The sequence below is a fragment of the Sorex araneus genome, chromosome X, assembly GCF_027595985.1.
Source record: "Sorex araneus isolate mSorAra2 chromosome X, mSorAra2.pri, whole genome shotgun sequence".
In the NCBI taxonomy this organism is placed as follows: domain Eukaryota; kingdom Metazoa; phylum Chordata; class Mammalia; order Eulipotyphla; family Soricidae; genus Sorex; species Sorex araneus.
Window position 1 is genome coordinate 87,484,873 of NC_073313.1, and position 139,093 is coordinate 87,623,965.

At 38.6% G+C, this 139,093-nt stretch overlaps 1 protein-coding gene across 8 annotated transcripts; it reads left to right on the plus strand.

Moving 5' to 3' along the window:
• Nucleotides 1-14,992: 14,992 nt before the first annotated feature.
• On the plus strand, nucleotides 14,993-119,443 carry SMARCA1 (SWI/SNF related, matrix associated, actin dependent regulator of chromatin, subfamily a, member 1). 8 transcript variants are annotated; one of them, XM_055122714.1, is made up of 25 exons: nucleotides 14,993-15,321; nucleotides 22,890-22,976; nucleotides 24,888-25,054; nucleotides 26,424-26,524; nucleotides 26,822-26,922; nucleotides 31,263-31,442; nucleotides 34,881-35,036; nucleotides 36,857-36,988; nucleotides 39,195-39,263; nucleotides 43,306-43,415; nucleotides 46,040-46,266; nucleotides 47,329-47,450; nucleotides 51,615-51,767; nucleotides 54,066-54,198; nucleotides 54,847-54,995; nucleotides 59,296-59,415; nucleotides 64,978-65,025; nucleotides 69,451-69,576; nucleotides 69,847-69,960; nucleotides 86,814-86,936; nucleotides 95,613-95,745; nucleotides 98,880-98,998; nucleotides 99,114-99,326; nucleotides 117,531-117,672; nucleotides 118,650-119,443. In XM_055122714.1, exons 1-24 carry the CDS (start codon nucleotides 15,157-15,159, stop codon nucleotides 117,663-117,665), a joined length of 3,183 nt encoding a protein of 1,060 aa, XP_054978689.1. In that variant the 5' UTR covers nucleotides 14,993-15,156; the 3' UTR covers nucleotides 117,666-117,672; nucleotides 118,650-119,443. The 8 variants fall into 8 exon arrangements, with proteins under 8 accessions (XP_054978689.1, XP_054978690.1, XP_054978691.1 ...); XM_055122715.1 differs by having other exon boundaries at nucleotides 118,719-119,443; XM_055122716.1 differs by having other exon boundaries at nucleotides 117,531-117,641.
• The last annotated feature ends 19,650 nt before the right edge of the window (nucleotides 119,444-139,093 follow it).

Sequence of the window (139,093 nt, forward strand, 5' to 3'; positions counted from 1 at the left end):
CTGCCAGGTGTGGTGAAATAAGTAAACAAACAAAAGTATCGTACTAGGCTTTCCCACATGCATAGCATACACTCTCGATTTTTTTTTCTTTTTGTGTCACACCTGGTGATGCACAGGGGTTACTCCTGGCTCTGCACTCAGGAATTACTCCTGGCGATGCTCAGGGGACCATACAGGATGCTGGGAATCAACCCAGGTCAGCCGCGTGCAAGGCAAATGCCCTACCCGCTGTGCTATCGCTCCAGCTTCCCACTCTTGCTTTTTGAACATGTCCCTAGTATCCTGCTGTTTCAGTATTTTGTTGTTGGGCCACACTCAGCAGTGCTCAGGGCTTACTTCTGACTCTGTGCTCAAGGATCACTTCTGGCAGTGCTCACAGGACTGTATGTGTTTCCTGAGATCAGTCCTTAAACTGCTGCGTGTAAGTCAAGCACCTTATCCCCTGTACTATCTCTCCATCCTTGTTATTTCAGTCTTAACATAAACTCTGGAGTTGAAAATCAACATGAAAGGCAGGAAGAATTTAATGTAAACACGAAACAACACAAGCAAAACAAGAGTATTGAATTGAGTGAAGTTTAAGTAAACAAAAGACTAGAATGCTTTCTGCTCTTAGAAAGAATGGTGCTTCTCGAAAGAAATTAGTTCAGATAGAAGTGTCTTGCTGAATAACAGCCTGTATACCAGTAATACCAACCTAGAATAGGATAGATAGACATCTGTAAAACAAGCTATTCCATGTAGAAAATGTTCAACTCAGAATTTTTCTGAGTGTTAAGTAGAAGTTGAGAAATACACTTTAATAGATATAATTTCTTGATTGCACTTCTTTTGTTAACTGAATCACCATGAAATACAGCATTACAAAGTACATTTCCCACCACCAATGTCCCCAGTTTCTTTCCTGCCCACCCCTCACCTGCCATAGAAGCAGGCACTCTCCTTCCTCCTCCTCCTCCTCCTCCTCCTCCTCCTCCTCCTCCTCCTCCTCCTCCTCCTCCTCCTCCTCCTCCTCCTCCTCCTCCTCCTCCTCCTCCTCCTCCTCCTTCTTCTTCTTCTTCTTCTTCTTCTTCTTCTTCTTCTTCTTCTTCTTCTTCTTCTTCTTCTTCTTCTTTCACTCCCCTTTCTCCCCTCTTGCTCTTTCCTTTTGGGTGTTATGGTTTGCAATACAGGTACTGAAAGGTTATCATGTTTATGCTCTTACATATTTTTATTACTCATTGATCACAACTCTAATTCTTAATTTCAACTTAATTAATGCTTTTTCTCCATGCCCCTGCAGCAGTACCTGTTGGAATTCTCTTTATTATTCAATGCTCACTTCAAATGGTTCTCATTGAACTCTTCTGTGATCTCTCAGTTGAAAAATAGCACCTGCTTTTCTGTGCATCAGTGTCTATGAATATCTCTTAAAGAACTATTTGGAATACCAAAGTCAATTTAGTATCAATTGTTATGAAATGAATAGACACGTGATGAGTTCTAATATTCTTATCCTCATCCTCCTTCAATTACTCAGCAGTTTGTACTTTTTAAAGTCAAATTTTGTGAGCCACTTATTTATATTTTCCCAGTTTGACTGTTTTCCCTTCTTTCAATGTGACTAAAATGCATGTGTTTTTAAATGCATTTTTAAATGCATTTTAGATGCATTTAAATGTGTTTTTAGATGCATTTAAAATGTATCTCTTTTCTTTCTTTCTTTATTTTTATTTTATTGAATCACCGTGAAAAAAATACAAAGCTTTCAGGTTTAAGTCTCAGTCATACAATGATTAAACCCCCATCCCTTCACCAGTGCACATGTTCCACCACCAAGAACCCCAATATACCCCCCTCCCACCCACCCCCACCTAAGTAGCTAATAATCTTCACTTTATTCTCTCTATACTTTGAATACATTTAATATTTCAATAGAGAACTCACTATTGTTGTCTGGAATTCCCCCCACCCAACAATCAGGCCTGCTGAAAAGGCATCATTTAATAATTTCTTTTCATTGCTGAGAATGAAGACTCTATGAGCTCGTGCGGTTTTGGATTTCTGATATTTTAGCTCAGTTCACAGTCTAGATGCATTTCTGTAAGAAGCCGCTCTGGGTGCCAAAATGGGTTAGAAGACCTTTCGGATCATAGTCTTTAGGAGCAGAGGGTCCGTTTTGCGTGCAGCAGCACCGGATCTTATCTGGACGGAGGGCTTGCCGGTAGCGCCCCCCTCCTCCCATAATCGTCTAAGAGCAACGTCCCTGCAAAACTCATACCTCTGGGTTGGGAGTCTTAGGAGGTGGCTCTCGCCACGTGGATGTTGCCGACATTTTCCACGCAGAAAAACAGGGCGAAGAGGGAAGATCCCTCCCTGGGAGGCACGGGGTTGTAGCACAGCTCCATGGGTACTATTTTAAAAGCAATTAGGGTACATAGAGTTTGTACAGCATATTAGACACTTTTCTTGAATGTGGCTGACCAAGGTACCTGACTTGTATCACATATGATTCCCCGAGCCATGCCAGGAGTTATCTGTGAGTAAAGAACCAAGAGTAAGCCCTGAACAATGCTGTGGGTAGCTGAAAAACCAATAATATAAACAATATTATTATTTGAAGTAACTATAAGAGGCTAGAGAGATAGTACAGTGGTAAGTCACTCACAGTCAACCCTGGTTTGAGCCCCAGCATATGGTGCCCTGAACTGTACTAGAAGTGATCACTGAGAACAACTGGCTGTATTCTCCCTGCCCCCAGGCCCCCACCCAAATAACTATAAAATGAATGCTCACATACCCTTTGATTAGGTCAAAAAATTGGATGTAGGTAGCATTTTGGAAGATACCCTAAACCTGGTGCTTCTCTCTCCAAGCCTACTCTGGCCCTACCCTGAATTAAACTAGAACTGGTATTCACCTTCATTCTGATAAAAGTTTTTGTCAGAATAAAAACAGGGTGATAAAAGTTTCTGTATGTTTGGACAGATAAATATTTATTTTATACTGGTTTTTGTTTTTGCTTTTGGTGGTCACACTTGGCTGTGCTCAGGACTTACTCTTGGTTCTGTGCTCAGGGGCCTGGCAGAATTCAGGGAAATATATATGGTGCTAGGACTGAAACCTGGGTTAGCTGCATGCAGATCCAGAGCCTTATCCACTGTATCTCTCCAAGTGCAGGTCTTAACATTTTATTGAAGATGATTCCGAGACACAACTTCTTTGACTTATGTGATAATTATTCATTTTCTTCTCTTTTACAGTTTTATTACTTATGAATTCAGCTATAAATTATTTTTACTGTTTGGACATTTTTTAATTAAAAAACAGCTGGAATGGGGGTTTATGCCACAGGCAGCAGAGCTTGGGAGCTAATCCTGGCTCTGTCTAAGGGCAGCATTGGTGGTATGGAATGCAAGTACCTTAATCCCTGTACTTACTATCCATCCCTGCTTTGCAATGGCACTCTACAGTATGTACTCATATATCTTGTGTATTTCATTCACTATTATGCTTTGCATATCTGCAATCCTTTCTAATTGTTGTATAATATTCCATAGGATAAATATATCATGAGCAATTCATTTTTTTTGATGAATACTTGGGTATCACTTGTATCACTTGTCATCCCGTTGGTCTTCGATTTGCTTGAGCGGGCACCAGTAATGTCTCCATTTGCCCCTGTCGCGTGCTAGTGTAGCCCAATGATATCTGCTCGCTCCAGGAACAGAAAGAGCCTCAAACCCTTCACACAGGGTTTTGACGAAGAAGTCTGACCATCTCGTTGGTGGACAGCCACGTGGTCTTTTGACATCCGGTGGAATCCAGTTGGTAACAGCTCTAGTCCAGCGGTCATCTGTGAATTGCATTACATGTCCTGCCAATCTGATTTTTGATGTTTTGGCAAACGAGACAGCGTCCCTGATTCTTGACCGTCGATGGAGGTCAGAACTCCGGATGAACATTTGGGCAGTTCTCAGTATTTGGCTATGGTTATTGAAAACTGCTGAAGCATTCTTATACCTGGCTTTGGGTGCAAATATGAATGATTTTCTTTAGGTTGTATTATCCTAATGGGATCTCTGCTAACTGGTTGGCTCTATAGAAGCAAAATCTGAGAGGTAAAGTTGAGTGCAAGGCGTTTTTTAGTGACCAAGACCCATGAATGAAGATGTTTGACTGAACACAGGGATATGAACTGCAAATCAAATCTGACAAAGCTTGAGTCGACCTGGCATGGAGTTTTGGAACAAATAGTGCCTAGTAGTTTGTTCTGTCCTCCCCCACGTTTGGCATTCGACACATGTTTACCATCAGGAATCACTAATTTACACTCCTGCCTTGCTCTCTTATTTCAGGAAGCATGTGATCTTGAGCAAAACAACTCTTCTAAGGCAGACCCTCAAGGAGCTGGCAGCGGGAGGCAACCTGTTGACTGCAATCCCCATACCTGAGCAGAAGATTCTTTGGGGAATCTGGGTGGCACACCCCTGTGTCTCTACCACAAATGTGCTCAGTAAATAATGTCAAACTGGTTTCCAAAGTGGTTGTACAGGTCTGAGAAGGTAACTCAAAGGACAGGAGTACATGTTTTACATGAAGGAAGCCTAGGTTTGATCTGCAGCACCAAATGGTTCTTTAGGATTGCCAGAGTAGTCTCAAGAACAGCTAGGTGTGACCCTTCCTGTGAAACACAGGTGTGGTCATTTTAGACTCTCAACTGCAATATCAGAGATCACACATTGCTCCCTGTCTTCACCAGCTCTTGGTATTGTTAATCCTTCAAAGTTTGTAGCCATTCTAGCAGGTGTATAGCTGTATGGCATTATGATTTATTCGTTTTTATTAAATTACTGTGATGACAGAGCCTGGCAAGCTACGGCAGAGTCTGGCAAGCTACCCGTGATGTATTCTATATACCAAAAACAGTAACAACAAGTCTTACAATGGAGACATTACTGGTGCCCGCCCGAACAAATCGATGAACAACGGGAACAGTGCTACAGTGCTACAGTGCAACTTACTGTGAATAATAAAGTTACAAAGATATTTATGATTGAATTTCAAGCATACAATGTTTCAATAACAGTACCTTTACCAGTATCCACTACCCTCCACCAATGTCCCCAGTTTCCTTCCCACCCCATCCAGCCTCTCACATTATGATTTAATTCTGCATTTTCCTGATGACTACTTAATCACTGTATCACTGTCATCCTGTTGTTCATCGATTTGCTCAGCGGGCACCAGTAAGGTCTCCATTTGTTCCTGTCACATGCTAGTGTAGCCCAATGGCATATTGGGGGCTTTTTCAGGGTCAAGGGAACGAGGACCATCATTGTTACCTAATATAAATGACAAAAATGTTAATTGATTTTTATTTCGTTTGGGGCCACACTCAGGGGTAACTGTTGGCTCTGTGCTCAGGGATCATGCCTGGCAGTGTTCAGGGATCAGAACTAGACTGTTAGGAATAGAACCAGAATTGGTCGTGTGCAAGGCAAACACCTTACCTGTGGTTATACCTCTCTGGTCCCATATTGCATTTTTAAAAATTTTTTTATTTATTTTTTTTTGCTTTTTTGGGTCACACCCAGCAATGCTCAGGGGTTACTCCTGGCTTTGCACTCAGGAATTGCTCCTGGCGGTGCTTGGGGGACCATATGGGATGCCGGGGATTGAACCCAGGTCGGCCGCGCGCAAGGCAAACGCCCTACCCGCTGTGCTATCACTCCGGCCCCCATATTGCATTTTTTTAATTAGTGAATCACCATGAGTTACAGTTACAAACTTGTAAACTTTCATGTTTGAATTTTGTTTATATCCCTCCACCAGTGCCCAGTCCCCTCCACAAATGTTCCCAGTATCCCTCCCACCCTCCCACCTCATCCCCCCACCCCACCCCATCTCTGTGGCAGGGCATTCCCCATTGTTATCTCTCTCTCCTTTTAAGTGTTGTGGTTTGCAACAGAGGCACTACGTGGCCATTGTGTTTGGTCTATATTCTATTTTCAGAGCGCATCTCCCATCCCGTGCGGGTCCTCAAACCACACTTTACCTGGTGTTCCATTCTCTATGCGAGCTTCCCCTTCCTCCAGCATGTGGGGCCAGCTTCCAAGCCTTGGAGCCAACCTCCTGGTACTTATCTCTACTATTCTTGGCTGTTAGTCTCCTATCCTATTATTTTATTTTATATTCCATAGATGAGTGCAATCTTTCTATGTCTGTCTCTCTCTTTCTGATTCATTTCACTTAGCATGATACTTTCCATGTTGATCCAATTATATGCAAATTTCATGACTTCATCTTTTCTAACTGCAGCATAGTATTCCATTGTGTAGATATACCAAAGTTTCTTTAACCAGTCATCCATTTTCGGGCACTCGGGTTTTTTCCAGATTCTGGCTATTGTAAACAGTGCTGCAATAAACATTCAAGTGCAGATGTCATTTTGAATGTACCCTTTTGCCTCTTTGGGATATATTCCCAGAAGTGGTATTGCTGGGTCAAATGGGAGTTCAATTTCTAATTTTTTGAGAAGCGACCATACTGTCTTCCAAAAGGGCTGAACCAGTCGGCATTCCCACCAGCAGTGTAGGAGGGTCCCTTTTTCCCCACATCCATGCCAAGAGCAGTTGCTTTTGTTCTTTTGGATGTGTTCTGTCTGAATGCAAGGTTCCATCCCAGTGAAAAACCAGTAGGACCATTCTGTTTTACAAGAAGGGAGACATCCACTACATCGGCAACTATCGCCCAATCTGCCTGCTGTCTATCGTCTACAAGTTGTTCACTCGTGTCATCCTGAATAGAATAGGCAGAACACTAGATGAAGGACAACCATGCAAGCAAGTCGGGTTCCGAAAGGGATTCAGCACGATAGACCATATCCACACAGTGACCAAACTCATTGAAGTTTCTCGAGAGTTCAAGATGCCGCTCTGTCTAACGTTCATCAACTTAAAGAAGGCCTTCGATTCTGTTGAGACTGAGGCAGTCGTCGAAGCCCTGGCCTAACAGGGCGTTCAAACTCAGTATATCAAAATCCTCCTCAAGCTGTATTGTGGATTCACCACCAGGATCTCACCATTCTACAAGGAAATGATCATTGATGTAAAGAGAGGGGTGCGGCAGGGTGATACCATTTCACCGAAACTCTTCAGTGCCACCCTTGAGAACATCATGCGACGACTGGAATGGGAAGGAATGGGAGTGAAGATAGATGGTCAGCAATTGCACCACCTCCGCTTTGCTGATGACATCGTTCTCATAACACCAAACATTAACCAAGCGGCACAAATGCTGACCGACTTTGACCATGAGTGTGGAAAGGTCAGATTGCAGCTGAATCTCAACAAGACGATGTTCATGAAAAACGAACTGGTCCTTGAAGCTCCATTTGTTCTCAATGGAACGAACATCTCCGAATGCAGCAGCTATGTGTACCTGGGTTGAGAAATCAACATGAAGAACGACTTGGTGCCAGAACTGCGCAGGAGGAAGAGAGCAGTGTGGAATGCATTCAAGAGCGTCTAAGAGAACGAAGAACCTCTGACTTCGGGCACATCTTTTCGATTCCACCGTTCTTCCTGCACTAACATATGCCTCAGAGACCTGGGCCCTATACAAACAGGATGAGAATGCTATTAGCGTATCCCAGAGGAATCGAAAGAGCTATGCTGGGAATATCATGTCTCACTCAAGTGAGAGAAGGAATCCGGAGTTCTGACCTCCATCGACGGTCAAAAATCAAGGATGCTGTCTCGTTTGCCAAGGCATCAAAAGTCAGATGGGCCGGTCATGTAATGCGATTCAGAGACAACCGCTGGACTAGAGCTGTTACTGCCTGGATTCCACGGGATGTCAGAAGACCTCGTGGCCGCCCACCAACTAGTTGGTCAGATTTCTTCGTCAAATCCCTGAATGAACGGTTTGAGGCTCTTCCTCTGTGGTATGAGGTGATATCTCATAGTTGTTTTGATCTGCATCTCTCTGATGGTTAGTGATGAAGAGCATTTTTTTCCCCATATTGCATTTTAAAGACTCATTTTCCCCCATTTGTCTTTGTTTCATCTTTGTCTTCTCTAAATAATTATTCTTTCTTAGGCAGCATTCAACAAGGAGACTGACACCCATTTCTGTGTGAATCTCAATATAAGAATGTTTTTTTAAAAGATTTTTCAATTGCTGAAAAGCATCAAAAGAGGAATTATAGCCATTAAATTAAATTCAAATTTTGTTTCTTTAAAGATTTGCTTGTTGGCTATTCTCATGGGTTTCCTATTTTCCATGCCTATCTTCATGCTACATTAGCAGAGTTCAGTCATTGTGACAAAACCTTACTGCCCACAAAGCTTGAAATATTTACTACCTGGTCTTTTACAGAAACTTAGCTGAGAAAGTTTTAGGTTAATGGTTCTAAAATGGTAGTCTCTGAAATAAAACAAGGGAATAGACATTATTGAATGATGAAAAACCCTTTGCCCTGGATTACAAAACTGAGATAACAAAATATTGGGGAGGAAGTGGTGGAAGAAATGAAGAGGCATACTAGAAATATCATAAGGACCATGTAGGAGGGGATTAGTCATGTTTGTGGTGGTGAGGTGCAGCAAATGTACTTAAAACCATAAATATGGTACTGAGAGATGGAAAACTGATACAAACTGATACAAAACTATTATATATGTTAAATATATAAAGAAGCTTATACAAGTCAACAATAAAAAAAGCCAAACATCCAATAAAAAACATGGACAGAAGATGTCAATAGGTAATTTTCCCAAGAAGACATCCAGAGGGCAAACAGGCACAAGAAACAACAGCTTGCCTTCTTACAGTTGACAAGATATTAATGGAAAAATTTCATATCAACATATATGTTTCCATAATCATTCATAACTGCAAAACATTAGTTGCTTCTGTGAAGTTTCCCCACTTTCTGCACTCTGTCCTGAATTTCTTACCCCTCCATGTACCTGTTTTTATTGATGTACCATGTTAATATGACTGGAGTGATAGCACAGCGGGTAGGGCGTTTGCCTTGGACGCGGCCGACCCGGATTCTATTCCTTTGTTCCTCTCAAAGAGCCCAGCAAGCTAGCACATGGCAGAGCCTGACAATCTACTTGTGGCGTATTTGATATGCCAAAAACAGTAACAACAAATCTCACAAATCAGTGAACAATGGGACTACAGTGCTACAGTGTTACCATGTTAATGGTGGCTTCATGCATATATCTTCTACTCACCACCAGAGTACCGGCTTCCGTCCACCTATGTCACGGAGACTCTTCCCTTTTCTCCCTCACATAAGCGCAGTTGTGTGGACAAACTCTCTAGTTCTGTTGACTTTGACCATTTGTTGCTCTCTTTATGTTTCTTTATATCTCTCATGTGAGATAAATGATTCATTATGTTATTCTCCTCTGAGTCCCATTACATTTCTAAAATTTTATTTCAGGTACATACAATAAATAATTTTAGTTGCTTAACTTCTTTTTTTAATTAAAATTTTCTTTTAAACTAAGACAACAGTGATTTACAAAGTTATTCATAGTGAGTTTTAGGCACATTTCAGCACCAGTCCCACCACCAGTGTCAACTTCCCTCCAACATTTTCCTCAGGTTCCCATTCACCCCCACCTCACATCTCAGCCTGTTTCCTTGGTAAGAACATTTTATTTGTCAGGCATACATATTTATTCATTTCCATTGAATCACCATGAGATACACCATGAGTTACAAAGTTGTTCATGATAGGGTTTCAGTCATACAATGTTTCAACCTGTCCTTTCAGTAGTGGATATTTTCCACCACAGATGTCCCCAGTTTCCTTCCTACTTTTCTCCTCCTCCTCCTCCTCCTCCTCCTTCTCCTCCTCCTTCTCCTTCTCCTTCTCCTTCTCCTTCTCCTTCTCCTTCTCCTTCTCCTTCTCCTTCTCCTTCTCCTCCTTCTCGTTCTCCTTCTCCCTCTCCCCCTCCCCCTCCCTCTCCCTTCCCCCCTCCTCCGTCTCCTCTTCCTTCTCCTCCTCACCCTCCTCCTCCTCCTCCTCCTCCTCCTCCTCCTCCTCCTTTTTCTTCTCTTTTCTTTTAGGCATTATGATTTGCAACAAAGGTACTGACAGATTATCATGTATATTATTTGACCTTCTTTCAGCACTCAGATCTTGTTCAGAGTGGTCATTTCTAGTTATCATTGTCATATTGGTCCATTCTCTGTCCTAACTGTCCCCCTGTCACACTTGTGACAAGCTTCTAACCATGGACTAGTCTTGTGATACTCAGTTCCACTGCCTTTTGGTATTAGTCTCATAGTATGTGTTTAAACATCCCTCGAATGAGTGCAATCATTCTATGTCTCTCTCCCTCTCACTCTCACTTGTGATATTCTCCAAGTCCAACACCCATCTGATAAGGCATTAACATCATAGACACATAACCGCACTGGTATAACTCAATGTCCATTCATGTATAAATAAATTTCATGACTTCGTTTTTCATGATGGCTATGTAGTATTCCATGATGTAGATGTACCATAGTGTCTATCTTATAACAACTTACAACTACTAAGGAGAGCTAAAGAAATTATCCTGCAATTTATACTCCCACATCTTATAAACCAAACCAAACATCATGAAACAAATGACAGAAATGTTTTAAGTCGTATTCACAATAGGATTTCTACTGTCAAGTAAGAAGCCCTGTCAAGAAAGAGGAACTTAATAAAGGTAAAGTGCAAAGATGTGATTTGGAGCCAGATGGTCTGGAATTGAATCTGGCTTCTGTCACTGTAGAATTTTAAAGGAATAATTTTAACCTAAGTTTCTTTTTCCTGATCTGTAAAATAGGGTTAATAGTACTTACTTTATAAAAGTACAAGGAAAGGGTTGGAAAGAATACACACTTCCCTTGCACTCATCTGACCCAATTTTGAGCCTTGACACTATGTATGGTTTCTGAACACTGCCTGCATGATCACTGTGTGCAGAGCTAGGAGTGAACCTTGATCAAAGCTGGGTATGGCCCCCAAACAAAAAAATAAATACCATGAAAATTAGCAATATCATATGTCAAAAATCTAGCACATGCCTGATACAATAGTGATTGCTCAAGAAGTGATAGATTCACATGGATATTGTCATTCTCTTTTCCTTAGTATATATTGAGCATTGCATGTATTGAGCATTTTAAAAAATGTCACTATCATATGTGTTTTTAAGAATTGTAAGAAATTATAAATGGATAGATATGGAGAGTACATGCTGAATGAAAAGAGTTAGGAGAGGGTCAGATAAAGAATGACTCCATTCATTTGTGGGATGTAGAATATATAATATGAGACTAATATCCAAGACTAGGGGAAACAGGGGACAAGAGGATTGTCCAATGGTTGGAAGCTTGCCACAAGTTTGTGGGGTATGGAGGGCAGTTAGGATAGAGAAAGGTCCAGTATGACAATAATAGTTGGAAATGATCACTCTGGATAAGAACTGAGTGTTGAAAGTAGGTAAAGGGATATACATGATAACCTTTCGTATCTGTATTGCAAACCATCTGTGTTGCAGAAAGAGACAGAGAGGGAGAGAGGGAGAGGGAGAAAAGGATAGAGAGAGCGAGGGAGAGAGAGAGAGAAGAAAAGTCAGGGGTGTGGGAGGGAAACCGTCGATATTGAGACATTGGACATTGATGATGGGGACATTGGGGTAGAAATGTACCCTGGTGAAGGGACAAGTCAGTTGGAACATTATATGACTGAAATTCAATCGTGAACAAATTTGTAACTGTGTATCTCACTGCGATTTAATTAAAGAATTCAAAATTAAGAAAAGAATTGTAAGAGTTTACTGAAACATACAAAATCGCTTTTATGGTCATAAGCAAGACATTGTGACCAGATTCCTTTGTACTTGTGAAGAACATTGACAAATGTGGTTGTAAGTCATACTTGCATTTTAGTAATAAATTTCAGATATAGGATAAGAGAAGGAACACTAAGTCCTTGGCCTTGTATTTATGAACCTATAAAATACCACCGCTGGACAAACATTTTGGTAGCTACTAAACAAGTTTGACTATACAAAAGTTTCTACTAAATACATTTAAAATGGTCACATTCTGCCAAAATGGATATATTTTCTTTTTAAAAACATTTTAACGAATCACTGTGAGATAGAGCTATAAAGTTTTCACGTTTGAGTTTCAGTCCTACAATGAAAGAACACCCATACCTCCACTAGTGCACATTTTCCACCACCAGTGTCCACAGTATCCCCCCATCCTACTCCCCTGCCTCTAAAATGGATATATTTTCAATAACAAAGGATTCAATTTGAGGTTCCCAAATATGACCTCAAATTTCTTTGCAAAAATTTGCTTTGGAAAAAAAAAACCAACAACTTTGCTTTGGGGGGCCGAATAGATTGTACTGCAGTAAGTGCTTTTCTTGCACACAGACGGCCTGTGTTCAAACATCCCATACAGTCCGGGTTCACACCTCCCATTCAGTCCCCTGATCATCACCAGGAGTAATTCCTGAGAACCAAGCCAGGAATAAGCCCTGCGCATTTCAGCGTGTGCCCCCCCCCTCATAAAAAAGTTTGCTTCAGTCTCCAACCTCAATTAAGTAGAGCAATTAAAAACTATTTCAAATGAAAGAATGCAAAATGGCCAAGTATATAGTAGGTAGAGCAAGGTGTTGAAGAGGATCAGAAATGAGGTGACTCTCTTTGAATAAAATCTACAGATCATGGATTTTAGGCAGACTTGCAAATAAGAATAGCACATGTTCTGTAAATAGCAGCTGTTGCCACAGCCAAAGGGCAATATTTACATGAATCCTGCAGCAAGGTCTATTGACCAAGCATTGACCTTTGCAGCCAAATGCATTCACTTGGTAGCACTTTTCAGTAGTATCATTTTGAAAAGGAGGATCAAAGTATTCATATATGGAAATTTGCCAGTGTACAAATATGGTCGGCTCCCCCCCCCCAACTATTTTCTACTGTTTGGAACTAGAAGCACATGTTCCCATAGAAAAGGTGCTATTAAGGGATGTGCTTTCCAATTTTACTCACAAAATGGATTTAACCTCTGATTGGACCAAAATATTGTAAACTGGCAGTGAGCAATACAATTGAATAAAGTGTCGTTGCAAGCAGGAGCATAATTACACACAGCACATATTGAAAGGGGAATCTTATCTTCCCAGTTTGGCATAATTTTTTTTTCCCACTGTCCTGGTACGCAGGGTTCATGTCACATTAGGTATCTAATTGCAGCATCCTTTTTTTCAGTACTTCTTAAATTTTCTCAGGAGACAATCCTTAAGGTTTAGGGACACAGGTAGTAGGGAAGAGGTAGGATTCCAAAATAAAGTTTCAAGTTTTTATCTGGAGACACTTCAAATTCTTCAGATCGTTCCCAAATACATATACTTATTAATAGGGGGAAAGAAATGCCCACAATTAAACATGGTTTAAAGGACCAGTTCAGTGACATAATTCTGTTCCACTTTTGGGCTAAAGTTGGTGCTTCAGAAATCTGAGCTGAGGCTCTCCATATGTATTGGATAGTACACATGTCTACTTTGGGATGAGAAATGCAGGCATTAGAGAGAGATTTAAAGGCAATGTAAAGGAAATAATAAAAATAAAATCAGAGCAGATTTATCATCACTCACTTCTCCTTTCTTCTCTCAGTGGTCTTCTTATTTTCAAATATGAGTGCCTTGCACCCTTTGTCTCTTTTTCTCTGTTCAAAAACCTGTTCCTGGATAGGATCTCACACACACTCACATTAAGGTGCAAATGACCAATAACAGCTAAATTGTCACAACTTTAAACAAATGGAATTTAAGGCATTATTCCTAGGAAAAGGCATATTTTTTTGGGGGGGGGAGAGCGATTGTGTGTCTTGTCATCTGCAAAAATCATGCTTTGTTTCTGATTGGCAATTAGGAGGGAATGTTCAGTGAAATGGTAGGTCAGAAAGTATGTGCTTCATTTTGGAAATTGTAGGGTTTGTGACTTATTTGATATAGCATTTTCTATATGTTTTGTCTTCTTTTGTCCTTAATGACTGAAATTTAGAAATCAAAGATGGACGCCTTTACTGCTATTGATCATGATAGATAAAAAATAAACAAAGCAATATTGAACAACAGATATTCCACAAAATTACAAAATGCCTTTCTCTCAATAAGCATGCATTGGTATTGAAATCCTACTTAATAATAATCAGGACAAGAATAGGTTATACCTCCCTCCTCAAATCACAGTTATTCATTTCCTTATATTAAGCACCTACCGTGAGCTGCCCCAGGTTCTGTGGGGACCTTGCCCTTCACCACCCCCCCCTCCTCCCCCAGCCCTCACTCCCTCGCTCCCAGGAATTTTCGCATTCTTTGGAGAAGGCAACTCCTGCATATTGGCCATGGCCATCTGAGAGATATCAGCAGTTAAAAAAAATACATCACACCCCAATGCAAGGCTTTGTAAAAGTCAACGCTTGCAGCTGCAATCAAGAGATTCAATAATTGCTTCTGCAGAATTTGCGAAGGTGGCAGTAGTTCCACCTCTTTGAGAGACCCGCGAAAGGACAGTCCCTAGAGGGGTTCGGAGCTTTGCACACGGTGAGGAAAACCTTCTCCGGTCCAGTTCTAAGCCGAGGAAAAGTTCTTTGTGCAAGAAGGAAAAAGCGCCCCGAGGTACAAAGAGCAGATTTAAAGGAAGGAGGATTCTTTCTGCACGCATCTGCGAGGGGAGCTCAGGCTGACTGTTGGGGGCGTGTGGGAAAGGAGATTTTTTTTTAGGGGGCTGCGGGCTGCGGGTTCCCACCTCCACCCCTCTTGGCGCCCCACGCTCAGGCAACAGTTGGTCGTGCGGGGCCGGCTCCGGCTCCGGGTGGGGAAGGGGAGTCTCGCGATCGTTGAGGGGGGGGGTGGAGGGAGGGGGGAGGGCGACGGGGGGGGAGGCCATGACGTAGGGTGGGTGGACGGAAGTGGGGCAGGGTTGAGGGTTATTTAAAGAAGGGGGGCCGAGCGCAGGGGTTGGAAGCGGACCGATTCCTCACTCGGGCTCTGTCTCGCTCTTTCCCAGGGAGCAATTGCCGCCGCCTAGGCACCGCGTCCTTCTCCTCGCCCCCCTCCTCGTCCCCCCTTTTCATTCCCGCTCCAACGCCATGGAGCCAGACACCGTTGCAGTGGCAGCCACCGTGGCAGCCCTGGATGAGAGCGGCGCGATCGTGGTCCTAGAGGACGATGAGCCGGGGCCGTCCACCTTCAAGGAGGAGGGAGCGGCCACCCTGGCCGCGGGGAGCGCGGAGAAGGGCGACAAGAAGAAGGAGGTAAATAGGCAAGGGGGTGTGTGTCTGTGTGTGTGCGTGTGTGCGTGTGGGGTGCACGGCTCCGAGGCTGGTGTCTGGCGAGGGGCCCAAGCCCTCCCCCTCGGGCGCCGACAGGTACCCGCGGAGCTCGGCGGGGCTGGAAGGGTGCGGGGCGAGGGGAGGGAGGTTGCGGGAGCTGGGGGCGGGGGCGGCCGATCGGGCTTGGCAGCCGCTCCCCTCCCCCCTTTCCTTCTCGCAGTCCGGAGGGCGGGGGCGGGGCGGGGCGCGGCGCGGGGTGCCCGCTGCCCGTTATTCCCGGCCTTGGGAGCCCCTCGACAGCCCCCGACCCCCTTGGCCTTCCCGGAACTGGGGTAACGGGGTGGGGGATGGGGCCGTGTAGGAAAAGCCTCCGCCCCTCCCTCTCCCCTCGCTCGCTCCCTCTCCCCCCCACCCCTTCCCGTCGGCCTCTGCCTGGGAAATCTGGGCCCTTCAATCCCACACTCGCGCTAAAAGGGTTTTGCTGGGGCTCTTTTTTTTTTTTTTGCTTTTTGCAAAGCGGAATGTCAAGGTGTCTGTGGTTGAGAGGCAGGGACTTTGCGAGACTTAACAATTGCTTTGATTGACAATGTCTGCCTTCGGGATGGCGGGGGGCGGGGGGCGGCGGGTAAATCATCCCTTGTTCATTGGGTCCCCCGTCTGCTGAGGGAAGGGGTTGTCACCCCGAGAAAAGGAGCCCTTCACGTCGTATCCCCGAGCCCCCACCAATCCGGACCCCAAACTGAGGCGCATTGGACGCTGCCTTAGGAAAATTTCCAACGTGTGCACCCTCACCATCTCCTGCCCCGCCCCCGACGGTATAGTGTTTCACTCCAGGGCCACGCAAATGATCCCTCTATCGGGCCCCAAGCCTTCCAGGCTTCTGCCTTCTTCTCCTAGTGGGCGCTGCTCGCTCCTGGACACGAGCAGGTCCCCCCCCGCCCCGATATTTTTCATCCAATGTCTCCAAGATGAGCTGCTGCTAACGTGCATAAGGTTATCTCTCAGAGGCTTATTCAAAGCAAATCTAGAAAATATGCATTATTTCCATAAGGCGTATTTCATATGAACTGAGATAAAATGAAATAAAAGCCAATAAAAGCTCAAAAGGAGTTGAAAAACTGGGCCAGAAACTAAGATAATGCATAAGGCTTCGGGCTGCACAATAATTACCGAATGGATCCTTTATGACTGGATTTTTCTATCCCTCCCCCACGCCCGCATTTATGAGTAGACGATTCGTAATTTTTTAAATATGGAAGGTAATTAAAATTATGCTTTAGAGATCTCAAGTGGCTTTGTCTGAACCATTACATGACATGATACGGGTAAATAAAAAGCTGTTGAGGGAAATTAACACCTTTCGCTGTGAATTAGAATCATTTTAAATTTGACAATTGCTTAAGCGATATATTTTACTGTTAAAAGGTTGATAAAACAGAAGGACAATTGTAGTGCTGAGTGAAAATCCTGGGAAGCATACAGTTTAAGATTTATGTGTTCCTTGGATTAGTAAGACAATTTTGATGATGAAATCAGGCATCAATAAAAATCAACTGTTGGAAACATCCGAAATTTGTGGAGGTGCCTTTTATTCTCTGGACCGGTTAAATAAGTGCTTAACTGTGTAATAGATGTGGAAGTTCCAGCTTGTGTAATTTTTTTAATGTGTGGACTGGAAGCACTAGGTTGATGCATATTGTATTCATATTGTATTCATAAACTAGGTAGCCTCATTAGAAATTTTCCCTACAGGGGACATTTGGACACAGAGACAGGTGCACAGGGAACATCATATGAACATTGGTGTTTGCTTCAGTAGGCTGAGGAATAACCAGAGACTGAGGGCATGGAACAGATTCTTCCCCAGCCCCTCCAGAAGAAGTATGGTCCTGCTGAAATCTTGATTTCATACTTCTGACCTCCAGAACATGAAACAACAAATTTTTGATGGCTCTAAGCCCCCAAGCTAGCAATCTCATTAGCTTATTTTCTGCTCAGCACAGAAAAACAGGTGTCATGTGCAAAATTTTTCTGGATATCTTAAGTTTCTTAGTATACTTACACAGTTCTTTTTTCCCTGTTTTTCTTTAAAACCAAAATAGAGGGCTGGAGAGATAGTACATGGGTAAAGGGGTTGACGTTGTAAGCAGGTGATGTTGGCACCACAGAGGGTCTCCTGAGCACCATCCTATATCTGTCCTTCTACTTCTTGGAGACCATTCAGCGTGATACCCTCTAGCTGCATCCCTGTTGTGGCAAATGGCACGATTTCATCATATAGCTGGGTTGTATTCCATTATGTATACATACAGACTCCAGGTTCTTGTTTTTAAAAAAATTTTTTTTTGTCGGGGACTGTAAAAAACTAAAGCTCGCCGAGGGTCACGTGCACTGGCAGGCTCTCTGGGCGGCTCTGTCTCACCGCCCGCGTTCGGTGCTCTGGACCCACTGTGTATGGGCTGGATCAGGACGGCCGGTGGTCAAGGACAGGCGAAGGAAGAACGAGGACCAAGCTGGTTGCTGATTAGTTACCATTTATTCAATCTTCCATCTTTCTCATCTCCCGCACTCCCAGCTCCGGCCTCTCTCTGGATCTACAGCAGCCTCTCTCCAATCTCTCTCCTCCCTTTTTCCTCTCTCGCCCTTGCCCCTAGGTTACACACAGCCAGGTAGCAAAATCAACATAAGAAAGCCCTTCCTGAGGGCTGTCAGGTTCAAAGGGAACACAACCTGGGGCCTTCCAAAGCCCTTCCTGACTGCCAGTAGGCAAAATACCTCTTAAGGGATTTTTCTTTTCTCCTTAGTCCCAACACTCATTAACATCTTAATACTAGTTATTTTTGCATGGACACAGCAAGAGATACATTGAGGTTTGCAAGGCAGCTCTCCTAACAACATCTTGCCACAGGCTCAGACCACAGCACTCAGGCCAGATTAATCACTCCTCACCCTAGCAGGGTCCAAATCTAGTTATCTCTGTTTGGATCATGACAACATTTGTCCATGATCAAGCTCTTAACTTATAGTTAAGCATTAGGCACTTTGGCCAGGCCCATCTCGATGCCAGGGTAGCACACAACTCACCGCTTGCTCTGGGTCCGTCTCGTCCCTTGTCAAGACCCTGCTTTTGGGGTGCTAGGAAGTAAGGGCAGCTGAGGCTTAGGTTGAGAGGATAGATGCCCAGGAGGAAAATATCATGTAAAGTCAAATGACTCCCAGATTACAAAAGCATAGCATTTGCTAAGTCTTCCTGTGTCCATACAAAAAGGACATGGCTCTGAATAAACTATGCAAAGGACTTCAAGGAGAAGAGAAAAACAATATTTACAAGTCAACAGAACACTAAGAAAGAAGCTACAAATAAACAAAGAGGAATGGGAGCACTATAACGGGAGTAACCCAATAAACCTAAAGTACCTGAGGCTATGTTATCCTACAGGGGACAGCTAGTGGTGTTTGAGGCTTGCTTATTCTGGCTCTGAACTCAGGGATCATGCCTGAAAGTTCCCAGGTGACCATATGTGATGCCAGGCATCAAACCCAGGTTGGTTACGTGCAAAGAAAGAGCCTTACTCATTGTACTATCTCAGCAGCCCCCACAAGTTCCTTTGATGTTTGGTCTCTTTCATTTGTGAGACTATTAGCTATCACTTTTTTTGTGTTTGTGTTTTAGGTCACATCCATGTGCTCAGGGCTTACTCCTGGTTCTGTGCCCAGGGGTCAATACTGGAGTGGGGGTGAGGTGCTCAGGGAATCATATGGGATGCCAGGGTTTCAAGCTGCATCAGACACAGGCAATGCATGTGCTGTGCCCATTGTGCTAGCTCTCTGGGCCCAGCCATGACACTTTTTCTTCGTTTTGGGGCCACATTCTGCTGTGCTCAGGGTTACTCTCAGGGATCACTCTTGGTAGAATTCAGGAGACCATACGAGTGCCAGGGATCGAACCCAAGTCGGCCGTGTGTAAGGCAAGCACCCTACCCATTGTACCTTTATGCTTCCCAATCACCACTATCACTTTTTAACACATTGATGCTGGTGTGTACCACCAGTGGCTCACACTTGAATGTGTTCTAATTAACACAAACTGCAGTACTGGTGTCATGTTAAACACTTTGGATACTTTTACTAGTCGAATGTTTTTGAGAATGCACAATTAATATAACAAAGCTATAAAATCATTAACAACTGTAAAATACAAAAAAAAAATTACAAGTGATGCATCAAGAAGAGGGATATAATTTGCTCTGAACACCAAGGAAGAAATTTTACTGCAATGAAATTCCTGTGTTTTTGTTTGGGGCTCACTATGACTTATAGTCTTGCTCATGTCATTTGCCTTTGCTTTTATTTTCTGGAATACAGGAGACCACATTTCACATTTGCTAGAATTGTATATCGAATAAAAGAAAATGAGCTCTGAATATTATTATTAGGTAAAAGTAGAGGAAATTTAGTGGATTGGCTTGTGATATTTAACTACAGAAAGGTATTTTTGCTTACTCTCTGGTTTTTTACTTGGTTTTAGTGACAGTTGGATAACCTTAATACTGTGGAAATTGGAGTTGGTATTTGGTAATGAAATCATCAAGGGAAAGGTCACAGTCATTAAGCCAAGGTATCTTGATGACCTTGTACTGCATTCTTATGACATACAGATTACCAGATAAATTTCATAAGGGATTCAGTAGACTACCTTAGTCACTTTTTAAAATCGGGTGTTGGAACATTGTATGACTGAAATCTAATCGTGAGTAACTTGGTAACTGTGTCTCTCATGGTGATTCAATTAAAAAATTAAAAAATAATAAAAAATCTATGAAAAGTGCATTTTTATTTAAAAAATTTGTTCTATTTCATTTTTATTTTGGGGCCACACTAGGGCTTGCTCCTCACTCTGCACTCACGGATCATTCGTAGCAGGGCTCAGGGGACCAGATGGTGTGTCAGAGATCGAAACCAGATTAGGCATAGGCAGTGCAAACACCTTCTCTGCTGTATAGTCTCGCTGACCTCAAGAAGTATATTTTTAAAAACATATAACTTATACAGATGTTGAATGTTGTGCCAATTAAGTAATTACCCAGAGCCTTTAATAGCTCAAGAATAGGAATTTTAATTAGTGTAGAATTAAAGTTTTATGATATTCTACTGCGAGGCAAGCAAAAAAGTAATTAGTAAGATGTTTTTCTAATACTTAAATTAATTTTCTGTAGTGAAGTTTGGTTCAACATTATAAGATATATACTTACCAATTTGAGGCCAAGAAATTTTCACTGTTCTGAAACTTGGAAACCAGATTTCATATACTTTTCCATAGGGAGTTCGTCACCAAATTTCTTTTATTGCTTTAAAAATGAAATAGAGGTGCAGTAGAGGTAGTACAAGGGTGGAGGTGCATGCCTTGTCTATGGCTGAACCTGGTTTCATCGAAGGCACTGCATGGTATTCTGAGTACCACTGGAAGGATCCGTAAACAAAGAGACTGCAGTAGCCTCTAAGTATTGCTGGGTGTGGCCTTACACTGCCCAAATAAAATAAAATAAAATAAAATAAAATAAAATAAAATGAAATGTACAGTGTATGTGACAGTTCAAAAAATGTGGAATTGTGGGGCTGGAGTGATAGCACAGCGGGTAGGGCATTTGCCTTGCACATGGCCAACACGGGTTCAAATCCCAGCATTCCATATGGTCCCCTGAGCACCGCCAGGGGTAATTTCTGAATGCATGAGCCAGGAGTGACCCCTGTGCATCACCAGGTGTGACCCAAAGAAGCAAAAAAAATGTGGAATTGAGGGTGTTTTGGAAGTTTTGCATTCTTACGATTCAGGATTGCATTAAAATCATCCTACATAGATTATAAATGTCTATATATCAAAATTCATGTGTGACTTTTGCACTGAAACTCTTGAGCAACACCACGTTTTGGGGCCCTTGAATTCCAGGTTTGGTTGGCCAAGAATTGTTGCTAGGGATCCCCACGCCTCTTGTGGAGTACCACTTGGGAGTCCCCTCCCACAGAGTTAAGAATAACTGAACATTATTTAATCAATCGGTGCTCCAAAGCAGATCTTGGACCAGGGTCAAACTCCATAATCTTAGTTTGAATTCTCTTAAACTTGAAAATTTAATCTTGGAAGACATTTCATTAATATTGGAGCCATATTTATCTTTTGTTTTTCTTATGTTTCAGAGTCACATTCTATTGTTTTATGAAAAGAAACAGGGTAATAAAATCTATGATTAGATGGACACCGTTTTAGACTTTCACTTTAGCTTTTGACAACAGATCTTGGTGTTGGAATATTAAATGCAACAAATTATTGTGGACAACTTTATACAAATAAATGAAAAAAGAAAACAGCAACCTCCCCTCCCCAAAACAAACAAACAAACAAACAAACAAACAAAAGCAACAGATCTGTGTTCTGGCTTTTGTGTAAAGTCCATGTTAAAACAGAAATGATCTTGGGTTTGGTATGGGTGGATAAGCTTATGTTTTTTTAAAAAGTTCCTTTTTGATTTCACGTAAGGAAGGAGGTGAATTTAACTATTTGTGTCTGCAAATACAAATGTATACAAATACAAATACAAATATGGGCTAGATGTATGCGATACCCACCCCAATCGAATCCCCACCAGATAATTTCAACACCTTTCTTTGGCCATACCTGGCAGTGCTCAGGGCTTATTCCTGGCACTGCAATCAATCAGGGATCACTCCTGGCAGGTTCAGGGGACCATATTATTGAGTGCCAGGGATCAAACATGAGTCGGTTGAGTGCAACGCAAATGCCCTACCTACTGTACTATATACCCCTGGCCCAATTTTATTGTTTTTAAGTAGGTGATTGATGTTAATTTTTACTAAATTAATAGACTATAATATCAAAGGTTCTGAGAAAATACTGCTACCAAATATTTGCAATGTAAATAGTATAAAATTTTTCTTTCCAGTTGGGAAAAATTACCATAAGTCAAAATGTTGAAATATACTATTTCATTATTTTAAATATAAATGATCCAATTGCACTGAATTAAAAAGTTTAAATGGTCCTGCTATACTATGAAAACAATTTAAAAAGTAGTGTCTTTTCAGGAACAGAAACCACAATCTTTTCTTCTGAAAGTCTGGCTTGTTTCCATTGCATAAAGGAGTGTTTCTGAGAATGAATATTTACTTAACTTCTTTGGTTTGTGGTTGATAATATTAACGTACTTTGAATTTTAAAATTTATTCAATAGTTATATCCTTTCTTTTTCATTAAAATAAAAAATATTGGTGGAAAGGTGCACTGTTGCACATACTGTTTTTTAATTAACGCCATTTCTCTGGCTTTTCATATTCTTTGGATTTTTTTTATTGGACCTCAGGTGCACAGACTGGATTAATTATAAGCGCTGCTTCATGACATGCTCTCATCATTGGTCCATGCATGGCCCATGTTGATTTATTTATTTAGAATTTAATTAATTTTTACTCCTTTCAAGTGAGAATGTTAAGGCCTTGCTTTGCAATTTGGTGATTTATTTTCTTTGAAATTCTAGAAAAACGTTTCTCTGTTTCAACTCAAACTTGCTGCTAAAACTTCTAAGTCTGAAAAGGAAATGGACCCAGAATATGAAGAGAAAATGGTAAATATATTCTTGGGGTAGGATAGTGACCACTATAGCTCGTTTTTATAACAGAGATGTGAAAGATGAAAAATTACATGTGTATAGATAATGAATACAGAATCAGATTTTAGAGTTGGAAAATAATCTATGATTCATTATAATGGATTTTTGTTGAACAAATGAGTCGCATATTTAGATGAGGAAAAGGTTTAGGGGAACTATATGGAATTGCTCAGACCAGACATCCCTTCACCTTTGCTCTGTGTTATTTTCTTCATAATAAGGTGTTTGATGCTTGAAATATTTTATCCATTAAATTAAGGTATCATTGGTGCTCTCAGTATGGATGAGACAAAGCAGGTCACAAAGTCAGAGTAATTTATTTTTCTTCCGCTCTCCTTGCTTTTGTTATATGAATGAATACTACATATTATGAAGCATGTAATATAGTAAATTTTTAAGGGAAGACTGTTTATCCTAGTGCATGAAAATATTACAGATTTAAGCAGTATAATCTCAGTTGTGCTCAAATACTGTTTTGTTGTACATTTAGTAGTCTTAATTATTTGTTACTAAAATTTACATTTCAGCATTAACTAGACTAATCCTGTGCTATCCTTCAAAACTAGTCAAATTGGTTAACTTAAAAGGAAAGTTAACAGGTTGCTGGAAGTTAACTGGTTGTGGGGTCATTTTTTGCAATGATGTTATAAAAATAAGTAGATATATGCATATTTTGGTTCTTTCTAGCAGTTTCACAAAACTCCATGCCTTCATGTTTAAGGCCATGTCTAATGTAGACAGTTAATCTTTCAACAACTCTAAAAACAACATTCCAGTGAAGATAACATAAAATGGAAAGGTGTTGGCTTCCTTCCAGCTGCTGGCTTGAATATATTTCTCTAATTCTATTTATGTTAACGAACTCTTCTAAGTTTTTGGTGTTATTAATTATGCATCCTTCATTAGTAATTAGATATTCTCTACCCAGTGGTCAGAAAATGAGAATTAAAAATCTTAATTTTTTTCTTTGTCTAGAATAATGTATACTTCTCTTGCTATTTTAAGACTTTAAGATTTTTGAAGAACAACTTTTAGTAGAAAAATGTATTGCCTCTATATGTTACAAATTTTATGATCTTTTGCTATATATTGAGGAATTTAATACACATGAACTTTCAATAGTTCATATAGTCATCATTTCACTTACTTGGATATCTATGTATATGTGTGTGTTATGCTATTTTCCATTGTTCTGTTTCAGGAGAAACTATACTGTTAGCATAAAAAAACTTCAAGATCATTGCAATTGAAAAGGGAAATGTTTATTATTTTATTGTACTATATCTTGAAAAATATTTTGAAAGATGAAACTGTATACTAAGTTTTTATTTATTTACAGATTGAGCTTGAAGATTCTTATGAGTTGTTTATGGTGTATATTCACACACACACATATATATCACGGTTAATAGTTCACATTACTGTATTTGAGTAACATAATGTATTATGATGCTTGAATTTTAATTATATTTGAGTCACATAATGTATATGATGCTTGAATTTTAATTATTTAGGGAAATAACATCATTAAGGTTGAAACAGGATATGCATTTTGACTTGACTCTTTAAACTTGGTGCTTCTCATTAGGATATGAACCGAATTTGGTTTCAATTTAAATTATTGAAAAATAGTGTTTTCCTGCTACTTTACTGGTCATGGGAGTTTGGGAAAGTTACTGTCGCAACTTTTTAGCTGGAAAGTGGGGTAAATAATAGTACTTGCCTTATAGATGTGTGTTAAGTGGGATCCTTTGTTTAAAGTGCTTAGAATATAGTACACAAGTAAGTGCAATATAGGTGTTCTAAATAATTTCGAAGGATTGAAAAATGAAAATAATTACCTTTTTCTTTTGTTTTGCAAAATAGAAAGCAGACCGAGCAAAGAGATTTGAATTTCTACTGAAACAGACAGAACTTTTTGCACATTTCATTCAACCTTCAGCACAGAAGTCTCCAACATCTCCTTTAAACATGAAATTGGGACGTCCGAGAATAAAGAAAGATGACAAGCAGAGCTTGGTTTCTATTGGAGAGTAAGTTGGCATCTCTCTGCTTTATTTTACCTCTCCAACCTCCTATACTCCTTCTCCTCATACCCCTTTCTTATGTATTCAGTGTAATTTTATATTAAAAAGCAAGTTTATTGATCTTGTAAATATGAATTACAGGCATAGATTCTAATTGGTCCTCACTAAAAAGTCAAAGCTTTAAAGAAAATGTAAGCTGGTTTAGGCCAGGGACAAATATGGCTTAATTTGTAGGGCACTTCTGATGCTTGGTACTGTGCATGATCCTTTTTGCCCCACCGTTGCAGCAAGCCTGGTATAGTCCTGGTGGCCTGTCTAGCCTTGTTGGTGGCACTGCTGGGCCCAACAGGAAAGTAAGGCGGAGAACTCATCAAAAAGGAGTGCCTTCTGACCTCCATACCTCCAGCACTGATGGAAGTGGCTCCATCAGTACTGCGGTTAGGGTGCATGAGCCCAACCCAGGTTCTATTCTCAGCACCCACTTGGTTCCCAGAGTTTCTCACAGTGCTGTCCTGGACACCCCCAGCATATTCTGAATGACCTGAGTGTACCTGGCAGGCACAGCAGAGCCCAAGTGGCATTATACCCTCAGGCCCTTGTATTGAACTGCCGACAGGTTGGCTGAGAATTGCTGGTGGCATCTCCCAGCTTCCAGAGCATTTCTTGGGAGCTCCCAGTCCCATACAAACTTAGGTGGTTTCTACCAACTTATAAGGAATCCCCTTGCTAGCTGTTTTCCCCAGAAAACATACTAGCAAGGTAGGCAGACTTAACTGACAACCTTAGCGTTTGTGTTGCATATTAAGATATAGTTGATCCTTGAATAATAGAGGTTTGAACTGTGAATTCACTTATGCATGAAATTTTTTTAAAACCACAGCTTCTGGGGCCGGAGAGACAGTACAACAGGGTAAGATGCTTGCTTTGCACGTGGCTGACCCAGGTTCTATCCCTGGCACCCTCTCTGGTCCTCAGAGATTGCCAGGAGTGATTCCCTGAATACAGAACCACGAGTGAGCCCAGAGCACAGCTGGGTGTGGCTCCAAAACAAAAACAAACAAACTACAGATTCTGCATTCAGGGATTAAATTAAGTGTGTGCGTTGATTGGTTGTCACACCAGATTGGAATTCATGTGGGCCCATTAAACACTGATTATTTCCTATTTGCAGGTTCCATGATCAGGGATTCAATCAACCACGCATGTCAGGGTTGTATCCTCTATGCATAATCTATGTATGTATGGAGGATTGACACTAAGTTACATGTGGGATTTTAACTGTGAGTCGGGGAGATGGTGGTGGTGGGTGCCAATATCAACTGCTTCCCCTCATTTATGTTAACGGTGAATTTTCCTCCCCACTTTTTCATTTTAGCTACCGCCACAGACGCACAGAACAAGAAGAAGATGAAGAACTACTTTCAGAGTGTCGGAAAACAGCAAATGTTTGTGTTAGATTTGAGGTATCACCTTCCTGTAAGTACTTTGTCAAGGTTCTTGACATTATTTTTTCACTTTTGTTTTACAATTTTTTTTTTTGGGTCTCTCAAGCAGTGAGGGCAAAGAGCCCGTCTGACTAGTTTTGGCCAACTGACCATTGGTTCAGTGAGATTTTGCAGTGTTCGGGACCTCCAAGGTTGCATCTTGCAGTGCCAATCCATGGTGGGCTGCATTCTAGGCATACACCTTTACCCTGTGCTATATCTCAGGGCTCTGGTTTTAGAAAGTTTTACTTGATTGTGTTAACAAAAGTATGATTTTTTTTTCCTTCAGATGTGACAGGAGGACCACTACGAGATTATCAAATTAGAGGGCTGAACTGGCTGATCTCTTTGTATGAAAATGGAGTCAATGGTATTTTGGCTGATGAAATGGTAAGGAGTTGGTCACCATGAACACAATATCAATTATCAGTATTAATATAATTTTCTTTTTGGTTTTCGGCTCACACCTAGCGATGCTTGGGGTTACTCTTGACTCTGTATATAGGAATTACTCTTGGTGGTGCTTCGGGAACCACATGGGATGCCGGTGATTGAACCTGGAATGCCTTACTTGCTGTACTGTTTTTTTTTTTTTTTTGGTTTTTGGATCACATCCGGCGATGCACAGGGGTTACTCCTGGCTCTTCACTCAGGAATTACCCCTGGCGGTGCTCAGTGGACCATATGGGATGCTGGGATTAGAACCTGGGTCGGCCGCGTGCAAGGCAAATGCCCTCCCCGCTGTGCTATCGCTCCAGCCCCTGCTGTACTGTTTTTCTAGTTCCAATTTTAAAATAAAATTTAAGTACTGCTTCTCCTGAAGCTTGGGGGCCAATAGTAGAGTATAGAGTTATTTCTTTAACATCTAGAACATATTTTCACAGACCACATTTTTTGAGAATTTTTTTCAAATGTTACAAAAACCTATACTTCTTTTTTTTGACTTTGTTGTCTAAAAAGTGAAAAAATGAAACATCTGTGCCATAGCTTAATGATATCTGTTTCATCCTTTGATTTTTTCTATTTTTATCTTCTACTCTTACTTTCTATAGTACCTTTTGACTTTTATTTTACTATTGATTTACATTTATGTTTCCATTGTAGGCAACTTGAAATATAATGTTTTCATTCATTGTAGGCTACCTGAAATCTGTTTAGGAATGAAGTGAGGGTCTATAAAGCAATTAGTAAATGATTGAATGAATAAACCAAACAATAAATGAGTATCATGAATGAATGCAAAATCTCAAAAAGTATTATTAAATCAGAAACTGATTTAAAAGAAGACAGTGTGAAAGTTAAGGCAATGGCTTTCAGGTACAAATTTGCTGGCCGATGTCAGTCCATATAAATTTCTGAATAAGTAATAGCTACTTAACATGTGATATATATGGATAAAATTCACATTTTATAATATTAGATTTGATATTAGGACAATATATTATTTTAAATGATTTTTTTAAAAAAATGCTTCAGTAGTCTGAAGTATATCTCTACCACTCACAAGTGTGTGAAGGTTGAAAATCAATAGAAAAAAGAATGAAATGCTAAAAGCAATCTTGAGACTGTATTTTTTTTTTTTGCTTTTTTGGGTCACACCTGGCGATGCACAGGGGTTACTCCTGGCTCATGCACTCAGGAATTATACCTGGCAGTGCTCAGGGGACCATACGGGATGCTGGGAATCGGACCCGGGTCGGTCTCATGCAAGACAAACGCCCTACCCACTGTGCTATCACTCCAGCCCCAATCAATCAATCTTGAGACTGTAGAGGGGAACTTCTTAAGCTTTTAAAACTTGTTATTCAATTTTTTTCTGAGAATTTCTTTTTATTTTTGTTTTTGTGTCACACCTGGGGGGGGGCTGGAATGATAGCATAGGGGGTAGGGCGTTTGCCTTGCACACGGCCGACCTGGGTTTGGTTCCTTCGTCCCTCTCAGAGAACCCAGCAAGCTACCAAGAGTATCCCACCCACACGGCAGAGCCTGGCCAGCTACCCATGGCATATTCGATTATGCCAAAAACAGTAACAACAAGTCTCACAATGGAGATGTTACTGGTGCCCGTTCGAGCAAATTGATGAGCAACGGGATGACAGTGACAGTGACAGTCACACCTGGGAATGCTCAGGGGTTGGTTATTCCTGGCTCTGCACTCAGGACTTAATCCTGGTGGTGCTCAGAGGAACCTATGTGATGCCAGAGATTGAACCCAGGTGTGACCTGCAAGCTGTATAACCCCTCTGTCCCCTCCCTGATAAATTTTTAAGTGACTTCAGGCACATAATATATACAATAGATATACAAATCAAACACTGATAATACATCATTATTTTGATGTATTTTGATGTATACATTATTTAATGTATTATTCAAATAAAAGAAATTATTTTAAGATGAAATTTTGTGACCCCTCACATTCATTTAACACAACCCCCCCACAGTTTAAGGGAGGCTTTAGAGTGCCATATGGGGATCAGGAAATCAGGTAAGGAATGATGGCGTTTTGGCATGTTAACAAAATGAACAAAGTAAATGTAAGACCATTTGAGATGCTAATTAGATCAGAAGAATAGATGAAGGTTTAGATTGGTATTTTAAAACCAAATGCATAAAATGGTATTGACAGGGCTGTAAGAATTCTAGTCTGTATGACCAGATCATTCTGGAATTTCTGTGATTTTAGTCCATATGTAGGCATACTTGTTGAGCAACTGTTAGACACGTGGCAGGAAACCCTTTAACTCAAGGGTCTGTAGCGCCTTACATTTAATGTTCTGAATTGGGTACCATTGCAGGTCAGAGGGTTGAGGAGTTTGGCTAATTGAATAACAGAAGGTGCAAGATTATTTATCACAAACTCCTGGATTACAGACTTTTCAAATAAGACATGTTGAATTTATAGTGGTACCAGATATTTATTAATTATTGAAAAAGGGAAAAACTAGGACACTCAAAAATTTGAAACAGTTTGAGAAGAAATTAAAAGTAAATTATGATTTTGTTGCCTAGAAATTACTGCAGTTAATATTTTATTATATTTCTCTTTTAGTGTTTTTCTCTATATGTATTTATTTTGACTAGCTAATATTATGTCATGTGTATCATGTGGTATTTTGATTTTTCATATTCGTACATATTTTCCATATCAAATATTTTGGTAAAAATAATTGCTACATAATATTTCTAAGGAAGATGCCATGGTTTTACACATCTACTCCCTTATCACTGGTTACTTGGGTTGGTTGATGGGAAGTGTCAATAATACCATGTTAAAAATCCCTTGTAATTTAAATTCTCTGGCAGCTCAGATTCGATTTGCTCAAGCTGGCACCAGTAACGTCTCTCATTGTGAGACTTATTGTTACTGTTTTTGGCATATCGAATGGGGAGCTTGCCAGGCTCTGCCGTGCAGGCGAGATACTCTCAGTAGCTTGCCAGGCTCTCTGAGAGGGGCGGAGGAACAGAACCCAGGTCGGCTGCGTGCAAGGCAAACACCCTGCCACTGTGCTATCGCAGATTATTTCTATGGGATCTCTAGAAGTGAAATTACTTGATTAAGCAGTATTAACATTTTAAGATTTTGATGCATTCATAAAACCCATCTCATTCAGTGAAATCTCAGATTAGGTAAACCTTTCTGTAAAAGTAGCTGTAAGCTCAAGTTAATAAAAGAAAACAATGCATAGAAATAAATCCAGAAACTGTTTTAAAGGACTATAGAGTATAGGACATTTCCCCTTTTTTTTTCCGTGAGTTATACGGTGGGTTTCATGGGTGTTTAATGTACTATTTGGGGAGGAATCTCCCAAGAAATGCTCAGAGGACTCTGGGGACCACTCCTGGTGATACTTGGAGTAGTTTTGTGCTTGGGCCAACTAATAAGATGCTACTCAGGCCCAGCAATGCTGGAGACCACTGCTGCTTCACCTGGATGTGTCTGGGGAAGGGATCAAGCAGTGATTTGGATCAAATCAGGGCTTTGCGCATGCCTGACATGTGCTTCAGCCCTTAGAGCAGTTTCCCTGCCCTTGAGCCTAGTTGTTTAAAAGTTCTACATGATCTTTTAAGATTCTTTCTGGCTTCAAAGTTCTTTTATGTTTTGTGCTTTCATGGTCCCACAGATCTTCAAGGGTATGAATTTTAAGTACAGAAGCCACAAAATGCCGGTGTACGAGCTCTGCATGTTGCTGGTCTGAGTTTAGTCTCCATTACTACATGGCCCTTTGAGCATATCCAGGAGTCACTCGCAGTACCATGCCCTGGGCATCACTGAGTGTGGCCTCCAAACCCCCCAAACCCAAATACACAAAGGAATAAAAATGTGCAGCGCCTCTTGGTACGGAAAGTTGTGACCATTTCATGACTTTTCTCTAATAATGTTGGGGAAAATGTGAAAGACTGGTCTAAGCAGACTGATACAATAAGCATGTCTGTGACACACACACACACAATTTTGTGGTTAGTAGAAAAAAGTATGTAGTAGATTTCTTGCTCTTTTAGGAGTAAGTCTCCTAAATGGTAAGTCGCTTAACTTTTCTAACTGCAAATTTCTGGTTTTGTTTTTTGTGCATACTAAGTACTGAATTGGAATGGTTATTTACTTAAAAAATCTTTTAACTTTTTTCTAAGTAAGATAGTTGACAATTTCCTTTTGTGGTCATGCTATTAACAAAATATTTTATTAAATATAATTGACGAATTTTCATTTCCTTATGATGATAATGCAGGGTCTTGGAAAAACTTTACAAACAATTGCTTTACTCGGTTACCTGAAACATTATCGAAATATTCCTGGACCTCACATGGTTTTAGTGCCAAAATCTACTTTACACAACTGGATGAATGAATTTAAACGCTGGGTCCCATCTCTTCGTGTTATCTGTTTCGTTGGAGACAAGGATACAAGAGTAAGTGAACAATAGGTCTGAAAAATGCAATCAAGAGTAACATCATTTCTGGAGTTACTTTGCCTACTATTCATTATGAAAGATATTGAAGTTGATGATTCAGCTACTACTGTAACTAACTATGTTATGCTTGGATAGGCTGTGCTGTGAATGTTTTTCACATATTCAATTCTTGCAACACTAATGAGATAGATATATTACCTACTTAGATAATCAGTATGCATTTGCTTTTAGGAATCTAAAAATTCTATAATAGAACTTCTAAGTAACTGTTAATTTAGAGAACTTTTGTTAATAATTGATAAGAAGTATATTTTATTAGTAGTTATCATTTGTGCAGTTTAACTCCAAAATGTGAAAATTTTCTGACTTAAATTTTTTTACTTCTACTTGACATACATGTACACACATTTGTACATAACAGACATTCACAGATGGAACCTTTTCTGCTAGTACAGAGAGACCTTTTTTTTTGTTTATGTGTAAGACAGAACTTTCAGTTCTGGTCTTTGAATAGCAAAATACATATTCGTATATATTCTTTTGTAATTTTAGAAACTCAGGGTTCTTGTTCAAATTAGCCATTTATCCAAGAGATAGCTTAATGTGCTGGAGTGAATGCTTTATATGCAATAGGCCTGTGTTTAATCCCTACCACCACAGACCACCAGGAGTGATCTCTAAGCACCGAGTCTGATACAGTCCCTGAGCACAGCCAGATATGTTCCCTGAAACAATATAAAAAAATTATCCATTTGTCAACCTAATAGGCTACAGTTCTTTTAGGACTGTAGAATTAATCTATAAACAATGAATTATGCAACGATATAAAAATGATTAATCAGCTTAAAAAGCACCTTATTAAACTTTGTCTTTATTTTGCCTCCAGAGAACTTAGAGTAAATATTTATTCTGTTTCTCATATTTAGATAGGTTATCAAAAGATTCTCAAAATAATGCTTGCATAATGAATTATATAATTTTATTCTTAGCATTTTGCTTGAAGAAAAATTACTTAAATTTATTTAAATATAGCTTATAAATAATTTAAATAGCAAAATAATTGAACTCATAAATTTAAAATTGTAGGCTTGATTCTTTCCTGTGCCTAATATTTTTCACTACCAAATTAGCCACTTAAAACTCTTTCTGCTATTATTTAATGTAGTGCCATTTTTAAAAATAAAACTTGGCATTTTCAAAGTTTTGAATTTTTTTGCTGAAATAATTTTTTGAAGATCATACACAAAATACAAGTATTTGGGCTTGAGTTCTCATAATGTCTAAATAAAAAAATATATGCCATTGGTTTTAAACTACGGAATACCAGGATTGCATGAAGTGTCTCAGGAGTTTTAAAGAAAGATCAAAAGTATCAAAATTGTGACATCCTCATTTATACCCCAGAAGAAGTTGTTTTTCTTCTAGTGTCTTTTAAACTTAACCTTGAAAACCAATCTTTAAAGTAAGCATTCTTCAGCTTGCTACTTATGAAAGGGCTGGCAATTCAGTTTAGTAAATGGTAACGGCAACTTTTAACAGCATGTTAGAGTAGAAAAATAAGTGTGCTTTCTTATAATAAGGTTAGAATTATTGTTTCAATAAACTTTCAAGTTCTTATTTTCTATATACATGCACTCAAACATGTATATGTACATTGGATAGCAACCTAAAATAAAATTTTACTGTAAGCTACGGCCAAAAACCTTGAAAACCAGTAAGTCCTACTAAAAAATAATTCTGGGTTTAGAGACTGATGTTGGTATGTATAAGGAAAATCAAGATCATAGTTACAGGCATATTTGGTACCAAAAGGAATAGATATAGTGCATAGTTCTATTTTTCTTGCCTTCTGTACACATCCTATGGAATCAATATTTTAGAAATAAAAGAATTTGGTATAGGTTTCAATAGTTAAATTGAGTTGGAAAAGGAGAGCTATTCCTGATACTGTTTGATGTTGAATTATCCTGAAGTATAGAGAGATATGTTTCTCAATTAAAATTTTGTGATCCCTTCCTTCTCACTGCAGAGACAGAAGATTTGGAATTGAACTGGTTTTATGCCTTGCTTTGCTACTGAATGTGTGATGCTCAGTAACTGAATCTTCAAGGGCCTTAGTTTTTTTTTACTTACAGAATGAGAACTTTTGGTTTATGTGATCTTTAATATTCTGACAAGATACTTAACTCTACATCTTCACAAATTCCAAAGCTCCTAGTTATACAAATTTCTGATATATGTTCTGCCAAAATGAGTACCTTAGTTATACAGATTTATAAACAGAGCCATATTAAACTAAAATTATACATATGTTTGGTAAAACTGTAGAAGGAACCACTAAACGTTCATAACATCAAACCATGATAATGTGTTTGCAGGACAAGTGGAAGAAGCTGACACCATGGTTCACCATGTCTAGAATTTCCTTCTGTCTTAATAAACTTTTTTCATATGACTGAGTTCCTTAATGTAACAGGTCTTTGTAAGGACCTGTTTTTGCCTCCCTCCTTGGCTTTATACCAGGAAATCCTGGACTAAAATTATAGGCATTCAATAAATACTTGTATGAGTCTATAGTGTTTGATGCGTAACTGTGAATTTATGAAATAAAAACTTCACACTGAATGGTCAATTTTGTTTATGGTCTGTAATTTCATATTTATAGCACTAAAGAGTTCTGTCTAAATGTAGATTTTGCTGTTCCCTGTTAACTTTAGTGGTTTTGTTTTGATCCATAACATCTGGAATTGAGCTCATACAAGTTAAACTTGCTCTTGTCATTTTGGTTACTACATGGGTCACTGCTTATGAAGATTTAAAAATATTTTTAATAGTCTTGCCATTGAAAGTAGCCTCTTCTACTAAATAGAACAATCCCCCTAAAATCACATTGTTGGTCTTATATCAACATTAAGAAGCTCACAAAACTTGAAAAAATTGAGTGGGCTTTCATAATCGCTTTAACAAAGTGCATGGCTCATTCCTAGAAAGTGAACAGAGGTTTTCAAAATATTGGAATCACTCATGATACTGAGATTTTCCAATTTGTTGAATCATACCATGACAGTAATACTTAGATTTTGGTGAGAATATGGAAGAGACAGCAGTTATTTTGCCTATGCCTTTTGGACCTCTTGTAGCTTGATGAGTAAGTTGCTGATCCGGTGATATGAATCTCTCCTGTTCATCGATTCTGCAGTCATTTGCTGTTCATATTTGTAAGAAATTTCTCTTATGTTAATGAATATGTTATAATGTCATCCATATATTTGACCACATAAAGGCTCATATTTGAACCTCAATTTTTGTATCACTAAATGGACAAGACTGAATGATTCTTAGGATTGCTTAGTGTTATTAATATTCTGTTTGTGTTTTAATTTGGTGATCATCTTGTCAGCTTGTTCTAATATATGGAAATTTATTTTGCATCAGGCTTCTTTTATTCGTGATGAAATGATGCCTGGAGAGTGGGATATTTGTGTTACTTCTTATGAGATGGTAATTAAAGAAAAATCTGTATTCAAAAAGTTTCATTGGCGATACTTAGTCATTGATGAGGCTCACCGAATAAAGAATGAAAAATCTAAGGTAAGACAATTTGTAATAGTTTTATTAAAACCCTTTTTTTTGGTTTGTTTTTGGGACACACCCTGTGGTGCTTGGGGCTGTTCTCAGTTCAGGATCCAGGGGTTGCTTCCGGCAGTGCTTAGGGGGCCATGTGGTAAATTAGGGATCAAACAGGGACCCTGCATGCAAAGCATGTGCTCCAGCTCATTGAGCTATCTCTTCAGCTCTCAAGCACAGATTTACTAATTATATATATATATACATATATATACACATATATACATATATATATATATGAATCAGCATGAGATACACAGTTACAAAGTTTTCAACGAGTAGGTTTTAGTCATACAATGTTCCAACACCTGCCCCATCATCAATGTACATTTCCCATAACCAGTGTCTCCAGTTTCTCTCCCAACCCCTCCCAGCTTGCCTCTATGGCAGACACTCTTCTCTCTCTCACTTGCTTGCTCTCACTTATCTTTCTCGGCATTATGGTTTGCAGTACAGGTGCTGAAAGGTTATCAAATAAGTCCACTTACCTCCTTTAAGCATTCAGTTCTTATTCAGAATGGTCATTTCCAGCTCTCATAGTGATCTCTTCTCTATCCTAACTGCCCTTTCCCCCGGGGCCAACACATGTGGCAAGCTCCAACCATAGGCCAGACCTCCTGATCCTTGTTTCTACTATCCCTGAGTATTCATCTCAGACCTTTTAAAATATCCCACAAATGAGTGCAATCAGCCTGTATCTGTCCCTCTCCCTCTAAATCATTGCATTTAGCATGATGCTCCCCAAGTCCATCCATTTATAAGCAAATTTCATGACTTCATTTTTTCCTGGTGGCTGCATAGTATTTCATTGTCAAGCACAGCTTTTAATGTAAAGACAATTAGATGTTCATTTGCTGTATCTCCTGTTGCAGGATAATTTTGCTATGCTGTAGTATTTAATATTTTGATGATATTTGGTTACAAATATCATTTGCACTGATTTATTTTAAATTGAGGAGCCACCTAAAGTATACCCATATGGATTAGAAAAAGCATTTTCTGGAATTATCTGACTTGTGCGAATTAGAGTGTGGTGTTAACATTGAAAAATATCAATATTTTTTGCCATTCAACTCCATCAACAGTAGGAAAAGCTTCAATTATTATGATGAACCTCTCTTTGGATCACTGGGCTACTTTGGGAGAAACAGGGACAGAACTGGAGCAAAATCACCAGGTGGATCATACTAATTTCAGATTGGAACTAATACCTGATAAGAGGATGCATGGTAGAGAATAATTATTTGTTTAAGACCATTATAAAATATGTTTGTTTTTTGGTAGTATTATTTTTATGTCTTAAATTTTGTGGTCTTATTTTGAGAGTATTAATATAAGACTTCAGGGAACTCTTGCTCAATAGTTTAAATTTGTGATTAGACCAAGATAGAACTTGGGTAGGCATATATTTGAACATGAGTGGTGGGGAGAATGAGACTTTATTACACAAAAAGTGACAAGTCTGGATTCGATGGAGAAGTTCTGGCTGTTTATGTGAACCTCAAGTGGGGAAAATAACATTTTAAATAATTAGTTTTTAATTAATAAGTGGGGTAGACATCTCAGGTATGAGTATGGCTTGCATTCTTTTAAGTACAGAAGTGTCTAGATTATTTTGTTTGGTCTGTCATATTAATTAGTAAAATTCTTCATAGAAAAACATTTTTTGCAAATTATTTTTAAAGTATCACTTTATTCTGAAGGTGAATTGGTTGGATAATGAACTGATGTTGAGATTTCCAATTAAGTAAAAAAAATGCTAACGTGATTTTTAACTTTTCTAGCTTTCAGAGATTGTTCGTGAGTTCAAGTCAACTAACTGCTTGCTTCTCACGGGAACACCTTTGCAAAATAATCTGCATGAACTCTGGGCATTACTCAACTTTTTATTGCCTGATGTCTTTAATTCTGCAGATGTAAGTTTTAAGTTCTGAGTCCTAAATAGAATTTTCTCATGTTCCCAGGCATCTGTGTTTAAAACCTAAGACTATAGATGGAATGTATAGTTCTTTTTCACATGTAGTTTTTTCCCCGTGTTTTCTTTTTTTCCAAGCTTTTTGAAGTACATGTTTTTCAAATTGAGTTATTTAGAGAAACAACAGTTCTTTGAGATTATCCTACCTTCTAAGTCTTTTTCTAGATCACTTTGCTACCACAATTTATGACAGGAGGTATGTTGAGCACAAAGAAAGTGCATTCAACATTTTATTCTTATCAAATTGGAAGAGATTGAGACATTTTTGAATACTAGTTTGACATGTGGAGTTTTTAAAAAGATCTTTGTTGTGCCAGGGAGATAGATAGCACTAAGGGTAAGATTCTTACTTTGCACAATGGTGACCTGAGTTTGATCCCTGGCACTATGATTCCCTGAGCCCACCAGGAGTTATCCCTGAGCATAGACTCTGGAGCAAGTCCTGAGCACTATTGAGTGTAGCCATAAGAAAATCACAAAGTGGGGGACGGAGCGATAGCACAGTGGGTAGGGCGTTTGCCTTGCACGCGGCCGACCCGGGTTCGATCCCCGGCATCCCACATGGTCCCCCAAGCACTGCCAGGAGCAATTCCTGAGTGCAAAGCCAGGAGTAACCCCTGAGCATCGCTGGGTGTGACCCAAAAAGCAAAAAAAAAAATAAAAGAAAATCACAAAGAAAAGCTCTCTGACTATTCTAGGCATTAATGTTTGGTGAGTGATTACAGTGAGTGGCTTGAAATACATTTTGTATATGTATCATTTATATAGTCTTATTAACTATAGTGAAATATCCACTGGCACTAGGGGCTTACTTCTGGCTCTGCACTCCGGGATCACTCCTGGTTGTGCTTGAGGGTTGTATGAGTACTAGGAATTGAGCCAGGATCAGTGGTGTGCAACACAAGCACCTTAATCTCTGGACTATCTCTCCAGTCCATATATCATTCTTTATCATTTTAACATAGGGTTATGCCAGTCTAGTAAATTGAATGATTTAAGGATTTTCAAGCTTGATTTTCCTCATGTCTTATATCAACTGATAATAAAAGTATCTATATAAGCTATCTCTTGGATTGTATAGCTTATCTTTTGCTTTTATTTTCGATAACATTTTCATTAGCATTGGACAATTTTGATATTAAAAATTTTGAGGGTCCTCCCCAGAGATACTTGGATGCCCAGGGGCCACTCTGGTAGTACCTGGTCAGGTGGTAATGGCCTTGCTGGTTTTGATGTTTGGACCTGGTTGCTTGAGTTCAGAGCTTTTAGGGGCAATTGGGCTACTTTTTCAGTGCTGGGCACCACATGGCACCCATGATGCTCTGTAGACCACCAGAGTTAATTCGTCAGTGCTGGGGACTTATGTGGCTCGAACTAGGGACCTGTGCATACCAGACATGCTCTCCCACCTTTTGAGCTCTCTCCTCAGCCTTGATTTTGCATTCTTCGGCAGTTGTTCATACCTTGATGTGTTCAGGGATTTCTCCTGACTCTGTGCTCAGGAGTCACTGTTGGTGGTTATTGTGGGGGCATATATGTATGTTGCTGGGGACCAGACTCAGGTTGGCTGCATGCAAGGCAAGTGCCTTATCTTCTCTGCTATCTCTCTGGCATTTTGATTTTATATTCTTAACTTCTGTTCCTCTGAACTGGATATAATGTTATTGTGGTCTCTGGAAGCCTAAAAAACCCTATTAAAGAAAAACTGCTTATGGGAGGTCTTATATATAGGGGTTCAATTTTTAAAATTGCTCCAGTGTTTTATTTACAGGATCAGATAATACTGGCCATTAAATTTAACACATTTTTGAAAGTGCTTTCAAAAATAGATTGTCATTGTATTAGTTGTATAAGAATTTACAGAGTATCAAGTTTAATTTTTTTTTTTTAATTTTATACCAGGTTTCATTTATTTATTTATTTATTTTGCTTTTTGGGTCACACCCAGCGATGCTCAGGGGTTACTCCTGGCTCTGCACTCAGGAATTACTCCTGGCGGTGCTTGGGGGACCATATGGGATGCCGGGGATCGAACCCGGGTCGGCCGCGTGCAAGGCAAACGCCCTACCCGCTGTGCTATCGCTCCGGCCCCTCAAGTTTAATTTTTAAAGACCTGTACTTATGGCAGAATTTTTACCCACTCACAGGACTTTGATTCTTGGTTTGACACTAAAAATTGCCTTGGAGATCAGAAACTCGTGGAAAGACTTCATGCTGTAAGTAACAACAAACAAGAAAGTTTAGTATAATTAAGTATATATTGAGAGAGATAATATATGCCCTTGAGTCTCTTTGAACTTGTAGCCTTGTCTTTTAGCTCATTTTCACTGATTCTTCCTGCAAACATTTCTGAAATTCCTTTTGGGAAGCAAAAGCACTATATCTTCAGCCTCTCCCTACAAGTATTTTCCCTGCTTCTTCCCCTCCCTCCTGCTTCCCTTCCCTCAATTTCTCCTCTCTCTTCCTCCTTCATTCTTTTAAAACATTGTATGAAACTCTTTTATAATAATGCATAAATATTTTTGGACCCTAACTCCTATGTACTTATATCAAACCGTGTTCTAGTCTTTGTTTTCTCAGAACTCACCAACTATACTGCCTTCAATAAACATTCCAAACTAGCTTTTCTTTAGAATCTTTTTTATGGGGGTTGGGCTACTGGCTCGGCTGCGGGCTTTCTCCTAGATCTGTGCTCAGGGGTCCTTCCTGGTGGTGCTTGAGAGACCATATCCGGTGACAGGGATTGAACCCAGGTCAGTTGTGTGTAAAGCAAGTCCCTTATCTGCCCTACTATCTCTCTGGCCCCTCCTTTAGAATCCTTTTGCTTGCTACCTGATATTTCTGATACTATCCTTCACTTGCATGGCTATTCACTTTTATTCAATTACTTTATTTGTAAAGGAAATATCTCTGTGAAACTGTGATGTATGTCTTTTGATGACCAATTTTACTTATTTTGGTTTCCTTCAGGACTTTGCAGTGCTCAATAAATGTTTATTGATTTGCAGTTGGTGATTGACTAGAAGAAGGACAGGCGCTCCAACTAACCAGGGGTTCAAGTCTGGGTGATGGGAGAGAGAATACCCGGAGAAGAATCTGATCAGGGTGGAAGACAGGTTGAATACGCATTTTATCTAGCTGACCTGAGATCATGGGAGGTAGCTAGAAGAGATAGGGATTTTAAGGTGTATCCCCAACTTCCCTTCCACTCCAACTGGGGAGAGTGGCTGGTTTGAAGAGCACAAACTTTCGTCTGTGGTTATATTCTTGTCTTCCAGGAGCGAAGGGCCGTGTTATGTCATCCCTTGAAGCTCTGTGTGTGTGTTGTGTGTGTGGTTTCTAACCTATCAAAGTGAGATTGAGGAGTCTTTATAAAGTGGTTGTCATGACTAAAGATGACCTTACAGCACTCAGGAAAAGTTATAACTCTATTTTTAATTATTATGAATAGCATTAAGGTTAGGAGGGAACACACAGGGAGACAAAGCCATCAGATCTCTCCCGAGTTACTCATGAGTCAAGCCTTTCATGGCTTCTGATTGCAGGGAGATTATACGGCAACCTTCTTCCCATTTCTGTTTTTTCAGGGGCTTCCCCTATGATGCTTGGGGGACCTGGGAGTTGATAATGATCAGCCTGGAAATGCTATGTTGCTCAAGCCTAGGGGCCCTAGGAGCCAGTAGGCAATCTGGGCTGTGCCGGAGGCATGGCACGCAGTAAGGGGAATTGAACTTGTGCATACCAGGCATTCCTTTTTTTTCATTTCCCATATCACCTATTTCAGACCTTAATCTCCTTTCCTAAAACTTCTATTCCAGGTACCCCTGCTCTCTGCTCTGAGTTGATAACAATATTATTTTTTTCAAACTGAAAATAGAAGTCATTAGGTGGGAACTCCTTCAAAGATACATGTCTTCCAAGGATGTTTGCATCTGTGTTATTGTCTGAGTGTGAGAGAAGTATTTTTCCCTCTGATCAGTGGCGAATTCTTCCCATATGGACTCTGGATCTTCTTTGCTGTTGGACATTTCTTTATGATTTAGCCTTTTTGTTGACCAAAGTTTTTATTTCCCTTCATATTAACACTTCACTCAACATGTTAAACATGGTCAAGGACATATCTTACTAAAACCCAAACCCATATCTGCACCCTCATACACATACAAAATAGTACTCTCTCACCGTCTAGCTGTAATTCTGTTTTCTTCCCTTGGTAGCTAAGCTATTTGAAAGAGTGATTTGTCCTCTTAGACAACACTGTCTAATCTGTTTACTCTCAAAACCATTGACCGTTGGCTACTATTTATTCCATTCTGCTAAAAATTGCTCTTCGAGTTTTTCAGTGAGTTCTGGTTGCTGGGTTGTGGGTATGCTTTTGTTCAGTTGTCTTGACTTTTCAGAATATTTAGCACTGCTTACCACAGCTGCTTGAGACTCTTTCTTTACTGAACTATAGTACTTGGAATGGATTCTGCCTTGATTTTTCTCTTAACTCTTTGCTCCTGTCAGTTTACTTTAAGAGCATTTTCTTTTATTTTTCATTTTCATTTTTGAAACCACTCAGTGGCAGGGAATGAACCTGAGATTCTGGCATACAAAGCATGTGCTCCATACTATTGAAAAGCCATCTCCCTGGCCCTTTTTCTGTTTGTACATGAAACCTTAGTGTTCTGTAGGGTCTTTCATTTTTTTTCATACATGCTTTCCAAGAAATCCACTCACACTGTGTAAACCAACTATACTTCTTCACCTATAAACACATAATTTCCAAGTGTATCTCTCTGTATTTTTCTTCTAGCTCTTGACTTATATATAACACCACCTCTGAAACTTTCTGCCTAAGTGTTTCACATGCACTTTAAACTGTTAATAATATCACTTAGTCAAGTTTAAGAGCCACAAACCAGAAAGCAGAAGTCTTTGTTCTTTCCTTTTTAGTGCTCACACATGTCTAATAATAATAGCTACAGTTTACTAATGTTTGCTGTGAATCAACTCTATACATGGACAATCATAGATTTATAACAATAGCCCTAAAAAAGAGCCTTATGAAAATAAAGCCTAAAACATCTTCATTAAAAATTCTTGGCATAATTAAAAAAATTCTTGACATAGATAGATAAATCATAAATGCAAAAATACGAAGTTGTTATATATTTGGATGAAAGAATGGGGGACATTAGCTCAGAAAAGTTGAGAACTTGTCCAGGCTCATTAAAGGTAGTCAGTTTGATCTGGGTTTGAATTAATTTTTACAATACTTACTAATAAAGTGACTTTAGTGATGTTATTGAAATTGCAATAATCCCATTTTCTTCAAAGTTGTTGTTCTTCATTTTATTTTTAAATTCTTGGGATCCTCCTGGTGATTCTAGGCCAATCAGGTTGGTAGTTCAATATGAGGGTCAGAAGGTGGTGCTTCTTGGGGGGACCGAGATTCTTGGGTGCCAGAAATTGAAGTGGGATTGACTGCTAGCAACAGGTGCTTTTAACCCTTTTACTATCACTCTGTCCCTTAATTTTTGATTTCTTCTTATTATTGAGATCACACCCATTACTGTTTGGGGGGCTATAATGCCAGGGATGGAAAGCAAGGCCTTGCATATACAAAGTATGTGTTGTTCTATCATTTGAACCACAATCCTGAGCCTTAAAGATTTATTGTAAGGATTTGATACACCATGTAAAGTTCATAGTGCAGTGTCTGGTGTCTGATGTATTTCAGGTACCTGGAGTTGGCAGTAGTATTATTTTCTTTAGGTAGAATCTATCTTTCAGGTATATAATGATTATTTCATTGTTTTCCTCTATTCATCTGTATTTTCCTTAACACTGCTCAACATTTTTCTCATTCATACATTTAGCTATTTTGAGATGTCCTGAATTTTTATTTTACTTTCAGAGACTCTAATTCATAATTTGACTTAAGATTTCCTTTAAGGTTTAAAAATCTTGTATGACAACAGCTTTTTTAAAGTTTTTATTTTGGTGCAGAGTCAGTAGATAATCTCATCTTAATCTTTAATATATTTTATGAGTTAAATCATGAATATCTCATTGAGCTTGCCTATTCTCTTCTAGTTGTTTAATGGGCCATTACTTGGTTCTTTTTTATTGAGAAAATTTGGATCCTGTGTCAGTAGTGTTTTTCAGATTTATGATAGGAGGTAAATTTTACATTAGGTGTTCTCAATAAAATATGTGGTTTATAATACTGAATGTTTCATGTACTTTTTGTAAAAACTATTCATCTTTTAGGTTTTAAAACCATTCCTGTTACGTCGTATAAAAACTGATGTTGAGAAGAGCCTGCCTCCTAAAAAGGAAATCAAGATTTACTTGGGACTAAGTAAAATGCAGCGAGAATGGTAAGATATTTTGCTTTCATTGTAATTTATTTATCTCTAACGATTTGTTTTGAAAATTAGCTTTAAGGGGCCAGAATGATAGTATAGTAGGTAGGGTGTTTGCCTTGCATGCAGCTGACTCAGGTTTGATCCCTGGCATCCCATATGATCCCTTGAGCACTGCCAGGAGAAATTCCTGAGTGCAGAGCCAGAAGGAGTAACCCCGGACCATCACTGGTTGTGGCCCCAAACAAAAAGGAAACAAAAATAAAAATTAGCTTTAAGTGGCTGTTATTTCTCTAGTTAAAAATTACTTTGTTGAAACAAACCAAAAGAAAAAAATTATATTCTTTTTATTAAAAAAATTTACTCCATACTTGGCGGTATTTGGGGCCTACACGTAGCTTGGTGCTCAGGAGTTATTCCCTATCAGTATGTGGGGGAACATGTGGAGATAAGGATAAAACTCAGACCTCCCACATGCATAGCATATGCGCCAGCCTTTTGACCCATCTCTCTAGCCCTTCCATTGTGTGTTCAAATGACAAGTGACATACTTCAGTGATTTTAATGTGAAATAGATGAATATTTAATTATTCCTCAGAAAGTTTTAAGGGTCCTGAAGTTTATAGACCTGTGTTTGAATCCCTGCTTTACTTTTTAATAGTTCTTTGGTATGTTGTGTACCCTGTGTCTTTTATGCAAAGTGGGAGTAATTGTACATCTGAGGATGTCCATGTTAAAGGGGTAATGAAGGGAGTGACGCAGGTGCTCAAATCCAGACCCTGCTGGATCTTAGCTAAGAGGTGGTAAAAGAGTTCAGCAGGAGTGTGAGATGATTTAGGCAGAGCAAAATGAGTTTATTGAAAAACTGTCCTCTGGTCAGACTGACACCAAGCAGGCCTCCAAAGAGAGACCTGCTTAGCACAATGTTGGGGAGTCTTTGACTGCATATATCTGGGCTGCTTAGCCATTAACTTTCTATTTTCTATAGATTAATTAATTCTGGGAGGCGTGTGTAGCCCAGTCTAGGAATTAAGCATTAGCGCTAAGCTATAGTAGGGCCTCTCCTGGGCACAGCTGGTTATGTGAGAAGCGACAGCATAGCTAATTGTGTTAGTAGTGATAATGTCAGCCTGTCAGGTTTTTGAAATATGGACTTAAGCTGGGCCTCTTTTAGGGGCTTTTGTAGACCACTTCAGATTAATATTTGTATATTTGTTAGTTATTCTTGCTTTTTCCATCATCAAAAGTAGTAATAGCCAAATAATAAATAATAAGAAATTGGATGAAGACATCAGTGATTGTGATCCAAGTAATAAGTGATAAGAAATTGGATGAAAACAACAGTGATTGTGCGTATTACAGAAACAAGCTGGAATGATTTGATAAATAAAAAGCGAACCAGGAAATTGACATTAAAACAAGGAATCATAAATTAGATCCAATATTAGTATAATAGTGCTGCCAAGATAAGCAAAATGTTGCTTGTATAAGACAAATCACTTATCTAATGATTTCTCTACTGTTAGAGCAGTAGAGGGTAGTGGGAAAAAGTATATTCTTTGGAGTTAGACATGATTAAATTCTGGCTTTGTCCCTATTCTGTGGCCTTGAGTAAGTTGTTCCTTATTGTTTTCTGACTATTTTTTTCTTTTTGGGTTATACCAGGCAATGCTCAGGGGTTACTCCTGGCTCTGCACTCATGAATCACTCCTGGCAGTGCTTGGGGGACCACATGGGATGCTGGGAATCAAACCCAGGTCGACCGCATGCAAGGCAAATGTCCTACCCGCTGTGCTATCGCTCCTCCAGCCCCCTGACATTTTTGTTTTGGGGCCTCATATCCTACACTCAGGGATTACTCTGGGTTTTTTGTTCAGGGACTACTCCTGGCGGGGCTCAGGGGACCATATGGGGTGCCGGGGATTGAACCTGGAAAAGCTGCATTCAAGGCAAACTCCCTACCTGCTCTGCTCTGGACCATGTTTTCCTATTTTGTTTTGTTTGTTTGGGGACAACACATACTGGTGCTCAGGGGCTACTCCTGCCTCAATGCTGGTAGCTGGGGGTTACTCCCAGAAGTGCTCAGGAGATCTTGTGGTAACAGGTATCAAACTTAGGCGTCCTGCATGTAAAACATGCTTTTCAGCCTGTTAAGCTATCTCTCTGGGCCCCTATTTCCAGAGTTTTAACTGCTGGGATTTCTGCCTGCACAGTGGCCATAATTCTAGTAGATGATTCTGAATTGTAACACAGACGAGATTGGGCATGTTAAGGGTGGTATGGCCATAGACAATGTGTTGTAAACACAATGATGCATTTAGTACTTTTTTTTGTGATACCTGCTACTTGCACTTCACATTAGTCAACTGTTATTATAATGAAATAGTATCAATTGAATAATTATCACCTGAATTTTAGTAATGGATAAAGTAGGAAAAAATAAGTTTACAGGCAACCTACAAGTTATAATGTTCAAATCTTTACCACTTTCTTTGTTTTTCTAATCAGATTTTGTCCCAAACACGTTTCTATTTATCTTTAAATGGAGTTTGAGGGACATTTCTTGACGGCATTAAACCATTATTGATGGCCTTCATCCTTCCTAATTATTGATGATTAATTATAGTCTACAATTTTAGGTATACAAAAGTCCTGATGAGAGATATTGATGTCTTAAACTCTTCTGGCAAGATGGACAAGATGAGGCTCTTAAACATTCTGATGCAGCTTCGGAAGTGTTGTAATCACCCATACCTATTTGATGGAGCTGAGCCTGGTCCACCTTATACCACTGATGAGCATATTGTCAGCAACAGTGGTAAAATGGTGGTTCTTGACAAACTCTTAGCCAAACTCAAAGAACAGGGTGAGTTAAAAGTCTTTTAACTTGACATGAAATTCCTAAATTCTAATGACTTGATGGGAATAGCATTTTGCATGATCATTCATTCATTCATTCATTCAGCTAAAATTTCTGAGGGCCGTTTGTCAGGAATTGTTCTACAGGCTAGTATACAAAGCTGTATTAGACAACATGATTGCCTTGGAGTAGCACATAGTATTAGTAAGGAGTTGCAAATCATTGTGATAAGGGCTATGGTAGCACTGTCATCCCATTCATTGTTCATCAATTTGCTCGAGTGGGCACCGGTAACGTCTCCATTGCGAGACTTGTTACTGTTTTTGGCACATCGAATATACCACGGGTAGCTTGCCAGGCTCCGATGTGCAGGCGGGATACTCTGAGTAGCTTTCTGGGCTCACCGAGAGGGACAGAAGAATCGAACCCATATGTTGAGAAACCTATAGTTTGGGAAATCTTCACAGAGATGGTATTTTAGGCTGGCTGTGGAGAATGTGTCAGAGGAAATTATGACGGGAAAAGGAGGAAGGTTTTCCAGAGCAGTGAAACAAGTGTGAAGGAGGGAACTGAGGAGGTTAGGGTATTTGGGGTTAGTGGCCACTGATAAACCTTGGAAGATGATTACAGCCAAATTACATCAGGCTTTTTAAATCATGCTTTAAGGTATTCAAATTATTTTAAAAGGGGCTGAAAACAGGGTAGGATATAGGATATTTGGCTGTGGAGAGTGACAGGGTAAGAATTGTGTGTTAGGAGGGGAGCTTGAAGGCAGCTTGGGGACAGATACGGAGGTTGAGATGCTCAAACCAGGAAACCAGTATGCAGGCTGTTGGAGTTAATCCAGTGAGTGATTGTGTAGACAATCAGGCATCATGGAAGAGAAAAGGCAGAGTCTAAGTGTACAACCAATGTATGACTCAGTATAGAATCCCTTAAAAATACGTAGGTTCAGAGGAGGATGCATATGCTATATTTTATATTGCATATGACATTACCTTTAATTTGGTAATTTTCGAGTTAATTTGACATGATTTGAACTAGCTTTTTTTCCCCAAAATGTTTTAGGTTCAAGAGTTCTCATTTTTAGCCAGATGACACGCTTGCTAGACATTTTGGAGGATTATTGTATGTGGCGTGGTTATGAGTATTGTCGACTGGATGGACAAACGCCACACGAAGAAAGAGAGGTGAGGAAGCAAAAATTAAGCAAGACTTTTAACAGCAGAGTTGAGTTAAGAAATATTTATCATCGTCAGGTGGTTTGAACTTTAGCCTTTTCCTTAGCCCTCTGCATGGTGTTACTTACTACCATCTCTCTGCGATCTTTAGTTTGGCCTCCGTCATACCAAATTCTTTACAAATCATCTTTTTCAAGGTCTTCTAAGATCCTCACTTACCTAATAGACACTGTGTCATTGCATCCTTACCTCCTTGAATCACTGCTTTCTCTGACCAATTAATTACTTTTTCTCAGCTTACTCTTTGACCTCTGAATCCGTGCCATTTCCTTTCTTGATTTGCCTTCTACAGTAGACCCTCGCCATTCGTGGAGTTTAGCAGTTGAGTATTCCAGTTTGTGAGCAAAACTAAAGACTTAGGAACCATTAATTTTTAAAGTGAATAATATCAGTCTTAAATATTGCATAAAACCGAAATGGGACCACATAGGTATAGGTACTTATCAAGCATTTGGATTTTGAATATGAAAAGGTTGGTGTACAGGAATGATTCACTTAGCTAGTGAGAGTGAGAAAGCCTGACTAGCCCCTAGTATCTTTTGTCAAATTTGATACATCGTATAGATCTTTAGATGGTCTCTCACGAATGTCATGGGTCTAATGCATTTTAAATGCCTTAAAACACTTTTGTGTGTGGGTGGGTGTGGGAGGCGAGCTTTGCTAATTTATCTTCTCTTTTCTGTGATCCTTCAGGACTCTGTCTTTGGCCTCTGTTAAGTCTATACTCATGCTCTGGGCAAAGATCGTGATTTTATGGTATAGTGGAAATGCATTGCATTTGGTTTCAGAAAACTTGAATTTTAACACTGACTTCACCACTTTTTCATTTATGCAAGCCATTTAATTCTCTGAGCCTCAGTATCTTTATGTGTACTAGAAGGGTAATATTAATCAAGGGTTTCTTTGGTGACAATGTTGTGAGCATCTGTGGCTATGATAAGTATGAGTACAGTTTTTAAAACTGTGTAGTGTGGTAAATGTTGCGTGTCTTGAAGTTGCACACAGGCCATTTTACCCCTCGGCTTTCGGGTGCCTTCTCAGGCCAAAAAGAATCTCAGATTGTGTCCCTTTCCCTCCACAGCTGTAGTGGACACGAAGTGTCCACAGTGCTACCATCTTCTTATTTTTTAATTCGAAAAACTTCCCCTTCTCTCTGTTGCTGCTGTTGTAATGACTGGGGTTGCACATTGCTTGCTTGTGGTGTTTGCACTTTGGTTGTGTTGCTTGCTGAGCTTTATAGATCTGGTTTTGGCACTATTATACTCCGCTGCTCTCCTCGCCAGGGTTGATATTTAGTTGTGCTCACATACACTCTGGTTGTAGTGCTTGCGAGGGGTTCCTGTGATTTTTTTTTGATGCATGTGTTCACTGTGGGTCACACTCCTTGCTACAGAGCTCTCGTATCTTTTTGAACTTCAGGGCTCACTGGGGATCACATGCTTCAGTTACAGTGCTTGCATACACTGTGTGTCTGAGAATTAGAAACTCTGTTGGAACACTGGGAGTCCCACACAGCAGAACTGCAAGTAGCTCATCCAGCACATGTGGGTGGCACTGGGGATCTAACTTATGGCCCCATTCTTGCAAGACAGGCACTTCCAGCAATTTAGCATTCCCTGCGGGCCCTGCGTCTCCTTATTCAAGCCAGACTGCAGCATAGGAAAAATGTTCACAGCAGACACACAGGCCCTTTTCATTTTAAGTCTTTTACTGCTACCCACAGTGCAGAAACAGTTACACTAAGATACTCAAATGTTGAAACGTTTCAGAACTTACACTGTTCCGCTGTATAGCTTTTTAAAAACTGCCTTTGAGAACAGTAACTTAAAATTTTACCGGGCCTTTGCTGATTTATTCCTGAAAATGAGTTTCTCTTATGCATGAAGTATAGGCCATATACCAGGCCCAGACAGTATGATGCAAGATGCAAGATAATGCTTCTTCCTGGAAGATGAAAAGACTGAAGAGGAGCTCCTGTGCTTTCTGATCTCAAGTAGCCAGTTCGCAACTCTGACTTATTTCTCCTCATGAGAGATGGGATAATTTACTTAGTTAATGCTCCAATTCTTCTGACCTCTTGAAGTTTCAAATAATGCTTTCCCTTTAGAGTTTGGAATTTTGTGTGTTGATTTTAGATACAGATCTTTATATTTTTCCCCTTGGAAATGCCCTCGTTTCTCATTATGTTGTCCACACAATCACTCATTTATTCTCCTAATAAAAAAGGAGTTATCATTTAGGATTATTTACTTTTTTTTAGAATTACTTACTTTTAATTGTGTGCAAACTGTTGAAAAGTAAGCAACCTTTTTTTGATAGCTCTAAGAGTTGCCTTTCTTCAGCAAAGTTTCTACAGTTAAATTCAACTAGCTAAAATCTCAGGTTTGTGCTAAGTTCTTCGAAGCCTTGCTAAATTGACCTCCTCCCCTTTAGAGGGAAAGGGACTGACATTTGTCAAGCCACTACTATAATCTATAAGCTGGTAGCTTATAGCTCCTATTTAGTTCTCCCAGTAGCCCAGTAAAGTAATGGTATAATTTTGTCCAATTGAAACTGTGTCTCAAAGAGGTTAAATGCTTGCTAAGAAGCACGTATGCAATAAACGTAGTTATGATTCATGCCTAGGTTTTTGCTATTTCCTCTACACTTAATTGCCTCTCACTACACTGTGCTGCTTTTCTCTACTCCCCTTCCTAAGTGCTGTACCAAGTATGGCAGTGAGAATAACCTTCTCTGCCTGCAACTTTTGTCCATGTCATTCCATTCATTGAAAATATAACTCCCTCTATTTTGTGACTATAAAGGTAACGCATGATTGCCGAAGATAATATGTGATTGCCAAAGGAAATTTGGAAAGTAACTGTATTTCTAACCAGTCATTTTATATCTAGATAATGTATATAAGTAATAAGTATTTTTCTATGTACACTAGATGTAAAGTATAGATACTTTTCCCCTCAACATTATGTCGTGCTTTTTCATATCAGTAAAAAAAACCTCATTGTGAACATAATTTTAGTGTAATATTTCATCCTATGGATGTATTATAAGTAATGAATCTCTTTATTGCTTGATCATTTAGTTTGTGTCCAATTTTTCACTATTATAACTAATGCTGAAGTAAAAGTCCTTCTACATAAATCTTTGTGCACATCTCTGATTATTTCCTTAGGATAAATTCTTAGAAGTGGAATTACTGGGTCAAAGGGTATGAACATTTTTAAGACTCTTGATGCATATTGCTTTCCAGAAGGGTTATACCAATTCACACTCCCAGCAGCATTGTATGAGAGTGCCGGTCTCACCGCCCCCTCGTCAACATTGAGTATTATCATTTTTTAATCTTCAAAAAATGGTATTATGTTTTCATTTGCATTTATTTGATTACTAGTAACACTTAACTTTATTCTTGTGTTTATTAGTCATCTGTATTCTGTGAATCGTCTTTTTCTTTTCTTTTTTTCTCATTTTTCTATTGGGCTCTTAGTATTTTTTTCTAATTCATTTGTATGGTATCTTTACATAGTAGGGATGTGAACATTCATTTATTTTTAAGACTTTTTGCTAAATATCTCTGGATTATCTTCCTGATCTCCCTCATCATTTCCTTTTTTGCCCCTTTGCACCATGTGGAAATAAATCTACTTGACTTACCCTTTTATCTTTTGTTCTCATTCCCATTTCTAAACCTTTCCTCTCTTGGTTGATCTTCTAAACTATACCTTCTTTATTAAGCTTTTATAAATGAATGGGAATGAAATTGAGATTTCTTACATTTTGATCCCTATATTTTAGATTCTACTCAAAACATTTCACTAGTACTGTTTTAAAGTAATTTAATGATTTATTTCTTGCTTAGTTAAATTCATTTGTGTGATTATTGTGTTTGTCGCTAATGATATAAGATTTTTAAGATGAGAAACTTTATGTAATATGCTATTTATGGCAATTCACACAGTACAGTATATAGAGAGATAAGTATTTTTGAAAATGGGAGAATATTTTCAAGAGGGGTTTTGAATATGCATGTTAAACTTTTTGTTTCTTAAGAACTCCAGTAATATAATTTGATATTTTTCTTTTCTCTCTTATTTCCTTTGTCATTTACAAAAGGGAGCAATAGAAGCCTTCAATGCTCCTAATAGTAGCAAATTCATCTTTATGCTGAGTACAAGGGCTGGAGGACTTGGAATTAACTTGGCAAGTGCCGACGTTGTCATACTCTATGATTCAGACTGGAATCCACAGGTTGATCTGCAAGCTATGGTTAGTAAACCTGAAAGATATCAGAAATTTGTCTTAGCTAAGAATACACTGTTATTTATACAGCACAAAGGTAATTATGATAAAAGGACAATGACATTTTTGTGGCTTTGAAAAACAAACACACACCCCAAATCCAAGTATAACATCTGTGTGCCTTTTTGAGGGGTTTGGCAGTGGCAGGGATTAAAACTGCTGAGCCACTTCCTTGACCCTCAATTTTGGCATTTATCATAAAACAGATATGTAAAATTTCCAGAAATGTCTGAGGATTGAAGAGGACACTTATATTTGCTTTAATGAAAAGAGTAAAAAAGTTAATCTCTCATTGTTCTGCTTAACAATTGAATATGTTAAAATACCAACTATCTAAATTCGAAAAGGTAGGATTTTAACTTTTTTTGTTTCGGAGCCATAGCTGATGGTGCTCAAGCCTGACTCTTGGCTCTGTATTCAGGATTCATTTCTGATGGCACTTGGGGTACCCTTTGCGGTGCCAGGGATCAAATCCCAGGTCAGCCGCATGCAAGGCAAACACTTAACCCCTGCAATATCTTTTTGGCCTCAGGATTTCAACTTTTTAAATAAAATAGCTGGGGTGATGAAGTAAAAAAGTTGGCAAAGGAAGATATTTGGGAAAATATTTGAAATCAAGGACGACATCAAAACCAGTACTATCCTTATTCTTAATTTTAGAGAGCTCCATCTCTTTTTTTTTTGCTTTTTGGGTCACACCCAGCGATGCACAGGGGTTACTCATGGCTTTGCACTCAAGAATTACTCCTGGCAGTGCTTGGGGGACCATATTGGATGCCGGGGATCGAACCCGGGTCAGCCGTGTGCAAGGCAAACGCCCTACCCGCTGTGCTATCACTCCGGCCCCAGAGCTCCATCTCTTACGTTTGATTATGGTGTTGTTTACTGGCCTAGAGTTACAACTTCTCTCCATATATCTCATGCTTTAAGATAAATATAATTTCACAAGAAAAAAGACAAAAATCTCTATGAATTTAAAACCCCAATTCTTTGGAAGTGATGAAAAGTCATATGCCAATGAAGTATAAATTAGTGGCCCACGCTTTTAAATGAAAAATATTGACAGCTGGGACATTTAAAATGTGACTTGCTTTGGTTTCATTATTATTTTACTTGTTTGTAATGACTTTAGGAGGAGTGAGCCCCAGTAAGATAGTGTTACTAACTTGTAAAACCCATTGATGATAGCATTTTCTCTTTCTTTTTATTAATTAATTAATTAATTTTTGCTTTTTGGGTCACACCTGGCGATGCACAGGATTACTCCTGGCTCTGCACTCAGGAATCACCCCCGGCAGTGCTCAGGGGACCATATGGGATGCTGGGAATCAAACCCAGGTCGGCCGCGTGCAAGGCAAATGCCCTACCCGCTGTGCTATTGCTCCAGCCCCAGCACTTTATTTTTCAAAAAGAGTGTTAAAAGTATAATTGCTTTTTCAAGATTTCTTGGGTTTGAGTGTAAAATTTCAAGTATGTGTAGGGTATTGCATTCTCATTCACTGTATTATGTTGATAATGTTATGGAATTTTAGTGTTTTATATTTAGATAGAGGAATGTTTGAAATGTTATTTTTTTTCTAGTACTCAGCTCCCTATACCTATTTGAACTAACAGCTTCTCTTTTAGCTGTTTTTATATTATCAGAATTCGTCACTGGTTACCTTTGTTATCTCTAAACCTTAGGACCAGTTCTAGTTGACAAAATGGTAAGAGTGTTAATATTCCATTATTTTTTTACTGAAGATCAGTGAATTCTTTCAAGTAAGTGTGAATAACTGTCACATTGAGATAAAGCTGACTTTTGCCATCATAGTAACCCCCTACTTTGCCTCTCAATTGCAAAACTCCTTGCTAGTTTGAATGATTTTTGTATTTACTGGCCTAAACTTATTTAATAACTAAATCTTTAAAAGGGCTGTACCTGCTGTCTTGAAGATTTTCCATTAATAATATGGTAGAGTATTTGCAGGTATTTTTCCCTCAGGGATCTTTGGAATATTCTTAGTATTCACCATCTTCCTTTCAAAAGCAGCCGGTCTACAAATATCAGGAACTGACTGCATTTTTAGAGCTGCATATTGTATGATGACTAAATAATATATTTTATTTAGAGTACCCAATCTTTTTTTTGGAGGGGGATAGGGTTTGGGCCATAGCTGGCAACGCTCAGGAGTCATTGCTGGCAGTGTGCCTTAGAATACCTTATATACCTTATATATACCTTATATACCTTAGAATATCTTATATTAGGATTCTTTCTCATAGGATCGAGCACATCGTATTGGTCAGAAGAAACCAGTACGTGTATTTCGTCTCATCACTGACAATACTGTTGAAGAAAGGATTGTAGAAAGAGCTGAGATAAAACTGAGACTTGACTCAATTGTTATACAGCAAGGTATTTACACGTAAAAATTTAATTAGATGTCTTTCCTCCCAAATACACAATTTTCTTCAAAGAAGTTAATTTTAAGTGAAAGAAAAATTTTCAAACAGAAAAAATTATTTTTTTAGAAAAAAGCTAATTTAGAACTTTTTCAATAAAAAGGCTTGTACTCATTCAGTATACGGTATATAGAGTTGAACATAACTAGCTTATCAGCTGACTGTCAGTGGTATATTTATGACGTCTCTGATTATTCAACATAGTGGCTTTCAACCTTTCATGCCTGGGACTAGTAGTTGAAAACCACTGGTTAAGTAGGTAAAATGGCTATTTAAAATTTTTTTGAAACGTGTTTTAGAGGATGCCTTCCAGATAGAGAAATTCAAACTGATAAGAAGTTTGAATATGAAAAAAATGTGTTGGCTGAGTATTGGCTGAAATCTAAAGGAAATCCCTGTTGAAAGAAGAAGCTATAGTAGAAGAAGAGGGTTGTTGAGAAGGGAGTGGAATGTAACTGCAATGTTCATTAATTTTGCTGTCGAGCCTTACTCATGATTAGATAGTAATAATGTTTGATTTGAAATATTTTGTTGTACTCTTCCTGGCACATTTGTGAATACATTATATTTAATTCACATATGTAAACTGTTTTATTATTAGGAAGACTCATTGACCAGCAGTCTAACAAGCTGGCAAAAGAGGAAATGTTACAAATGATCCGTCATGGAGCCACCCATGTTTTTGCTTCTAAAGAAAGTGAGCTGACAGATGAGGATATTACAACTCTTCTGGAAAGAGGAGAAAAAAAGGTCAGTTAAAATGGCCTTCTGTTTTCATAATGGATCTGATTCAAGTTGGTGCAGTTACTTGTGTTGCTTCCAACGTGTGTTTTGACTGGTGTGCTTCAAATGTCTCATGTTCTTGAAAATTTTGTCATGTAATTATGGAGTGACAGGTTTTAATTTTTTTTAAATAAAGCTTATTTCAATGAGAAAGAAACCAGGTTTAAAATTGAGTGACCTGGGCTGGAGCGATAGTACAGTGGGTAGGGCATTTGCCTTGCATACGGCTGCCCGGGTTCGATTCCTTGCATCCCCTATGGTCCCCCGAGCACTGCCAGGAGTTACTCCTTAGTGTATGAGTCAGGGGTAACCCCTGTGCATTGCTGGGTGTGACCCCCCAACCCCCCAAAATTGAGTGACCTCTTATACTTCTTGCTTAATAAAAATAATATTGATGTATATACTCCTTGAAAGCCAAATGAATTTTGTGTTTAATCATATGTACTGGAACCATGTATACATTTCAAATTTGTTTTATTATTTATTTTTATAGCAGCCCCTCTTATGATCCTACCTTTGGGAATCATTCCTTGCATGCAATGCTTAGTCTTGTAGTGCAGGCCTGATACTATGGACCAAGGTTCTAGGTGTTCCAGCCCTGTGATACTTGAGATGTGACAAGGGATAAACCTGGAGGTGCTGGGGGCCATGGTATCCTGAGAATCTACTTCAGCTTTGCTCATGCTAGACATGCGCTCCACCACTTTGAACTGTCTATCCAGCCCTCAGAACTCAATTTTGTATGACTTTTTAAAAACTAACCATTACCAATTTCAAAAATATTTAAAAATATTTTTATACAAAATTGCTGGTGGTGCACAGAAATTGCTCCTGGCCTGTGCTCAGGGATCACTTCTGGTGGTGTTCGGAGGGCCCTATGTGGTGCTGGGAATAGAACTCAGATCAGCCATGTACCACGCGATCACCTTAACTGCTGTACTAGCTTTTCAATCTGAGAATTCTTTAGAGTATTTTTCAGGGACTGGAGAGATAGTCTGGGAGGTAGGGCACATGCTTTGCCTGTGATCATGTTGGCCAATCTTGAATTGAGTCCTGACACTGCATACAGTTCACTGAGCAATGCCAGGAGTGACCTCCCTGAGGACAGAACCAGTGAAGTCCTGAGCACTGTAGATATGGTCCAGATGCCCCCCTCAAAAATATCCCCACTGTTTTTAGACACAACAGTTTACATGACTGCATTTTAGAGGCTTCACATTTCTTGATATCACATATCAGTGATAGCGCAGTGGCTAGGGTGTTTGCCTTGCACGCGGCCAAGCCGGGTTCGATTCCATTTTCCCTCTCTAAGACCCCAGCAAGCTACTCAGAGTATCCCGCCCGCACAGCAGAGCCTGGCAAGCTACCTGTGGTGTTTTCGATATGCCAAAAACACTAACAAGTCTCACAATGGAGACGTTACTGGTGCCCAGTCGAGAAAATCGATGAACAACAGGACAACAGTGTTACAGTGCTGCAGTGCACATTTTTTCAAAGTATATTAAATAATGCCCACCACAAAGTACCAATATTCCTCCACCACACTCCATTGTCTCCTCCTTGCTATTGTGCCCTTCTCTATTTTTTTAAATTTTATTGAATCACTGTAATTACAAGCTTTCATGTTTGGGTACAGTCACACAGTGATCAAACAACCATCCCTCCACCAGTGCACATTCCCACCACCAATATTCCCGGCATACCCCCTCTTTCCCACCTTCCCCCTGTCTCCATGGCAGACAGTATTCCCCATACTCTCTCTCTACTTTTGTGGTGCCCCCTTCTCATGTGGAAATCTTAATCTATGTTCTGAGTTCATGTATTTTTTTCTTTTGTTTTTGTTTTTTTTCTTTGCTTTGCTGACGACTTATTTTTAGGTACTGGATTAGAAATTATCTCTTGATACTTTGTGCTAACTAAAAAAAAATTGTGAACACTTTATAAAATACTTAGGTGTGATTTAAGCATAATAAATTATTTCAGAATATTGTGATTTTGTGTCACTTTTTATCACAAATTATTACGGATAATCTCAATATACGACAAGCTAATGAACCCCCAGGCACTTAACACTCACAACAACCACGCAGTTCATTTTCCCCTTTCCTGAATTATATTAGTTTGGTTTTGGGGCACACTCCGAGTTGCTTAGGGTTTACTCCTGGCTCTGTGCCTAAGGATCACTCTTGACAGGCTTTGGGGACCATACTGGATATCAGGGACCAAACCTCGGCCTGCTATGTGAGAAGCAAGCGCCCTACCTGCTGTACTGTCACTCTAGCCCCTCCTGAATTATTATTATTATCATCATTATTATTATATATATATTTTTTGCTTTTTGGGTCACACCTGACGATGCACAGGGGTTACTCCTGGCTCTGCACTCAGGAATTACCCGTGGCCGTGCTCAGGGGACCATATGGGATGCTGGGATTTGAACCCGGGTCGGCCGCGTGCAAGGCAAACGCCCTACCCGCTGTGCTATCTCTCTAGCCCCTCCTTATTTATTTATTTATTTTTGCTTTTTTGGTCACATCCGGCGATGCACAGGGGTTACTCCTGGTTCTACACTCAGGAATTACTCCTAGCGGTGCTCAGGGGACCATATGGGATGCTGGGATTCGAACCCGGGTCGGCTGCGTGCAAGGCAAATGCCCTACCCGCTGTGCTATCGCTCCAGCCCCTTCTTAATTATTTTGAATCGCACGGACACACTGCTGTTGGTTGATATATCATCTGCACTTTTTGGGGAGCCACATCTAGAAGTGATCAGAAGTTACTCTTGGCTCTGCAATCAGAAATTACTCCCCGCAGTGCTCAGGGGACCATAAAGAGATGCTGGGGACATCATCTTATCTTACAATAACATGGAAAACATAACATGATAAATATAGATAAACAACACAGTAAACAATACTGAATCTCAGGTTTTGCACGTGTTGCTGCACTGAACATGGGCTGCGTATATTTTTTTGTTTTCATTTCCTTTGGGATAAATACCCAGAAGTGGAATTACTCGATCACACAGTAATTTTATTTTTATTGTTTTACTGTTTTCCATAGTTGTACTAATTTACTTCCCTAGCTATGGTGTTTGGGTTCTTTTTCTACAAATTCTCACTAATATTTGTTATTATTTGTCTTCCAAATAGCCATCCTAACAGATGTGAGGTTATATATTATTGTAGTTTTGATTTACATTCTTCCCTGATGGCAAGTGATATCGAGCAGTCTTGTGTTATATCGGTATGCAAAATGTGTTCCTTTAATTCACGTTTACCTTTACTTTAGTATTGTCCCATTTAAATAATGCAATAAAACCACAACACCCAAAAAGAGAGAGAGAGAGTGAAAGGGAATGTCCTGCCACAGGGTCAGGGTGGTGTGGGAGGAGGACGGGTTGGGGATGGTGGGACGGACGAATGCTGGGACAATTGGTGGTGGAAGATGGGCACTGATGGAGGGATGGGCACTCAACCATTGTATGACTGAAACGGAAGCACGAAAGTTTGTAAGTCTGTAACTGTACCTCATGGTGATTTACTAATAAAAAATTAAAAAATAATAATGCAATAGAATTCTAATAAAGCTACATCTTCAATGAGAAAAGATTTGAAAGAAAGACTAAGTAAGAATACTGCAGAAGAACCATATATATGCTTAAAATGCATGGGGTAAGTTAAATTTTTTCCAGATTTGGTGTTTAAATCGCTCACACTGTTTTTTTTTTTTTAATTTTTGCCACACCCAGAGGTACTAGGACTGGGTTTCAGGCCATTCCCAGCATGGTACTTGGGAGCCATCCCTGACAGGGTCTTGTAGTACTGGGAATCAAACATGGGCTCCCATAGCAAAGTATGCACTCCAGTCCTTTGAGGTGTCTTTCTGGCCCAATCATCCTTCTTTTGCAAATGAACAGATTGACAATTTCAGGTCAAAACATGACTTTTAAAAATTATTGCTTGGCAGCAACACTTGGCAGTGCCCAAAGACCCCAAAGCCTAGGGCCACTGTTAGTAGTGCTCAGTCCTGGTGGTGCTTGGGGACTTAGTAGTGCTTGAGCTAAGTGGTACTGGGATTGCCAATGGAGTGGGATAGCGCATGCAGTGCTGTGGATGGAATCTAGCGTCTTACACGTGTAAAACTTTTGTTCTATCACAGGAACTGTGTTCCCTGCTCTCAAACCCTGAGTTTAAAAATAATTTGCAGATTTTTTAAAAAAAGACACTCCGTGATAATATTGGAATTTCAATTTGTTCATCTTTAGACTGCTGAGATGAATGAACGTTTCCAGAAAATGGGAGAAGCTTCTCTGAAAAATTTTAGAATGGACACTGAACAAAGTTTGTACAAATTTGAAGGAGAAGATTATAGAGAAAAGCAGAAGGTAATTATTTACTTTGATTTAAATAAAATTATACCACAACATTGTTTCAGACATGTATCATTAAAAGCCAAATACATTTGCTAATTAGAATTACTATTAAAAGTCCAATACCAGTGCAAAAGGTAACTTTTTATCTTTAACCTAGACAAAAAATGAACATATTTTCTCTAAGAATTATAAAACAATGCTGCACTTACAAAAATTTGAGGTGAGTTAAAATAATTCAGCCTGAATTATTATTTTTTTATTATTATCATCATTATTTTTCCTGCTGCTGCTACTACTTGAGTTAAAATGATTCATGCTGAATTACTATTTTATTATTTTTATCATTATTTTCCCTGGTGCTTCCACTACTTGAGTTAAAATTATTCATGCTGAATTACTATTTTCTTATCATTATCATTATTTTCCCTGATACTGCTACTACTTGCATTAAAATTATTCATGCTGAATTATTATTTTATTATTATTATCATTATTTTTCTGCTGCTGCTACTACTTGTAATTTAAATTTTTAAAAATTTTAATCACCACGATTTACAATATAATTAATGATGGGGTTTTATTACTACAACTTTCCCAACACCACGCCCTCCATTAGTATTTCCCATCCTCAAGCCAACCCACTGTGTATCCCCCCCCCACCATGGTAAGTTCAGTCCTGAGGACTAGTTCTTAGGTTCTGTTGCCTTGGGCCATTTGTTGTTCCCTTACTATGATTTTTTTTTTGGTGTCATCAACATCATCCCATTGATTTTCTCGAGCAGTCTCAGTAACGTCTCCATGTCTCCATTCGTCCTAGCCCTGAGATTTTAGCAGCCTCTCTTTACTCGTCCTTCCCAACGGTGCTGATTGGAGGCTCTGAAAATGAGACCCATCATTATTACTGGTTTTGGCATATGAATACGCCACGGGAAGTTTGCCAGGCTCTCCCAGGCTCTCCCAGGCTCTCCCATGTGAGGAGGAAACTTTCGGTAGCTTGCCAGGTTCCTCTCCGAGAGGGAGACCTAGGCTATAAGATGACTCTTTTGGCGTCATGCATATAAGAAAGTTCATTAACATAGTATTATGCTTGAATATGTGAATTTTGAGCTGAAGCACCTACTTTTTCACTAATTAAGTTATTTTTAACACTCAGTTTTCTCACTTATCAAATAGAGTTTATAGTATTAAAGTTTCCTATGGAACTCTTTATGGTTTGGTAGCAAATTTCTTTTTTAAGGTTTAGTAATATCCTATTATCTGGATATATGCACAATAGTTTATTTGGTCACCTATTGAAGGATAGTTGATTACTCCCAAGTTTTTGTAATGATGAATAAAGATGCCAAAACATTCCTGTGCAGGTAATTTTATGTGGATAAATACTAAAGAGTTCAATCGATGAGATATGGTAATATTACGTTTAATTTTGTAAGAAAATGCCAGTCTATTTTCCAAGTGTCTATGCTATTAAGCATTACTTCTGGCAACTAACAAAAGTTGTTGTTCCATAACCAACACTTGATTACAGTATATCCACCACTTGATCTTGTCAGTGTTCTGCATTTGACTGTGCTGATAGATGGGTAGTGGTAGCTCCTTATTTTCTTGGTGATATGATGTTGAACATCTTTATATTCTTTGATCAAGTGTCCTTTTTTGGATTTTGACCTATTTAAATTTTTTAAAAAGTTTTCCATTGACTTACCTGTTTGAAATATTATGAAGTTTCTCTATACTTATGGTTTCAAACCTCTATACATGTGTAATATTATCACACCTACCAGAAAAGTTGATGTGTAATTTTTCCATCAAAAGATATCCCCTCCTCATTCCTCCCTCATTTGCCCCCCTTTCCCCTGGTAACTAGCATATTTTTCACCAAGAGTAAGAGCTTTGTTTCTTGCCCATTTGTTTGCATTACTAATTCATATTTCACACATGAGTGAAGTCATCCAATAATTACTTTCTTACTTTTTCACATAGTAAACTCATCTAAAATTCCATGCATTTTGTCCCCATAGGCACATTTTTATCTTTTTAAAAATGTCAAAGTAGGGACTGGAGCTATATAGCACAGTGGGTAGGGCGTTTGCCTTGCATGTGGCTGACCCAGGTTCGATTCCCAGCATCCCGTATGGTCCCCTGAGAACTGCCAGGAGTAATTCCTGAGTGCATGAACCAGGAGTAACCCCTGTGCATCGCTGGGTGTGACCCAAAAAGCAAAAAAAAAGTCAAAGTAGTATACCTTTGAGCATATATACCACAATTATTTATTTTATTTTTGCTTTTTGGGCCACACCCAGACATGCTCAGGGGTTACTCCTGGTTAGCACTCAGAAATTACTTCTGGCGGTTCTCAGGGGATCAAATGGGATGCTGAGGATTGAACCTGGGTCAGCCGCATGCAAAGCAAACACCCTACCCATTGTACTATCACTTTGACCCCTATCGCAATTATTTTTAATCCAGCGTTTTCTATCTCTCTGATTTGGGTCACACCTGGATGTGCTCAGGGATTGCTCCTGGCTCTGCACTCAGGGTTCACTCGTGTAGCGCTGGGGATTGAACTTTGGTCAGCTGCATCCAAGGCAAGCACCTTACCCACTGTACTATGTCTCCAAGTTCAGTTATATATTGAAGAGCATTCAAATTGGTTTCATTTTAATTTTGGCAGTTGTGAATAATGCTGCTGTGAACATAGACTTAGGTATCTTTCCCTATTCGTGTTTTCATATCTCTCAGATAAACACACAGGCATAATTTTTGGACCATATGCAAGTTCCATTTTAATTTTTTATATTAGGTTGTTGGTTTTCTATTGTTGAGTTTTAGGTTTTTTTGTATATTATAGATAGCAGTCCCTTATCTTTCAAAGACATATCTTTTTTTTTGAAGTAAATAGATTTTATTTAGAGGTTTCTGAGGGAAGGAGGAAGGGATAAGTGGAAAAGAAAAAACAGGAGTAATGCACTCAAGAGAGAACGCGGGCTTCTCCAAGGGTGGAGGAAGCTCTACACACATCCTAGCACTGGACACGAAAGCATGAAAGTACACATCTCAAGGGGGGAGATGCGGGCGACACATGTGCTCGGGCACCACATGTGCTCTGCCACATAGGCTCAAGCAGCACATGGGCTCAGGCAGCATATCCGCTCAAAGACATATCTTTGAAAACAACTTCTGTCTTTGTGTAAGATTTGCTGTATATGATTTGTATTTGCATTTTCTTGACCTACATGTCACTTTTGCTGTTAATTTTCTTAACCTCTTCTAATCTGTCAAATTCCTGTCTTTGTCTTTCATGATCTTGAGCCTTTTGAGTAGTATTTGTCCATTACTTTGTAAGTTTTTTCTCACTTTAGGATATCTGATATTTTCTCATGATTTGATATAAAGTATGCATTTTGGGCTAGAATACTATGAAAGAGCTGTTATATCCTTCTCTGTGCAGCATAATAGGAACATAAGATTTCATCATATTTTGTTATTGGACATCCTAAATTGGATCACCCAGTTTGTCCACTGTAGACTTATTATTTTCTCTTTTGTATTTGATAAATGTCTTGGGGTATAGACATACTTTTCAACTTTTACCCACCAATTTTAGCATTTGTGACAGTCACCAGCAATAATTGTTAAGGTTTTCCCCTAGTGATTATGTTTTATTTGCAGTTATTAATTGGGGGTTTAATGTAGGAAAGAAATATGTTCCATTTATACTATATGCTCATATTTAAATATAATTATTTACAGTATCTTGGATTCCTATTTATTTTTGTTATGAATTATTATACAATTGCATGATTGTTTTGTTGCTCAATTTTTCCATAAAAATCTATTATATTTTTTAACTAACACAAATATACATTTTACTAAAATAGAAAGTTTATTCATGAGTATTGATTTTACTAAAAAAATCAACCACTTTAGTTAGTATTGCAACTGGTATGCTGATAATGCTTTCTTTCTACCATGATTTCTTACAATTTTTGGATTCTCATCTTACATCTATCTGGTTGTTCTATCTCTCGCTTTCATTCAAAGAGGCATATGGTTTATTCTGGTGAGATGGAGGTTATGGCCTGCCTGCACAGGATGGAAATTGCTTTCCTAATATGCTTTTCAGATCTCATTATAAGATACGAATTTTATTAATTTTACAATTATTCCCACAGGCTTATTGCTATTTCAGTGTTTTATAATGTGGAAAATATTAAACAGTAAAGAGTTTAAATATCATTCAATTTCTTATCTATGTTCTTAGAGGAAAATGAGACTTAGTAAAATATTTATCTATTTCTAATAGAACAGGCTTCCTGTACTTAAAATATTAGCAAATTAATGAAGCACAGATAAGAGCTAAACTTGCTTATCTTATAAAAATATAAATCCGTATAATTATATTATTAAAACTATAGTATGATTATGAGGACTTATATTTTTATAATTGAATATCTGACATTAATAGTTCTGTCCAAAATCAGATATTTTTTCTGAATCTTAAGTTTTGATTTTTTCTAGTCATATTGTCAAGATAAATTTTAGAAATAAATTCAGATTATACTTTGAAGATAATTGAAAATCTGCAAGAATGTTGTACAGAAGTCATAAATTATGTAATGAGATATATTTTACTAAATGATAATTTGAAACAGTTGTATTACTTTACAACCATATCTGGTAAATAAAGTTATAATAACTCCCATAGTTTAGAATAATCTGAATAAGCTTGTATTAATATACTCTAAAAATAACTGAGTGTGATTTATTCTGTTTTCAAATGTTCAGGATTTGAGCTTTATCAGATGTTTTCTGAACCTCTTGTGGCACATAAATCAAGTGATCTGCCTTGTTTGCTCTAAGACCCTCCTGGGGATCATAGGGGTCCCTTTGCTCTCATCGGGCTCCCTCAAATGCAAAGGAAATCAGGAGGGTTCCCAAATGAAGTTTGTTTGATACAAACAGTAGGGATTCACTATTATTAAGCAAACTTGAGTCTTAAGTCTCTGTATATACATAGGAAAAAATTAATGTGAATTTGTGCCTCATATTTGACACAAAAATTCTTAATAGATAAAATTTCATATGTAAGTATTGAGAAATAAGAGAATTTGAAGAAAATAGGAAATAATTCTGAGCTATCAAAGAGAAGAAAAGTTAAGAAACTAATTTCTGAATGTTAACTCTTCTTTTTTTTTAAATTATTGAATCTCTGTGAGATACAAAGTTGTTTATGATTGAGTACAATGTTTGAACACCCGTCCCTTCACCAGTGTCCACTTCCCTCCACCAATGTACCCAGTTTTCCTCCGTAATGCTTCTTTCAATATTGCATACATAGACATTCAAATAAATATAGATTAAATGACCAAATAGACTAGCTTTATAACTGGTCTTAAAGTCTTTCTTTCTAAGCCTTTGTTTTCCCTTGCATGGTTCTATGTTTCTTTGCTTGCTTATGTCTGCTCTGCAGAAGCCTGTGTTCTCTCTTGAACATGCATTTGCCCTCTTTCTCTCCTCTGATCTTCATTTCTTTTTTTTTCTCGACATTTACGTTACCTGAATTTATTAAAGGAGGAAAGGAATCCCTTCACTGAGAGTGGAGAGATCCAATGGATGATGGTAAAGTAGTGGACATGATATGTCAAAATCCTCAGATCTTTATAAGCAAGTTTTTTGGTTTGTTTTGTCTTCGGGGCCACACCTGGCTGTGCTCACGGCTTGTTTCTTGCATGGCGCTCAGGGATCACTCCTAGATGTGCTTGGTGAACCTCATGGGATACCAGGGATTGAATCTGGGTGGGTGCATGCAAGAGAAGTGCTCTGCCTGCTGTACTATTGCTCTGGCCCCTAAGCAATTGTCGTTTAATAAAAGCTTCCTTGGTCCAAAAAATAAAGTTAACTTAAGTTATTATTTATTTGCTTCCCATTTAAGATAAACAAATATTATTTGTAAATAAAATATATTTTCCACTACGGTCATTTCATATTAACCTGTCCTTGTGGGGAAGAATGTAAATAGCTATTTCATGCATTTGTAATTTTATTATCATATTCATATTTCGAAGATTCTTAGAAATAAAGAAGACCTTAAAGATTCTTTAGTCTAAATTTTGTAGTAAGAAGTGTCACATAGGAGAAGCAGCTCCTATAGAGAAGGGATCACCAAGCAAAGGGTACTAGGCAAGCCCACTAGGGATAGAAGATACAGGCTGAAAATAAACTATAGACTGAACATGATGCCTACTCAATACCACTGAGTCAAACCACAACACCCAAAAAGAGAGAGAGAGCAAAAGGAAATGCCCTGCCACAGAGACGAGGTCGGGTGAAGGGGACAGGGTGGGGGTGGTGGGAGGGATGTTGGGACCATTGGTGGTGGAAAATGGGCACTGGTGGAGGGATGGGTACTTGATCATTGTATGACTGAAACACAAGCATGAAAATTCGTAAGTCTGTAACTTTAGCTCACGGTGATTCACTAATTAAAAAAAATTAAAAAAGAAACCACATAATAATAATTTCATTAAATCTTGGGCTTATTCTGGTGTCTGTTTGAATATTGTTATATTTGGAATCTTCCCTCAGGATGCGTCATTTCATTTCATTTCTTTTCTTTTCATTTCTTTTCTTTTCTTTTCTTTTTGTTTTTTTGCTCTTTGGGTGACACCCGGCAATGCACAGGGGTTACTCCTGGCTCATGCACTCAAGAGTTACTCTTGGCGGTGCTCAGGGGACCATATGGGAGGCTGGGAATTGAACCCGGGTTGGCCGTGTGCAAGACAAACGCCCTACCCGCTGTGCTATAGCTCCAGCCTCAGGATGCTTCACCACTGTTACGTGTTTTCTGGTTCTTAGAAAACTGATTTATAAGTTTCCTGATAGAAGACTATTTTTTTTCTATCATTGTCTCATTGACATTGACTTGCAAATAATGCAATAGGTACTTCAGTCGTATTTGGTAATTTGTGTCAAGTAATACTCTTACTAATCACATTGTTGTTTCTTTTATTTTTTTGTTTGTTTGGGGGTCTTACCTGCCCGTGCTCAGCCCTTTCTCCTGGCTTTATGCTCAGTGGTCACTCCCTGAGCAGGCCTTGGGGGACCTAATGTTGTGTGCAAGATCAAAATTGGAACTGCTGTGTGTAAGGCAAGTGCCTCATGCGCTGTACTATCGCTCCAACTTCTCCCACATTGGCATTTTTTTAGTTCTTTTAATAAATTTTTATAAAGTTGTTAACAATATTTGATTACATTTAATATTCAAACACCAATCCCACCACCATATTTGGTATGTTTCCATCCTGAGCCTAAAACCCTGGCCCCAAAGCCGAACCTAAATAATTTACTTTGTATTTCTTGCTATGAATAATATGCTAAAAATGATCCTAAACGTGATCCAAAAAAGGTTTCTGAGAGGAAAGTGTGTGAAGATTGCTGTATTTCACTTAGGATCCATTAAGCTCTTCTGTAAGAGATTAGTAACATGTTGTTAAAGGTTGAGACTTGTGTGCTTCACTGTATCACTGTATCACTGTCATCTCATTGTTTATCAATTTGTAACATCTCCATTAGTCCTAGCCCTGAGATTTTAGAAGCCTCTCTTTACTCATCCATCCCAATGGTGCTGCATTGGAGGCTTTTTTACGGTCAGGGGAATGAGACCCATCATTGTTACTGTTTTTGGCATAGCGAATATGGCACGGGTGCTTATGTATATGTATATATATATGTACATAAATGTATAAATGCGTTTCCCCCAAGATTGGGTGCTTTCTAATTTAAACCTCGTCAGATGTGGTGTGATAGTCTTGATATATTAGTGGTATAGAGTATGAGATGTTGCACATCTGCACATTTGTGGCCATACAGTGTAGGAATGGATTCACTCATCCCACATTGGTTTTAACCTTGTAGTCAACAATGTGTTTTCCCTGCTGTTCGGCGTGGACTTTTATATATGTGGTTTCCACAATTATGTCTATTAGTGTTTTCTTCTCTTGATGTTCTAAGAGTTTGTAGCTTGCTAACCACCATCCTAGTCATTTCATTTTATCATGTGGTTTCTTTTCTGTTTGATTTTTGGGACACACCAGGCAGCAGTGCGGGGGACCTCTTCCTAGCTCTGTGCTCTGGTATTGCTCCAAGCCATGTTCAGAAGATCATGTTGTGTTGGGTATTGAACCCATGGATAGCACTTGCAAAGCATGTGCTTCAGTCCTTTGAGCTATCTCCACGGTCTATATTGGCATTTAAAAATATGGTATAAGTCACAACAGCTAATTAGAGAGAGAAAACAGAAGGGAATGCCTTGCCACAGTGGCAGGGTGGGGTGGGGGGGAGATGGGATTGGGGAGGGTGGGAGGGACACTGGGTTTATGGGTGGTGGAGAATGGGCACTGGTGAAGGGATGGGTTCCCAAACTTTGTATGAGGGAAGTATAAGCACAAAAGTGTATAAATCTGTAACTGTACCCTCACGGTGATTCTCTAATTAAAAATAAATAAATTAAAAAAAAATAAAATAAAATTTAGTCACATGACCACAAAAAAAAATATGGTATAAGAGATAGACATAGCAAAAGAGAATGAAAGAGAATAAAGAAGAAAAGTGCTTGCCACAGAGGCAGGTGAGAGAGTAGGGGCGTGGGTGGGAGGGAAACGGGGGACATCGGTGGTGGGAAATGTACACATGTGAAGGGATGGGTAATGAACATTATATAACTGAAACCCAGTCATAAAAAAACTTGTAACTGTGTATCTCACTGTGATTCAATAAAATTTAAAAATAAATAAAATAATGTAGAAAATTGGAGCTCAATCCTTAGTTAAGATCAAATTAAGGGGAGCCATTAATGCAGTTTGATGTCATCTTTTTCAATCTTTTTTGTAAAAATGCGCTAGGATATATATGGAAACAAAGAAAAAGATCTGAATATATGACTGATATCTACAAATATATGACTGAATTATCAGTTTTGTCTGTTTACTGTTAAAATGATATTTTCTGACTGCATTAGGGTAAAATTTCATAATGTTACCAATTCATTCTTCACCTTATTTGGGAGTTCAATAACCTATATTTAACTTGTGGCAGTAACATAACACAGTCAAATTTAATCCTTATGTAGGCATCATTATTCCCATTTTATAGACAAAGAAAATAATTTTCTCAAAGTTACACAATTTGTAATGCTGCAGACCCTGGTTTCAAATTCAGGTCTTTCTGATTTCACTGACTTCCTACAGACATCTTACCAAAAAGATTCATTAAAAATTTCTCTTGAGTTTGAGCATTGTATAACTTAGACTTTAACCTGAACGCTTTGTAACTTTCCACATGGTGACTTAATAAAAGAATTAAAAAAAAACTTCTCTTGATATGAAGGATATAGATATTCTTTTCCTGTTGATTTTGGTCATTTGCTAGTTTTACTTATTTATTAATCCATATTCCTATTACAGAATTAGTGTTCATCTTCTTTTGTCTTCCTTCAACATTAAACACTATTTTAACAAAAATTCTAAGTATACTGCAAAATTCTTAATTACTAAGCATAAGATTTTAAACCTAGTTTCTAAAAATAAGAAAGAAATAATCCTTATACTTAAATTTTTCATCTAATACAAAGTCTTTTGAAAAAGTATTTTAGTCATCATGATTTGCAATATTGCCAATGGACACGGTTTTATGCCTACAATATTCAAATAACTCCTTCCCTTCACCAAACCCATTTCGCTCCACCTTTTTCTCAGACTCTCCCCCATAGTCCCAGTCCCAAATGCAAGGTTTTTAACTTTACTTGTATAATCTTGACTTATAAAAAATTAATTTTGTTTTTTTTCTCATGACTTCCATTGTCTGATGCTTTTGCAATCTCAATGTTTGCTAACAACACAGGTGGTGGGTTTGAAGCTGGAACATTGTAGGCCTGCAAGTTTATTATTAACAGCTTTGTAAACCACAATGCCTAAAAGAGCTTCCCAAAGTAACCAAAAAATACAGTTTAGAGTAATTGAATGTACTGCTCTTGTTTGTTTTGTGTAGCTTGGCATGGTGGAATGGATTGAACCTCCTAAACGAGAACGCAAAGCAAACTATGCAGTGGATGCCTACTTCAGAGAGGCTTTACGTGTCAGTGAGCCAAAGGTTCCAAAGGTAAAACAGTGCGAGGTCAGTTTTCCTGTAGTTTTTTTTTATAACATCATCTGTGATTCAGTTTTACTTATTATTAGTGCATATCACAATGTCTAGAATTTTTAGCATAGAGAAAGACATTGATAGCTATGTAAGTACTGTATAAGTGAATTCTTTTGCATCAGTTTTTCTATGTATAGAGGAAATAGCAAAATATAAATAGAAGTTCATATAGAAGTTCAAATAGAAGTTCACCATTATGCCGAAAACATCTTTGTAATACATTCTCCATTCCCACCCCAACAGGCTCCACGACCTCCAAAACAGCCAAATGTTCAGGATTTTCAGTTTTTTCCACTGCGCTTATTTGAGCTCCTGGAAAAGGAAATTCTTTACTATAGGAAGACAATTGGCTACAAGGTAATTTTTCATATTTTTCAGTTAATAGCTTTAGTCTATTAAGCCAGACTAGAAAGCGTTCTTTCATTTGAGACAAGATAAGAGTAAGAAGATTGGTGTTTTTGAAACCACAGATATATATTAACTAAAAGTAAGGCGTCAAGCTATGAAATCATTTGCAGGATAAACGCTGAATGGGATTAATAGAGAATTATACAACATTTCAACAAGTAATATTAATATATATTAATAATGTTAGATTTAGTCAGACCATATGTAGAAAGAATAGGTACAACAGTGTGTTTAGACGTGAATGTATGCCATGAGACATTTTAAATTATTTTTCTTAATATTAGAAGAAAGAATATATTTGTGTTTATTGCTTAGAGATTAATGAAACCTCTGTAAGTGGCTAGTAGATTGTTATCCTTAGCTGTTAAAAATAATACTAAACAAGGAATTATTTAATTAAAAACGTTATTTGGAATTCATAGTTCTTATTCATATAAATAGATAGGAACCATTTTGTATTATTATTGTTTGGAGGCTACACCTGGCTGTGTTCAGGGCATACTGGCTCTGTTATCAGGGATCACTCCTGCTCTGGCTTGTGAGACCACTTGCAGTGACCAGGATTGAATTGTGTTGGCTGCATCAAGGCATGTACACCACCTGCTGTACTACATGTTGGTATATTTAATTTTTGTTGATTTGGGGAGGACTTTGGGTCCCACCCAGTGGAGTGCAGCAGCTTTTCCTGGCTCTGGGCTCAGGAGTGGCCTTTTCCTGTGCTGAGTGCGGGAAGGCCAGCATATACAGTGCCAGATATACAACCAAACTTCGGCTCTAATACCATTTGTATTATCTATCTCTCTGACAAGTTGGATGCCCATTTTTTGAGAGTGACATTTCATGTTTGTAACTTTAACATTTACCCACTGAAACATTGAGAATAACAGGATATTTCCTCTATGACTGCTTAGTGGATTGAAAGTGATGATCAAAGGTATCACTGTCACTGTCACTGCCATCCCGTTGTTCATCGATTTGTTCGAGCGGGCACCGGTAACAATTGTCATTGTGAGACTTATTGTTACTGTGTTTGGCATATCCCATACACCATGGGTAGCTTACCAGGCTCTGCCGTGTGGGCGCGATACTCTCGGTAGCTTGCCGGGCTCTCCGAGGGGGGTGGAGGAATCGAACATGGGTCGGCCACATGAAAGGCAAACGCCTTACCACTGATCAAAAGTATAATAATCAGTAATGTAAACCATAATATAAAAATATGAACACATAACTTCATGGATTTGTTTTTCGTTTTATGAATTGGCAGGTGCATTTTAAATTTTATTTTGTGACTATTTGTCACTAGTGGAACATGTCCAATTATATTGATGAATAGTCATAAGGAGTCGAGAAAAGCTCTGTATATAAGGTATTTAGTTCATTTATGTTTTGGAACTGTAGTGTATTTCTAGAGTTTTTCTATTCTTTGTTGAGAGTGGAGGCAATGCCATTTGAAATAGAACATTGATGTTCATGTACCAAAGTTTAAATATAATATATACAAATATATAAATAAGAGCTAGAAACATAAGATGAGTCTAAGTGAACCTTTATTATCTGGTTTGGGATATATGGTTGAATTTGAATGTATTTGTACCAACAGCTTTGGATAAGATCTTTTTAGGATTAAATCACTGTCACTGTCACTGTCATCCCATTGCTCATCGATTTGTTCGAGTGGGCACCACTAACGTCTCTCATTGAGAGACTTACTGTTACTGTTTTTGGCATTTCCAATATGCACAGGTAGCTTGCCAGGCTCTTCCGCGTGGGCTCAATACTCTCGGTAGCTTGCAGGGCTCTCTGAGAGGGGCGGAGGAATCGAACTCGGGTCGGCCGCGTGAAAGGCGAATGCTCAACCACTGTCCTAAATAGATAAATAAAATAACCATGATAGTGTGTTCAGACTAGACATGAGATGAGTTTCAAAGAAAGTGTACTGACCCTGGTTCAATATTCGGCACTGCAAAGAGTCCCCTGAGCACCACTAGAGTGATTCTTTGAGCAAAGAATCAGGAATAATCCCTAAGCACTGCCAGATGTGGTTCAAAAACCTAAAAAAATTTAAAGTGAATATAGCAATAGACCAGAAGAAAAAATCATAGATAAAGGGTTCAAAATGTGGTGCCAGAAGAATAGTACTATAGTACAGCAAGAGGGGCACTGCCTTGCATGCAGCTGACCCAGATTTGATTATTGGCATCCCATACGGTCTTCAGAACCCACCAGGATTGATCTCTGAGTACAGAGCCAGCAGTAAGGCCTGATCACAGCTGGGTGTGGTCAAAAAAGGATTCAAAATGGAAGTATTAAAATTAATAAAGTGGTGATATTTCAAGAGACAAATACTTACCATCCCACTAAGGGTTATAATAATTTCAGTTTTAGATAACTATTTTGGTACAGTTATTATTATATGCATTATGTCTGCTATTATTGACTTGTGAAAGCAGAAATGCTTGAAGTAGTATACTTTGGTCTATTAATTAGCTAAATATCTCTGTGGAGAATTTTAGAATTCACAGAATTTTTTACCACATACTTAATTTGATTTATAACAACTTTATAAGGTATCTGTTGTTATCATCTACAATAGGGAAGGAAACTTAAGTTTTGAGAGGCTAACGCTTGTTCAAGGACACACAGCTTACAGAGTTGCCAAGGCTTCTGGTCTCACCCAGGTTGTCAGTGTTCAAATGTTCTACTTTTTCTATTTAGGCATTCTGGGTTATTTTTGCTTGTGACATAATCCTGCTTCTTTCTGAAGTTCTAAATAAGTTTTGTGTTTATAGTGGTGTGACACGCTGTTTGGTAGGTGAGCCAAGTGATAGTCAAGCAGAAGCAATTAAAAAACCCTCTGTTCCAATGTAACTGTAAACTGTTCCAATTTAACTGTATATACTCCTCCTTTGGAAATTCGGTCTCTTGAAATTTAGAAATGCAGTGCCTACCACATTGTCATGTCAGCCTGATTTCAGTGTAACCAGTACCTTTCATTTCAGGCAGTTTGTGGTTAGGGATGAAGTCGTACAATGTCTGGTTGGATGGTGGCCAGCTGGAAGGAGAGGGAGCAGAGAGGAAACTCTAGAGAAGGGATGAATGAAGGGACAGACGTGAGGTGAGGGGTGATTAGGAAGGGGGAGGTTTAAGAAAAGAACAAAGGGATGAATGAGTAGAAGGAATGATAGTATGGAATTAATGGTATGGCACTCTACAGCTTTTCTCTTCCTCACCTCCTAAACAGAAGTGATAGTAGAGAGGGAGAATGAGCAAAAGGATGACCTTTTCCCATTCAGTTACATATTTATTGAGTTCTCCTCTGTGCCGCTTCCTATGTATGCCAAGAACATGGGATCAAGCTGTGACTAAGACAGACAGGGTACCTCAAGTCACACATTTGTTTGGCTACTACTGGCAGTTCTCAGGGCTTACTCCTGCCTCTGGGCTCAGGGAACTGGAGGAACTCAGGAAATCAGGGATGCCAGAGATTGAACCTGAGTGAGTTGCGATGCCGGGCAAGCACATTATCCACTGTACTGTCTCTCTGGCCCATCAATTCACACGTTTTAATGGAAGAGACATGCATTAAACACTTTGTTGTTATTTCTGTGGTTTAGTGCTTACAATGAATTCTACAAGGAAGAGTGACATGAGTATCTAATGAAGGTTGGCTGATCATGGAAGTAGCCCCAAAGGAAGTATCATTTAAGATAAGAGAGGAGCGCAGAACTTTGCTTAGTGGTGTATGGAGAGGAGAACTTAAGGCACGGGAATTATTGGTACAAAGGACTTCTGTAAGATGGATAATGGCCCATATAGAAAATGAAAAGAAGCCTAATGTTGCTAGGTGAAGAGAAGAGTGACTTGAAATGTCTAGTGAGAATGTAGTATTGGGTCATATGGTACATTAAATATTAATTATAGATCATATCAATGAGCTTCAGAGCTAAGAATAATAATGTAATGAGATTTTTAAAGGCAGGGATGGGTTGGTGGTAAAAATATAATAGTAGATATTTACTTAGTTTTTATTGCTGTTGTTTATTACAAATTCTTTAAAACCATTAGCTTAATATGCTCATAACAGTCCTGGAACTATATCCCTATTCATATATATACATACAAATACACACACACACACACATATATATATATACATATATATACACACATATATGTGGAAACCCCGCATGGCAGAGGGCAGAGCCTGGCAAGCTACCCATGGCGTACTGGATATGCCAAAAACATTAACAAGGATGGTCCTCATTCCCCTGACCCTGAAAGAGCACCCAATACGCCATCGGGCTACACTAGCATGCGACAGGGATGAATAGAGATGTTATTGGCGCCTGCTCGAGCAAATCGATGAATAATGGGATGACAGTGATACTGTGATATATGAAAACTGAGTCATAGAGAGAGTGAGTAATTTGTGCTGAGTGATTTGTTCAAAGACAAACAAAGTTACTTATAAAATATATTCAGGCTGCCTTGTGAGAAGAAACTTTATCCAGGGAAACTAGTCAGGAGATGCTTGAAATCTGAAAATGAGAGATGGTGGAAGATATTATTGTTGATAAGATTTTGAAGTGGTGATTGTGGAAGGAAAAAAAATGACCCACTTACAACTTTCCCAACTCAGTCCCCATCCTGGATCATCTTTGTTGCTTTTTAAAACTTGCTTTGATCCTATGTTTCTGTATTAAACTGAGGATTTATAAGATAAGAGTATATTCTGGGGCTGGAGCGATAGCACAGTGGGTAGGGCATTTGCCTTATATGTGGCTGACCTGGGCTTAATTCCCAGCATCCCATATGGTCCCCTGAGCACCGCCATGAGTAATTCCTGAGTGCAGAGCCAGGAGTGTTCCCTGAGCATCGCCGGGTGTGACCCAGAATTTTAAAAAAAATATATTTTGGATTCTGGTTCTCTGAACTTTGTCTCTTCCATTCTTTATCAGGAGTGACAGACCTGTGCTAAGCTGGGTACTTTTATTCGGTGGGATTTTTGTTTGAGTTCAGAGTATAGACAAATGAGTGTAGCATGACAATTGTCCACAAAAGATTTATTTCAGAACTGATTTAATACTGATAATTGTCAGACAAGTATCCTCAGGGATATGTAGCTGTGATCTTCACCCTGTCCCCCGCCCCTCTGACTTCAACCTCCAGAAAATTCACTAGAGGCACAAAATGAAAGTTTATCATCTTGCTATAACTGGGATCATCGTGGTTCATATAGTTGGGTTCACAAAAGGGAATCTTTTATGCCTAAAATGATTGTTAGCTCACATAACAATCATTTTAGGCACCATGTTGCTGTTGATAGCTGGGGATGTTTAGGTGCTGTTGATAGCTGGGGATGCACTGGTACTCAGTACTGTTTTCATCAAGTTTGAGTTCTCGTGTAGTCTATAGTAATTTGGGGGTGAGACCAGTGAGGGCCTCGGTAGTTCTGAAGATCTTAGTAAAGAGTATAATTTCTGCTCATTTGCATTTATTTTCTATCTTCTTCTCCCCCTTCCCGTAATCAATGCAGCATGATCACAGTAGAATTGTTGATAAGATCTGGAATAAAGGAGTGGTTGATTTGAGTCTGGGAGCAGTAATTTATTTTGCCAGAGTCTCTTGGCACATGCATAGATAGCACTATCTAAGCTTTTGTCTTGATATAGGTCAGACATTTGTAGAAACTGAAGTGGCTTTTGTGACTTAAAGAAGCTGTCACATAACACACTTAATCACGCATTTATTCATTCAGTCACTTAATCTTTCATTGAAACCCTTACTTTGGAAGAGGTTTTGCACCTCTTCCAAAGTTTCTGTGTTGCACAATGAAAATTAAAGAATATTTAGAAATTCCATTGAATATAAGACTTGCCGTGAAAGAGCGATGCCATATCTGAAATAGAACATTCTAACATAAACTTTGAATAAATTTTTTTTTTGCTTTTTGGGTCACACCTGGCGATGCACAGGGGTCACTCCTGGCTCATGCACTCAGGAATCACCCCTGGCGGTGCTCAGGGGACCATATGGGATGCTGGGATTTGAACCCGGGTCGGCCTCGTGCAAGGCAAACGCCCTACCCGCTGTGCTATCGCTCCAACCCCTGAATAAATAATTCTTTGATGTGGGTGTTCAGTGGTCAGGGCACACTCCTGGTGTGAATCTGACCAGGCATCAATTCTTTGGCCCACATGGTGCCGTGCACATCCCTGGGTGCAGCGCTTAAGGTTCCTGAGCACCACTAGGGATGGCATTGGAGGCCCTCAGCCCTGCAGGGGTGGCCTAGGTATCCCCAGCACTGCTGCTCCTGAACATCATCGCATCATTGGGCCCTTGTGCTGAACCAACATTGGCCAAGAATCATTGTTGGATCCCCGGTCCTCCTGAAAACTGCTTCGAAAGTCTCCCCTTTTTCTCTAGGAATAGGGGATAAACATGTGATAAGTAGAGAAAATACTGTATTTCGGTGAGTTTTGGTACTGTGTCATTGTGGGCACCTGGTTTACAGTGCTAAAACTAAATTACAGCAGGCCAGTTTCAGGTGTACCATCATATTGAATTCAGTATCTCACATTTCTCTGAGAGCTTGGTAAAACTGCTGAGGAACAAGACAGAAGTTGCTCACATCTCTCCAGAATGTAGCTCTTAATTCACAAATTCCTTAGTGTCTGACTGGAAATTTAAATAAATGAAATATTTCCTTTGGAAGAGAAATTTTGCATATTATAGCTTTATTAAGAGATTCTGGTGGCCACCATGAATACAGTAGGAACACTGTAGATACCTTCTAGCCATCTGTTTAATGTTATTGATCTATAACTTCAGGAAGATGAATGCTGATAAAACTTCATGAATTAAAAATGAATTAATGAATTAAAATCAAATTACAAATGAATTAAAATGATGACTGTTGGGGGAGAGTTTATTATAGGAAGACATACAGAAATCAAGGAATTCTAGTCCATTTTGAATTCTAAATCATCCAAAATTTGAATTTTTTTTGTTTTAGTTTTTGAGCCACACCTGGCAGTACTCAGGGATTACTCCTGGTTCTGCACTCAGGAGTTACTTCTGGTAGACTTGTGGAACCGTATGGGATGCCAGGGATCAAATCTGGGTCAGCTTCATACAAATCAAATCCCCCCTACTGGCTGTACTATCTCTCTGGTCCCTCAAAATTGAAATTCTAAAAAAATAGCAGCTACATAGCTGAGTAATTTTGAGAATTTCAATAATAAACAAGATATTGATGTAGTTCTAAAATTTCACTGAATTTTAAATATGACAAGTAAGGTCAGAAAAATATTCCTGGGGTTAAGACTTTTGCCTTTCATGCAACTGACTCCGGTTTGATCGTTGGTATGTGGTCTCTTAAGCACAGAGTTGGGAGTAGTCCCTGGGCACCATCGGGTGTGACCCCTACCCCCCAAAATATCCAACCCAAATGTATTGCCAGTGGATGTGTTGAACTGGATTCTGCAGTAGTTCTTAAAATGATACAGTATTCTGATATAGTATTCTGATTTTGTTTTTAATATAGTTCAAGGAGGAAATTTTCAGTATTGAGATATATCTATTCAGATATAAAGTGATATATTGTGTGGAAATGTCCTTTCTGTCATAAGATTAGAAGTTTATTAGACAATTATTTTTCAAACAGTTTTTTAAAAAATTAATTTATTTTTTAATTAGTGAATCACCGTGAGGGTACAGTCACAGATTTACAAATTTTCGTGCTTGTGCTTCTCTTATACAGTGTTTGAGCACCCATCCCTTCACCAGTGTCCATTCTCCACCACTAATGAACCCAGTATCTCTCCCATCCCCAATCCCATTCCCCCCTCCCCACCCCACTCCGCCTCTGTGGCAGGGCATTCCCTTTTGTTTTCTCTCTCCTTTTGGGTGTTGTGATTCACAATAAGGATACTGAGTGGCCATCGTGTTCAATCTATAGTCTGCTTTCAGCACACATCTCCCTTCCCGAGCGGGTCCTCTGACCACATTTTACTTGGTATTCCCTTCTCTATCTGAACTGCCTTTCCCCCCAGCATATGAGGCCAGCTTCTAAGCCATGTAGCCAACCTCCTGGTACTTATTTCTACTATTCTTAGGTGTTAGTCTCATACTCTGTTATTTTATATTTCACAGCTGAGCGCATTCTATGTCTATCTCTCTCTTTCTGACTCATTTCACTTAACATGATACTTTGCATGTTGATCCACTTATATGCAAAGTTCATGACTTCATCTTTTCTAACAGCTGTATAGTATTCCATTGTATAGATGTACCAAAATTTCTTTAACCAGTCATCTGTTCTTGGGCACTGGGTTTTTTTCCAGATTTTGGCTATTGTAAACAGTGCTTCAGTGAACATACAAATGCAGATGTCACTTCTACTATACCTACTCCGGGATATATTCCCAGGAGTGGTATTCCCGGGTCAAATGGGAGCTCAATTTCTAATTTTTTGAGAATCGTCCATATTGTTTTCCAAAAGGGCTGAACCAGAGATGAAGTCATTAAATTTGCATATGAGTGGATCAACATGGAAAGTATCATGTTAAGTGAAATGAGTCAGAAAGAAAGAGACAGACATAGAAGGATCGCACTCATCTGTGGAATATAAAATAACAGAGTGGGAGACTAACACCCAAGAGTAGTGGAGATAAGGACCAGGAGGTCTGCCCCACAGCTTGGAAACTGACCTCACATGCTGGGGGAAAAGGCAGCTCAGATAGAGAAGGGAGCACCAAGTAGAGGTGTTGGGAGGACCCATTCGTGTTGGAAGATGCCAAATGAAAGTAGACTATTGACCGAACATGAAGGCCACTCAATACATCTATTGTAAACTGCAACACTCAAAAGGAGAGAGAACAAAATAGAATGCCTTGCTGCAGAGGCAGGGTGGGGTGCTGGGGGATTGGGTGAGGGTGCTGAGAGGGACACTGGGATCATTGGTGGAGGAGAATTGGCACTGGTGGAGGGATGGGTAAATGATCACTGTATGAGTGAAATGCAAACACAAAAGTTCATAAGTTTGTAACTGTACATCATGGTGATTTTCTAATAAAAATTAAAAAAAAACTGGATGGCATGCTTTGCATGTAAAGGGTGGGTTGGAGGGGAAGGGCCCTGGGTTCAGTCCCTGGCACCATAGGATTTCCCAGCACTGCTTGGAGTGACACCTCCAATGATATTTTTAAGCCAAAATAATTTTTCACACCAGCAACCAATGTCTAATTTTTTAAAACACACAAAATGTTGAAATAATTGTATTGTGAACATGGGTATATATATGTACGTGTACATATACATATGTACACGTACATATACTCATACATATATTCTGAAATCTCTTATTATCTTTCCCTACTATTTTTTCTGTCCATTTCTTCAGCCATCTAACATGGATATTCATATTTTTATGTATTTTTAAGTTGTATGTGACATAATAAAAATTTTTATTGTCTCTAGAAATACATCAGTATGACTACTATATGCTGATTATGTTACATGTTGCTGGGGCATTAGTATGAGTACAGTATGAATATTTTTTCCAATAAAATTCACATAGAATTATTAAGTTTAAGTCTTGAAGCTGGGGATGTCACTCAAGTGGCAGAATATATGCATGTACAATGCCCTGAGTTTTGTTTATCTTTTGTTTTGGGGCCACACCTGGTGGTTCTCAGGATTTACTCCTGGTTTTTTTCAGGAATCACTCTTTTTCTCAGGAGACCATATGTACTGCCAGGGATTGAACACAGTTTGGCTGCAATACAAAGCAAATGCCATTCTTCTGCACTATCTCTTTGACCTGTGGACACTGACTTCTATTCTTGGCATTACCTGGCTCCATCTCCATAAGAACCACTGGGTGTTGCTCTGGCAGTCCATAATTGCCACTATGTTGAGCACCAAAACCATCAGACTCACAATGTTAGGTCAAGAATCCCCAGAAATATATAAAATCATAGTATGAGACTAACACCCAAGGACAGTAGAAACAAGAGCCAGGATGAATGGTCCACGGACGGAAGCCTGCCTAAAAGGCTGGAGGAAAGGGAAGTTGGGATAGAAAAGGGCCTATTATAGCAATGATGATTAGAAGAGATCACTCTGGATGGGAGATGTGTGCTGAAAGTGGGTGAAGGACCAAACCTGATGGTCTCTCAGTATCTGTATTGCAGACCATAATGCCCAAAAGGAGAGAGGCAGAGAGATAGAGAGACAGAGAGAGAGAGAGGCAGACAGGCATACAAAGAGACAGAGACAGAGAAGAAGAAGAAATGTGCCTTGCTGGGTAGGTTGGGCGGGGGTAGCAGGAGGGATTTGGGAGATACTGGTGGTGGGAAATATATACTGGTGGAGGGATGGGTGTTGAAGCATTATATGGCTGAAAACTGATCACAAAAGCTTTGTAACTGTATTTACAGTGATTTAATTAAAAAAAGAATCTTTCCATGTTGATCCACTTATATGCAAAGTTCCTGACTTCATCTTTTCTAAGAGCTGCATAGTATTCCATTGTATAGATGTACCAAAGTTTCTTTAACCAGTCATCTGTTCTTGGGCACTTGGGTTTTTCCAGATTCTGGCTATTGTAAACAGTGCTGTGATGAACATATAAGTGCAGATGTATTTCATGCTAAGTGAAATGAGTCAGAAAGAGAGAGACAGACATAGAAAGATTGCACTCATCTGTGGAATATAAAATAACAGAGTAGGAGACTAACACCCAAGAATAGTAGAAATAAGTACCAGGAGGTTGACTCCATGGCTTGGAAGCAGGCTTCACATGCTGGGGGAAAATGCAGCTCAGATAGAGAAGGGAACACCAAGTAAAATGTGGTTGGAGATTCTAATTGGGAAGGGAGATGTGTGCTGAAAATAGACTAGTGACTGAACACAATGGCCACTAAATACCCCTATTGCAAACCACAACACCGAAAAGGAGAGAGAGAACAAAAGGGAACGCCCTGCCACAGAGGTGGGATGGGGTGTGGGGGGACGGGATTGGGGGATGGGAGGGATACTGGGTTCCATTGGTGGTGGAGAATGGACACTGGTGGAGGGATGGGTGCTCGAACATTGTATAAGGGAAACACAAGCACGAAAAATTGTAAATCTGTGACTGTACCCTCACGGTGATTCACTAATTAAAAAAATGTTTTTTAAAAAAAGAATCACTAGGAGGGGCTGGGGTGTTAGTACAGTGGGTAGGACCATTATCTTGAACATGGGCAACCCAACCTGGGTCTGACACCTGCCACTCCACATGGTTCTTTGAGCCCCTCATGAGTGATCCTTGAGTGTAGAGCCAGGAGTAATCCTTTGAGCACTTCTGCATGTGGCCCCCAAACCAAACCATGCAAAAAGATGTGGTATATATATACACACAATGGAACACAATGCAGCTGCAGGGAAAAATAAAATCTTGCAATTTGCTACAACCTGGTTGGAATTGGAAGATAACATGTTGAGTGAAATAAATCAGAGGAAGAAAGAAACACACAATGATCTCACTTATCTGTGGTATATATAATAACTGGATGAGAAAAATGTAATGTAGTAAATGGGGACGCCTAGTTTGTCCTTGGATCCAGAGTTTAGGGAGGAGCAGGACATAGAAGGAAAGAAATAAAGCAGGGAATGAAGATGAAAAAGGGAAGTAATGGTGCTTAGTTATACTGGCTTTGTGGGAGAGTGATATAGTCATATATCTAAAGCACAGACATCAACAACATCAACAACACTGAAAACATGAGCTCTAAGCTGTAACCACAGATGTTTGTAATGTGCACGTTAAGGTATCAATTTGGGGGAAGGGTTGGGATAGCGGGGATGGAGTACTGAAACACTGGTGGAGGGAAGTTGACACTGGTGGTGGTATTGGTGTTGAAATATTATCTGCCTAAAATTGAACTATTAATAACTTTGTGAACCATGGTCCTTTAAATGCAAATTATTAAAATATTAAAGGAACTAGTGAAAAAAATTACTAGGAGGGGCCAAGGCCGTAGTATAGTGGATAAGGTGTTTGCCTTGCACGTGGCCAATCCAGGTTTGATCCCCAGTACTCAACATGTTCCCTTAAGCCTACCAGAAATGATCCCTGAGCCAGGAGGAAACCCTGAGAAACCCCAGGTGTGGCTTCAAAACAAAACAAAACAAAACAACAAAATCAGAATAACCAAAAATGACTGACCCCTGTTGCCTCCCCAACAGTGCTCTCAATAGCTCCTAAAAAATTAAGTATCTATTTTACATTTTGTTTGTTTTGCTACTACTACTCTGAGCTTATCGGGTGCATTTTTGTAGATACATATGCTTATAAAATTCAGACCCCTATAAAGATATTTTGCCATTATTATTTTTGCTCACACTCCTTTAGTATAGAATGTTCTTTCCCTTATCATCTTTTCTCCAAATCCTTAGTCCTCAACATATAGATCAAAATCTTACAACTAGCTTCTTGTGGACAAGAGTTATATCAGCAACTCTTATATTCTAGTGAGTACCTGCCACCATACTGTGGGCGTAATAGGCAGTCAGATTTTACTAATTTGATTTTCTGACACTCATGATTATAAATGAATATTTTAATATTTTAAATGCCCAGTTGTTAGGCATTATATTCAAATAATTATTAGATAAAATAGTTTAAAACATTTTTGGGTGTTACTTCCAAACTGCATAGGATGCCTGGGGTCCCTCCATGGATTTTTTTGGTCCAACTGAAGCAGAGGATCCCCAGTACTCAACATGTTCCCTTTAGCCTACGTAAAAAATTTAGTCAAATTTAAATTCTTAAATTTGAGAACCCAAGGATGTGGTGCTACTAGGGCCCTGTGGTGCTGGGGATTGCCTGAATAGCCCTGGCAGTGCTAGAGGGTTAGTGCTAGAGTGTTTCAGAGCCACATACTGCAATGCTCAGGATCCTCCACGACTGAGTCTGGGAATATTTACGAAACTATGCGGTATCAGGGATTGAATTGCGATTGGATGCATGCAAGGCACGCAAGGCATGCACCTAAACACCTGAATCTACTTCTCTCTCTGACCCCCAAGTTGCAGTGCTATAGTTTCAAACTATCAAATATGTATAACAATCAGAAAAATGTACTCTAATATGTGTTAAAATTCTACTCTGATGGAATAATGACTATCTGACACCCTCAGGGAACGAGTGATTCATGTTAGGTATGCATTCCAAAAGGTAGAAGGTTAACTCTTCTCTCCTTTTCTTTTCCTTTGAAACGGAAAGCTATACAATTGCTATATATGTTCTGTATCTGCCCTCTTAAATCTATATGCTACACTGTCACAAATTGAATTAGAAATGGTATGAGGTTTTGGGCTGTGTGACTTTTCCATGCCATACAGTGAGTGCTGCTTCATTCTGCTGATCCTCACTCACACGTGCTAAAGGCGACATACTGAGGTCTCAGGGACTACAGGTTAAAGACACAGGAGATTTACCACATGCTTCCTTGGAGAGCTGACCTCAGTCTCCAGCCCTTTGAACCTGAGTTCTCTTATCAGTCGTAAATGCACACTGTAGGCTCTGTACCTAAAACATTACCTGCAATGTCTGTTGATCATTACTATTGTGGGTAATTACGGGTATTTCCCCTTGATATGCAGAGGTTCCCATCACAAATGTTTTATGCTCTTCTTCTCCTTCTCTGACTGGGTTCCTCTCTCTTTTATCTTTGACTTTTCCAAGAGTTTACTTCTGCAAAGTTGTTCTTCCCTTCCATTCTCACAGTCAGGCAATAAAAGTGGTATTTTATTTTTCATACACATTGAAGTTATCATATCATAATCATAATATAATCTTCAGGTGAATTGCCATTTGTTTATTTCAATTTATTTTATTGCTTTGGGAGCCATACCTGGCAGTGCTTAGGGCTTACAACTGGCTCTGAGCTTAAAGTTCACTACTGGAGAACTCAGAAGACCATATGGGGTGCTGGGGATTGAACTTGGGTCAACAGCGTGCAAATTCCCTAACCCACTGTACTATCTCTTCAGCGTTGCCAATTGCTTATCCTGGTCTGTATTACCAAGTGAATATAGCACTTTTTCTTTTTATAATTTATTGAACGAACCAGCAGGTACAAATTCCAAAGTTATTTATGATTGGATTTCAGGTATACAGTGATCCAACACCAGTCCCTTCACTAGTGTCCCCATCCCTCCACAAATATCTTCAGTATCCCTGCTGCAAACACCCACCCCCAGCCTACCTCTATGGCAGGGACTTTCTCTTTTATGTTTTTTCCTTTAAGGCATTCGGTTTCCTCTAATACTGTGACTGAGTGTGTCAAACTTTACCTCCTTCCAGCACTTCCCCCTATCATTGTCATAGTGGTCCCTTTCCTGGCCTCACTGTGTCAAGTTTCATACAAAGGATCAGCTTTCCTTATTTTCTAGTGTTTTTGGGCATTATTCTCCAACAATGTTTCTTTATATACTGCTATTGAGTGAGATCATTCTGTATCTATCCCTTTCTCTCTGACTCATTTCACTCGCATGATGCTCTCCAGATCCTTGTATGTATCATAAATTAGCAAATTTCATTACTTCATCTTTTTAATAGTTGTATAGTATTCCAATGTGTATATGCACTGTAGGCTTTTTATTTTGTGTGTGTTTGTGTGGGGGGTGTTTGGGCCACATCAGGTGTTGCTCAGGGCTGACTCTTTCCACGCAGGAATCACCTCAGGCAGTGCTTGGGGACCATATGGGATGCAGAAGATCGAACCCAGTTTCGGCTGCATGCATGGCAATAGCCCTACCTGCTCTACTATCTCTCCAACCCCTATGCTTCATAGCTTTATCCAGTCATCTGTTCTGGGGCATTTGCGTTATTTTCAGATTTTGCTACTGTGAACAGGGCTTCAATGAACATAGGTGTGCAAATGTCTTCTCTAAATTGTGTTTTTGGGCCCTTAGGGTACATTTCTAGGAGTGGAAGTGCTGGGTATAATGGAAAATGTATCCCTAGTTTTTTTGTTTCAAAATGTCCATGTTATCTCCCAAAAAGGCTGAACCAGTCTTCATTCTCACCAACAGTGAATGAGGATCCCTTCTTCTTTGCATCTATGGCAACACTGGTAATTGTTCTTTGTTATGAGTGACAAACTCATTGGTGTGAGATGATATATCACTGTTTTGATTTGCATCTCCCAGATGATTAGTGATACGGATCATTTTTTATATGCTTTTTGGCTATTTCTTCTTCTTTTTAAATTTTATTTTATTGAATCACCGTGAGATAGTTACAAGCTTTCATGTTTGGGTTACAATCTCACAATGATCAAACACCCATCCCTCCACCAGTGCACATTCCCCACCACCAATATCCCGGGTATACCCCCCTTTCCCACCCTCTCCCTGCCTCCATGGCAGACAACATTCCCTATACTCTCTCTCTAATTTTCGCTATTTCTTCTTTGGGGAAATTTCTTTTAATCTCTTCTGTCTACTTTCTGATGGGGATGGATTTTTTTCTTGTAAATTTCTACCAGTGCTTTATATACTTTGGATATTAACCCTTTGGAAGATGAGTGGTGGGCAAATAATTTATCCCAGACTGTGTCTGTCTTTGTACTGTGGTCATCATTTCCTTTGAGGTGCAGAAGCTTTTTTTTTTCTTTTTGAGTCACACCCGGCGATGCACAGGGGTCACTCCTGGCTCATGCACTGAGAAATTACCACTGGCGGTGCTCAGGGGAACATATGGGATGGTGGGATTCAATCCCGGGTCGGCCGTCTGCAAGGCAAATGCCCTACCTGCCGTGCTATCACTCCAGCCCCGAGGTGCAGAAGCTTTTTAATTTACTGTAGTCCCGTTTGTTTATCTTGCTTCCACTTGTGTGGTCAGTGGCGTTTCATCCTTAAAGATAACTCTAGCTTCAATACCATGGGGAGTTCTGCCTTTATTTTACTCTGTGTACTTTATAGATGTAGGTTTGCTATTGAGGTATTTAATCTATTTTGATTTGACATTTGAACATGGCATTAGGAAGAAGTATAAGTTCATTTTTTTGCATGTGATAGACCAGTTTTTCCAGCGTCATTTATTAAAGAGGCTTTTCTTATTCCGGTTCACTTTCTTTTGCGGCTTTATAGAAGAGTATCTGATCATACCTGAGGGTCTATTTTTGGGTTTTCAATTCTATTTCATTGATCTGAGGGTCTGTCTTGATTCCTATTCCATTCTGCTTTAATTACTAATGCTTTATTTTGAAGTTGGGATAAAACAATGCTCTTCTCTTCTTATTCCGAAGAATTGCTTTGGCTTTTCAAGGGAATTTTATTTTTCCATAGGAATGTTTGATCTACTTCTTTGAATAATGTCATGGGTATTTTTATAGGAACTACATTGAATCTGTATAATGCCTTAGGGAGTGTAATGTATGGCTCTTTTCTTATTGAATTTTTTGTTTCTTCTGCACTTGAGGTTTTATTGTATAATAGTTTTGGAGATAATGATAACATTGGGTTATTTTTATGTGTCACAATATTATAAAGACTTTGTTCCACAATGTAATTAAATCTAGCTTATCAAATGGCATTTTTATCAATGGCTTTAATTTAAATACCATGTATCACATTTAAGAATAACTTCTCTTTTGGTAATACCATAATAGGTATGTGGATAGGACCACATGTCTTTCTGGTATGACTATATAGTGTTTTTTATTGACATACCTCTAAAGCTAGACATATATATATATACCTTTAGTTTTTCCTTCTTTACTCACAATTTGTTTCTTGATTTATAGGTTCCAAGAAATCCTGATAATCCAAATCCAATTCTGGCTCAAAGAGAGGAGCAAAAAAAGATTGATGGAGCTGAACCCCTTACAGCAGAAGAGACTGAAGAAAAGGAAAAGCTTCTCATTCAAGTAAAGTATTTTAGTGGATGAAATATTTTTTAACAAATCATTTGAAAAGGAAATGACAAAGCAAATTTCAATTTTATTGCATAGGCTGAATATCTTGGGTAGAAACACCAGCAGAAGGTAGGGCTGAGTTCAGGTACTTTCTTTGCAGGCACCTGACTTCACTTTGATTCCGAGCACCACATGGTCCCTTGAGCGTCAATAAATGCAGAAATGGAGGCTCCTGAGTGTCTGCTGGGTGGTTCCATAGTCCCTGGCACCACCTGATCAGCATCACATCTCTGGGGACCTTGAATTGGAATAAGGGGCTGTTGGGAGAGGCCCTGAGACTGCCTTGTTGGTTGTACGAGAGTTTTCTTAATCAAGCATACAAAGTCTTTTAAAATTTTTTTATATTTTGTTGAATCACCGTGAGATAATAGTTAAAAGCTTTCATGTTTGGGTTACAATCACACAATGATCAAACACCCATCCCTCCACCAGTGCACATTCCACACCACCAATATCCCCAGTATACCCCCACTTTCCCACCCTCCCCCTGCCTCCGTGGCAGACAATATTCCCCATACTCTCTCTACTTTTGGGCATTATGGGTTGAAATACAGACACTGAGAGGTCATCATGTTTGGTCTTTTATCTACTTTCAGCACACATCTCCCATCCCAACGGATTCCTCCAGCTATCATTTTCTTAGTGATCCCTTCTCTATTCCAGCTGCTTTCTACACACCTCCCCAACCCCGCTCATGAGGCAGGCTTCCAACTATGAAGCAATCTTCCTGGCCCTTGTATCTACTGTCCTTGTGTGTCAGTCTCATGTTATGTTATTTTATACTCCACAAATGAGTGCAGTCTTTCTATATCTGTCCCTCTCTTTCTGATTTATTTCCCTTAGTATGATACTCTCCATGTCTATCCACTTATAAGCAAATTTCATGATTTCATCTCTCCTAACAGCTGCATAGTGTTCCATTGTGTAGGTGTACCAAAGTTTGTTTAGCCAGTCGTCTGTTCTAGGACACTTGGGTTGTTTTCAGATTTTGGCTATTTTGAACAGTGCTGCAATGAACATATAGGTACAGATGTCATTTCTACTGTGCATTTTTGCATCCTCAGGATATATTCCCAGAAGTGGTACTGCGGGGTCATATCGAAGCTCAATTTCTAGTTTTTGAAAACTGTCCATACTATTTTCCAGAAAGGCCAGACCAGTTGGCATTCCATCAAGAGTGAAAGAGCATCCCTTTCCACCCACATTCACACCAGCTCTGGTTGCTTTTGTTCTTTTGCATCTCCCTGATGACTAGTGATGTGGAGCATTTTTTCATGTGCCTTTTGGATACTTGTATTTCATTTTTCAGGAAGCTTCTGTTCATTTCTTCTTGCCATTTTTTGATGGGATTGGAGGTTTTTTTTTTACAATTCTACTAGTTTCTTATATTTCCTGGATATTAATCCCTTATCAGATTGGGTAAATATTCTTTCCCCTTCTGTGGGCTCTCTCTGTATTTTGGTCAGTGTTTCTTTTGAAGTGCTAAAGCTTTTTAGTTTGGTGTAGTCCCATATGTTTGTTTTAGTTTCCACTTACTTGGTCAGTGGGCACACCAAGTCTTAAGGTGAAAAAAACAAGTTGAATTTTTAGCATTGTTGGACCACAGCTTCGTAATTCACCTGAAGCTGTGGCAGTGAGCTAGAGTACAAGAGCACTTTATATAGGCAAAGTTTTGGCACAACAGCAAAAATTGTGGAACAGAGAGATAAAGAGAAAAAGAATGGAATTTCCCAATTGGCTGCACTACGACAATAAATAAAAGTGGAAGGGCACATCATGAGACTTACAGTAAGTCCTTGTTGTTAGGAATCCATGGTTAGTACATTTGTTCTAAGTTCCATATAGATATTTACTAATTGTTTCTGTGACCTGGTTCCATTCCTTCGCAAGCAACGAGGCTAGTCTAGATTTTCTGTGTTGGACATAGCTTATTGATTTAGGACCTAGTCATCATTGCCTAGCTCCCAGAATGTGTCACTGAGAGGACCTGCCTCCAGTTACCTGCTTGTGCTCCCAACTTTTCCACTACCTTCATAGGGTTGTGATTTTAGATCAACAATTACATCAAAATAGGGCATTTTAAATTTATTTATTTATTTATTTTAATGTATCACCATAAAGTAGTTACAGACTTACAAACTTTTGTGCTTACATTCCAGTCATACAATGATCAAGTACCTATCCCTCCACCAGAGCCCATTCTCCACCACCAATGTTTTCAGTATCCCTCCCACCCCCATCCCCCACCCCCCACCCCCCACCCCCCACCCCCGCCTTTGTGGCAGGCGCATTCCCTTTTGCTCTCTCTCTCTCTCCTTTTGGGTGTTGTGGTTTGCAATAAAGGTTTTAAGTGACCATCATGTTCGGTCTATAGTGTACTTTCAGCACACATCTCCCAACCCAAGCCGGCTCTCCAAGCATCCTTTCCTTGGTGATAAAGCATCCCTTCTTTATCCGAGCTATCTTTCCCCCAAGCATGTTTGGCCAGCTTTCAAGCTGTGGAACAATCCTCCTGGTCCTTATCTCTACTATCCTTGGTGTTAGTCTCGATAGGGCATTTCTTAAGCCAGAAGAGTTTTGCGGTGCAAGGAGTACAAGGAGAGCAAAACTGCAATATAAACTTTGCACATCACAGCCTGAGCACCATTTGGGAAGCCAGCCTCTACTTCCAACAAACAAAAAAACCAAAATGCAGAGCTACTTTATAAAGATGCATTTTGAACAATTATTTATTATTTTTTTGATTGAGGTTCATTAGTTTTCATGACTTGCATATGTTTTAGGTGTACATTTTTATGCTTTTCAAAAAATGTTCCCATACCACACGCACTACCAAGGTGCCAATACCCCTCTACCCCACAGTTCATTGGACTCTCTCTTCTCTTTTACCCTCCCCCTTTTTTCCCTTCTGGTAACTTCAGCTGTATTGTCTGAGTCCATGGTTTGTTTTCATTTGACTTTATATGTTTATTTGCTTTGCTTTTCTATATCCTACATATGAGTTAAATCATTCAATTCCAGGGACTGGAGCGATAGCACAGCGGGTAAGTTGGTTGCCTTGCACTCGACCAACCTGGGTTCGATTCCCAGCATCCCATATGGTCCCCTGAGGACTGCCAGGGTTAATTCTTGAGTGCAGAGCCAGGAGTAATCCCTGTGCATCGTTGGGTGTGACCCCAAAATAAAAAAAAAATCATTCAATTCCAGATATCCATAATTTTTATGCTCTTAGCATAGTACACATACTTTTACATACACTAAAATGCATAAAAATGGCAAATATAATGGCTAGAAATAAGACATGTATAATCAATTATGAGATATTTAATCCACATATACATTCTTATAATAATTATTGGCATTTTCTTACAAATGTAAATTAATTTTTATTGATTTATGAGAACTATCTTCTGAAATTACTAATCTTTTTTATGAAGTAATTTCATAAACCTCAAAATGTCATTTATCCTTAATTGAAAAGAACTTTAATACAATGTTATTACTGACAAGTAAATGCCAATAGTTATTAAACATGAAACATTTACATTTGAATAAAATGTTAATGCTTCCTGGCTATTTTTGAATATCATACTTCCAAAGTAGTCAATACAATATGAGGTTGCAGCAAAGGTCATTGCAAAATGATAAACAGATATGTTTACTATATTATACAATCTTAATATAGAAAACTGCCAGGAAGATTTGTTTATTTAACTAATTCTTTTGAACAGTATGCAAGGCACAGTACTAGGAAATTTTTCACATTTATTATTGATAGATTTTATATACATACCTTATTTTTCATATAAAGCTTTGCTATAACATTTCATTGATGTTATAGCAAAATTTATTGACATGATCTATAACATCATTTATTGATGCTATAGCAAAATTTATAAATTACATTCATAATTTTAAGCCAAATCAATTTTTGTCCCTTTATTTTATTATTACTGCTCTAAATGCTCTTTGGAAACATCATGACAGTACATAATGTCAGGTCATCTAATATTAACTAAAGGTTAGGAGAACAGCCTATATTACCTAGAGTTTTACATTTGTACGAGTTTGGATATGAGGAGAGGAAAAATATTCTTGGCTTAGTTACTTCACAGTCAGGCTAAGAATACCTAGGGGATTTATTATATAGTTTAATGTCATTTTATTGAGATATTGGCATTTATAGTACTGCTATCCAAATCGCACACTCAGAGCCTAGTGTGATATTCTTCCCACCAGTGTCCAAGTGTCCGTCTTAAAATCCCCAAGTAAGCACAGTTCTGTTGACAGAATCTCTAGTTCTAATAACTTCAACCACCTATTGTTTCTGCACTAGGTTTCTTTTCTATACCACATATGAGAAAGACATCTTTTCAAAAATAATTTAATTTAATTTGGGGACTGGACGATAGCACAGGTGTTTGCCTTGCACATGGCCAACCCGGGTTTGATTCCCAGCATCCCATATGGTCCCCCGAGCACCGCCAGGGGTAATTCCTGAGTGCGGAGTCAGGAGTAACCCTTGAGCATCACCGGGTGTGACCTAAAAAGCAAAAAAAAAAAATTATTTTGGAGGTGGCGGCATGGAGATTAATAGAGTTAAACTTCTGAAATTTCATAACTTTGTATATCATGTTCAGTTGATAAAATATTTTCCCAAAGCTGCATGTATTTATGTTTATAAGTATATAATTAAAACATGAATACTATGAATAATTCTGTACTAATAAATTTTAAGGTTTACATGAAATAGATAAGCTGGACAAAAGTGAAATTTAGTAGGAGGAGAATTAAGAAAAATTGAAGGGGAAAACCTAAGTAGACCTATAGAAGTATAAAAGTGTTTTCTTCTAGAAAAGAGAAAATTTTATAGATTCTGTTTAAGTGTCATTAATAAATAAAGGGTTATAATAAAAATCTATATGAATTTTCAAAAACACCTGATCATACATAGTTTATTGAGTATAAATGAAATTTTAATTTATTAACAAAATCATATAAAATCCCTTAGCAAGCTAGGATTCAACAAACCTTTCTTCATCTAGTAGAGGGTATCCATAAATGCCATGAGTCAGTGCCATACTCAATGCCAAGTGCTGAGAAGTTTGTCCTGTTCTTTAGAGAAGCTCCTTTAAGCTCTTGCAAAACTGGGTTCAAGGCTATGAATTCCCTAAAATACCTCTTGTTCCCAAATCTCTGTATCATTCCTTAAAATATGAATGATAACCCGCCTCCGCAACTAATCATGAAACGAACATAATGTTGCCAAATCTTCCCACGTAGACTGCTCTGGGCTGATAACTCTGGTCTTCTAGGAATGGGGGCAGGCAAATTCCTCTTTCTGCCTGAAGGCCCGGCAGCCAACAGCCACATGCTACACCCTCCTACATAGAAAGAACCAGGCTCCACAATTAATCTGAAAAAGGATAGTGAGCAAGTTAGTCAGACGGAGACCGAAACAGAATGCTCTCTCTCATATGCTAGCTATAAGGAAACGAGGGTGGAATAAGGAATATCCGAAGACAGTGGAAACAAAGAACACGATAACTGGTGTTCAGTAGGAAACATGACACTTGAGAGGGCCGGGGGATAGCACAGGGAGGGAAGCATTAGGAGGAGGAGGTGGTGCTGAAAGGTGGGACCGTGTTATGTATGAAACCCTATCAGCAGCATTTTGTAAACTAGGGTGCAAACACATATTTTTAAAAAGTGCCTCTCGTAGAAGCAGATTGATGGTGGGTGGGAGACAAATAGGGTTTTGGGGGCATTAGTGGAAGGAAGTCGATACTAGGGAAGGGATCAGTGTTGAAGCATTGAATTCTTGAAATCCAACCATGAATGAATTTTAATTTCATGGTAATTACAAAAAATAGAATGACAAGCTAAATCTTGCCGGGTGGGATCGGTCTACAGACTGAAAACTGGGGTATTCTTGGAATGGAGGCAGGCAAAAACCAACCCCCACTGACTGGAAAACCCATCAGTCCCTACCAACACCTGCCAACTTACCAGCAGAGAAAAGGCCCAGATCCCAAAGAACATGATGTTGCTGAATCTTTTCAGGTAGACCAGTCCAGACTGACAACTCTGGAACCTTCTCAGAATGGAGGCAGGCAGATTCACCTGAATGCACAGTAGCCTGCAGACACACCTGACACATCCGATATAGAAATGGCCCAGCTCTACAATGGAACTTTATTAAACTGCCTAGCCACCAATCTGTTCCAGGTCTATAGCTCCTGGACCTCATATGTGGCAGCTCTTGCTTCAAATTTTATAGTCCGGTCAGTCCAATAGGCTCACAGCAGAGCTGATTGGAAAGTTGCAGAGAAGCCCACCAAGCTCAGTGAGCCTAAACAATAGCACAAAAGGCTCAGCTAGCACTAACCAGCACAGTAGATCCTCAGTGACTCTTGTAACACCATTGTGAGATATAACAATTAACACAAATTGGCTACCTGATCTAAGTTTTGATAATTCCATTTGCCTTCATGTTGTTGCAAACAATGTGAAGCAAATGTGTTTGTCCTGGAGGGGGCAGGCTAGAGTGGCAAGTGGGAAACTGGGGATGTTGTTGGAAGGAAGGTCACACTGGTGGTGCAATTGGTGTTGGAACATTTAATGTCTGTATTAAGAATAACTTGGTAAATCACAGTGTTATAATAAAAAACACTTAACCATAATGAGAAAAATATGAATAATAATCTAGTTGAATGTAGTATTTCTGATAAACTCTTCATTTCATTCAGTTTTTGTAGTATATTCCTCTATTCTCTTCTGGCTTCCAGAGTTTCATTTGATTGATCTGCTGTGAATCTTATGAAATTTCCTTTGTAAGATCCTGTTTTGATCTTGCTGCTTTCAATATTCTGTCTCAAGTGTCTTTGGCTTTTTTTTCATTCCAAGCACAGTGTGTCTTGTAGATTTTCTATTTGAGTCTATTTCTGCTGGGACCCTCTGGGCTGGGTCTCTTGTATTTGGTTGGCTGTATTCCTAACCTCTTGGAAATTCTTAACTATAATTTCTTTAATTATTGGTTTTCTTCAAATTCACCTTTCTGTTCTCCAACAATTCTTACTTATATTGTTCCTCTTGAACTCATCCAATTATTCTTTGGAGTTCTTTTGTTTTCTATCTTCTGTTGTTTTCTAGAAGTTTTCTGTATCTCATTTTGGAGCCCCTTGATCTTTTTCTCAGCTCCTGTTATTCTCCTGCTCAGATCTTCTCCTGGAGGTTTTTTTTGCATCGCTTACCATACTGTTCATATCTATCTCTCACTATTGTAGCTTTTTCAGTTTTTCTCATACTTTCGTGTACTTTGCTGGATATTAGTGCCATTGTTTCTTTGAGCTCATTAGACATCCTCACCATGGTGTCACTAACGTCATTCTTTGAGAATTTATGTGGTTGACTGGGGCTGGTTGAGTCTTCATTCACTCACTAATCTTGGTGGGGTTCTATGCATTTTCCCCACTGTGGTTGTCATCCTCCTATTGCACTGAGGGTCACTGCCCGCTGGAAGTCTCTAAGGGATTGGGCTTAGAGTTGTTCTTCCCTGGCTCTTTTCGCCCAGTGATAGGGAGTTCACTTGTGAGCAGTGGGAAATTTGATGTGTAGAACTGGGTCCATTGATAAACAGGGATCGGGTGTGGAGGCTTTCTGGACTTTACTAGAAGGGAGAGGAATTCATGTGCAGTTCCAGAAAGTTCACAGAGATATCAACCTGGAGACACATCTCACCTGGAGGGATGGAGGAACAAACAGAGCATTTGAAGATACTGAACTGGGCCTTTGGATATGGCGGAGGTTAATTGTGGAGGCACAGAAGACCAAGGAGATTTAAAACACCGATTAAACTGATCTGTCTTTTAGCAAACAAATTGAATGGGCTCAATAGTTTTCTGTTTATAAATCCAATAATAGAATTTATTTATTTATTTAAAAAAAATTTAATTCTTTAATTAGTGAGTCACCATGAGAATTTTGTATAGAAATTTTCTATTTTAGTACATTGATGTAAAGAGCAACAGCACATACAACATATATATAAAGAGCAACAGCATTTATACATTGATATACATTGATATAAGTAGCAAAGGATATATATATATATAGACATATATGAAGAGCTCCTTCATTTTCCCTTTTCCTCATTAACTGTTTTAGTGCATCCACATTCCTCTCTTAATTTACATGGGAATATATTTGTAAAAATTACTCAATTACTAAATGAATATCTGGGTGTCAACATTTTTATTTTAATTCATTTGCATTTTGATGTGAGCATCTATAGAATGTGGAATTAAAACTACACATTCGGTTTTTTTTAACTTGGTAGAAAAGCAGTTATTATGATAATTTTGATTCCCAGATAAAGGAATCTAGGACTGTAAAAGAAGGAAGATTTTAAATGTTTTAAACTTTTTGTTTTGGGACCATACCAACTGGTGCTCAGGGATTACTCCTGAGTCTCTGCTCAGGCATCATTCCTGGCAAGTGCCCTACCCACTACTGTACTATCTCTCTGGTCCATTTAACATGTTTTAATTAAACATTGTACAAAAATACACAGAAAAAGAAGTGGATTTGTATTAATTCTTTGGTGATGCCATTTTTTCTGGTGTGCAGGGATTCACAAATTGGACTAAGAGAGATTTCAATCAGTTTATAAAAGCTAATGAGAAGTATGGAAGAGATGACATTGACAACATTGCTGGAGAAGTGGAGGGCAAATCTCCAGAGGAGGTCATGGAGTATTCAGGTTTGTACTAACTTGAATCCTGGCATTTAATTATAATATCATTCATTCTTCTTTGAATAATTTATTTGTACCTTTGTTCAGAGATAGTAAAACTTTTTTGAATAAAATCTAGGTGAAAGTACAAAATACAATTGTATTTCTACCACGGGATAAAATTTACCAAAACCAACTGCTAATTGTCCCTTGTAATTAGCTAATATATTAGCTAATATTATTATAATATAACATAGAATATATTATAATACATATTTTATTTTATCATTTAATTTATATAATAGTATATTTATATATGATTTGTTTATTATCAATCAATTATTAATATATTATATATAAAATATATAATATAATATAATTATAATATATTAGCTAACAACTAATAGCTAATATATTATTATAGGCTAGAGCGATAGCACAGCGATATTATAATATGTTATATATAATATATAATATATTAGCTGATATAATACATTAGCTAATATTCTACCTTTGTAGAAACCCCATAGTTGGCTAAGCCAAGTAAAGTGCTAATAAAAGAAAGGTGGGTAGCCTATGAATATTGACAAAATGAGTTGACCCTTTCCCATCTCTGAATTTGATTTTCTTCTGGCCAAATGAAGTCTGAGACTGAGACCTCAGGTTTAGTGGTGTATCTCTAGTTTCTTGAAATAGTTTTCCACCAGGCCCTTTTAGATTTTCACACATCATCAGGGTTCTAATTTACTCCAGACAGGTCATGTGGATTCCATTAACTTCAGACAGCTGGAAGAGATGAAATGAGTCTGCTATAATAAATATGTTTTATTTGCTCCTAGAGTTATTCCCCTCTGTCAAAGAGCTGTAACCTTGATCTCAACCAAAATCGGTACTAGCTGCTGAAACAGGGAGCTAGTGCAAATTCCCTATCACTGCACTTTCAACCTCAGGCCTGTGAAAAAGAAATCTTACAAAAAATAAGTATACATAGGGGCCAGAAAGAGTGCAAGGCCTGGAATGTATACTTTCCATATGGAAGTCCCGGGTTGGATCCTTAGCACCACATGCTCTTCTGAACACTGTGGTAGCAACCCCTGAGCACCAAGCTGGGCTTAACCCCTGAGCACTGTTGGTTGTGTACCCCAAAGTAGATATGTTCAGCAAGTTTTATGTAGAACTTAAGAAGTTTCTTATGGGGCTGGAGCAATAGCACAGTGGGTAGGGCATTTGCCTTGCACGCTGCTGACCCGGGATGGATTCCCAGCATCCCATATGGTCCCTCCAGCACCACCAGGAGTAATTCCTGAGTGCATGAGACAGGAGTATCCCCTGTGCATTGTCGGGTGTGACCCAAAAAGCCCCTCCCCCCAAAAAGAAGTTTCTCATTTAGGAGCTAGATAAATATTTCAGGAGTAGATGCTTGCCTCATGAGGCCAACTTGGAGTAGATTCTCAGGACCATATATGGTCCTCTGAGCACCACCAGAAGTGATCCCTGAGCACAGAACTAGGAGTAATCCCTAAGCACTGAGAGTATGGCCCCAATTACTCCTCCTCCCCAAGGAGTTTCATTTCCATATAGGCTAAGATTCTAATTTAATATGAATATCAGCTGTTTCGAATTAGAACCGTGGTTTTAGGTGTTTAACCAGGGATCTAGAGCATTTTTCCTATGGAAAAAATGTTACAGAAGTATGTTTAGATTCTTATGATGTCCCTCTCAGTCAATTTAAAAAAAGAAATTCTTTGTTTTTGTAATGAAAGTAGTAGAGATGAAATTACAGTACTAATAAATCAAAGATTAATTCAAGTTAAGAATAGTTTTTAATTAAAAGTTCTAGTGGTTGAAGATATTGAGATTTAACTAGAGAATAGAAGCATTTTTTTTCCTTCAGGAATCTGAAAGGGTCTTATGGTGATTGCCCAGGAGTTTAGAGATTCATTATATTGATTTTATTTTGGATAATACAACATGAAGTTTATGAACTTCCTTTTCCTTGATATCAGCATACTTTATTATCTAAGTTTAGGGCATTTTGGGACCTTAGAGAGGGGAAATTAATAAAAGGTAATCTTCACTAGCAAGAGTTGACTGAAAAAGTGTAAAAGAATATGTGCAGACAAATATTCTGAAGTAGTTTTTTTTAGAATAGCTTCAATGTATTGCAAGATAAGAATTATTCAGAAAGTTATCATGTCAGATGTTCCCTCAAATTTGACACTAGGTAAGGTAAGGTGGCATAACTAGCCATCTTAATTGAGGCTGTACTAGAACATAGAGCAATTTAATTGGATTTATGTAATTGAATACAATAAAAGAAGAAAAGTATATAATTATTTATTTGTGCATAAGTGGCTTTTATATAACAGGCATTTAAATGTTAGTGAATGAGTATGTTAGAGAATAAATGAACAGAGGTTCTTATAAAAATCAGAGTAATAACACATTTGTTGAGGCTCTAAAAACAAAATATTTAAGAATGTCGAGTATATCATTAAAAGATTTTTTTCACAGAAGTCATGAATTGTGACTTCAATGCATCCAGCTTTTTTGGCTTGTTCATAAAATTTGAGTGTCTTGGGGTTGTTTTAGTTTTAAAAGAAAAAGCCATTCCAGGTACACTTGAAATATTTTAAAATTAGTGAGTAAGGTTCAAGAAGTGAAGCGACAGTTTCTTCCATAGTAATTGCTGCTCCATGGGAAAAGTTTGAATGACTTGTTGATTGTTTGGTGAAAACTAAGTTTTGTTTTTGCTTGATAGGAATCTGTGTTCTCTATGTACTGATGGCCACCCTCTTTCCTTTTTTACTTTATTTTTTTCACTTTCTTTTTTCATGGTGTCTTCTACATTATATTTGAATGCAAAAGCATAGTTTAAACCATGGCATCTTTTGAGATCTTAATTATTTGGGATGAATAATTAAAAAACCAATAGTAATTAATGAAAGAATACTTTTTAACCTAAAACCTTGCTGAGGTTTTATTTTTGAATTAAAAGTTAAGAATATAAAATAATTCATATATATACACAGATGAATCCAAATCTTAATTTTAAGTGGTATAAGTTCATTATATATTTTTTGCATATCTTCCATTATCGAGTTCCATGGATTCATTTGCTTAAGATGATAGAATTATAAAGTAATGACTCTGTTTTTCAGCTGTATTTTGGGAACGTTGCAATGAATTGCAGGATATTGAGAAAATTATGGCTCAAATTGAACGTGGAGAAGCAAGAATTCAACGAAGGATCAGTATCAAGAAAGCTCTGGATGCCAAAGTACTATATTTCACAATTGTGAAATTATTATTAGATTGTTTTAATTGGTGTGATGATTAGCGTTGACTAATTATTGCACATTAAACTAAAAACATTATTTTGTTTAAATCCACAGATTGCAAGATACAAGGCTCCATTTCATCAGTTGCGTATTCAATATGGAACCAGTAAGGGAAAGAACTACACTGAAGAAGAAGATAGATTCTTGATTTGTATGTTACACAAAATGGGCTTTGATAGAGAAAATGTATACGAAGAATTAAGACAGTGTGTGCGCAATGCTCCTCAGTTCAGATTTGACTGGTTTATCAAATCTAGAACTGCCATGGTATGTGTTCCCTTCCTATTTCCTCCAGCTTTCTATTTTGAAAAATTTCATATATCTCTCTGTGTGTATATACATACACACATATGTATATAATTTTGCAGTGCTTGTGCTAACTTTTCTTCCTTTCCATGTATTGTATGTAAATATTCTTACATGCACATAGAATCTACATATGTTTACAGTGTCTATTCGCTAAAATTTTTTTATTAAGGCGCTGTGATTTGAAAAATTGCTCATAGTTGAATTTCAGACATACCATATTCCAACACCAATTCCACCACCTGCATCAGCTTCCCATGTCCCCAGGTTCCCTCCCACACCCTGCTCCTTGACAGATGTATTTTAAAGTATGGTTGTTGTAGTTTAGATCTTATGTTAGTGTTCTTGGCTCTGTGGTTTAGGTATATACATATACAACATTTCTACATCACCCAATGTGCCTAAGGCCCTGGACTCCTGCTCCTGTTACCTCCCACCTATGTCTTCATAGTCTCCCCCAATTTTTTTCCTTCCCAATCCTCACTTATATAATCTAGGGTTGAGGGTAATCTAAGTATCTCCCTCTTGATACCTTGCATTCTTTAATTCTGTTATTCTTTATACATAGATAAGTAAGCTCATTCTCTATTCATCTTTTATCCAGACCCATAGTTTTTAATTTAGCAATACAGAAACATCTATCCACTATATTCAGAAAAACATGTATTTCATAATTATTAAGTATACATTAATTTTTCTGGATATTTGAAAGTTTCAGACATCATGTATATTCACTTATAAAACATGTTAATGATGATGTCATATAGTCCATATCAAATATGTATTAATTGTGTTCAAATTGTTATTCATAACAGTTTCAAATTTCTGATCCAGTCAAGGTTCACATATTGTCTTTGGATTTTGAGTTGCTTTAGTGTCTTTGAAACTACATTTATTATTTTTGATGACAATGACATTTTAGAAGGTGTGTAGGCTAGGCATACTGTAGGATGTCCCACACTTGTCTCACGGTTTGCTTATTGTTATACTTAAATTAAACACTTTGTCAAGAAGCCTTACAAGTGATGTGTACCTTCTATTGCATCATACCATGAGGTACATTGATTGATTGATTACTTGGTTTGATTACTTGGGTAGTATAACGACTACTAGAGTAATCACTTTTTTTAAGTTTTTAAAAAATTTTATTGTACTTGAGGTAATATGTTTACAAAATCATCAATGTTTATGTTTTTTTTGATTTCATGATTATTCATAAATTTATTGTAGTTAATTTTTTTTTAAATTTTATTGAATCACCATGTGGAGGGTTACATAGTTCTCAGGATTATGTCGGTTATACAATTCTCAAACACCCTTCCCTTCACCAGTGCCCATCTTCCATCACCAACCCCCCCAGTATACCTGCCGCCCCCTCCCACCTCCCCAGTCCCCACCCTTGTACTTGATAAGTTTCACTTCGTTTATGCCTTATCTCGATTACATTCCATGTTTCAACACACAACTCACTACCGTTGTTGGGGTTTCCCCCAAAAAAGAAAAGCAGTCCTATTGCCAAGGAGGCATTTGATAGTTCTCCACTACTAAGAATATAGAGATATTAAGTCCCGCTGTTTGTTACATAACTTTTCTTTTTCCCTCTTGCCCCGCGCCACCGAGTTCACGCCTGTTTAGTAATCGCCACGCTGCCTGACAAGGGAAAAAAAAAACGAAAAGGATGGTTATTTCCCGTCATCAGCAGGCGTGGGGCTCTGGCTTAGTTGATAGACTAGTAGAGTGTCTGCAAGCAGTTTCTGGAACCGAAGGTCTTGCGCTGGTGTCGGCTCCGGCTCGAGATTCCACCAGCGTCCCACTGTTCCATGTACATAATTTTTCCCCTTATATCCCATTCCCACGCCACCAGGTCTGTTTGCTTAATGGACATCACACTGTAGTTGACGACACGCCGCGTTTCTTCCCGAGAAAGAAGAAAATTTCTTCTCAGCTGGCGTGGGGATATAGCTTAGTTTAGTCTAGAGAGATGGCTACCGTTTTGATTGCCTTCAATATTTCAGCAACAGACTTACTATTCTTGTTAGGATCTCCCACAAAAGTCCGACCCATTAAAAGCGAACCATTACATATTGCTGATGCTAAGATGACATTAGGTCATTAGGACATTAGCCGCGGCCGCGCGGTTTTGGGTTTCTGTATAAAGTCCAGGGAAAGTACAACCAGAAATAACATCACTACAAACTTTTACCCTTTTATGGTGCTCATAAGATGGAGAAGTCCTGCGCTATGTTCAGGAGGGAGGAGTTGAGAGAGAGAGACAGGTTAAAAGAATTGGGGGATGCCCGGTTCCCACTGTTTCAGCGCACCGTGGGGTCTCTGGTCCCATGCCGGAATTAGTTCAGTGGGCTGCCTGGAGTCCAAGGGCGCTCCCTTGGGCTCTTCCATCATGCTCGCTCCGCAGCCGGATCCAAAGGGAAGCACACGTGGGGGAGGTGGGATTAAATATCTATCTGCGGTGGGCGGGGGTCACCGCCCCCGCCCCCTGGGGTCTCCCGCAAGCGCGCGAAATCGTCCTGTTTCAGCTGGATCGCCGGCTCCATTTTGCGCTCAGGAAAACCGCGGATCCTGCGCTGTGCTCAGGAGGGAGGAGTTGAGAGAGAGAGACAGGTTAAAAGAATTGGGGGATGCCCGGTTCCCTCTGTTTCAGCGCACCGTGGGGTCTCTGGTCCCATGGGCTGCCTGGAGTCAAGGGCGCTCCCTTGGGCTCTTCCATCATGCTCGCTCCGCAGCCGGATCCAAAGGGCTAGAGTAATCATTTTTAAGACTACATTTATTTAGGGAGGTGAATACTTGAAACTATCTGAATAACTTAAGGATTTTTCCTTTCGGTTTTGGGCTACACATGGCAGTGCTCAGGTCTTATTTCTGGCTCTGCGCCCAGGAATCACTCCTGGCAGGCTTGAGGGACCACATGGAATTCCAGGGATTGAACATGGGATGTCCACATGCAAGACAAATGTTCTACCTGCTGTACTATCACTCTGAACCCAGGATTTACTTTTTTTTTTTGCTTTTTGGGTCACACCCATCAATGCACAGGGGTTTACTCCTGGCTCTACACTCAGGAATGACTCCTGGCAGTGCTGGGAGACCATATGGGATGCTGGGAATTGAACCCAGGTCGGCCGCGTGCAAGGCAAACGCCCTACCCACTGTGCTATCACTCCAGCCCCAGGATTTACTTATTTTTAATTTTTTTCCATGCATGCAAGTTTTATTTTATTTCAAACTAAAATAAAAATTGAATCACTGTGAGATACAGTTACAAAGCCTTCATGTTTGAGTTCAGTCATACAATGATTGAATATGCATCCCTCCATAAGTGTACATTTTCCACCACCAATGTTCCCAGTACCCCTCACTTCTCCCCCCTAATGGCCCACCTCTCCCCCTGCCTCTCTTGCATGCCATTTTTTCTTACTGTCTCTAATTTTGGGCATTATGCTTTGCAATACAGATACTGAGAGGCCTTCACATTTGGTCTTTTAGCTACATTCAGCCCACAAAATCTTCCATCCCGAGTGATCCCTCCAACCATCATTAACTTAGTGATCCCTTCTTTATCCCAGCTGCCTTCTCCCCAGCTCATGGCGCAGGCTTCTAACCGGGAATCAGTCTTCCTGGCCCTTGTCTCTACTGTCCTTGGGTGTCAGTCTTATATTGTTATTTTATATTTCACAAGCGAGTGCAGTCATTCTGTCTGTCCCTCTCTTTCTGACTTATTTCACTTAGCACGATACTCTCCATTACCATCTACTTATAAGCGAATTTCATGACTTTATCTTTCTGCATAGTATTGCATTGTGTAGATATACTGAACTTTCTTTAACCAGTTGTCTGTTCTTGGATAATCGGGTTGTTTTCAGATTTTGGCTATTGTGAACAGTGCTCCATTGAATACAGGTGCAGATGTCTTTTCTACTGTGATTTTTGCACCCCAAGGATATAATCCCAGAAGTGGTATTGCTGGGTAATATGGAAGCTCAATTTCCAGTTTTTTGAGGAATGCCCATGTTGTTTTCCAGAAAGGCTGGACCAGTTGGCATTCCCACCAACAATGAAAGAGAGTCCCTTTCTCCCCACATCTGCACCAACACTTGTTGTTCTTGTTCTTTTTGATGTGTGCCAGTCTCTGTGGTGTGAGATGATATCTTATTGTTTTTATTTATATCCCCCTGATGATTAGAGATGTAGAGCATTTTCTTCATTGCCTTTTGACCATTTGTATTTCATATCTGAGGAAGTTTCTGTTCATTTCTTCTCCCCGTATTTGATGGGGTTGGAGTTTATTTTTCTTGTACAGTTCTACTACCAGGATTTATTCTTTAATGAGTAAGAATTGTTGCTTAAATTAAATCTAAATCTTTATAAAATGTCATGAGACTGAGAAAAATTAAATAGAAGAGATTTTATTTTGGCTTCATGCAATTTTCTTTTTCCAGAATCAGTTGGGTTGATGTTAAATTTTACTGCTACTCAGCACAGTGTTTGGGGTGGTATTGAGATGAGTACAACACATTTTTAATTCTGGAAACATTAAAGTTTGATTAACCTAGGTTATAAAGACAAAAATATATTTCTGCCATTTAAAGTTGGAAAGCAACCAGAAACTAGCAATTCTAACTATGAACATTTTCTTAAGTTGTTAACTATTCATCATATTTATCATAAATATAATATACTGTGCATGGCAGAGCCTGGCAAGCTACCTGTGACATATTCGATATGCCTAAAACAGTAACAAGTCTCACAATTGGAGACATTACAGGAGCCTGCTCAAGCAAATTGATGAACAATGGACGACAGTGCTACAGTACTACAGTGCTATAATACACTGATCAAAAGTGGGTGGGAAGCATTGTTTGATATTTTGATTCATTTTAGAATTTCAGCTGTATAGAAAGAAAAAAATGCGAGTTGCTGTATTGATTACACTAATTTTGATGGATGCTTTAGAACAGTGTTTCCAAATGTGTGTTATAACACATCTTGGATGGCACTGAAGTGGTCCACGTGGGTGGTAGCCTCAGATGAAATTGTTAGGGGCAGTTACTATGCTCATTTAAAGAAATTAGATTTTGTGGACATGTACTGAGTGATTGATCTTTTTTAAAGGGAGTGTAGGCCAAATAAATTTGGGAACTCTGATTTAGAAAATTAGGTATTTCTTAAAACTATAACTTAAAGTGTTTTTCACTCATTATTAGAACTTACATATGAAGTTTATAGAACACATAATGCTAGAGACTCTAGCAAATACTGTGGATCAAGCTAGGAATCAAAAGTAACTAAAAAATGGAATGGTGGACTGGCTGTATCTGAAAGCATGATATTTAGCAAGGAGGAATTTTAAGTACTATACATGAACAAAAGACTACAAAGCAGTGTATGTCAGCAAGATATAGTTAGAAGAATTGAGAAAACAATAAAGAATCTGCAGCATGACAGACATACAAAGAACAATTAGAGTAGTATTTCTATTAGCTTTGAAAATGAAATTCTGTTTTGACTGTACAAAGATTTTGGAAGTGTGTTAATTGGCCTTTTAAAAGATTCATTCTAGCTTGGTGCATCTATGACCATATTCAGCAGAGAACTACTTAAAAACATGCATTTAAAATTTTAAGCCATTTGGGGTTTTAACCCAATTTAGAAACAGCATCAATACCTTATAAAAGACAAATGCCTATTTGCATATTTCTGTGAATCTTGTTTTAGATCATGCATGGCCTTTTAGATGATGGAATATTTGTTGAATTTCAAATGTTCTTTCAGTGTTATTTTATTATTTTTTGAAAAGGTTGAGAGTTTAATGCTGTTTTTGGTTTCTGGAGTCATTAAACTAAAACAGATTCAAAAGTATATAGAAAACCTTACACTACTTGTAATATGAATATGACTGCAGTACTCTATAACCTTGTTTCATTTTCTAAGAAGAAACCTAGTATGTTGCTAGGAACCACTAGATGTCTCTGAACTCCCTTGTAAAGAATCTTTTTGCCTCCATCTTCTGTAGAACATATACCTCTTTTATTTTCACAAGAGATCTAGATGGTAATGTGCAGTTTTCAGGGAACAGATATTAATTTTGTAGGTCATTACAAAATCAAATCTTATTTTTTATTAAAATTTCTTTTATCTTTGCTCACCTTCTGGAAAGGTGGAGTTGATGATTTTTAAAGAATAAAAAAAATACCTAATAGTTTCTTCATACTTAAATATTTTTATGAGTTGCTTGTTTATTATCACCATACTGATTTCATTTACCTCTTGTTAATTGATAATTGCTTTTATCTCTGAATATATTCAGAATAGGTGTAGGTAATACATTTTTAAGTAGGCATATATATTTTTATATTATTTCATGATAATATTCACTAAGATTTTAAGTAAATTATTAATGTTCTTTGATATTTTTTCTTTCTCAATTTAAATAATTGCCTTTATATAGTGAATCACCTTCACAACCTAGAAAGAGAAACTTCCACCTTGAAAAGAGGCACTTACAATTTCCAAAATTAAAATAGTTTGTCCAGTTGAGAAATCATACTTAGAAATACGGAGGATGTAATTTGATTTGTCACATGAGTATGTCTTACTAATGATCAAACTTTAAGCCTAGGTTTCCAAAGAAGCTATCTTAAAAAGAACAATCTTGCTGAAAGGTAGCTCTTTTTTCCCAAAGACACCAGTAAAGGTGGTATCTTAACTTTTTCTAGCTATTTAAGAAAAAAGTAGACACCTTAGTGGCTGTATTTTATTCAGAAATATCAAATATGAATTCATGGTATCTGACTTAATAGTCTTAAAGTGCTTAAAGGAATGAACCTCCACTTCCAGATTTGCCTCATTTTGAAAGCCTTCCGCTAAAGGTTGAAGATTTCTTTTGAGACACTTCTCCATTTAAAAATGCTGGCTATACAAAAGAGAAAATGAGTTTTAGTTTCATTTCTCGGAGCTAAAAATATTGTGCTTTCTTTCTCTGAGAACTAGTGTGGTCTTTTAGTAAGTAATCAGTCTCTATTGAACGATAAAAATAAGTAGGAAGGATATGAGCCATTTAGATTTTTCAGCTTAGAGCATATGAATTGTTCTACCTTTTCCCTAAGAAAAAAATATTATAATGAGTTCCTAGTCATAAGACTTTCAAAAACTATTAGAGTAAAAAGAGTATTTACCATGTGACTGTAAAATGATAGAACATGCTCTCTATGTGTGAATATATATGCATCCTTTTATATAATGATGTCCAATCCCTTTACAGCATTAACCCATTAATTTTCTTGCCATTCCTTTCTGGGAATGGGTGTCAGAATACTCTATCTCTGTTCATTTAGTGTCAGACTCAGGGATGTGAATATTTGAGAGGTCCAAAGATCTAATGCAATATTGATTAAAGTACTTTAATCAGTATTTCTTTAGATCTTTTCAAATCCCTGTATGTATTTAAAAGAAAAGAAAGCAGAATTTAACTTTCTGAGAAAAAAAAACATTAAAAATTTTTTTCCTCTGTTATTTATTTAGAGTACATTTCTTATTTAATTTTTTTATTTTTATTTTTATTTTATTTATTTATCTATTTATTTTAATTAGTGAGTCACAGTGAGGGTACAGTTACAGATTTACACATTTTCGTGCTTGTTTTTCCCTCATGCAGTATTTGAGAGCCCATCCCTCTACCAGTGTAAATTCTCCACCACCAATGAATGCAGTATAACTCCCACCCCTCAATCCCATCCCCCCCACCCTACTCCGCCTCTGTGGCAGGGCATTCCAATTTGTTCTCTCTCTCTCCTTTTGGGTGTTGTGGTTTGCAATAGGGGTATTGAGTGGCCATCATGTTCAGTTACAAGTCCACTTTCAGCACGCATCTCCCTTCCTGCATGGGATCTCCAATCACATTTTACTTGGTGTTCCCTTCTCTATTTGGGATGACATTCCCCCAGCGTATGAGGCCAGCTTCCAAGCTATGGAGCCAACATCCTGGAATTATATACTATTATTCTTGGGTATTAGTCTCCTTCTCTGTTATTTTATATTCCACAGATGAGTGCAATCTTTCTATGTCTGTCCCTCTCTTTCTGGCTCATTTCACTTTATTGAGTCACCGTGAGATAGTTACAACCTTTCATGTTTGGGTTACAATCTCAATGATCAAACACCCATCCCTCCACCAGTGCACATTCCCCAGCACCAGTATCCTGGGTATACCTCCCCTTTCCCATCCTCCCCCTGCCTACATGGCAGACAATATTCCCCATACTCTCTCTCTACTTTTGGGCATTATAACTTGCAACACAGACACTGAGAGGTCATCAAGGTCATCATGTTTGGTCCATTATCTACTTTCGGCATGCATCTCCCATCCCAACTTGTTCCTCCAGCCATCATTTTCTTAGTGATCCCTTCTCTATTCCATCTGCCTTCTCCCCTCGCTCATGAAGCAGGCTTCCAGCTATGGGGCAATCTCCCTGGCGTTGGGTGTCACCCCTATCTACTGTCCTTGGGTGTCAACCTCATTTGATGTTATTTTATAGTCCACAAATGACTGCAGTCCTTCTATGTCTGTCCCTCTCTTTCTGACTCATTTTACTTAGCATGATATAGAGTACATTTCTTGATATAAACTTTTATTGTTTACTTTGTATGGTTGTTCTTACTCTTAATTTTATTTAAAAAAATTGCTACCTTTAACTTCTGGGAGATCCTTTTCTTTCTTCTCCAACCAGCTCAAGAAGCTGTGTGCAATGCCCATGGACTTGTACTTAGAGTTGAATCAAAGTATTATTAAGTAATTACTTAAATATCCTATATTTTGTAGCAGTATAAGTTTTTTTGGTCCACATCCTGGCTTTGCATTCTGAGGTCTGAAATGCTGGTAGTTGGGGGACCATATGTAGTGCTGGGGATCAGATCGGCTGACAGCCTTAACCACTGTACTATTTTGTTCTAGTTTTAAATGCATTTTCCTGATAGCATCTCTGAAAGAGAATGCACCATTTTCCCTAGTGTAGTAAATATTTTACTATAGTTGTATTTTCAAGTTACAGCTTAATTATCAATAAAATTGTACCCGGTTAAAATTAAGGAAATTGCATTCCTCATTATAATTGCAGGAGGAAAAATGCTTTTAAGAAAAGAATTGCCACTGCTTTTAATGGGGTTTTTTAGTGATAATGTTGGTATGATAGTCTGTGACTAGAGAAGTACTAGAAAATGTGGAAACATTGGCAACTGAATTACAAAGTGCTCTATTCACTGTATTGAAGATTTTTGTCACTAATATGTAGGAATTATAGTTATTGAAAAGTTTTAGCAAAGTAGTGACATGATTGAATTTAAAGTTTTGAAATACTGCTCTGTGGAAGTAGAAAAATGTCTACTTTAACTGCCAAGTTTTGGCTGATGGTTCCCAAATTAATAGATTTTTTTTTCTGTTGCTCATCTTTTTTCTTTCCCTTGCCTAAAGACTCACTGTCTGCCTCATAGTAATTTCTTTTTTCATAAAAGCCAACTATATTGTACTTTTGGCTTAGTTTGTTACTTATACACTTTTATCATACTATTTATTTACTTTTGGTTCTTTTTTATTGCCACATAGTACTCAGGGTCTGCTCCTGGCTCTGTGTGTGGGAGCTGCTCCTGGTGGTGCTAAGGAAATGTTACGGTGCCAGGGATCGAACCTGAGCTTCCTGCATACAAGGCATACACTCAGCTCATTGAACTATTCCTAGAAACAGTTTTTACTACTGTTCTCTTAACATTCAAGTGTAATTAATTATATCAGAAGGGGCCATCATACTACCTTATATAAAGTAGATATTAAGTGAATAAGTGAGACTTTTGCACCTTAGTCTGTCTTAGAGATTCCTATAGCTGGATCAGATTTATATTGAATGTGAAGAAATATTCTAATGGGTTTAAAATTTTCTTCTTTTTCGATGTTTAAACCTGTTTCTAAAGATTGGCTCTGTTTGGCTGTCTTTCCCACAATGTTTTTATTTCTATGAGTTTGAATAGCCTATTATAAACATGCTTTATTAACAACTGCAGTATGATTTAAGATGAAATTCATATAGCAATATGAAATATAATAAATGTACTACCAGGAGTTTGTTTTAGATATTTATACTCTCATGTTATCTTGTGAGATGGTGACATAACATTTCAAAAATAATGATACTTATTTAAATAGTAAAATATAAGTTAAGGCATCATAACATTTGAGGCTTGTTTAAGAAATGTAGGAAATATTTATATCAATATTGTCTTCCATTTAGCTCTCAGGGTGCTGGACCCTGAGATTCTGGTTATAGGAAGCCATTCCTTTTTTATTTTAGTATTTTAATATTCTTCTACTGTTCTTAGATAACTGTGTATAAATTTAGAGAAACAAATGTCGAGCACAGAAATAGGTGTGTGTGTGTATGTGTGTGTGTGTGTGGTGTGTTTTGCTCTTGCTCATTCACCCTCTTTTGACATTCAACCACAAGAGGCATAGACCTTCTGTCATTCAGACTTAGGTAGGCTTAGTGTCCAGGATTTTAGTACATAGGAAATGTAATGTGGAGCCTTCTTTAATCTCTTTCAATAAGTCACTTCAAGTCTACTGATGCTTTCTGTGCCTTTTGAATTGATGCTTTGAAGCTGATTATTGGGGCAAAGGATATTTGAACTTGGTACCCAGCATGATTGATATTCACCGCACACTAAGGGGCAGTTTTGCACTATGGCAAACATTCCATCATTTATTAAATAAAGGTAGAAGTACGTATTCTGGTATTCTAAAGTTGAAACCTGAGTAATTCAGCATTGAATAGAATTGTAGACCATTAAACAGATATAGAAAACCAGGGCAGCACAGTTTAAAGTCAATCTAGACAATAGTTTTAAAACGAGTTGACGAACCATGACCCGTGACCTGCTTTTGTATGGTCTGCAAGCCAAGAATGATTTTACATTTTCACAGGTTGAAAAGAAATCAGAACAAAACTATTTTTGACATATGATTATAATACAAAATCCAAATTTCAGTGTTTGTAGCAAGGTTTTATTGGAGTGCAACCACACTCATTCATGTGTGTATTATTATCTCCGGCAGCTTTCTTGCTGCAGAGGCAAAGCTGAGTAGTTGTGACAGAGATCAAGTATACAGCAAAGTTGATATTTACTACTACCTGGCTCTTAATAGAAAAGATATGTCAAACCCTGGTTTAAACAAATGTTTAAGAGACTTGATAACAGTCCCACTGGTTATGGATAAGAGTTCCTTTTACATCATATCCCCACCAACACAGATTTTTCTCAGTAATTTTGCTTGTTTGGGGGCCACAATTGGCAATGCCCTGGGGTATCTCCTAGTTCTGCACTCAGGAACTATTTCCTGGTGGTGGTGCTTGGGGGGGGGGCATATGGGATTCCTGGGGCCAAGTCTAAGCAAGGAAATCACCCTATCTGCTATACTGTCTCTCTGGCCCTGTTCTCAGTAGTTTTGATATGTACCATTCTCATTGGTATAGGATAATATCTTATTGTTGTTTTGATTTGGATTTTCCTAATAATAAGTGATGATGAGCATTTTTTATGTGCCTGTTGGCCAGGCATTGTCTTCCTCAGAGAAATCCCTGGTGGGATCCGTGCTGGAAAACTGTATGTCTAAAACTCAGCTATGAATAGCTGTGTAAATCATGGTGTTTTAATAAAACTATAAAAGAAGATAAAAAATAAAGGAGGGCACTTGGGTTTAAAAAAAAAGAGACAGGTGACAAAAAAGAAATAATACAACCAAGGGCAAAGGGTAGATTGAAGTCTTAAATAGTCCTTCGGGTATTGGTGGGAGTTATCTGGTGGTGATTGTGACAGAGGCATGATAGTTTTCCTGTAATATTTGAAATATTGTCATATAGGAGAGGGAATCATATTGTTTTATTTGATTACAAGACTTATATCCAGAATGTCAAAAGCTATAGGTGTCATTTTTAACTTTTTTGAAAAAGTGGAATAGACAATCTTGGAAAGAAATGGACACCCAGAGTTAGAAGAATTTAGATAGATTGATTGACTCAATTTATAAGAACCTCGTACAAGGAATTTGGCACAAATTGAATGATATTTAAAGTTACTTTCTAAGTTTGAGAGCCTATTATTTTATGAACTCTTACTATTGACAACCTGTACCAAGAGATTTTAGTTCATCACTTTTAGTTCCTAGGTTTCTTGTACTTGAAAGAAACAGCATTTTCTATGCACTCTTATCCTGCACAGTATTTCCTGAGTTGATTTCTACCACATATCTTTCAGTGTATGTTAGTACATTATATGCAATAAGAAGGGTTTTGTTTTCAAATTTGGGAAATTCCAACAGTGAATCTTGTCTGTGATAATTATTATAACTTTGGATTATAAAATCTTCAAGAAGTCCTACCAAGAAGAAATTCATTTACCTTTTGAAAAGTCCACCATTTGTCTCTCTCTCTCACATACACACAGACACAGACACACACACACACACACACACACACACTACTCTTTCCTTTTTGCACAGCTATTAACATGATAGTTTTTCATTTGTATTTCTTCATTCTTAACTCTAGATTTTGCATGCCCTTTCTTCCTCTTATGGCCATTTTTTCCTCATAGTAAGATAGAGGTATAAATTAGACTAAAAAATTGGGGAAACAGCTTGAGAACCTCCAAACCATTTCCCAAAAGCACAGGAAAAGAGAAGGATAAAGAGATACTGTGTAGGGGAAATTATATTAAATGGACATGGTTTTGATAGAAAATTTTGCATAGTCACTCAGAGTAACAGTCAAGTTAAACACTGATTTATTGGTAATCTGACCTTTCTCCCCGTAATTTTTGGTTTTAGCTAGTGTTCTGTTTATGATACCATCTTTTTAGTTGGGCAGTCTTTAAGCCTGTGAATAGAAGGAGGGATTGGTATCTCTAGAGAAAGTGATATTACTTCTGCTAGGAATGTAACATCCATACTTGCCAATTCCAGTGAGACCTCTCTCTAGAGTGTAAGATTATATTTCTGTGTCTGAAGTAGTTAGTGACAGGTTAAAATAAATGAAGGTGAGAACATATTACAGTCTATTCATAATCATTTTGACATAAATTTTTGCCTGCTTATGGACTGTATCAAAAATATTAGTTTTTTTCCTTCCTGGATCACCCATATGAACACTGAATATGTTTCTAAATATATCTGCAGTAACAGGCAACCATTGCTTATTGAGAATAATAATAGCCAGGGGCTATGGCTTAATGATTCAGAAAAGCTTCACACAAAGACTGTCTAGTCTCCCTAGAAACCAAAAGTCAAATTTCATCAGGGTCAACTTAGCCCTTTCTATAATAGATAAATTGAATAACATGCTGTTTAATTTGTATGCGTTATTGAATGAAGTCATGAAGAGTTATTGATCTGCATACTAAAGATATTACTATTGTTTGGGTAAGAAAAGAAAATTCCAGTGTTAATTTTCCTTAATTATTTAAACCTTGGGTAATTGAGGATGCACAGAAAACTTGAATGAACCAGTAATACTTGGGTCTTTTAAAAAAATCTTTTCACACATACTCTTAATTAACATTATCTCTAAAGATTTCTAAAATCCCCTCCAACCTCCCTAAATTCAAAATGATCTCTAAAAATAAAATGGCGTAATGGGAAGAAATTAGAGGGTGCTGAGTGTGAATCCTGATTCTGAACTTTCATAGGATTGTGGAATATGGTCAAGTTCTGTCATTTTTAACTTTCTCTGTAGTATCAGAGTATTGATGCTGACTTCAGAGGTTCTCATGAGATTTAATTTTACAGTATAGTTAACCTCCCTGACATTGAACAAAAGTCTTTTTAATGTCAATACTCAAAACTCTTTTCTTCCTCGTTTTTGCATCACCATATGCAGCTTCTCACACCTTTCTCAGGGCATTTACACCACATTGCTTTTATTTGGGAAGATAAGACTATGTTAAAAGTTTGGCATTTCAGGACTGGAGAAATAGTACAGTGGGTGGAATGCTTGCCCTGCATATGGCCAACCTGAGTTTGATTCCCCAGCATCCTATTGGTCCCCTGAGCACCTCTGCAGTAATTCCTGAGTGCAAATTGAGGAGTAAGTTCTGAGCACTGCTGCGTGTTGCCCCCCAAACAAACAAACAAACAAATTTGTCATTTCTTTAAGGTGTTGTCGATTTCCTAAGATTTCAATGTTTATTGCAGAAAAAATGGACATTACAGAATAGTATGAAGAATAAAACGCGAAATGTTGGTGTTCTTTAGAGATAGCCACTGTTCACTAGGAAAAACAACGTGATTAATATTCTCTCAGCTGTTTCTTTGTATCTAGGTATATACATATGTTTGTGTATTCTATTACCAAATTACCAAGAATTTAGTTTCCTTATGTTTCCCTAAAAAACACACTGGTCCAAGCTTTCTTTTTGATAAAGTTCCTTTCCCTCTTGTATTTCTAGGAGTGGAATTGGTAGATCAATGGGTATGAAATTTTAAAGGAGCTTCCTTGATATTTCCAACTGCTTTCTAGAAAGGCAGTGCATTAGCCTACTTGGGCTGCTGAAACAGAATACTTCAGGTTTAAACAAGAGAAAATTCTGTTTTGGAGCTTCCAGTTGAGTTAGTTTCTCATGATACCTTTCCCCCTGGCTTACACACGACTTCTTCTCATTGTGTCCTCACACAGCCTTTCCTCTCTGTAGGCAAAGAGAGAAAGAGAAGTTTGGTTATGTCTCTTCCTCTTTTAAAACACCAGCGTGAAGCCTGAGAGGTAGTAGGAGGTTAGCTAAGGCCATTGCCTTGAATTCTACTGACCCTGGGTCAGAATTCTCAGCACCACATATAATCCCCTGAACACTGCCAGGGTTTGCTTCTTAGCACAGAGCCAGGAATAACTCGTGATCATTTGCCAATATTGCCCAGATTCAGAAAAAACTTAAAAGAACAACTGTCCTGTTGGATTAGAGCCCACCCTATCATTTCACTTAACCATTATTACCTCCTTAAAGGCTCCATCTTTAAGTACAGTCATATGATTGGAAGGAATAGTTTCAACATAAGAATTAAGGATGGGCCTCACAATTAAGTCCATAACAGTGATTAAGGTGTCCATCATCAGTGAGTGAGAGTTTCTATTTCTTCTTACTGCCAACATGGTATATACATACAACATATTGCTAATTTGATTAAGATGGTTTTATTTTACTTTGCAATTCTTTGGACTGGAGTGATAGCACAGCGGCTAGAGTGTTTGCTTTGCACATGGCCGACCTGGCTTCGATTCCTCTGTCCCTCTCAGAGAGCCCGGCAAGCTACTGAGAATATCCCGCCCGCACAGCAGAGCCTGGCAAGCTCCCCGTGGCATATTCATTATGCCAAAAACAGTAACAACAAGTCTCACAATGAAGACGTTACTGTTGCCCGCTCGAGCAAATTGATGAACAACGGGATGACAGTGTTACAGTACAACAGTGCAATTCTTTGATCATTAGCTAGAGAGAAACTTTTAATGGTATTTGTTTTTATTTGGGAATTTTTTTTATCTTCTTGTTGTTTAGGATTACAAAAGTATTTAGTTTAGTTCATGGCATTGATAGCCAAAGTACTACACACAAACACTAATGAAATGCCCATGACCATCCACCCTTGTCCTTGTGTCACCTGTAGTCTGACCTTCTTTTTTCCCCATCCCCCCATTATTTGTTAATTAACAGTTAAGGTTTTGGTGCGTACTATTTTTAAAAAAATTAAAACAATTGATTGAGCTTCTGTAATTTATTATTTTGTTAAGGATGGCTTCCAATGCACATGAAGCCAACACCACACCCATCACCAGTGCATCCACCTCCCTTCCCCTCTCTTTCAAGCTCACATCACCATCAATTCAGTTGTGTGGGTCAGTTCTTTGGCCCTGACTTATTACCATCTTTTCTTCCCTTAGTACCATCTGTGTGTTCCAGACCCTCTGCCTAGGTTCCTGGGTTACTTCCAGTCAATCCATCATTTCCTTGCACCCTCTTCATCATTTTCTTGCACCCTTTTCATCATTTTCTTGCACCCTCTTTCCCTGCCCCAAACCCGGGACTCTCAAGTCTGCAATCTAGTACCCATGATTTATTATTGATTGACACTGCCTTTATTTGTTTGGACCAGTTTTGGGTTGGGGTTCTAAATAGCCAGTATATCTACATTTTCTTTTGGAGGGGTGGGGGGGAATCATGCCTGACCACTCAGGATTTACTCCTGGCTATGCACAGGTGACCATATAGAATGCCAGGTATCGAATCTCGGTTGGCCACGTCAAAGCAAGCTTCCTGCCTGTTTTGCTACCTCTCCAGCCCTTAAACCTACATTTTCATTTGAGTGTTTAACTATTTTGTATTTTCTCAGACAGTTTTACTTACAGACAAAAGTAGTTGTCTTTGAAAATGTAATTTGATCTTTGATGGTTAACTTACTTTTCTTTAAAATATAGCACACTGCACTGTGTTTATAATTGAGTTTCCCTATGAATGAATCATGTGTAATACTCACCATATATTCATAAAATCTGTTTCTAGTTTGGATTCATTGATTTGTTGGAAACGAAATACAAATAGGGGCAAGGTTTTATGCAAAATCCTTCCAGGTATTATTTGCTCTAGATTAATAATGTTTTCCATGTCTCCTGAGTTAGTTTCCTAACAGTGTTTCCTGAGATCTGCTCCTCAGAACTCTGATTCTTCAAGCGTCCTATGGGAAGAGATTATCTGTTGTTCAGTAGCTTTTGAGTAGCAATGCCCTCCTAGGATTTCATAATGTTCTTCATGAACTTAGAGGCTCTGGGGCACCCAATAGTAAAGAAACTTGCTTGACTTTTGTCACTTGCAAAGTTAGAAAACTTACTTCGACCAAATAATTTTGCTTTATGTTATTTTTTTGTTTATATGCCTTTTTGCTAACTTTCATGTAGCACTGTAGCACTGTTGTCCCATTGTACATTGATTTGTGCAAGCGGGCACCAGTAATGTCTCCATTGTGAGACTTGTTATTGTTTTTGACATATCGAATATGCCACGGGGAGCTTGCCAGGCTCTGCTGTACGGGCGGGATACTCTCGGTAGCTTGCCGGGCTCTCCGAGAGAGATGGAGGGATTGAATCCATGTCCGCCGCATGCAAGGCAAACACCTTACCTGCTGTGCTATCGTTCCAGTCCACTAACTTTCATAGTTTGAAATTTTTACATACACACAGGAAGTTATAAAGGAATGTACAGGAAGGTCCCATGGATTATCTTCATCCAGTTTTTCACAATGGTAACATTTTACACAATTATAGTATAGTGCCACAGGGGCTGGAGTGATAGCACAGCGGGTGGGGCGTTTGCCTTGCACGCGGCCGACCCGGGTTCGAATCCCAGCATCCCATATGGTCCCCAGAGCACCGCCAGGGGTAATTCCTGAGTGCATGAGCCAGGAATGACCCCTGTGCATTGCCAGGTGTGACCCAAAAAGCAAAAAAAAAAAAAACAAAAAAACTTTACTATAGTATAGTGCCACAACTAGGAAATTGATATTAATAAAATCCATGGGATGTATTTAAATCTCATAAATTATACATGCAAGCATTTGTGTATGTGCATAGTTCACAGCAATTTTATCACATGTAGATCAGTGAAACTAGTATCAGCACAAGACTCCTGTGTGAGCGTTTGAGTGACACCTACTCTTTTCCTAACCTCTGGCAACCATCGATATATTTCTATACTTTGTAATTTCAAAAATGTTATGTAACTGGAATGACATGCTTTGTAATTTTGGAGTTTGCATCTTTTTTACTCAGTGCAATTTCTCGAGGTTCATCCAGGTTGTTACATGCATCCGTGGTTCTTATTCTTTTTTATTGCTGAGTTCTATTGTATTATAAGGATGTATGCATCACAGGTTTTTTGTAACTATTCACCCACTGAATGACATTAATCTCCTTCCATTTTGGGGGCGGACCATTATTAATACCTGATATAAATATTGTTCTGAAGAATACCAGTTTTGGAAATTCCATACCACAGAAATGACAATAAAATATCACTTTTTAAGGGTTATGACTGGGTTGCAAAAACTAAAAGTTTTATTATTTGGTTTAGGAGTTTCAGAGACGCTGTAATACTCTGATTTCATTGATTGAGAAAGAAAATATGGAAATTGAGGAAAGAGAGAGAGCAGAAAAGAAGAAACGGTCAACTAAAACTCCAATGGTAAAATTTTCAGCATTTTCCTAACTTTTAGGTAGATCCCATTTTTTTTATACATAATTGAATTGTCTATATTATGTTTCATGCCATAATGGTACTTATGAAAACTGGTTTTATAAAATTTTCTTTTGCAGAAAAAGAACTACGTTCAGATTATGTTTCCTATTTGTTTATAGTACATATAGGAACTCCTAAGGAACAGAGTTCAGTACTTAGAATAAATCCTCATGATTTTGAGCAGAAATATAATGCAAGCAAAAATCTTTTGAATAGACACTAGAACTGTCATGGGGGCAAGAGAAGAGGGGTGGGTTTGAATTGAATGTGACTGAGGTTAAAACTGGGAGTTCTGATTTGATCAAATAAGGTTTCTTATCTTTGTAAAACTATGTGTTGTAAATGAGAACTTTGCTTTACAGACAACAAAGCTTTATTTGGTATTAAGTTTATTGTTGAATAATATAATAATGATTTTAAACCAGTCAGGTTGCCTTGTACAACTACAGTTTAAAATACTCTTGAATAGATTATATCATCTGAGTGTGGCTAAGTAAATTACCATATTTCATCAATCTAAGATGCCTTCCATTTTAAGACACAACATTATTTTATGTGCCACTAAGGAAAAAAATGCTGCCAAATAACCAAGATTTTCCATCAATTACATGATTTCACAGATGCTAAAATGGGAAAGATATGTGCACCTTAGAATATATGAAATTTGGTATTTTGACACTGATCATAAGGTTTTTAAAAATAATATACCACAAATAAAAATTTACCCAAAAAACTTAATAATTCTTTAAGAGTACATTTATAGTACCATGTGTAAGTAGACACTGATGACTATTTTTGATGGGTATTTTCTTGTCTTTTCCTAAAAAGAAACATCTTTGAAGGTTATTTTGCATTGGGTTATGTAGTTTGTTGGGCTATATAGAATATTAACTGTGAGTATAAAATTTAAGTGAATATTCATGTTAAAATTTTTTTAATGCATTTACATCCTAGATTTAACATTGTTGGGCCATTTAAAAATGTGCATACTGGAGCAGAACATTAAATCTGTTTCCATTTTAGTCACAGAAAAGAAAAGCAGAGTCAGCTACTGAGAGCTCTGGAAAGAAGGATGTCAAGAAGGTGAAATCCTAAAGCCTAGAAATAAAGTTTTTAATGGGAAATTGCTATTTTCTTGTTCCCATCTTCAAATGCTAATTGCCAGTTCCAGTGTATTCATGGTACTTTAAGAAAAATCTCCTTGATTTTGATTTCGTGCATATTTTATATATTTTACAATGCTTTCTACCTGAAATGTGTAGCTTTATATTTTATGCATTCTAGTATTTTTGTGTACTGTATTTTGTGCATTTCATGTCTTCATCAAAAAAACCTCTCAGTCCTTGTTCTTTTGAAGCTTGTGCTGAGGTTTTAGCTTTTCTATGTTTTATATGCCGCTTCTTTGAAAGAGAACCTAGATTCTATAGCTGTATTATTGTTGTTTCATACTTTAAATTTATATGGCTGTGGAAAAATCAATTAAAATGATTTGAGGAGAAAGACTTTTTCACTTCTTTGTTGCTTTCTTTTCTATTGAGTATGGGTTTGTATGTGTTCCTGCATACTGTTATTAGCATAATTATTGTTGCTTTGAGGTCATCTAAATATTTTTCCCAAAGGAATAAAGGGTGAAAAAAGAAAATTATTAAAAAAACTAATATTTGATACTGTGCTTGCTGTCAGTATACACTACATTTAAATTATTCTCTAAATATTCAAGTGGGAAAATATAATAAAGAAATGTCTATAAGAAATTTAATTATTTCCTGTTTTTTGTGCAGTGGAAAATAGTTTATTGGCTGAATTTTATTGTTCACTATTATCCATTTGGTTTAAAGTTCAAGCTCTGCTTGCTGACTTGTGCATTATCTTCTGCCCCACTAGCCAGGTAGAGGGGTGTGGGTACAACATATAGATTTATTATCTACAAAAATTGGAATGTGAAATCAGTGCTATATGTGCAGGAGGGGGGTGTCTTCTATAGGAAAACAATTATTCTTAGACAGCAAACAATCTCAAAATGTCAAAGATTTTACATACACAGAGTTTATGTCTTGTTCTCATTACGGCCCCCATTCATGCTGGAGGGATACAGGAATGGGAAAAGAGGTGCTCCACATTGTCACTCAAGATTCCAAGGTGAACGAGTGAGATTGCACTCTTAAAGCTGACCATCTGGGGCAAAGGCTTTTTCAGCTGCCTTCATAGGAAAAAGAGGTGGAGTATCTCAAGGAGGCTTTTTTCCACTTCAGCCAGTATTGACACATGTCACAACTGCTTATATTTCATGGTCTAAAAATAGTCACAGGATCCTAAAGGGCTAGCAAATGTTGGGACACATACAGACTGCTTTGCATCACTGCTTCTGCCACACGAACTATGAGTTTAGGAAAGACCTTGGTCTGTCTCATGAAGCAGTTAGTGTGCAGGGCAGATAATAAGGGAGTAGGAAAAAACCAATCAGAATTGAGTGTGAAACATAGCAAATATAAGCAAATATGATAATTATCAGGATCATGGTATTGGTTATCAAAACAAGGTCTGGAGCAGTGAAGAGTTGTATGTACCCTTCCTCTCCCAGGAATTTTGCATTTCTGGTCACAGTGTATTTAGGGTACCATTGGAAAACCTATGATAACCTCGAGAACAAGTCAGTGTCTTTCACCACCTCAGTCTTAGGGGTTCTACAACATGCAACTAGATCTTTGAGAATGACAACTCACTATCAGCTGGAGTCTAAGTCTTCATTGTCCAGATTTCCTGTTTCCTACTGCCGTGTTCCTAATTAGATTCCTTTTGTTGTTTCCATTATTAGACCCTTGTACCTTGTTGGAAGTTGTATGTTGTTGGGTGCTCTTAAAAAAGAAAGTTAGGGTTATATTAGATAAGGAATCTAAGAGATATTCAAACCTGTCCTTGTCTAACATGCCTTTTCTGTAAAGTCCATGCAAGAGGCAAAGGTAAGCTAAGTAATGCTTCAGTAGTTGTCATTTCAGCTCCAAACTTCAATCCAGAGCTCTTAAGTCCAAGATACCATTTTGGAAACTTTAACTCTTATGTCATTAAAAATTCCAAGCACCCAAACTGTGCAAAATGATACCTGACCGGATCTTACTGATTACTCCCAAGTTCTGTGTCCTAAACAGCCTAAGGATGGTCCTGGACTCTGATAAATTGGTTCACCATTATTTCTGTTTGGGATAAATTTGGAGGGTGAAGCTGTCCTTGAACTCCTTTCATGAAAAAAAAAATTAACAACCTCTACTTCTTGTTCTTTCTCTGCTAATATAAAGGGTTATTAGTTAAGCTTTATGTGTTTATCTACTTAAGGTGAGAAAATCTGCAGGTAAGTTCTTTCAGGCTTTTCATGGGGCCATTTCTCTGATGTACTTGCTCTCAGGAGCCTTTATTTCATTAAAGAGATATGAAATTCAGCTACTCAAGTCCATCAGTGAATGTCTTTGATGTCATCCTCAGAAACTTGAGGAATCCTTTAATTCAGGATGTGAACTTAAAGACTGCTCTATTTAGTTCGTGAATATTTACATATTATATTTCTCGTATTATGTACAGAGCTACTATAAACATAGTCTGCGAAGGAGATCTATGCAATGAACATCAGATGACATCCCAGTCCAAATACAATGATGGTAATACAGAATGCTCCAAGTCATATCTGAAACCCCTCTCCTTGTTAGTTTTCCACAGAGATAGTGAAGTGTCATAAAACTTTCAAAGTCTGGAGCTGGAACCAGAGCGATAGTACACTGGGCAGGCATGTGGCTAACCTGGTTTGTTCGCTACCCCATATGGTTTCCCAAGCCCAACTAGGAGTGATCCCTGAGCAGAGCCAGGTGTAAGCCCTGAGCACTGCAACGTATGACCCCAAAACAAAAATGTCCAGTCCAGGGCTGGAGAGATAGTTCAACAGCGGAGGCATGTGCTTTGCAGGTAGTCATTCCATGTTCAATCCCCAGCACCCCATGTGGTACCCCAAGCCTCCCTAGGAGTGTCCCCTGAGAACAGAAGCAGGCGTAATTCTTTTTTTTTTGGTTTTTGGGTCACACCTGGCGATGCACAGGGGTTACTCCTGGCTCTGCACTCAGGAATTACTCCTGGCAGTGCTCAGGGGACCATATGGGATGCTGGGATTTGAACCCGGGTCGGCCGCGTGCAAGGCAAATGCCCTACCCACTATGCTATCACTCCAGCCACGAGCAGGCGTAATTCTTGAGCACAACCAGATGTGGCCCAAGCTCCCGCTTCAAAAAACCCTTTCTATGTCCAATAAACAAATATCATTTTTAAAAAAAACTGGGGCAGATTTTTAAATAATCACTCAAAACTGGAAACACCTTGATCTCATAAATTTAAGACTGGATAAATAAATATCCTTACAATAGATTCTTTCTCAGTCATAAAAAGAAACTACTGAAATATACAATGTGAATGAATCTTTTAAAAGAAATTTCTTAGTCCCATGGCTTACAAAACTGTTATCAATGTAGTTTCATATTTAAAATTTCAAACAAGAGACCTAATGGGGGTAGTAACTAGACCTTGCTGCTATGTTCGGGAGAGAAAGCAGGGAAATCAGTTTAGCCTTTCAGCTTGGACATCAGAGGAAGTAGGAAAAAAGTACTATATGTTATACTCTTACAAATGATTACAATCAGTATAATATTATAAATGCACATTAATCCTACCATCTGTAAAAATGGTTCTATTTATTGTACTAGAACTTGACTCTATCATATTCCTTGTTTTGAGAATGTGTGAGGAATGAAAGAATTAGAATAGAGACCCCTGAATGGTTTCTTTTGTGCAGTGGTTTCTTTTATATAGTTTGTTTCATGCAGTTTCCCATAAACACTAAGATCTGCACAGAGCCCACATAAAGTATTTGTCTTGATTCGTTGGATATTTGGATCCTGTTTTACTCAGAATGGGAAGAAGATGGTAAATAAATCCACTATTCTCTTATTTTTATCATAATTTTTGTGTCTTAGATTTTTTGTTTCTTTTTGAGGGGGTTGGTCACATCTGGTGTTGCTTAGGGCTTACTCCTGGCTTTGTGCTCAGGGTTTACCTCTGCAAGTGCTCAGTGGACAGACCATATGCAGTGCCAGGGATTAGATCTGGGTTGGCAACGTGCAAGGCAAATCCCTATATCCACTGTACTATCTCTATGGACCCTATATCTCAGTTTTAATTGTATTGTTCCTTGATTCCTTGATCTACCGATTGTTGTTATATGGAAACCTCGGCTGCTTATCAAATCAGTATTCTCCCACAAGACATGCCCTCAGAGTTGTTCATTGTCTGAAGCCTCCTAGTTAAGAGAAGTGATTTAACCAGAATATTTGCAGTTATCTTAGTTGATGAGTATTTGGTTTGAAAAAAGTCTTGACCCAACTGGTGAAACAATCTACTGAAACCAAAGTAAAAATATATTATTCGAGCAAAACTCCCTACCACGGTCTAATGTTCCTCTGTTACTGTGCTGTAGCCTATGCAGCTAGCTCAGATTCCTGAGCCAGTTTCAGGCCCACATAATGTTGGCATCCAGCTTGCTTTTTTCTTTTTCTTTCTTTTATACCAGAATGATTGATTTTTTTGTTTATTTTTTAAAAGATTTTAAATATTATATTGGTTCTTTTCTTTTCTGTTTAATCACTGTAACATACATTTAAATAGTTGGTCATGATTTGGTTTCAGTTATAAAATGCTCCAACACCTGTCCCTTTACCAGTGTACATTTCCAACCACCAATGTCCTAGATTTTTATTCTGCCCCTCCCCTCGCCTCTATGGCAGTACTTTTCTTCTCTTTCTCTCTCTTTCATTTTGGGCATTATGGTTCGCAATACAGGCACTAAAAGGTTATCATTTATATCCCTTTTTCCTTCTTTCAGCACTCAGTTATGTCCACAGTGATAGTTTTCAGCTATTTTTCAGACCCTTCTCTGTCTTACCCCCGCCCACACCCTTGTGACAAGATTTCAAACATGGACCAGTACTCTAGTCTGCATTTCTACTGCCTGTAGGTATGGTCTTATACTATGGTTTTTATATCACAGAAATGAGTGCAGTCATTCTTGGTCTATACCTCTCCTCACTCATTTCACTCAGCATGATACTCTCCATGTACATCCAAGCATCAGCAGATTTTATGACTTCAATTTTCCTGGCAGTTGCATAATATTCCATGATGTAGATGTACCATAGTTTCTTTGTCCCGTCATCTGTTCTCAGGTATGAGGGTTGTTTCCAGATTCTGGCTATTGTGAGTAGTGCTGCAATGAACATAGAAGTACAGATAATTTTTCTGTATTGTTTTGGGGACCTTAGGGTATATTCCCTGAAGTGGTAATTCTGGGTCATCTTAAAGCTGAATTTCTAGTTTTTTGAGGAATGTCCATGTTGTTTTCCAAAAAGTTCAGACCAGTCAGCATTCCCACTAACAAGGAATGGGAATTCCTTTCTCCTGTCATCTGTACAAGCACTGGTTGATCTTGTTCTTATTGGTGTGTGCAAGTTTCTGGGATGTGAGATAACATCTCACAGTTGTTTTGATTTGCATCTCCCTGATGAATAGTGATATAGAGCATTTTTCATGTGCTTTTTGGACATTTGAATTTCTTATTTGAGGAAGTTTCTGTTCATTTTTTCTCCCCATTTCTGATGGGGTTGGATTTTTTTCTTGTAAAGCTCTACCAGTGCCATGTATATCTTTTATATTAAACTCTTATCTTATGGGTACTGGGTAAATCATTTTTCCCATTCTTTGTACTTTGTCTTTGTACTTTGGCCACCATTTCTTTTGAGGTGCAGAAGGTTCTTAGTTTAATGTTGTCCTGTTTGTTTATCTTAGCTTCCACCTCCTTAGTCAGTGATGTTTCATTAAAAAAAAAATTAAATTTTATTGAATCACCGTGAGATAGTTACAAGCTTTCATGTTTGGGTTAAAATTTCACAATGATCAAACACCCATCCCTCCACCAGCGCACATACCCCACCACCAATATCCCTGGTATACCCCCCCTTTCCCACTCTCCCCTGCCTCTATTGCAGACAATATTCCCCATACTCTCTCTCTACTTTTGGGCATTATAGCTTGCAACACAGACACTGAGAGGTCATAATGTTTCATTTTAATTTATTTTTTTCACTTTTTTTTTCACTTTTTTTGGGTCACACCTGGCAATGCTTAAAGGTTACTCCTGGCTCTGCACTCAGAAATTACTCCTGGCAGTGCTCGGGGGACCATATAGAATGTCAGGGATCAAACCTGGGTCAGCGTTATGAGAGGCAAACACCCTCCCCGCTGTACTATCTCTCTGGCTCCACTTAAACTCCCATTTTATTGAGAGTTTTTCTCATAGATGGGTGTTGGATCTTGTCAAATGATTTCTCTGAACACATTGATGTGATCATATGATTTCAATTTTTCTTTGATTGATATGGTGTATTATGTTGATTGACTTGTGAATGCTAAACCATCCTTGGATCCCTTGGATGAATACTCCTTGGTCATGGTCTTTTTAATGAGTTGATGGATTCTATTTGCTGGTATAGTCTTTTGTTGTAGAACTTTGCATAAGTGTTCCTCAGGGATATCAGCCTATAATTCTCCTTCTTATGATGTCTCTCTCTGCTTCTGGTGTCAGCACGATGCTTCAGAATAACTGGGAGTGTTTCTGTTTTTCCAATATCCTGGAAAGAATTTGCAGTTGGTCCTATTTAAAAGTTTAAAAGAATTCACCAGTGAATCCATCCTGACTTGGGCTTTTGTTTCGGGGGAAGAGTTTTGATTTCCATTTCAATTTCCTCTATAGTGATAGGTCTGTTTATGTATCTCATCTTTTTTTTTCAGCCTTAGGAGGTTATAGGAATCCAGGAATGTATCAATTTCTTCTAGGTACTCTTGTTCAAGCTATCTTTGATGATTCTTTGAATTTCTGTGGTTTCTTTTATGATGTCCCTCCTTTCATTTCTGGTTTGGTTTATTAGGATTCTCTCACTTTCTGTGTGAATCTTGCTAGTGGTTTATTGATGTTGTTTTCTTCTTTACAAAGAACCAGCTTTTGTTGTCATTACTCTGTTAGATTGCTTTTGGTTAATTCCTGCTCTAAGTTTTATTATTTCCTTCCTCCTGCCTGATTTGGCTCATTTTCTTGGTTATTTTCCAGATCTTAAATTGTGAAGTCGTTTGTTTATGTGGGCCCTTTCTCCCTTCCTGATGAATGCTTACAGAGCTGTAAACTTTCCTCTTAACACTGCTTTTGCTGTGTCACCCAAGTTTTTTTAGCCTGTGTTCTCATTTTTTTTTGCTTCCAGCAATTGTTTGATGTTCTCTTTGATTTCTTGTCTAACCCACTGGTTGTTCAGTAGCGAGCTGTTTAATTTCCAGGTATTTGTTTTTATTTTCCATTTGTGTGTGATTAACTTCTATTTTCAGTCTATCATGGTCTGAAAATATATACTTGATATCATTTATATCCTCTTGATTTCATGGAGGTATGTTTTGTAGTCCAGCATGTGGTCTATCTTGGAAAATGTCCCATGTGCACTGGAGAAGAATGTGTATTTGGCTTTGGGGGAATAAAAAGCCCAGCATATATGTACTAGCCCCCTCTTTTTCATTTCATTCTTCAAAAGCAGTGTTTCCTTGCTGAGTTTTAATGTCATCTGTCTATCAAGAGGTGACAAAGAGGTGTTAAAGTCTCCAACTATTATTGTATTGCTACCAATGTCCTCCTTGAAGTCTATTAGCAGTTGCTTTAAGTATTTTGCTGGTTATTCATTTCAGAATGCAATTTCTTTCTGATCCATTGGCTATTAATAAATGACCTTAGCTGTCCCTTATAACCTTTTAGCTGAACTATTATTCAACTTTTAGCTGTAATATTGTATGGCCACCCCAGCCAATCTTGTTGGATACTTATATGGCTACCCTGACCTTCTTGGTGGAATTGTTTGCCTTAAGGATTTTCTCAAGCCTTTGACTTTGAGTTTGTGTTTGTTATGACTGTTCGGATGTTTCTCTTGTAGGCAGCAGAATGTTGGATTTGATTTTTAAATTTATTTTGCCACTCTGTGTCCCTAATTGGCACACTTAGACCATTGATATTGAGAGAGATTATCGTCGTGGAGTTTTGTAACATCTTTCTGTAGAAGTTTGTTCTGTCTGTGGGGTTTGTCTTGCCTTACAGTACTTGTTTCTGTTCTTCTTTCAAAATTGGTTTTGAATCTATGAAGTTCCCGAGCTGTTGTTTATCCACGAAGATGTATATTATTCCTTCAAATCTGAATGAGAGTCTAGCTGGGTAAAATATTCTTCATAGGGCTTCTTTTTGTTTTATTTTTTTAATTATATCCCACCATTGACTTTGGGCCTGGAGGGTCTCATTTGATTGGTTGGCTGTAAATCTAAGGGACACTTTGTATGCCGTTTTCTTCTTTGATCTTGCTGCTTTCAGTATTGTATCTCTATCTATGGTTTTTATTATTCTGGTTTGGATACATATTGGTGTATTTTTTATTAGGGTCTCTTTTAGCTGGTACCCTTCAGCTTCCTTGGATCTAGACACCTGGGTTATTCAGTTCCAGGAACTTTTCAGCAATGATGTCTTTGACTGTTACTTCCTCATTGGGGTTACCTTTCTGGGACTCTTGAATTTATCCCATAATTCTCTTGTCTGTCCTTGAGTATTTTGAGGTCTTATTCCATCTTCTCTTGTTGCCTGGAGGTCTTCTGTATCTCATTTTCAAGCTAACTGATTCAGTCTTCAGCTATTGTTACTTTACTGTTGAGGACATCCATTGAATTTTTCATTTCATCCATCGAATTTTTTTTTAATTTATTTATATTTAATTAGAGAATCACCGTGAGGGTACAGTTACAGATTTATACACTTTTGTGCTTATACTTCCCTCATACAAAGTTCGGGAACCCATCCCTTCACCAGTGCCCATTCTCCACCACCAGTAAACCCAGCGTCCCTCCCACCCTCCCCAATCCCATCTCCCCCCCACCCCACCCTGCCACTGTGGCAGGGCATTCCCTTCTGTTCTCTCTCTCTAATTAGCTGTTGTGGTTTGCAATAAAGGTGTTGAGTGGCCGCTGTGCTCAGTCTCTAGCCCTCATTCAGCCCGCAACTCCCTTCCCCCACATGGCCTTTGACTACAATGTAGTTGGTGATCGCTTCTCTGAGTTGACCTTTCCCCGGAACGTGAGGCCAGCCTCGAAGCCATGGGGTCAACCTCCTGGTACTTATTTCTACAGTTCTTGGGTGTTAGTCTCCCACTCTGTTATTCTATATACCATAGATGAGTGCAATCTTTCTATGTCTGTCTCTCTCTTTCTGACTCATTTCACTCAGCATGAAACTTTTCATCCATCGAATTTTTAATTAATGTCATTTCTGCTTGTAGCTTTCTTATTTCTGCTCTCATATTCTCCTGGAATTGGTGTCTGTTCCACTGTTTCTTTGAGCTCATTAAACATTTTGTCTCTGAATTCTTTATCAGAGAGATTATGTAGGTAGGTATTCCTTGTTGAGGTCTTGGTGCTCCTTTCTTTATCCACTCCTCGTGGTAGGGTTCTGAGCTGTTTCCTTATGGTTTCTGTGGTAGTGTGGAGGTAATTCTTTCCCATACACTATCTGTGTCCCCACTCCTGCACTCACTCTCAGGGAAGACTCTGGGGAAGCTCGGTGGGTTGTGGTCTCTTCTTTCCCTGTGAAGGATCTGTAGTACTGTTGTCCCATTGTTCATCAATTTGCTAGAGCAGACACCAGTACGCTTCATTGTGAGACTTGTTGTTACTGTTTTGGGCATATCGAATATGCCATGGGTAGCTTGCCAGACTCTGCTGTGCGGGCGGGATACTCTCAGTAGCTTGCCGGGCTTTCCTTCCCTTTCAATTTAGTGTGCATGTGTAATTGTGTGGAGCCTCTTACACTGATTCAGGGAATAAGTTCCTTGCCTTGAGCGTACTGTTACTTTGTGATTAGGGTTGTATAGTTTCTTGTGGTCACCACTACTGTGTGATGAGTTTTGTGCGAACGTTGGTTGGAGTAGGGCCTGATGGACTATTGGCTTAATGTGGTTGGGGTAGTCAGGCTGCCTGGTGAGAGTATAAGAGGACAATATGTGAATCGTATTAGATACGGAGATGGGAATAACTGCTCAGAAAATTACACCCACCAGTTGTCTGACCTGTGGGAGGACCTAAGAATTAGAGGCATTCAGCATCAGTCACAGGATATGTGTTCAGAACCCATTGTCAGTTTTCTTGTTTGCAGAGAAGCAGGAAGATTCTCTCCACAGCGCATTCGCGTGCTGCTGAGTGCCTGTACTGATAGTTTCTTCCTGCTGTGAGAGCGTGCTCATATTCTATTCTGTTTCAAAGAGTTTTAAATTGTGGTATAACATGCATAGGTTAAAAATGGTCAGTTTGCTTTCTCTCCACATGTTTTTTCAAACCAACTTCTGAAATCCTAATGCTGCCATCAGATTTCAAATATATTACATTTCATGTCTTAGTTTGCTTTAATTTCTTTCCCCAATAGATGAGGGATAAGATGTTCAAATGGGGGCCGGAGTGATAGCACAGTGGGTAGGGTGTTTGCCTTGCATGTGGCCAACCCGGGTTCGATCCCCGGCATCCCATATGGTCCCCCAAGTACTGCCAGGAGTAATTCCTGAGTGCAAAGCCAGGAGTAACCCCTGAGCATCACTGGGTGTGACCCAAAAAAGCAAAAAAAATAAAAAGATGTTCAAATGGTTCAAATACATGTAGCTAATTTCATTTGTCATGCCCCTTAACCTTCAGGTTTATCATTTCTGTATGCTCTAGGTTATTTACAACTTCTGGTATCTGTCTAAGGGCCCTTTTAGAGGCCTTGGAAGAGTTTCCTACCCTTTACAGGATAAATTGGAATTCTAGTGGATTAAGATCTCTTGTGTATGTCTAGTCAATTTTCTCGCCCTAAGGTAGGTATTTTTTATCAGTCTCAGGTATGTGGTTTAAATGGTTGTCCAGAGGTTAATCACGGGATCAAGTTCCAGTTACATACTATAGACTTGGTATCATGTTAGCAGCTGATTTCTTTTGCATACATTGCTTCCTCACTCCCCAATGGGTATTTCCTAAGGTCATCTCCTATATGGGTTTTTCCTGGGGTTATCTCCTAAATAAACTACTTGCTGTAAAATCTATGTCTATTGATCTCCTTCTGAGGAAACCCGAATTAAAACCGTCATGCAAACTCTTAGTAGGTCTAAGTTACTTAATAATAAGATATTGTACATCTATGGGTAGAAATGACGGGTAATATATCATTGATCTCCTTTGGAAGATATGCCCTCCATACATTTTTAGTGGGTAACTGGGTCAGGATTTTATTCACTGGTAAAAAGTACTGGGTACTGATTTATCTCCACAAATAAATACGATTTTCTATACTACCAATATCAGTGGTATTGGTAGTTACTATTATGCAAAGTTTGAAAGATCCTGTTTTCAAAGGTCAAAGCTGGTTCCCAGGCTGTTGTCTCTGAAGTGTTCACCGAACTACTTGGTGAACTCTACCAACTGGTCTAAGAGGTGACCTTCCTCAGTATATTGTATAATATATATATAACATATAATAGATATTATGTACAACACATAATATAGATGTATCATTGTTTCACTGTATCACTGCTGTCATCCCGTTGATCATCGATTTCTTCGAGTGGGTGCCAGTAACGTCTCCACTCATCCCACCTGATATTTTATTTTATTTTATTATATTTTATTTTATTTTTGGGTCACACCTGGCAATGCACAGGGATTACTCCTGGCTCTGCACTCAGGAATCACTCCTGGCGGTGCTCAGGGGACTATCTGGGATGCTGCGAATCGAACCCGGGTCGACCGCGTGCAAGGCAAACGCCCTACCCGCTGCGCTATCACTCCAGCCCAGCCCTGAGATTTTAGCAGCCTCTCCTTACTCGTCCTTCCCAACGGTGCCATATTGGAGGCTCTTTCAGGGTCACGGGAATGAGACCCATTATTTTTAGTGTTTTTGGCATATCGAATATGCCACAGGGAGCTTGCTAGGCTCTGCCATGAAGCTATATTATGCAAGATATATTATGTAACTACAGTAATAAAAAAGTAGTATCTTGGCATTAAAAAGTACCTAGAGCAACAACACAGAAAAAGGTTAAAACTGTATGAGATAACATTCTGCAAAGAAAATTGTTAGAAGACTATTAAAACATCAATATTCTTGAAAATTATGTTAAAGCATGAGACAACACTGTTTAAAGAGTGATCCAAAGAAGAGAGTTATGATATAAATGTATATATGTATAAATATATTGTATAGTATACATAAAAAGTTACAGAAACACGACAATGCCAGATTTTTTATTTGTTGACTTAGTGACCTTTTATTCATTCCTTTCCCCCCAAATTGCTTTCCTGCTGAGGAACTTTCATCAGGCTGTGGTAGTCAGCTTCAAGTTATATCTTTTCATGATTTTTTAACTTTGCTTTCTGATTCCCCCCGAATCATATTTATTTACTTTTCTCTCTTTTTTTCTAAAATATAGAGCTTAGGCATTTTTGGTGTGTAGGTTTGCCAAATCATAAGATCTAATTTTGAAAGTCTCTATTCATGAGAGTTGATGATGAATACTATTCATGTTCAGCTGTCTGCCTCATAGTGAATACATATTTTTGGGACTGAAACAGTTTTGATTATAAAAAATACGAGAAAAGAGAGGGAGAGGGAAAAGGATTGATGTTCTAGAGAGAACACAAGCTTCTTCAGAGGGGGAAGACAAAAGTACATGTCTCACGTCTAGAATGAGCTAATATCCAAGGTGGAGAATGTTCCCATAGTGAATATTATATATACCTCATTTGGAATAATCTACCCCATTTAGTATGAGAACCAAGCCTATTTGTTATACTATAGAAATATAACATCTTAATGTCAGGTCCCATCTTTTCTAGAATATTTGATGTGTGATCATTATCAATTATGTCCTCTCCTAAAATCAACTGCAAATTTCCAATTGCCATTTAGGTTTTTTACTGAACATATCAAAACATTGCCAAAATACAATTTGTCCATTTACCACTAAGTTTGCCATGATATTTCATCACTGTTTCCCAGTGTGTTGTACCTGTATTGCTTACAATTAAATAGATGGAGTATCTTAACTTTGTGAAAGTTGATTGCATTTTAGTCTGATTGTATCTTTGTAGATATATCTGTTTTTCCTTTCACATATAGCTAGGCTGGTTTTTAGAATATCGAACCACTCTTCTCTTCGTTTCTTATTTTTTTCTAGCTTTCCTCCCGTCATTCCTAAAGCTAATGTAATATCTTGGTGAAGACTTTTATTTTGTTCAAAATATACTCTACTCTTCTCACTATACCTGATGACTCACTCTATCTGCCATTATTTTCAGGCTAACAAGAGTCTCAGATCCAATGCATCATGAGTACAGACATTGTTTAACGCTTTTTTGACTTTGAACATAAAAAAGAATTTTGTTTTCATATTAATTCATGAAGGTACTTTTTTCACTTAGTATCTTTTCAAGGGAATTCTACATCCTTGAAGTGATTATGCCCATGATCGGAATCTCTGATATGCATAACCATGATTATAAACATGGCTAATGCTTGGAAGATTATTGCTGAAGAAAATCTGTACACATACACTGAGCCATTGATCGAATAGGAACCAATTATCTCCTTATTAGGCCCTGAATATCATTAGAAATTATTTTGTTACTTTTCCTCTACAAATTTCTGATTACATTTTATATAATTATTCAAACCAGAACCAACGTGGTAACTTTGTTGGAAAAGGAACTCAGGAAACTAGACAAGGCACATGAAACTCCTAAACTTTACCTTATCATCACTCTATTCCTGGATGAAGGTTAAAACAAGAATAAGAATAACTAAGGGCTGGAGAGATAGTATAGCATATAAAGTGCTTGTTGTGGATGAGACTGACTCCAGTTCCTTCCCCAGCACCATGCAGGGTTCTTTGAGTATGGTCAGGAGTGATTCCGAGCACTGCTGGGTGTTAATCCAAAACAAAACACAGCAAAAATAGAGTAACAGAACATGGGTCTGCCACCTACTTTGGCTGTACTACTACTTATTTGGGTGGGAATATAGTAGGCCACAATTGTCACAATGCTTATGGGTAGATATAGGTCATATGGAACCTTGCTGCTTCTGCAATTTGAAGTTGTGGACAAAGATACCTTAGATACTAAAGTAAATATTATCTTATGGGTGTTTTTTTGCATTTTGGGGGAGATACACAGCAGTTCTCAGGGCTTGCTCCTGGGTCTGTGCTCAGAGAGAGATAAGTTCTGTAGGTATTAGGGGACCAGATGCAGTGCCAGGGATTAAACTGGGGTAGGCTGCCTCCTGTAGTATCTCTGTGGACCCCCAAAAGTAAATACACAAATTCCAACACTTGCCTATTACACGTGGGAGATTTATTCTGTAGGCCTGTGACAGCAGTGTTTCAAGTTTGATGACTGAATATCAAACTTTTTTGAATATTTGCTCTCTTAGTGGCATTTACTTGCTCTGTTTGCCCAGACAATATCAGTATTAGGGGCAGAAGAAAGACCCATCTATTATTAAGGGTTGGAACTTTGGTTTTAATATCCAAGGGACTCAGGAGTACTTAAGTTCTTTCTCACCCTAGCACCCTTGTCTGTCACTAGGTATGTATCTGTATAATAGTGGGAAGAGAGCAAAGTAACATTAATTGGGAAATTGACTCCAAATCCCAGTTCAGAACTTTACTGAGCTGGCCTGATCACAAGGGGGTTTAAAGACAAACTAAACCAAAGTAAGGTGAATGACAGCATTTCCCTAAAGTCAAAACAAAATCTTATAATTCATCATTTCAGTAAGAAAAGGGTCATGACTACCAGTCTAGGGGAAATGAATGAATAAAGAGGCTTTATACCCATATAGGATGATTAATATTCCCAATACTACCAATTTTGGCTTAATAGTTATTTAGCATTTTTACGGATAAGTTCTATCCCTCTCTAATACTTTGGAGTATGGGCATAGGAACAGAGAGGGACTTTGAGCCCTTTCCCCAGAAGCCTATATGGACACATTGCTTAGATTGGGCAGATGCTCAAACTTCCTACATTTCAATTCTTACAGCCTGTGCTTGATTACACACTGATATGCGGCTCTAATACTGACTAATGTAAAAGCTATGAATAGGTGTCCAAAAGATGACTCAAAGAGCTAAAGCACATAGTTTATCATAGGAAGCCCATGTTCTATCTTTGGCACTTCTTGGTCCCCCAAGCATCTCTGGGGTTGACTCCGCAACATTGCACTGGGAATCATTCCCAAGTACGGGACAGTATGGCCAAAACCCACCAAACAAACAAAAACGTCTCATAAATGCACCATTAGAGAATGAGAACTTGACACCTTTTTAATATAAGAATCAGTTCACATCTGTGGAATTATATTTTGTGATATGATGAGACTAAGTTGTCAGTGAATTTGACTCCAAACAACTATTGACAGTGTCATTGAATTTTAATTTTTCTCTTCTGAAAAAATGGCAACTGCTGTTGGTTATGAGAGTAGGTGAAATGTGACGCTCTTACATGCTACTATAAATGTACAAGTTTGAACATAAATTATGTTTTGAAAGATCTTTATATTTTGTACTTTAAAGAGCAAAATAAACCATGTGTGAATAGTTTTCATGCCATACTTTTTCTCAGGTGTGGATCTTCTACAATATCAGGTAGGTGATGGAACATGGGAAGCTATATCTTCCAAGCGTGTTGGAACTGCAGGTCATGATTTTATCTCCCAGGATATAAGAATTCATTCTTACTATACCAATAGAGAACGTTCAGAACTGTATTTAGAATTATCAGCTTCAGGCTTTGAAGAAAACTAAGCTTGGTTTGGGTTTAGTTATACTTTCTATCAATTTGCCTTTACTGCATAACTTTTAACTTCAAATTTCTAAGCATAAACTCTAAAACATAGCGGCTATGTGTCCCACATATGGAAGGGACTGGAGCACATACTTGACATGTGGAAGCTCTCAGTTTAATCCCCAACATCTCATAGCACCTGAGTACATACCTCCAGGAGTGGCTCATGAATCCCCAACATCTCATAGCACCCTGAGTACACACCTCCAGGAGCGGCTCATGAACCCCCAGCAGGAGTAGTCCCTGAGAATCACCAGGTCTACCCCCTAAAATGATAAAAAAATTAACGGGTTAAAATAGTTATTTATTTAACTCACAGTTCTGTGGAATGGCAATTAGGATTCAGCTCAGATGGATAATGATTTTGCTTCTGGATTCACGTGTCAGTGGTCAACAGTGGTCAGCAATGTAAGTGTTTGAGAGAGTTGTTTAATTGTAGGCTTGGGCAATGGGGGAAATGTGCCCTCTGAACACTTGTCTCGTATTGTCCTTCAGGTCAGCTTGGACTTGTTCACTTTCTTGTTTGTCAGGATTTCCAAAGAAAGAAGTTTAGAAGATCTCTTGATACTCTGGCTTGGACTTGAATCTACTTTTAGTAGATTCTACTGATCAAAGACAATCAGAAGCTCTTGCCAGATTCAAAGGGAAAGATAATTTATTTAATTTCTCAAAGTAGATAGGCAAAGTTACATTTTAAAAGGCTTGGCTATAGGAGAGTAGAGTAGAGACAAATGTGCCACATAAGTTCTTTCTGTTAAGATGTCCATATTTATAGTTAGTATTTGAATAAACAATTTCTAGTAGTGTCCCAAATTATAACCTTTGAATCTCCATATGTACATCTTATATATAAGATAGAACCATTTAGTGCAGATATGGGGACATATACGGTCCAAAATTCATTTCTGGTCTAGGTAAGTGAAGGATAAACATGTATGCTTATTTTCAGTTTATAAACAGCCCATCTGCCTGTATGGTATAGCATGTGATTCATGTTATAAATATATAAGTGGCCCTTGGCAGAAATCAAGGTTCCCCACTCTTGATTTAGTGGCACCCTTCCTGAATTGTCTCTGATGGTCACAAAACTGTTTTGTACCTGACATGTTAACTCTACTATTTTGAGCTACTATTCATTTTTTATGAATCACCATGAGAAATAGTTACAAAGTTTTCATGATTGAGTTTCAGTCATACAATTATCGAACATCCACCCCTGCACCAGTGTACCTTTCCCACCACCAGTGTCCCCAGTATCCCTCCCGCCGCCTCACCCCATCCCACCCTCCTCTGTGGTAGACCATTTCCTTCTTACTCTCTCTACTTTGGGGCATTATGACTTGTAATACAGATACTGAGAAGACATTATGTTTGGTTCTTTGTCTACTTACAGCACAAATTTCCCATCCCGAGTGATCCCTCCAATGATTGTTGATTTAGTGGTCCTTTTTCTATTCCAACTGCCTTTTCCCTTAGCACATGAGCACTTGTATGTTCATTGCAGTACTGTTCACAAAAGCCAGAATCTGGAAACAACCCGAGTGCTCAAGAACAGACAGTTGGTTGAAGAAACTGAGGTACAACTACACAATGGAATACTATGCAGCTGTTAGAAAAATGAAGTGATGAATTTTACTTATAAGTGGATGAACATGGAGAATATAATGCTAAGTGAAATGAGTCTGAGAGGGGCAGATATAGAATGACTGCACTCATATGTGGACTATAAAATAACATAGTATGAGACTAAGACCCAAGGACAGTAAAGACAAGGACCAGGAGGATTGGTCCACAATTTGAAAGCTTGCCTCTAATAAATTATCCTGTAGGTAGGATCTGCTAGTCCCCTGCCAAGAACAATTGGACTCCCTCTTTCTGAGTAAAACACATCACTATTATCTAAGAGAGAGAAAACTGCTAATTGCTGCCCCAATATACATTTTAAAAATCTTCTTAGTAATAACATCTATTTTCAAGTTCACATTACCACTTGAATACAAGAGTACATTTTCCAGGTATTGCTGCTGATGATTTTCCTTCTTTTAAAAAATTATCATTTATTGAATAACTGTGAGATAGAACATTAAAAATCTGTTCATTACTGGGAATCAGTCATACAGTGATCCAACACCCATCCATCCCTCCACCAGTGTATATTTCCCACCACTAATGTCCCCAGTTTCCCTCCCACCATCACTCCCCCTCCCCCAGAATGCCTCTAGACTAGGCACTTTTATTTCTCTCTCTCTCTCTCCCTCCCCTTTTGTGTATCATGGTTTGCAAAACAGGTACTAAGTGGTCATCGTGTTTGTTCAGGGAGTTCATGAATTTTATTGGGAAGGTACAGTGGGAGTAGCCTTTCCAATTGGCTGACAGCTTTGTGGTGTGGATGTGACTTTCAGGGCTTCCAGAAGTACAGGGAGGTGGGAGAAGGTAGTCCATCCTGACTCTGAGAATGCTTAGAGATTTCAGTCACAAAACCCTCATACCTGAATACCCGAATTTTCAGCAGATTAATATCTTGGTGAAGTTCGATCCAAGTTGGTAGAGTACAGCCAGGGGCATGATGGTGATTTTGGATTGTGGGAGCAAGCAGCTGCTGGGGGCTGAGTTTGGGTGGGCACTGGCTAACTTGCTCCACTCCGATGTCCAGTCATGTTGATGCATGGGTCTGAGGTTTACTGCAGCTTTTTGATCTTTTTCAAGTTTTATTTATGGGTCTCTGGAGCAAGGCCAGTAAGGAGAGCTTCCATGGTGGTGCTGGAGTTGATTCATGGGTGTGACTGCTGGGATTCCTGGATTGTGGGGAAGTGGGGGTGAGATAGTCCATCCTGACTTCAAGAAAGCCTGAAGATTTTTTTTAGCCATGAAATTATCATAACTGAATTCTTAGCAGGTTAATTTCTCAGTGAGATCCATCTTGAGATGTTTGATTCTGGCTGGGGACATGGCTACAATTTTGGATTATGGGAGCAAGTGGCTGCCGGGGGCTCGATTTGGGTGGGCATGGGCTATCTTGCCCCTATCCGATGTTCAGCCATGCGTAGGTCTGAGAAGATATATTCTGTTTTATTGATCTTTTTCAAGATTGATTCATTAATTTTATTTATTTATAAATTATCTGTTTATTTATTTATGAATCTCAGAAGCAAGGCTGATAAGGTGTTTCATTGGTGTGGCTCCCACATACTTAAATTTCTATGGTTTAATTTCTCAGAAAACTTGGCCCCTAGTTGTTGCAGTCCAGTCAGAAGCGTAGCGTCGAATCTGGGGCTTCAGGAAGCTGGCGGACACCATCAGGCTCTCTCCCATGGGTCTAGGTTGGTCCACTGTGGTGACAGCAGCAGCAGCCCCAGACGGGACAAAGGCTGGGGCTAGGCTGACTACTGTATGGCACTCAGGTGCTCTGGGCAGGCTGCCACCACCATCAATCTAGCAGAACTTGACCAGGTCCCCCATCTTTGGGTCCGGTTTCTAGTCAGTTGGCTCTCAGGGAGATTTTGTTCCAAAATATACTGCAGGTGGCACCAGAAGCCATGAGGGCTGATCTGGGGGAGGAGTGGCAGCCAGGATGCCCTGCCAGCAGTGAATCATGGGAGCCTCCTGATTCTCCAGGGCTACCTGAGTTGCCTCGCACCCTTGGTGGGAACCTAGGGCCTCCTCAACACTGGGATCTATGCTCTGCCATGGTGTGGCAGCCAGCTGCTCATAACGCCAAGAGTAGTTCCATCAGCTTCAGAGCCGTGGCCACACTTCCACCATCTTCAGCAGTCCCACTCTGGGCTGGTGCCAGGTTGGTTTAATTTAAAGACACTCTTTTTGAAAGAAAACATTTGAAGAGCACTTACATTCATCCATGCAGAAAATTTATGACCCCACTGACCACTCTCTTCAAAGCGCTGAGAGCTGCCACCACTCTACCATCTTGGGAACCTACTACTTCTTCTTCCTGTTTGCAGTTTTCTTCTCCTCCTCTCTTCCCTCCTCCGTTTTCTACTCTCTCTTCTTCCTTTCCCCTCACTGCTGCTGTTCTCTGTTCAGTACTTGAAGTTGCTCCCAGCAGTGCTCAGGAGACTACGCAGTGGAAAGTATTAACCCAGGACTCCTGCCTGCAAAGTATGTGCTCAGACCTTTGAACCAACTTCCTGGTCCTTATCCAGTTTCTTTTTTACCTGAGTATGCCCATGTACAAAGTTTTGACATAGCAACATCTGGAACATGTCAAACAGAGGGGTTTTCCTCATCCTTTCCTCTTGCCTACTAGTGGAATGTGGACTTGATGGTTAGATTCCAATACCCATCTTTAATTGTGTGGATGCCTTTCAAGGATGGTATAGAAGATGAATCGAAGGAGCCAGAGTCGCTGATGACTATGA

What these genes read in the sequence shown, in the direction of transcription:
- SMARCA1 (XM_055122711.1), top strand. Translation starts at nt 15,157, where the DNA reads ATGGAGCCAGACACCGTTGCAGTGGCAGCCACCGTGGCAGCCCTGGAT. An exon ending in TCGTGGAAAGACTTCATGCT is followed by an intron (nt 39,264 to 43,305) that starts GTAAGTAACAAC and finishes TTCATCTTTTAG; the next exon opens with GTTTTAAAACCATTCCTGTT. An exon ending in GGAAGACAATTGGCTACAAG is followed by an intron (nt 69,961 to 86,813) that starts GTAATTTTTCAT and finishes CTTGATTTATAG; the next exon opens with GTTCCAAGAAATCCTGATAA.